The 144179-nt window shown below is 34.4% G+C and overlaps 9 protein-coding genes and 1 non-coding gene across 20 annotated transcripts in view; 5 read left to right on the top strand and 5 right to left on the bottom strand.

The window, feature by feature from the left end:
- The first annotated feature begins 1940 nt into the window (after positions 1-1940).
- LOC106124585 (cytochrome P450 4C1-like) lies at positions 1941-6954 on the top strand. Of its 2 annotated transcripts, none has more exons than XM_013321419.1 (9): positions 1941-2166; positions 3703-3812; positions 3895-3985; positions 4485-4670; positions 4959-5335; positions 5404-5472; positions 5681-5849; positions 6041-6217; positions 6520-6954. In XM_013321419.1, the coding sequence occupies exons 1-9, from the start codon at positions 2019-2021 to the stop codon at positions 6678-6680; spliced, it is 1488 nt and encodes a 495-aa protein (XP_013176873.1). In that variant the 5' UTR covers positions 1941-2018; the 3' UTR covers positions 6681-6954. The 2 variants fall into 2 exon arrangements, with proteins under 2 accessions (XP_013176873.1, XP_013176874.1); XM_013321420.1 differs by having other exon boundaries at positions 5166-5335.
- Positions 6955-8340: 1386 nt separating this feature from the next.
- LOC106124584 (cytochrome P450 4C1-like) lies at positions 8341-11670 on the bottom strand. 2 transcript variants are annotated; one of them, XM_013321418.1, is made up of 9 exons: positions 11520-11670; positions 11022-11131; positions 10855-10945; positions 10538-10720; positions 9844-9992; positions 9704-9772; positions 9345-9513; positions 8825-9004; positions 8341-8577 (listed from the first exon to the last, which is right to left on the bottom strand). In XM_013321418.1, the coding sequence occupies exons 1-9, from the start codon at positions 11668-11670 to the stop codon at positions 8408-8410; spliced, it is 1272 nt and encodes a 423-aa protein (XP_013176872.1). In that variant the 3' UTR covers positions 8341-8407. The 2 variants fall into 2 exon arrangements, with proteins under 2 accessions (XP_013176872.1, XP_013176871.1); XM_013321417.1 differs by having other exon boundaries at positions 9844-10241.
- A 1013-nt stretch (positions 11671-12683) lies between these two features.
- On the top strand, positions 12684-17545 carry LOC106124532 (myrosinase 1). The gene is made up of 9 exons (XM_013321288.1): positions 12684-12802; positions 14078-14169; positions 14981-15249; positions 15338-15742; positions 15817-16119; positions 16197-16331; positions 16443-16549; positions 16743-16878; positions 17458-17545. Exons 1-9 carry the CDS (start codon positions 12759-12761, stop codon positions 17470-17472), a joined length of 1506 nt encoding a protein of 501 aa, XP_013176742.1. The 5' UTR covers positions 12684-12758; the 3' UTR covers positions 17473-17545.
- Positions 17546-21113: 3568 nt separating this feature from the next.
- yki (Transcriptional coactivator yki) lies at positions 21114-59651 on the bottom strand. Of its 3 annotated transcripts, none has more exons than XM_013321451.1 (6): positions 59047-59651; positions 29940-30058; positions 23689-23829; positions 23273-23430; positions 22125-22454; positions 21114-21796 (listed from the first exon to the last, which is right to left on the bottom strand). In XM_013321451.1, the coding sequence occupies exons 1-6, from the start codon at positions 59517-59519 to the stop codon at positions 21698-21700; spliced, it is 1320 nt and encodes a 439-aa protein (XP_013176905.1). In that variant the 5' UTR covers positions 59520-59651; the 3' UTR covers positions 21114-21697. The 3 variants fall into 3 exon arrangements, with proteins under 3 accessions (XP_013176905.1, XP_013176904.1, XP_013176906.1); XM_013321450.1 differs by having other exon boundaries at positions 23689-23832; XM_013321452.1 differs by lacking the exon at positions 23689-23829.
- Positions 59652-60990: 1339 nt separating this feature from the next.
- Positions 60991-64124, top strand: LOC106124090 (zinc finger protein 567-like). The gene is made up of 5 exons (XM_013320549.1): positions 60991-61414; positions 61493-62103; positions 62941-63136; positions 63476-63763; positions 63932-64124. The coding sequence occupies exons 1-5, from the start codon at positions 61274-61276 to the stop codon at positions 64088-64090; spliced, it is 1395 nt and encodes a 464-aa protein (XP_013176003.1). The 5' UTR covers positions 60991-61273; the 3' UTR covers positions 64091-64124.
- Positions 64125-65450: 1326 nt separating this feature from the next.
- On the top strand, positions 65451-76781 carry Naprt (nicotinate phosphoribosyltransferase). Of its 4 annotated transcripts, none has more exons than XM_013321504.1 (11): positions 65451-65868; positions 66077-66247; positions 66660-66786; positions 68762-68845; positions 69672-69799; positions 71832-72264; positions 73218-73483; positions 73887-74005; positions 75458-75619; positions 75857-75997; positions 76239-76781. In XM_013321504.1, exons 1-11 carry the CDS (start codon positions 65796-65798, stop codon positions 76314-76316), a joined length of 1782 nt encoding a protein of 593 aa, XP_013176958.1. In that variant the 5' UTR covers positions 65451-65795; the 3' UTR covers positions 76317-76781. The 4 variants fall into 4 exon arrangements, with proteins under 4 accessions (XP_013176958.1, XP_013176960.1, XP_013176959.1 ...); XM_013321506.1 differs by having other exon boundaries at positions 65453-65868; positions 71832-72144; XM_013321505.1 differs by having other exon boundaries at positions 65454-65868; positions 75857-75985; positions 76239-76780.
- Positions 76782-83574: 6793 nt separating this feature from the next.
- capt (adenylyl cyclase-associated protein 1) lies at positions 83575-110502 on the top strand. 2 transcript variants are annotated; one of them, XM_013321268.1, is made up of 9 exons: positions 83575-83750; positions 93256-93560; positions 97140-97225; positions 97738-98120; positions 99443-99592; positions 100497-100687; positions 104565-104771; positions 108845-108988; positions 109179-110502. In XM_013321268.1, exons 2-9 carry the CDS (start codon positions 93528-93530, stop codon positions 109266-109268), a joined length of 1284 nt encoding a protein of 427 aa, XP_013176722.1. In that variant the 5' UTR covers positions 83575-83750; positions 93256-93527; the 3' UTR covers positions 109269-110502. The 2 variants fall into 2 exon arrangements, with proteins under 2 accessions (XP_013176722.1, XP_013176721.1); XM_013321267.1 differs by lacking the exon at positions 83575-83750 and adding an exon at positions 92090-92298.
- LOC106124525 (uncharacterized) lies at positions 106044-108538 on the bottom strand. Of its 2 annotated transcripts, none has more exons than XM_013321270.1 (6): positions 108128-108538; positions 107800-107925; positions 107392-107602; positions 106903-107201; positions 106599-106820; positions 106044-106377 (listed from the first exon to the last, which is right to left on the bottom strand). In XM_013321270.1, exons 1-6 carry the CDS (start codon positions 108353-108355, stop codon positions 106144-106146), a joined length of 1320 nt encoding a protein of 439 aa, XP_013176724.1. In that variant the 5' UTR covers positions 108356-108538; the 3' UTR covers positions 106044-106143. The 2 variants fall into 2 exon arrangements, with proteins under 2 accessions (XP_013176724.1, XP_013176723.1); XM_013321269.1 differs by having other exon boundaries at positions 106045-106380; positions 108128-108533.
- A 566-nt stretch (positions 110503-111068) lies between the features above and the next one.
- LOC106124714 (serine-rich adhesin for platelets) overlaps positions 111069-144179 on the bottom strand; it is a 39515-nt gene continuing 6404 nt past the window's right edge. The window contains exons 2-13 of one of the 2 annotated variants that reach the window (XM_013321636.1): positions 140195-140400; positions 117438-117636; positions 117066-117300; positions 114234-116965; positions 113950-114153; positions 113550-113717; positions 113335-113470; positions 113017-113223; positions 112610-112744; positions 112227-112510; positions 111935-112104; positions 111069-111823 (exon numbers count right to left, since the gene is read on the bottom strand). In XM_013321636.1, the coding sequence (XP_013177090.1) occupies positions 111440-111823; positions 111935-112104; positions 112227-112510; positions 112610-112744; positions 113017-113223; positions 113335-113470; positions 113550-113717; positions 113950-114153; positions 114234-116965; positions 117066-117300; positions 117438-117636; positions 140195-140314 (4974 nt within the window). In that variant the 5' untranslated portion in view covers positions 140315-140400 and the 3' untranslated portion in view covers positions 111069-111439. Of the gene's footprint in view, positions 111824-111934; positions 112105-112226; positions 112511-112609; positions 112778-113016; positions 113224-113334; positions 113471-113549; positions 113718-113949; positions 114154-114233; positions 116966-117065; positions 117301-117437; positions 117637-140194; positions 140401-144179 lie in introns of both variants that reach the window. The other variant, XM_013321635.1, reaches the window with a different exon arrangement.
- TRNAQ-CUG (transfer RNA glutamine (anticodon CUG)) lies at positions 119383-119454 on the bottom strand. The gene has a single exon. It is a non-coding gene; the product is annotated as a tRNA-Gln (tRNA).

Raw genomic sequence — 144179 nt, forward strand, 5'->3', positions numbered from 1 at the left:
ATACCTTGTGCCTCGGGGAACGACACTCCGGTTAGGGTTAGCCTACCCAATTTAGCTGTATGCCCTTTCCCCGGGATTTTCCCTTGCTCAAGAGGATAAAGTAGAGCTATTCCATGAATTATTTCTTATAACCTTGACTTACCATAATTGACAAAGAACGGTGATTATTTAAAATTTAAAAAACCTTTAGTAGCCTTTGCGTCCTTCAAGACTTTGTTCTAATTCCAATTCAACGAGATCCGTTGAGCTGTTCTAGTTATACCTTTCCACAAAAATTCATTCATACATCTCAATATTTGCATTTATAGTAATAGTAAGAGTAAGATAACGGGGCACATATACAAGAGCAACTTTATTAATGCAGCCGACTGTACAAGACGTAAACATTAAGCAATCAAGTAAATAAAACTGATAACACTCTAGTGTACAGGCAACTGTACAAGAAGAGGATTTTGAGCAGATATTGGACATTTAAGTTTTTTCATATACAATTTTTTGGCTTGTAAAATATTTGTATTGTTTGGAAGAAAATCCGGAAATGAGCCAGTGTACTCAACACTAGCATTACTAAAATATCGACGTTTATGTCCCCTCACTAGTCATTCTGACACTTGACTTTGTAACGAAAGCACGTCATTCGCGCCAAGTGATTCTAACTAATAATGTCTAAAAGTATATTAGAAGTTTAATGATTGCTTATGCCTCAAGCTAACAGTCACGAAAGACCATTAAAAAGATCATTTGACCTTTTGTCCTTTACACATTGCTTATCGTTTGTAACCATTATACATTCATAATTATAAATATCTTATTAATAACTCTATTTATTATATTTATGTATATAAATAGGGTAAGTGAATCTTACTTCTTATTTCTTACTAATACTGTAAATGCGAAAGTTTTGGATGGATTCATGGATGTTTGTAACATTAGGAAGAAAATCCGAAACTGTGCCGGTGTACTGGCGCAACACTAGCCTTGCTAAAATGTCGACGTTAATGTCCCCTCACTAATCATTCTGACACGGGACTTGGTAATGAAAGTGCGCCATTCGCACCCAAGGATTTTTACTAATAATGTCTAAAAGTTAGAAGGTATCTCCAGAACGACTCACCGGATCTTGATGAAATTTGACTCAGATGTAGAACATAGTCTGGAAGAATACACAGGCTACAAACAAAGTCGCGAGTCGAGAGTATATCTAATTTTTTAAATATTTACAAGGAATATTCCTTTTTTTATATTGGAACTGGAGACCAACATAAAACTTGTATAAATTAAATATAGTGTTGTGTTCGTGCTAAAAAAAATTTACTGTCATGAGAATTTGATAACAATAAGGAATTAACATTAATATTTTTATAAAATCTAAAGGTATTACAGGTTGATTACTAGTTATAAAGGTGTTCCAAGGACGCCACCTAGCGGGCAGCACTTGATATAATTCGCTCTGAATGAGAGTTAATTGTGATTGGAAAACGTAATACTTTACAATACCAAATCATATCGGATTTTAACAACTTTTGACAGATGACAGCCGACTTTTCACGCTGAAATTAAATGAAATCACAATTCTATAATATTTTTGTTTAAAATATTTAAAAGGTCCGTGTATTGATCTTGGGACATCCTGTGTACAATAGGGAAACATCTCTTTTCGATAAATCCTTCCTCGGTCCATGGAAAGTAGTCTAGTAGGCTAGCCATGCTATACCAAGTGAACGCTTGTCACATTCACCATCGTCTGCTATGAAAAATAATTATACGTTCGACATTTTATAATAAAAAAAAATGCGTTGAAAAAATTAACTTTAAATTTTTTGCTGTACGAAACATTTTTATAAATTCAAAACAGTTTTAACAAAAACCTGTGAGCGTAAAAAAAACTTGTCTTAAGTCATTTTGCAATGCCATAAAAGCAGGTTTCAAACGCACGAGCTCTTTCATTCATTCAGTATTAAAAGACACGACGCGGTGCAGTTTATTGCATTATTTAAAGTATTTTAATAATAACTATAATGTTATGGGTACTTTTGGTTTTTACGATACTATTACTAGCATTGTTCATTTATTATAAATTCGACAAAAATGACGATTTCGATAAAATTCCCGGACCGAAAGGATTATTTTTGTTACACAATACTTTGGACTTTTTAGAAGGACCTGGTAAGATATTGTTATTATTATTATTAGACTAAATAATTATTAATAATATATCTTTGTTTCATTTGATATAATATTTTGAGAAATAAAGAATTAAAATAAATTAAAAAGCGGCATAAAATTACTAAAGACTATGTTCATAGGTTCATAGGTTATAAGTCGAATCATTTTTAGTTACTTAAACTTTTATTTCTTTTATTTATTTTAAAATGTTTACGTACTTTTAAACTACTGTGCCGTGTAGTTAACCTCAAATTTTTTCTATATAAAACTGACGACAAAAAAATATTGACATTCATTTTTTTTTATTAAATATTTAAGAAATTCGTAGAGATCATAAAGTCAAGAACATATAAAGGTGAAAAAGGTTCCCGTTTTACTTGCAGAATAGTTTTGTGGAGAGGCCTATTTGAGGCTTACTTCTTATAATTATAGCTTACCTAAGGGCCGACAAACACGGGAAACTCTAAGCAGTCTGTTTTAACGTCTTGGTCTCAATGAAGGTCCACCAAAGAATCAATCCTAAGGATAAACCGCATTTTGTAGTCGCAAAGAATACTACTGTTAAATCTTTCGCGTCCGTTTGCAGATTTACCATAACCATATAATAAAATAAAGAATTAATAATGTTAATGAGGTAGTTGAGTTCAAGGTGAATTCTTTTGTAGGTTTGTGTCGTTATTTCTCATGTTAATTGTATCTTTATTTTGATTAGGTATATATAAGATTACTATGAAAATGTTGGCAATATATTTTTATAGCGTTGTTCTTTTGTTTCGTATTCGCAAAAAGTTAATCATAGAGTTTTTATTTGGCTTGTATATTGTTTTTAGCAGTGTTATTAAACACGTTTGAAAAATTTATAATTAAATACAAAAACCAACTAAGTTAATAACTTAAGCGTCTTCTTAAATGCGGGAAAATTATTTGTGGATGTAATCTGATTTGTTTTTCCATTACGGGTATGGTATTTTTAATATGGAAAAGTCTCGATTTTAAATTATGTTAACATAGACAACATTACTAAGATAAAATAACATTAACAGTGTTAGAGCCAGCTTAAACATCTTCGCACGAATTGGCTCGGCTCGTGTGAAATACGACGACCACACAGAAGACAGGCGTCAAGTGGAAGCAATTCCCCGTTTCGTCTGTTGAGTGTGCGTCCCAGAGGCCTTATTTAGTCCTCTTTCCCTTCCCACCCTTTGCCTTATAAGGAAAGGATGGGAAGTAGACGTGGACTTTACGGATGAGAGGATGCATGGGAAGGGAAAATATTTTCTTTCTGTGCATCCTCTCTTCCGTCGATTAAAAGTAGGTAACGCATATGCAATTGCGTATGTCTATGGGCAACGGTCGCTTCGCTATTTAGCGATTTCAGGTGGCAGCTCGCCACCTTATGAGATATAAAAAAAAAAAAAATTATATAGCCTTACTAATATACTTAACAGAGTGTGTTTTAATCGAGTTGAAGGTCACTTTTATTCTTAACCTTATTGAATAGACACAATTATGAATAAAAATAAACTCTATTTTCAGTATTCGCGTTTTATTATTTCCGACAGTTAACACAAAAATACAAACAACTGTTCAAAATACAAATCGGAAATAAAAAAATTGTTGCCATATACAATCCGGAAGATGCTGAGGTATATTATACTAAATTTGTACGTTTCATCCAAATTCAACAGTAAAAAATATGCTAAAATAATCGATAATGTTATTTTATAGACAATTTTAAGTGACATGAAATATATAACCAAAGGTTACCCATACAAATTTATAAAGCCGTGGATGGCAGAAGGATTAGCAATAAGCACAGGTAAACTTCTAATTATTCACACAACCCTCACACCCACTTACACATACACACCCACCCGTACACACATGCACACACGCGAACACACATGTACACACTAACACATCCATACACACATACACGCACATTACTACATTTATTAAACTTTTATTAATTATTAATGGTGTACTTTTGTTTTCCTTTTTTTATTACTATTGTTTGGTCTCTTAACATTTTAAATTTTTTATTTAACTTATGAATATTGTAACATCGTAAGGGAAGTTATTGGCTCCATTAATACAGAAAAATCTAGTTAAAGAGCCAAGGTAAAAGAAACTATAGTTAAGTTTTTATTTAAATTATGCACACCAAAATACTAGTTATACTCCGCTGGCACAGAGACCTAAAATGGGTCTTGGCCTCCGACGCAAGACATCGCCAAAGTCGCCTTCTCCTGCCAATCCATCGCTTGTAGCTTCTGCAGGTCACACAAGAATAGGACCTAATTTTTTATACCTTACAGGAGCAAAATGGGCATTCAGAAGAAAGTTATTAACACCCGCATTTTATTTTAATATACTAAAGATTTACAAAATAATATTAGAAGAAAACAGCAGAAAATTAGTGGAAAATTTACAATGTGAAATTGGTAAATCAAAAACCGATGTGGAACATTATTTGCAGAATTTCACGTTGAATTCCATTTGCGGTAAGACAGTAATGGTTTACTATTATATTTTAATTTACGAATCAGTTATGTTATTGCAAACAAAAAACATCTATCTTCTTTAAACGAATAACGCATTGGCTTAAAAGAGGTAAATTAAGAAATATTTCTGGTAAAAAACTTTTTACTTATCTTTATAACATTAGCTACCCTACAATACTTCGACTAATCACAAAAAATAACCTAATGGCCGCCGGATTATGACGTCCATTTCAGCATTGGACTGAAACGAGATGCACAATTTATTAAATTATGCGATTTATATTACAGAAACCGCAATGGGTATCAAACTAGACGAAGAATCAAAAGATTTTGCGAAAGCGTACAAGCAAGGAGTGTTCGATTTATCAAACCTTGCCATTGTCAGGACATTAAAACTTTGGATGCATTCAGATTTTATCTTTTCCCTAACCGAATTAGGTCGTAAGCAAAAAAGGACATTACAAATGATGAATCAATTTCGTGATCGTGTTATAGATACGAGAAGAAAGACATTTAAAGAAGACGATATTGTTATAAAAGACGAAGATATTACTTTCAAAGGAAAAAAAAGATTAGCAATGTTGGATTTGTTACTTCAGGCAGAAAAACAAGGGGCGATCGATGCTGATGGTATCAAAGAAGAAGTTGACACATTCATGTTCGGAGTAAGTCAATGTTACATTTACTTAATTGATAAAATAATATGAAATCTTAAAATTTTTTTCAATTTCAGGGTCACGATACTTCTGCGACAGCTCTGCAGTACGCTTTGATGGTATTCGCCAATAACTTTGATGCACAGGTATATGTATAAATTGTATTTAAAAGTTACAAATGTAAAAACATAGAGAAGGGGCAAACGAGCAGAGAAAACCGAGGTGATCAACGACATCCATGGACAGCCGCAACACCAGATGAACTGTTGCGTTGCCGGTCTTAAATTATTACCAATTAAATAGTTAAAACAATAACAAGAATATTTTCAATAATGGAATAAATGTACTTTTTAGGAGCGTGTCATTCAAGAGTACAATGATTTCTTTTCACCTTTGGACCAATCGATTTCTTTGACTGACCTTGCTAAATTAAAATATCTCGATTGCTGTGTCAAAGAATGCCTCAGATTGTACCCCTCAGTGCCTGTTATTTTAAGGAATATCCAACATAACGTAAAATTGAGTGAGTCATATCTATATTAATATAATAAAGAGTAAAGATTTGTTTGTTTGAACTGTATTGTTCGAAACTACTTTATGCCCTCGTGACATAGATTATATTTCTTTTTTTAATTCCGCGAGGACGATGCCACGGGTGTAGATATGAGCAGATTACCGTACAGTATGAACTAATTTAACTGAATTAATTTATAGAGGACCACGTGATGCCAGCTGGTACCCAGTGCCTAATCTTGATATACGACCTACATAGACGCGAGGATCAGTTCCCCAATCCAGACCAGTTTCAACCTGAAAGGTTCATAACAGACAAGTCCACTTGGCATCCGTACGCTTACGTACCTTTTAGTGCCGGACCACGTAATTGTATCGGTAAATATATATATTTTTTTTCACTAATTATATACGTGATACGGATGCAACGTAAGGGAAATTACACACGCTGTTCCAAATTTAAAAATAACAAACCTAACATAACCTAACCTAACTTTGTACGCTAAACTCCGTATAGAAGCATAAGAAATTGAGAAGCGAAGTCATAAAAGCCTATGAATATCTTCGATATTTGAATAGTCTAGCATCCATGGTTGAACCAACAATCAAATCATACTGAACAAATCACTAGACTTTCAAATTATTTTTCTCACTTAATTATTCTTCCTCCTTGTCCGCAGGTCAGAAATTCGCACTGATTGAAATGAAGCTGGCTATATTAGCTATATTAAGACGGTACCGACTACTGCCAGTCACCAAGCCTGAAGATATTGTCTTTACCTCTGATTTGATGCTCCGCTCTACAAAACCAGTCTATGTTAAGTTTGAGGAACGAACATAATCTTAAAACTAATTCAAATCACTGGATACGACTACGACTTAGGGACCTTCAAGAAGCGAGCATACCACTTCCTTAAAGGCCGGCAAAGTATCTGCAGTTCCTCTGGTGTCCATGGGTGTCGTTGATCACCTCGGTGTTCCCGCCGCTCGTTTGCCCCCCTTCTCTTATAAAACAAATTGTAATCTTCGTCAGTTTATAATAAGCTAAGCATAGAATGAATTACTCACAAGTTATTGTAGTCTAGTTTACAAAAAAATATTTTTCATTGAATTTACTCAAGTTTTTTCATTATCTTGATGATGTATCCAACTCCTTTATATTGGTACATAAACGTTCAATCAGTTTATTAAATCAGAAAGCCAGGAACATCGAGATTTCTGTTTTCGACAGTTTGGAATATGAATTGTAAAAATTAGAATTAAATAAAACTCTCCAAGGAAACAGGAATAAAAAAAAAAAAGAAAATATATGATTTATGTGTTGCATAATATATCCTGTATCCCATATGGTTGACATGTTTTGCTTTTATGACATATATCAAAGTTATCAACGTCATAACAATGGCGAAGGATCCACTTTATTTCCTAAACATGTGACTAAAATTAATATGAAGACCAGTTCTCAGGCACTACTCTATAAATCCTTTATCAATATGAAACTGTGAGAGATATTAGAAACATATTATCATGAAACCCTACCGTCGTACTAACAAGGCTTTTATGGTGGAAGTAAGAAACATCGACTCTACTTTATTCATTTCCTCTTTTCTTCGTTAGAATAATTGGCAATAAGCAGTAGAGTATTCATATCTTCAGCAATTATCTATTAATATAACCTAGACTTAATGAATCAATGAAACTTCAATTGTAAAACGAAGTTCGATTATTGACGTATCATATAGACATATAAAAAAATTCACGGAAAATATGGTACTCAAATTTATTTGAAAACTCGTATGTTTTTGACAGTTTCGATCCGCTTCTCGGTTGGGACGATTGAAAGTACTGATAAAGGAATTCGCGTGCGACATACGCAGTCTATGGCGATATGGCGCACCTTTCCCTACCTTCCTTAAGCTCATCGCCACATTGCTTTTAATTTTACTCGTCTTGATGCCTCTACTCTATCCTTTATTCGTTGTGTCTGTTACTTATTTTATTTACGAAGGACTTTTTTTAAGGTCAGTAACTCAGTACCAAATGTTATAACTATTGTATAATTGTAATCCTTGTAAAAGATTGTAGTTGTTTTACCTACATTTATTGGATTGAAAACTGGTACAAAAATAATATTTCCTTCCCTATAGAACTCTACTTGTGTAAATATCATCCTATCAATATGCATACAAATCTGTAATTTCAAGTTTTATGTTTATTCCATTCCTTGCGGTTTGAATTAGACAGATCATTGTTACAGTTGGTGGCTAAACCAGCCACATCATTTCTATCCCACGAGAATTATAAAGCGCGCTCTATCCACCATTTTCCGTCCTTGTCCTGTCGATGACATGTGGAAAGTTCGCGAAGTACTGACCCGAAGCATTCTCCTAGCCCACTCACTCGCTACCTCCGTCGACTACCTATGTGTGATGCAGGGACTACTCGATGAAGCTTAAAGCGTATGTTTTTATTAGAAATTACTTTTATTAGTTACAATTTTTTTATTTATTTATGCTATTAGCCGTAGATAACATAAAAACTACGGAAATAAACAATTGCCTTTAATTTTCAAATAGCAATTTCTCTTTTTGAAAACTTTATGTACACAGGTTCAGAATTTCTTAACACCAAGTCAGCCTGGAAGCGAAGATCTGAACAAGTCGTCACTGGATGTAATTCAAAGTTTCTTATTATTCCGGACACTACAGACTTCATTACCATCATTGCAAATTTTTGTCCTGCAAATGAATAAGTATATAGGTAATCAAATACATATAATATTATAAATGAGAATGTTTAGATGGATGTTTATTAAAAGACATCTCCAGAACGCATCAACGGATCTCGACGACATTCGGCATAGATGTAGAATAGAGTCTGAAAGAATATATAGGCTACAAAATAGTTTTTTTTTGAAGCCTGACGGAGTCGCGGGTGACAGCTAGTATACAATAAAATTAAAAGTTATTTGAGAAGAGCACATACCAATACAATTCCTTGGACCTGCACTAAAAGGAATGTAGGCGTAATGATGACGCTTAGCAACATTTTCTGGCAAAAATCTGTCCGGATCAAATACCGTCGGGCTAGGATACAAAAGTTCACTGCGATGTAAATCGTATATATGTATGTGACATGAAGTTCCTGCTGGTACTGTGTAATTACCTGAAATTTGGTTTCCACTAAGCAAAACAACAACAGGCGAGACTTTTCCTAGTAGCTAGAATTCTTGCTACTTAAGCTAATCTTTTCTTACCAATATTATAAATGCCAAAGTTTAAATGGATGGATGGATGGTTGTTAAATGGTATCTCGGGAACGGCTCAACGGATCTTAATGAAATTTTACATGGATGTAGAACATAGTTTGGAAGACCACGTAGGCTATTTAATGGTTTTCTTAATTTCGCACGACAGGAGTCGCGGGCGACAGCTTGTAACCTATAAAAATGATATTACAATCATTTGAAGTTTATGATAAAATATTAAAATGTTTAATTGCTTACTTAATGTTACAGATTCATTCATCCATCTACTAATGAAAGGTACTGGCGGGTAAAGTCGGAATGATTCCTTGATACATCGATCCAAGTAATGCATCGCGTTTAAATCCTCAACGCTTGCGGTTCGTTTAGTGTTGCCAAATATCTCTCTTAGTTCTGTAAATATTTTATCCTACAAGAAATAAACATTTTTAACAAAAATAGAAGATTTTAAATGTCCATTAATTTAAGCTGTTTCTAATTAAAATGAACCCCGATTATGAAGTGGAAATTCTTCGTGACCTTTGCCTCACTTCAACATACTACGTTTTGGAAAGTTCTCAATTTGGATTAACTATTTTAAATATTAGTAATACTTAAACCTGTATATATGGATGGTTTGCCAACAACATCAGACAGTATGTTAACCCTGCTGCCGTAGTATCGTGGCCCTGGGAACATAAATTTAAATTCATTTTCGTCTCATGGTTTCTTCAGTTTAAAAAAAAATCAATAAATGTACCTCAAACATGAAAGTGTCAACTTCTTCCTCGATACCTATTGGGTCGATTAAACCCTCTTGTTCAGCTAAAATGAGTAAGTCTAACATTGCTGTTCTCTTCTTCTTAGCGTACATCATTGTATATTCATCATCGTCTCTACCTTCCACAGCTTCGAACAAATTTATACCATTCTCTGTTACATATTTTTTTCGATCATTTATAATCATACGTGTAAAATTATGAATAATACCAAGTGTCTTTTCTTGTATCTTTCCCATTTTTGATAATTTAAATATAATATCGATATACAAATAAGGAGTGACGAATCGCTTTACTAAAACAGGCCCTAATTCATATATTGCGTTTTTATAAATCTTCCCTAAACTGTCATCGTTAAGTTTTGTACCCATTATTGATTCTGAAAATATTATTATAGTTCATTCAATATATTGATTTATTTTAAACATAAAAAGATCAAGTTACACATTTGAATAAAGGAGGATCAACATTTCAGTACGAAGTACTAATTCGGTACCAAGTCAATGAAAATCTAGTTCAAAATATAATAAAAGTTTAAATTATCAAAATCGGGTTCCAAAGTCTTATTTGTCAAGAAATAATTCGTGAGTTATGTTGGTTGTCCAAGCTCCAGCTATTGTTTTATAAATTGAATTAAGATTTTTTAGTGTGATATTCCTGTTATATCATACGTACCACAAATAATATTTAAAGTACAGTCAGACATAACTGGTACAATGTCAACCCGTGTGTCAACTGCTTTACGAAGCGTCGCCACCAAACGTATTGTATTTTCAGCAATACTTGCATGATATCTACGCAATATATTGAAATGGAAAGCTGGCGTTAGAATCTTTCTTCGCTTTTGCCATTTTGTTCCTGGTTACACAACATTTTTACATCAACAAAAGTTAGGTTTTCTATAAACACCATAACAACATTTTATCATTATTTCCTTAAAATTTATGCCCGATTAAAGGACATTTTTTAATGATTAAAATTTTTATACCAACCAGAACTTAATAACAAGCCGTCGTGCAACCATGGTTTCAGAAATATATAAGCTTGACTTTTCTCGTGATATTTCATACTAGAAAGAATAACCTGAAATTAAAATAACATATAGTGATTAATTAGATATACTATATTTTATGTTATCAATAAAAAAATACTTCATTACCTCAACATCTTCGGGATTGTAAATGTTAACAGAGGCAATAGGAAAGCACCAAAATCTATAAATGCCATTTTTTTCTCTTGCTATTCGTCGTATCGAGGAAAAAAGTTGCACTAAAATTGAACACATTAAAATACATATAAGAACATTTACTAGAACGTATATTAATAAGATAAAAATTAAATTATAAATAGTATTAAGTAGTAACGTCTTTAAACAATCACGTTCTTAATTCAAAAGGGTGGGCAGACACTACGGATTGCCGTTTGGTGCGGTTCTTTCAGTGGGCCACATGTAATACTAGCTGTCGACCGCGACTCCGTCCCCTTGGAATTAAAGAAAACTTGACAAGTAGCCTATGTGTTCTCCCATGCTATGTCTACGTATACAAATCAGCGGCAAATTTTATCAAGATACGTTTAGCCGTTCGGAGATACATTCTAACATCCATCCATATTAATTTTCGCATTTATATTATAGAAATAAGATAAGTTTATTTACCTGGTGGTAGACAGATATCTAAAATGTTTCCAATCAAAAAGATATCTTTAAATCCTGGAATTTTCCGCAGCATGATTGCCTTCTTATTATAGTTTAATAATAAATGTAAAATTATTAATGCAACACATATTAGTATCAGATAATAAATCATAATTAAAAAAAGAAACTTAGAATAGTCCTTACACAGCAAAAGCCCCGAGACAAATAACAACAATCTAGCAATAATAACATTGGTAATTATTAATATAAAATGTACCCAGACATCGACATATAAATAGGACTTTATCTTAATTGTGAGCAACTAAGTACAGTGACACTTTTATGGACATACTAGCTGTCGCACGCGACTCTGTACGTCGCTGATAATCTTGGTGTTCCCACTAATTGCTTACACCCTACTTTTATAAAAAAAACTGAATATTCATATTGTTTCTGCAGTATAAATGTAGTAATATTTCTAGCTGATAAACAAATGAGAATCGTCAATTGTTATAGAATTCGAAGTTTTATTACGGACGTGATATATTCATATAATGAAATGGTCAATTCTAAGATTAGGCCATCATACTAGTATTTCTTACCACTTTTAAGTTACATTTGTGGAAGATATTTGTGCGGATATAGCTTTAGATATGATTTTATCATTTGACGGCTTGTTATCTTACCTATTCTTACATCTAAACAGTAATCCGTGATCCCTTATGTCAAAGTACTTTATCTTGTTACTAGCTGTTGCCCGCAATTCCGTTCATTTTTGTATCAAAAAAACTTAATTAGTAGCCTATTGTTTCTTCCAGGCTACGACCTACGTATATGCCAAATTTCAATGAGATCCAAGCAGCCGTTCTGGTGATAACTTAAAAAAAAACAATAACGAAATTGAGTAGTCATCTTACTAATATTATAAAGGCGAAAGTTTGGATGAATTGATAAATAGTCTGGAAGAACACATAGGCTCTTAATTAAGTTTTTTTTTTTTAATTACGCGCGTACGAAGTCGTAGACGCCAACTTATACTATAAAAACAAACTAAACTATTATATTTAGATCGACCTTTCATTGACCTAATTAATAATTCTGTCATAGAAACGATAGATAATCCCACGTCTTTGACTTTATCAGGAGGAAATTCGGCAACCTCTCGAGATTGTTGTTAAATAGTAGGTGAAGAGGAGAGAGGTGGCCCTCCCGCGGACCAGTTGGTAATTGTAACTCAGCGGCGACACAGCGCGCGGCAAAATGGCGTTCCGCGCTGTTATCACCCTTTTTACACTCTACCAATTGTAAGTACTAAGTACTATATTAAGTATTTATGTTTCTTTATAAAACTAATTGCATATAATTAAAAATTCTAATTAATTTATAACGTACTTGTATCATTATACAATCATTAAATTACTGCCTGAAACATTTTAAACCTATTAATAAAATCCTATGTTACTATAGGAATGTTATTTTCATTATTGTTAAAACTTAAAAACTTAATATTTCGTTGTATTGTAAGCATTATGTCATTGGTACCATTTTATAAGTTGGTCAATGAAAAGTACCGTTTATCCGAACACTCTTGCATCAAAGCAGCGATCTGATTTCATTTAACACTAAATTATTGTTAAATAAATAACATTACCTTCACTTCGGTATCACAAAGATTTTATCGATGTATTATAAAAAACAAAATTTCATTTCCTACGTGAATATTTCCCGATTTTTTAAAATCTAATTAATGTTTCGATCCACCAACAATGCATTTTGATTTATTTAGTCGGCATTTTTGTACGTTCCTCACTTACCGTGTGCTGTTACATTACGTAAACTTAATCAAGTAACAATAAGTTATAACACCAATTGTTTAAGTGATTGTTGATACAAACAAATTTACGCTTTTATTATTAAGACATTATTTTATGGCCTCTATCCTTCATATAATTTAGGAAACTTTAAGAACGTTGACTGGGTTTCTGAGACCAAAACCTCCCTTTAAAACATATTGTTATCTCTGCTTTGTCAAATATAATGACAGGGATGACGATATGTTTTATACAGATATTTTGGTCTCGGAAACTCCCGTCTAGACGTATTACTTTAATTTTGATTCAATATGCAGGTGATGTTAAAAGTCCTTAAAAAAGTTTGAATACTATTAAATCAATTTTAACTATAAACAGTTTCAGTTGATAAGAAAACACAAAATATAGTATGGGAATTTGAACACGAAAATTATGGAACAATAGCTATCGTATACATTTGATACATCGCCCACCACACACAGTATACAATCAGTCATTTAGCAATGTTTGCGTACGCGATGAGACTTGAAATAATAAATAATTATTATGAGGTTGGTAGGCTTGACATACTTTTCACAATCAATTATCACGGGGCCATGGCTTAAAAATGAAATTGTAGGTTCGATTACATGAAACTTAAACTTAAATACCCATTCTCGCGAATATTAGAATCATCTACGCTCCAAAATGTGTAGAAAAACATCCTCTAATGTAGACAAATGTGACAGCAGTAGGAGCTCACGCTAATATTAATGTTTCGTTTCACAGGACTCAAGCACACTACACCAAATTCCCAGAAGGGTTCACATTCGGTGTAGCGACAGCCTCGCATCAGATTGAAGGCGCATGGAATGTCAGCGGTAAGATCATGTTTTATTTTCCTTAATTTCTACTTGGAAAAAGTATTTTTTTGATAAAATATTTGCAGGTTTATGTTAATTTACTAATATTTCTTGTACAATTTCAACTAATCTCTATGCTTATGCTACGACATGGATTACGACAGTAGTCTAATGGCGGGATTCGAACCCCCGATCACATGGTGTTTGAAGTCTTTGAATCACATACTGGCAACTAATTCTGAATACGTAAAGACAAAAATAAGAATATAGTCTTTCTTATTCAATGATAAAAGATCGATGAAAGAGTTTACATTTGATTTCTTACATAAAGATACCTATTTTAGGAAACGCCTTTAAAATGATATCTCTCAGAGGCGTTTATCAAACGTTTCAAGTAGGATTAGTCGTACTGTCAATCATTTTGTTTATCTATTATCAATGTAGCTGGTAGGAAGTTCTAGAGTTTGCAAAGATTACTTAGGGTGCTGTGAATTATTACTAGCCTTGTTTTTATCAATTTTAAATAACATCAAAAAGTATAACACACATCATTACTGACTATATTTTAAATATGTTACCCGCATATATATAGTAATTGCTTTAGATAAAATCGATTTGCATAGTCCCCTTTGACGAGTTACTACATTCCATTTAAAAATTCAATACGCAGGCATTCAAAAATTCTTATCAATGTTGACTTATAAAAACTTGTAATTATGTAGATAAAAGTAAAAACTAGAAGTCTAATGTTATATGTTAAAACAGACATATATGAATGCCTTTATTTTTTCGGTAAAATAATAACAAAGTACATGCATTTGATGTACAGGAAAGTCAGAAAATGTATGGGATCGGTTGACTCACACTCGTCCGGAAATGATAGCCGACGGCACTAATGGTGATGTGGCGTGTGACTCGTATAATCGGTACCTGGAGGACGTGGAGGAGCTGTCCTACATCGGTGTCGACTTCTACCGCTTCTCGCTCTCCTGGTCCCGTATACTGCCTACTGGCCGGGTCGACTACGTCAACCCTGACGGCATCAGGTACTACAACGCGCTACTAGATGCCCTCGCCGAGAACAATATTGAACCATTGGTAAGTTGTGTACTGTCAAACTTATCTGTATTAAAGAGATACGTTCATTATATTCACTTGTTTTCAATTCTTTTTTTCGCGTGGTCAGGTAACGTTGTTCCACTGGGACTTGCCTCAATCACTCCAAGACCTCGGCGGTTGGGCGAACCCGAAAATGATTGACTACTTCCGCGACTACTCCGACCTTTGCTTCAGGGAGTTCGGTCACCGCATTAAATCATGGATCACGTTCAACGAGCCCTACGAAATCTGTGAGGACGCGTACGGTGATGAAAAGAAAGCCCCAGCCATTGATAGTCACGGCGTAGGAAATTATCTGTGCAGTGACACACTACTGAAAGCCCACGCTGAAGTGTACCATCTCTACAATGAGACTTACAGGCCGAAGCAGGACGGGAAAATCATGATTTCCATCAACGCCATCTGGTATGAGCCGAGCGATCCAAGCAACGCTGAACAAGTCGCCTTAGCTGAGGTCGCCAATCAGTTTAAAGTAAGTAAAACGCCTTCAGTTCAATGACCTTCGTATACGTCTTTAGAAATATAATCATGTGTTCTTGATTACAGTTCGGATGGTTCGCACACCCAATCTTCACAGCAGAAGGCGGTTACCCGGCCGTGATGATTGAAAACGTCGCCCAGCAGAGCGCCGCTGAGGGTCTGCCCAAGCCCCGTCTCGAACAATTCGACGACTACTGGATACAGCGCATCAAGGGAACTTCAGATTTCCTCGGCATCAACCATTACACGACGCATCTCATCACCGGTGCTGGAGTTGACCCCATCGCTAAGTCCCCCTCTTGGCTGAAGGATATCGGCGCAGTGACAACAATGGATGTCGGCGGTGAATCCGCGTCCGAATGGCTTAGGGTAAGCAAATATTTAATTCCATTGTGATATCATGTGTTATATATTTGCTTTGATTTATAATTATGTTGTACTAACAGATTGTACCGACTGGTTTTGCCAACCTTCTGCGGTGGTGCAAGAGCTCTTACAATGACCCACCTATCTATATCACTGAGAATGGCTGCTCAGATCGCGGCACGCTCGAGGACTATGGACGTATCAAATACTTCAATGTAAGTTAATAATCGATCTTTCTCCTTCTATGTCTTGTTCTTCATTTTATTATGCTGCTAAAATAAAGGTCATTATTAATAAAACATAAATAAAAATATGAACACTTTCAGGATTACCTGACAGAGATTCTGAACGTAATTTACGAAGATGGAGTTAAAGTGTTGGGTTACACTGCGTGGACTTTGATGGACAACTTCGAATGGAGAGCTGGATTCTCGTACGTATTGTTAACATGATGTAATACAGACTATCTTATTGATAATCCGATTTAAAATCTAACAAATATAATTCGGACTAACGACTATCAAGTCGTTTGCTTCAAAAACAAAGTAGAAATATTAAAAAATGATTTAATGTAAGTTGTATTTTTACTTTAAATTTACTGATTTCATTTATTCAATATATTTCAGGGAACGCTTCGGTTTATACTACGTAGATATAACAGACCCGGCGCGGCCGCGCACACCCAAATTGTCAGTGGAGTACTTCAAGCAGCTCATCGCCAACAGAGAACTGCCGCAGGATGACCGCTTCAAGGACCCCGCGGTATGATATATTAAATTCAATTAAAATTGAATAATCCAGAAAAAACGTTAAACAAGTACAGAAATTTGATTAATTTAAGACACTTTATTAATACTGATCCATTTGGATTAACTATATATAGATTATTTTGATATTTTTACGATTAATTCTTATTTAATATGGTGTTCTATAAAGCTTTTAAATAATTGCATTTTAAAGTAAGGGATTAAAATATTTCTTCTTTGTAAATAGGAGCGGTGTAAAAAAGGAAATTTTCTTTTATCCTTGCTATGCAAATTACAGCAGATTCTTTTGAACATGCGTCCAAAATGAACAAAATATTAGTATTTGTAAATCTTTTGTAGTTCCCAAGGTTAGTGTTTATTAAATTCTTTTATCATTTTCTGGTGTGCATCAGAAACCAGACATGTCTAATTTTCATAATATATTATTGCAGCACAATACAATAATAAATATCGTATAAATATTGATAACAAGATGTTGCTAATCACATTTTATCTGCATCACGATTTTTTTTCCATGCTTTGTAAATAACATTGTGTATATTAACTACAGCACGATATTTGTAATATTTAACAGGTGAGGAAGTTATAATGCATGCGGTGTTGGATCCATGGGGCTTGCTGACACATTTAAAATGTATTAAATAGAAATACAAATAAACAAATTGTTTTTTCTTTCTACAGCATAAATACAAAACAGAATTATGAATAAATAGATGGCGCCTACTACTCAGTACGTCCGTAAATAAATTAGTAAACTTAATCACTAGCCACATACTACTTATGTGTTCTTCCAGACTATGTTCTACATGCATAGAAAATTTCAACGACAAACATACATCCTTACATCCAAACTTTCGTGAGACATTATACTAAACTGATATATAAACACGCTCAGTGAGCGACGGGCCGCGTGCGCGAAATAATACCAGTACCACTCATCCTGATGAAGGGCCCCCGATGGGCTCGAAACTAGTCGGTGCCGCCACCGGACGAATATACGTGAGTGTTTAGCCGTGTTTATATATCAAACCTTCCATTCATTCATACATTTATTCATACAGTAAGATAAAGGAAGAAAATAAAACATATATTTGATATTGAAACAAATATTTATTTAGATCATATAAGAATATCAAATTATTTACAATGAAATTAAAGCAAATAAAAATTAAAATGACATTTGTAATTTCATTGTTATAATATTTGATAGACGACGTGTTATATACACTACATAGAAAACTTGCATCTGTTCAGACTGAAAAGATATGTTTGTAATTAAAGGCTATCTTAAGAAATAAAATATTGTTTAACTTGATATATTGTTCAGAATATTATTCAGTGTAAACTATGTCAAAGTGGAGTGAACTGGAGTGGAGTGGAGTGGTGGTAACATGGAATGTTTCTCTTTGTCATCGTAGCGAGAGCGAAGAGTCCGGCCCTGCGGTGTGGCTAGCGGATCACACGAATACCTACTCGAATAATACTCGACGTTTGAGTTGGCACGTCGGCAATAAGATCACTCTTGTTCACCACGTGCCAAATCAAATGCCGGATATCCTAAGCATTCATGACTTACACAAACCGCAGAGTTTCCAAACTGCGCTACAAGTTGTAACCAAATATGACAATTAAATTCAATCACTGCCACGGATTATAACTTTCTAATTTCAAATCAAAAACTCTTTATAAAATCATTTAAGAATAATGAACCGAACAATATAAAAGTGTTTTAACTTAAAAGTATAAGAAATAATACAAGACAAAATACAAAATAAAGGACAACGAACGGATCTACAGAATACAAAATTATATGTATCATAAACCCAGCACCGCTACACCTAATTACAATAGTTACACAGTTGCTATTCAATATAACATCAAAGATTACATTAACTCTTACAAGAATAGTACTTTTACTAATATGGCAAAGTTTTCAATGTAGCATTTTTAATATAAGGCCTAATTTGGATATTTAAATCGAGTTAAACTGAATTATAAAAACATATAAGACTAGGTGGGTATAAACAATTTTCGAAATATAACGCGATTCCGCTGCACCGATAGATAAGGAGTATTGTTACAGTCAAACGTGTGATACACGTTACAGGTAAATTATTAAATAAGGTAATTCACCAATCGGCAGATTAACACGGTCGGTGATAGTTCAGTTAACACTCGTAACACCTGGTACCACATACACAAATACTCAAACATTACATAATACTAAGTAAAAATAAAGAGTTGCCAAACTATCTAAGTGTAACTAACTAATCTATCCATAATCTCAAAAAATACGCAAGGACGGTGTAAGTAAACAAACATGTTATTACAACAAATATAAGTAGTTTTAATTCCAATCATCATCTAATATAACATCGAGTCACCAATAAGTGCACAAATACTTCAATATCATCTTAAAACATAATAAATATATATTTTTTATAAAGGCACAATAAGGCACAATTAAAGATGTTATCACATTTTAATTATATATCGATATAAATATCGTTAATTATGTCGAACGAGTTAAAGTCGAGGATTTCCGATAGTCTATCGAAAGAGTATGGAAACCTAACCTAAAAATTTAAGGCGATGCAATATGTCTTCTTTCAACTAAGAAAGAAGTTTTGCAATAAGCCACTTCAACGTACATTTTAGTGTCACGATAATACTTAGTCATGTTTAGATTTTACACGAAGTTATGTGTTTTTTAAGGACAAAGATTTAAAATGTTATTTCTTTTCTATGTATATCAAATGCCCTTAACATGAATAAAACAGTATACATGCATTATTATCGATTACTCCACACATTATTATATACTTAAATATATATCAAACGAAAACGCTTATTTTACATAATTTTGTATAACTCTAAATTCAAATAAATGCCGAGATGCAAAATCCAATTATATATGACGCTCAGACATCGATACTGTTAATTCAGCAAACAAATACAACTTCATTTCATCCCATTTCTTAAAAAATTGAGATGCAAATATATTAATGGCTCCTATGTAAACTATCGTAAGTTTGAAATGCAAATTTTACAAAACAAACCTTAAAAAAATAATACAATTAATTAACACGCATCAAACTATTACTTACAACAGACGACAAAAATCTACAGTTCTTCTTTCTAATTGCAAAATACATAATTTTTTAACTTATATAATTAATTTAAAAACCAAAACATGGGGGTAAATTTCTAAAAATTATACCTTATGATAGTCTACGTAGGAGTCATCCATATTTGTATACATGATTTTAACAGTGGAAGACAATCTTAATAATTTCCTCTTGAATCTTTGAAAAAGTTCGTAACTAAAGGCCCGTCTACACGATACCAATTTCTTGTACCAGAGCAATAATTGAATGCAATTGCGCGGATAATTTACCTTTAATTGTAAGCCACTGTTTAGACTACACAATACATTTATAGCTTCAATTTTATGCAAAGGGCAAAAAACTTGTATCGTGTAAACGTGCCTTAACAGTATCGTGATGCGTTCACATCGGTTGTATCTAGCAATTAAATGTATTCACACAATATCCGTCCATACATACTACGCTATTTATTGTCATTTTCTGAGTGAAATTTACACCAACATTCTGTCAACAATCGTCTCAATACCCCGTTGATGTTTCTGACCAACCGTGCGATAGAACGCGCAAGCGACATTACATTATCGTACACTTTCACTGCCGTTACATCAAATTCATTACAATATACTCTGTTTTTTCAAAGAGTATGAAAGATACGATAAAGCCCGTCACACACGTAACTATAATATATATTTTATCTTCATTTCATTGTTCTAAAATTCGACTTAGCGTTTTATTTTTAATTAATATGCCGTAAGATGAATTACGGTGTAAGTTGGTTGTCATATGATATATTATAGCTTCGTCTGTGGTCACTTAAATATTTGTATAGAGAACATATCGTAATATGCCTTGCTATATTAATATTTATAATAGGTATGTGTGCGACGGGCTTTATATTTAAATTGTCGCGGCAGTCAAACTACGATGAGATTATTAAACAAAAGCTATTAATTCTCATTTATAGCGACGTGTATCTATTGAAATTAGGAGCAAAAAGTCATCTACTTTGTGGGACATTTAAGTATTAATAATGAATAATAAAAAATATTTTTATTGTTTTTTTTACTTTTTTTATGACCTCCATTTTCTAAAGAAAAATAGATTTTGTATAACTAATACTAAAATATTTAACTATAACCTTATTATATAAAATGTATATCATAGTTGTATAATCATATCTTAATAATGCTGCAATAGACATGTTCCAAAACAGATAACATTAAAAAAAAGGTTTATACGAAAAGCAATACTATATTAAAAAGTAAATAAAAAAAGAAATGAATAAATCGATTTTGAGTGAAGATTTTGGAGGTTAATGAGTAAAAATTATATTTAAATCTAATACGAATTTGTGTAGTAAAACAAGTGAATTTTAATTGTTTTGAAGCGTTCATATCGAAAACAATTAACTTAAAAATAAATCGTTTGTATTGACCTGACAGACTTGGATCATGTCGTATGCCGCGTCACTACCGCGCGGTCAGTCTGCGGGGTCAGATGACACTTTCACACGAGGGAACCAACCCAGCAGAGCAGTAGAACAGAACAGTACTGCTATTGTTTGAACCCATACTTACAATCAAACAATAGCAGTACTGTTTTGTAGTACTGTGCTACGTGACTGCTTCCTTCGTGTGAAAGTGGTATACACGGTAAGTACTAAAGTAACAGTATAATAATAACTAATATAAAATGGCCAGCCTAAGCCTAGAGCCAGGTGAGGACATTGTCCGTTGTCTTGTTCGGCGTTGAATTGATCAGTGATTGTACGTCGTCCAGGAGTATGTCGTTGGTGAATTCGCTCAACTGAAAACATAAGAAAATACAATTATTCTACATATATCAAATGCCCTTCTATTCAAATTAAATAGCCTATAAGTTGTTCCAGAATATTTTCTACACCCATGTCAAATTTTAACGAAATCCCTTTACCCGTTCTGGAGATACCTTCTAACAAACATTCATCCATCCATCTAAACTTTGCATTTATAATATTAGTAATTAGTAGTTTAGTTTCGACAGTTATAAATATTCAATTAATGTTCAAAAGTAATCAAATAAGGCGACCTAAAGCGTTTTCGTTACGTGTTTTTTAAAGGCGTAAAATATAAAACATAAACATCAGGGTGTTTACCTGTAGTGAAGGCACCAGGTCGTCGGTGGGATCGATGTTGTCTCCGAGTGAGATGTCGGGGTCGATAGCGCCCGCCTCGCTGCTGCAGTCCATGCGGTCGTCCATGCCCGCCAAGAAGTCCTCGGGCGTGTGTGGCATGGAGTAGGAGGGATTGACGGCCATACCCAGGCCGCTGTCGGCGGACTCCTGGCGCTGGTGCTCCGTCAGACCGGACAGGAAGGGATCGAGGTCTGCAGCGGCTCCCCCGCCCGCGCCCTGCACCCCCGCAGTCGCGCCGCCGCTCGCCAGTGACGACACGATCGAGCTCGATTGCCGGCCCATTAACTCTTGCTGGAGAAATTTTCATGCATCTTGAGCATATGTTATATTGTAATTTCGTCGCGTTGTATTACCGGTTCACGGTTTGATGGCGTTGTGTTGGGTATAGTTTGGAATAAGAGATCGATTTGACTTTACGTAAAGTTTAGTGAATTCAATGTAAAACTTCTGATAATTTATTATGTAACTTTACATCTCAAAATATCGTCATTTTCATATCCTTTTCTTCTTAAAGAAGCAACGAATTCAGGCATTTGATGAGTAGACAGAAAACTATTCCATCTATCCCGAATTAAATGAAAAATGTAAGAGATTTTAAACATTATTTAAAATAGAAATTATAGTAAACTGTGTTCTTATGATGTCCCAGTTAAAACATAATAAAAATGTAATGTTATAAATAAAATGAACCTACGTCATAGTCGGTTCGGTATGCGAGTGAGTGTCCGGGTGTATTTAGATGCTCTCCATCACTCTATATCTCTTACTATCACTATATTATATCTTTTAGTATCGCGATAGAAGCTAATCAATTATGTCACCATTGTCGTAATCATTGTAATTTTCATTATCCTTGATTGATCGTAAGAATTACGTACATTTTAAATTTTGCTAATAGCTTTGTAATATTATACTCGATGCTTAAGAATTACATAAATTTTCATTTTTACAAATTAAACTACCTCAAGAAAAAGAAGAACGTTGCGTGATCATTTAACTCTAGTTATTACAAGATTTAACCTTTATAGCAGTTAATTCAAGCAGCAGCAAATTGCAAGTAATAAAGTTTGAATGATATTTTATAGGTTATTCATTTTCCCCTATATTACCTGGAGCATGATCTCCTGCTGGCGCTGCTTGAGCCGCTCGCGCTCCATCTGTAACGACTGTAGACGCAGCTTCTGCTGGCAGGCCTGCAGCGATGCGTTTGCCCAACCACCGCCCGCTGCCCCCGCGCCCGCCACCGGCGTACGCTGAAGGTGTTGTGCTGGAAACAACAACATAACACATGAATACACGGATAGAAACCTCTTTGGTTCCTCTGCTTTTAAACAAACAGAGGATATTGATCCGCGACTCAAAGCATATAGCCGCCGTACATAAACAGCTTCAAGCAGCTTTAGTAGTGCAGGCAACATTGTCAATGCTAAAAATTGGCTTTTTTCCGTCGTCTTCTTGAAGCTGTTCATGTATGTTGGCTGTTATGATATGCATAGTCTATGATGGAAGGAGGAGTGAAACTTACGTATTCTAGGATCGAACCAGGAGGTGGTGCGTGCAGCGTGGTTGATGAAGTAGACCTCCCCTTCTGGAGTGGCGGCCTGCTCCCAGCCGTCGGGCAGCGGGCCCAGCGGGTCACTCGCCGCGCTACTACTTGTACTCTTCGCTGCTGAAATTAATCGGTAACGATCGATCAGCACTAATCTTATGTGAATAAATCGGCAATTGGCAAATGTAATCGATGTCTGATACTCTCAACAGCGACTAGTTGCAAGCGGACGTTGGGATTGGACTTCAATGGATAGGGTTCAATATGTTATTTACGTTATATTCAAGGTATATAATACTATATTAGTAGTATATTAAAAGTACAAACTTTATATAAAAGATACAAAAATATAAATTCAGTATATCTGTCAATATCCAAATGTTTGTAATAATACAATTATTATAATAGATAACATAATTTATTTATTTTAGTGCAATAATCAATTACATAAAAGGTGTAAACAGCGAGGTATAGATGTCGCTAGCGTCGCAACGGCCTGCGCAAGCGCACGCAGTGATTCACGCTCGTATGCCGCCGCGCCGCCACCGGACCGTAATCGTACCTCACGCGGCTAATTTAATGCATACGTGTGCGGTGTGCCACGCAACAAACGAATGCTCATTCATAAACAAAGTTGATATTCATAAGGATTTAAATTGTAACACTTCGCGGTATTTTCGTGATAACGGGACTTTGTCAACGAGAGCGCACGTCGACTATGTCATTGAATATTTATAGGCCAGCACAAACGTTAACTGTTAATTCGTACTAGACAGGTGTTTCGTAGGATTTCCAAGAAATCACACACAAAATCACACTTTACCCATCCTAATACTGACATCTAAGTAAGGAAACTAACTATGACATACATATTAGAGAAGGACTGTGATACTCCTAGATATCACTGCCTTAGCAGAGCTTCGAAGAGTTGATAATAGTATGTATATGGTTAATACATGAACACAATATTACTCTAAATTAATTAAACGGACAATAACTTGCGTGCAAGAAACTTAAAACATAATATCACAAAGTGGTATTTTCATTGTGGCCGCGTTTTGAAAGTAGTTTTCGAAGGACGTTCTTGTTTTGTCGGAGGGATGGAATTCCAAATGTCACAGCGAAACGATAATTAAAGAATTTTGTTTACAGCGATGGTACCGTAAGAACACTTAAATTTAATTAAAAACAGATTTTAGTCATTAGCCGCGTCGCGTAACTGCAGAAATTAATTATTATTTGTTAAATGCTTTTTGAGATCGTCGGTGGCTCAGTGGTTTAAGCACTGGACTTGTAAATCTGCAGATCCTGGGTTCGAATCCCGCCATGTACCAATGTGTTTTTCGATTTACGTATTATCCGACGTTCTTACGGAAAAGGAAAACATCGATGATGCAACCTGCACATATCTGTGAAGAAATTAAAAGATATGTGTGAAGTCAATTTGCCATTGCATTGGGCCAGCGTGATTGACTATGGCCTAATCACCCCTGGTGGATACGTATAGTAAGGTGATGATGATGATGAAATGCTTTTGTTCCAACAAATTCAGTAATCACTGAGCTTATTAAAAACCTTATGGATTAGTCTTAGTCCCCTACATTATATTCTTACATACTTTTGTATGCACAAAGTTGTAAATAAAATGCAGCAAGACTTATTAAGTGGTAATAAGCAAGAGTGGATGCAATTAAGTTGTGATTACACAATAGAGCAACAACTGAGCGATGAGGCTTAGCCCGCTAATGCCGTATTACCGTAATCTGCGCTGACTGCTGTACACTATCTGTCATGCATTCACACTGTAATACTCAGTTCACCTTCATATATAGCTGCCGACAGCGACTCCGTCCGCGCAGGGTTAAAAAAAACTTAATTATAGTACCCTGTATTCTTCCAGATTATGTTCCACTAGCTGTCGACCGCGACACCATCCGGGCGAAATTTAAAAAAAAGTAATAATAGCCTATGTGTTCTTTCAGACTATGCTCTACATATATGCCAAATTTAATCGAGATCAGTTGAGCCATTTTGGAGAAAACTTCACAAAACCAACCATCCATACCAAACAGTCGTATTTATAATATTAGTAAGATGTGTAGGAAAAGAATAATTAAAATCACTTGTCGATAACATAATCGATGTTAACTTAATAATCATGGTCAGTCAAAGCGCTAAGATCTATGTAGTGCGATACATCGAAAGAGTTATAGCTAGGATGAGCATATTACTTAAATAATAATAAACAATATCCAAGTTATGAAAGGATATGAGGAACATGGATAATCGTAATATCTATTCAACAAGAATGAAGACTTTTGAAATATAAAGATCGAGTTCCATGTATTTCTAATATAAGGTTTTTTCCCACATTCATTTGTACCGATGAGTCGAGTTGAACGTGAAACGATTAAGTTTTCCTAGAACACCACTGTCGCTGTCTTTCCCATGTTATGCAATTGAGCATAATATAATTGTTACTTTATTAATTATTGTACCATTAATTATTATTATAATTCTGAGATGTAGAAATTTAAATAATTTTTATTTATAAATATGCAAATGGTGGTTCAAAAAAAACGGTTAGGTATTTACTAAAGTACACGCAACAAAAAAGTTTGCGATCACAAAAGTTGACAAAAGATCGCCTTAATTTAAAAGACAAAATAATTTATTTTATAATTTAATATTTTAATTATATCAATTATAGCAAAAGTGTTGCTAATCGTAAACTTTTTTGTGGTGTACACGAGGATATCTTTTAAATTAAATTGCGATATTGAACTTCAACATTAATTTTCCTTTTTTCTTTTCTATATCTTGTTATCTTGAATTCACAGTAAATGCATATAAAACGTACAAACACGTTACACTAAGTGTAATGTTATTTCATTTGAATTGTATCATTGTACGAAAATAACTCCAACTCCCGAGAAGTTGAGTGGAGCGAGTGTGTGCCTAATGGATCATAAGAATGTTATTTCATATTTGAAAGGTAATACGCTATCGCGACACGAGATTATGCTAAGGAATGCAATGTAAAAACACTATTTCTATGTCAGGTGATGTACACTGGGCCTTGTTTGCCGATGTAATAAAACAATGATAAGATTATATCAAACACCATGCTGACGGTTGCTAGAATACTGAAAATTCCATAATTTTGTGTATTTCCTACTTGTGTTTTAGATGTAATTTTTATATGGGCAAGATCGGAAACCAACGTTAATTTACTGAAAATTTTACCAGGTTTTTTTTTCTTCTTTCATGTTAACTTTCTATGCATATCGTTCTAGATATAACTAGGTATCACCATTTGGTACATCTATAGGTCTCGTTCCAGTCAATACCATATCAAGGTATTTCCTTCCGGCATAAGGTCGGAAGTACCCTGATATGGCCAGTGGCCGAATCGAGACCTCACTTTTAGAATGGCAGCCAATTTAATTAATCAATAAGGTTATGGTCTAGAATATATGAGACTGACACAGACTAGACTCTGTATTAGACGAGGACTAATCAAAGAATTTATTATTTTGTCTTAACATTTATTATGTATATAACGAACACCTTTACCTTGCCATTATTATGCACGTAAGCAAAAACTTTCCGATTAACCTGCTAATAAACAAACTAGTTCATTATCCGGAAAACTTTTATCCGGGCAAGGTGAAGGGATAACGGAATGTCCGGGTACGCAGCGGCAACACCGGACACCGGGTAGCCTTGACAAGGTGCGTCCGGCGCGGCGAGCAACAGCGACGCACCGTTCGAACGTGACTAGGGCACGTATTCAACACAACTATCATGACAATGCTGTGTTGCACTATACACGATTAAATCGCAAATAAACAATATTCCTTTGTTTAAAGAGTTTATTTCCTTGGTAATAAATAATAATTATTTAACCGGCCACTTTCGTATAGAGAAGAAAAAAGATCAGACATCACATCTACTTTTTGTAAGGTTATTCTATGCCGATAAAACAGTATAAATTATCCACTACCCCGTCCGTTCGATTCATGTAAAGATTCAATAGAAATAGAATAGATTAAAATAAATAAAATATAGAAGACTCCACCTTCATCTGAAACCTTGATCGGTGCAGACTTCGATTCATTCATCTGTAAATACATCGCGTAAACTATAAAACTCATTCGTGGCCTAGTTTAACAACGAAAGCGAAAAGCAGACGCACATCCCGATCAAAAGAAATATATGAAAATGTGAACACGGCTCGCTCCCGCCAGTTATAATGGAGTTTGAAACGTCAGCAAAACTTATAAACAAAATTCGTTCATAGTTCTAAAGACGAAAACACTTCATTCAACTGTAGAACTGGCCGAGTTCTTATAATAAGCTGACCGCACAATTATAATAAATATTCGGGTAAAATATAAAATGTGTTATTTACAAAATAATTTAATTATTTATACTAATAATTAATAATTAAAGAAACGATCAATGGACGTTCGCTAAAAGACGGAACCAGATTGCAAATCGATGTTTATTACGCTATACGAAATTAATAAATGATTTCAAAAAACTAACAAGTGTAAAAATACTCCTTTAATCCTATTTTTTTTTTATTAAACTGCACGCGCTAGTGGTAGATAGAAAGCCTTGATACTTCTTATTATAATACATTTACAATTTATTATTTAATATAAAATAATTGTTTTTTAATTACTTAAGATGTTAAAAAAGCTACCTAAATAAACCAATACAAATGTGTCAGTTAAAGAAGAGGGCGCCAATGGAAGCCATCAAAGTATTAAAAGATTCAAACTTTATCGATACTCGTGGTTGACTGCGAGCGTCTGGACGGCGCAGTTGGGTAACAGTTGGACTGTTTATGGGTTTTTTATGAGGAGAAACAATGTCTTTTGTCGTCAGGTGTAGTTACTGGGTCTTTTTAAACTTCGCAAATCTGAACTTGAGCCGATAAACAACCTTCTCAGCGAACATTTCTGTTTTCCTACGAGTGGAGTAAATTGCACACAGCTGAGGTATGGCTTGCATCTTGTAACGACCCAGTGCGATACTTTTAAAAAGGGTTTTATGCAGTTCGATATTAGTCTCGTGTGACACTCTAAACATTGATAAAGTTTGGATAGCAATGTAGCCCTGTGTCGCAAACCGGCGGCGCGGCGTCGTGGCTCGATGTATTCCGAGCCAGCTTTCATCGCTCCTCTCGCATCGACCGACGGAAACAACGCGTTAATTCCCGTCATAAAATCACTTTTAGAATTCGGCTTATTTACTTGTTTTTTTTTTTATTTTAGTTCCATGATAATTTTAAACGCCGCTCCGAAGCCAATTAGATCACGTGAAAACGAAAAAAATGCTCGGACGGTTTAACGATAGCTCTGATGTACTACGTTTTATGTTTTATTCGTATTTTGATACGAGTTAATCTTAGATTTTTGTTTGATTAAAAATTATTGTGAATTTCGAATGTGAAGTTTCAAACATTAAAAATAGAATTAATTAACGGTAAGTTATTCAGTTAACCAACGAATTAAAAAATAATATTATTCAGATCACTAACTCGACGACAAGATGCATATATTATAAAGTTTATGTAGTTATACATTGCTAAAAAGTGAAATATAAATACTCTTTATTAACAAAAAACGATTTACGAACGATATAAAAAAAACAGTTCTTGGCTAGTAGAAGCCTAAGTAAATGCTGCGTCCAACTTTCCACTAAGGCTGGTTATAAAAATTATGCGACATTAATAATTATGTAATTGAAGAAACGCATTAGAAATAAACAAGTTTGAACAATACATTGTTTTTAAACTTTATTGCTAGGTGGGTATATTGATAACCTTTAAACTCAATTATGCAGTATACGTAATTAGTCCCGACTGGGGGAATAATAATAAACAGTTTTTTATTAAAGTAAAAGACTATTTACTAATTTCCGCAGTAATTCGTTTTATTTTCTTACTGCAAGTAAAATTTGATTAAGAAAAATTTCAAACACAAAAAAATATATTTTCATGTAGATATAGAAATGTACGTTAAGAATAGAGATAGAAAAAGTTAGTCAGATTAATAACAAACATACTTAAACTTCTTTTTCCACTAACGATTTCGTTCGCGACTTTTATTTCTATGAAACTAGATATTGTACATAATTGGTCATAGAAATAGTCGTAAAAACTATTCGCTTAGTGGAAAAGGGGTCTTATAATATTAAAAAATATATATTTTTACCTGTAGGTGTGGCGGGTGCAATGGTCTGTGGCGCGGTGGCCTGTGCAAGCATGGTCTCCGCGCTCTGCGCTGCGAGCGTCTTGCGCGGGTCCTCCCATGTCGTCGTCTTCGTTATGTGACTGGAACACAAACAATTAATCATTAACAACTTGTTTTTACAACACCACAATTAAAAACTTTTTAGTTTTTTTCCACAATTGAGAAACGTGACAAGACAAGTAGGAAGATTAACATGAGCTTTTACAAATTAAATGTAGAGAAATAGTTTATTGGAAAGGGTAATAAAACAATCTTTTCGTATCTATATGATCTTTACAATTATTTTGTTACTCGTATTAAAAATCGTAGATGAATTCAAAACATACACACATACATAAAAACTATAAAAGATATTTCCAATTCATTCAACACTTTTTTTGCATAACAAACAAATATAAGTAATTAAAGTTTCTTAGAATTCGTTACTAATAATTAATTAGACACAATGCAATTTCATTATTGTTGCAAAACGTGCACTTGTTTCCCTAAACGCATCGATTTACTTAATAAAGTAATGGTTATAATCATTTTAATGTGGAAAATTACATTGCTGAGTAAAGTAGGAAACAAATGAACATATAGTGTGGACGCATGTACTTGTATTCAAATGAATGCCACGTATTTAATTTACTATGTAGTATTATTAAATTATTCAAACTTTCGTGAGACATTATACTAAACTGATATATAAACACGGCTACGCGTTTCCCTTCTTCAGGATGAGTGGTACTGGTATTATTTCGCGGACGCGAAACTTCACTGAGCGAGTGAGCGACGGCCCGCGTCCGCGAAATAATACCAGTACCCCAGGGCCCCCGATGGGCTCGAAACTAGTCGGTGCCGCCACCGGACGAATATACGTGAGTGTTTAGCCGTGTTTATATATCAGTTTATGTAGTATTAATTGCCTGTGGGATAGGTACAATTCAACTTTCGTCTATTCTTTTTACTCCATACTTTTGTCTATTCTATTTATTTTAACACCATTTCTGTTAGGACTGACAAAGCATCAATAAGTAACATTTTTCCATACTAATATTAGAAAGACGATTTGATCGTTTATCGTTTGTATTGAATAGGCTCCGAAACTACAACACCGATTTTAAAAATTATTTCACGTTTGGGAAGCTACATTATCTCCTATATAATTTTATTCAGTTATTTTATTTAGTTATGTTTTTTGCATAGTTGTCATTATTTGATAAAATATTGACAAGACATTAAGGGATTGCGCATACTGGATATATCCATAATAGGCCCATCTATGAACATGCGCTCACTAGCCGGTATAAAGTTTGAATCTTTTAATACTAGCTAAAGATGTAGTATTAACACGTGTAATCCCTTTCCATCAAACATCGCAGTAAATAGTCAAAGTAACCGTACTCGACTGTATTTCTGTTGCGAGGAAAATCTTCCTGTATAGCGGTCGAGGTTACCGATTCGTAGAGCCGGACGCGGCGCGGCATACAACGTGCGCGACCCACTGAGCAAACAGCCACCGCCGTCATTACCGCCTCTTTTACTTTCTTTACGCCGAAAGTAGGCGCTACTGACGTCAGCACTCGCCCAAAATTTTTATTTAATCTATCGCAATCATAGCTATAAGTAATTTTAACTTTTCACTAAAAAACTGCATTACTTTATCAAATTAAAATAAAAAAAAATGTAACGTAAAAGTAAAAAAATCCCTTGCTTACTATAGTTCTGGTATTAAAATATTTAAATAATGATAACTCAATTTTTTATAAAATTCGGTAATAAAATTCGAATAGCTATTATTTTGTTAGCATTAAAAAAATCCAAAAAAATTGTACTCACGAGAAAAATAAAAATTGACCATAAAGTTGATTTATAATGTAACATTAGTGTGTCTCTAATGTAAAAGATAAGGAAAATGTTTAGTATTGGAAAGCGCCAGAGGGCGTCACTGAGATGAATCGATTTGCACGCCGCGGTAATGAACTTGGCCGCACTATCAGCCGAGACCGATGTCACGGTGGTGCATAACTACACCTGCCATACCTTTTCTAACTTTTTATACTTGCAATTCCAATCCATTCACAAATCATTAAAAGAAAATAAATATAGTGCCTAATTTACTATTTCTTAATAATTCTACCGTCAAACTGTTTGTAGTTTTGTTAGATTATGTCTTTGTACCTTTTAATATCATACTAATATTAGGTATAATATAAATACGAATGATTGAACGTATAGATGGATATTTGAAGATATAACTCCAGAGCGGCTCGACAGATCTCAATTTAATTTGGTATACATCTAGAATATAGTCCGGAAGAATACATAGGCTACTAAGTTTTTTTTAATACCTTTCGGACTGAGTCGCCGGCGACTGCTAATGTGTAATACAAAATAACCTTAAACAACTGATTAATTAACTGATCTGGCAATCATTTCTTTCGAATTTTACAAAAATTTGAAATAGATTTTACACAAATTGAACAGCCTTGAAGCGTATTCACATAAAAATTAATAGAAATCGCAATAGACATGCTTTTGGTAATTCCCATTAACTTATTTCACAATCTAAAGGTATGTTTCGCCAGAATACAAAAATAAGGGCATTTGAGCGAAGGACCAAAACAACGCAAATTATTATCTGTCGAAAATCACAACATGTTGTTGAAGAGCGCTGATATGCATACGAAGTAAATAATATCGGCTTACAATCTCGCCTTGAGCATTACCCAACTGCAAACAAGTCGGACAAATGTAAACATCTTAAAAACAAGTAAATACGAAAAAACATATTTAAATTACATCTTATTAATTGTAAAATAGAGCGTCGATGGCTCAAGAATTAAGCTCTTGACTTGTAATCGGCACGTCCTGGGTTCGCATCTCGCCATGCCAATGTGTTTTTCTATTTCGATTTTAATATGCACAGTTATCCGACGTTCCTACGGTGAAGGAAAACATCGTGATGCAACCTGCACATATCTGCGAAGAAAGTCAAAGATATTTGTGAAGTCAAACAACCCGCACTTGGCCTGCGCAGTTGACTATGTCCTAATCACCCCTAACTTAGGGCAGTCTCCGAGCCCCTGGGGACGTAAAGTGAGCTAATGACCAGATATGTGAAATCACTTTACAAGACATAAAAAAGATATAATTTATTTTTCTATGTGGAAATACGTAACCCAATTTATCTTTAAATAAGTATTAAAGATATACCAACATTTTTACTATATCCGATTTTATACCTACGTTTGCAATAGGAGTTGCTATGGTAATATTTTACGGTTGTCGCGATCAAAACGCGCAATAAATTATTCAATACAATAACAACTTTTTAAAATATTATTTATGCGATAGTATGAAGATCTTGTTTTTGCAGTAAGGTAAAGAAAATTAAAATTCAACGTTATTCATCATTTCAAGTTTATTTTTTATGAATGAAACTGAACGTAAATTGTTTAGGTATGATAATATCTATTTTATCGAGTCATAACTCAAACCCATATATAGCAGATGTGACATTTAAAAAACACATACTATGAACAATAAAGCTGTCGCAAGGAACTAAGCGCTATTTCCACTAGGCCACCTGCTGCGAGACTACAGTCTCGCACAACTGTTTTTTTTGTTATAGTAGTCATGGCTACCAGTGGAAATACGATAAGTTACGTCATACAAAAATGACCAAAGTCACGCACCTTTCAATCCAGTAACAATAACGAAGTAACACCCCGAGCCAAGGCTCCTGAGGGAGCCCTTGAATCTTGTTACTCTTAAACGAGGTTCAGGCTAAGCGCCATCTGCGCTCGGCCACCTTAAGCCCGGTGAAGATGTATGTGCCTCTTCAAGGCAAACAGTGATTACTCAGTGACAAAAAAAAGTCGCGCGTCTAACCGATCAATGGATATTGTATGTGTCTTTACTTCTTTATTCGTAACATGATGTTTTCAAGATTAACTCTATAAGAAATCACAACATCCTCTTCATATTGATATAATATTAATATAATTAAATACAAACTATTGCTTGGCTACAATCCCACCGGATATTATGTGGTAACTGAGTTAATGTGAAACTCACTAGCCTAGAACCGTCTTATTCATAAATTTTATTGAATGAACTATGAAAATATAATAATCCTTTATTGTTCCGATACTGTTTATATTTGAACACAGGTCAATGTAACCGTCTCTTTCTACTTATTGCTTTTTTCATTTTATCATAAAGGAGAAAAGAGACAACATCTTATTAATATTATAATATTACTTATATTATAAATGCAAATGTTTAGATAGATGAATAGATGGATGGATGGTTGTTTGTTTAAAGGTATCTCTAAAACGGCTGAACGGGTCTCGATTAAATTTGGCATATGGAACATAATCTTGAAGTACACATAGACTACTTATGCATTTTTTTGATTCCTCGCGAACGGAGTCTTGGGCAACAGCTAGTGTTTATATAAAGGTGTTGTTAGTTGCCTAGTTAAGTCCTTGTTACTTTGCTTGTTAACATTTTAAGCAACATTAGTTAGCTACAATATCTAAGCAAAACCGGTTATTTGCACTAACTTAGAAACTGTACCAGTGTCTATTGCTCGACTTTCGTAAGATTTCATTTATCCTGTGGATTTCTTTGTCTCTGTTTTGATAAACAAGGGGCCTCTTATGAATATTTGTGAAAAGCGCCAAAGTAGAAATCGACAAAATTTGTATCGGGCATAAATTACATTAAAAATCTATTAGTTATTATATATTGAAGATGACGATACGAAGTCGCAAATATTCGTACTAGACCCACTGTGCAAAATTGATGTCGAAACAAGTTATCACCGAAGGATGTTATATAGATGTTTAGACAAAACCATTTTATTATATATACATTATACACACATTTATATATACCATAAAAGACTTAATAAACAAATTTTAATCGTGTAGCTATCTATGTCTTCAAAAGATGAAGAAATATAGTGCATTTTATTTATTTTAATATTTTATTATTAATTTGGAAAATGCTTAAAAAGTTTATGAAAAAAAAATCCTAAATAATTTATTTAAATCACAAAACCCCATGGCGCTAAGGAATTCGTATGAAAGTCAACGAGGCGCCAGCCGCATAACTGTCCCACGAAAAGCAGTCGCTAGCGTCATTAGAAGTTGAAGCACCCAAGTAAAGTTCATCCCGTACATATTAAAATGCAATATTCAAATTGAGTGGCTGTTTTTGAAAGCGTACCTACATAGTAGTACACGATGCCACGTGACAGCATTGCAGAGTTGCGGGGAGGTCAGCGCGGGATGAGGGGAAGGGGTCGAGGTGGGGAGGGAGGAGGAGGTGATGCGGTCGCGTGTGTAATTACAGAGCAGCCTGGCGAGTGCCGCTGCCGGCTCACGTTGCATAACACCGACCGAACTGTTATACAAGGAGAATCGCACCTATCATGTTTGTACACAATCACATTATTTACTCACACCCAGCACTCTTCGAGGAAAACAACATGTAAACTGCGACGCGCAAATCACCCAACGAACTCGATTATGCTCTTATAAAACCTACACTAATTTATATCCTGTAAAAATTAATGTCACCTTAATTGCATATTTAATTAAGAGTTTATCGACATTATAAAGCTATTTGTCTTAAAAAAAATGAGTCAATTGTTGAGTATTATAATTAGAAATGAATGCATTGAATAATCTCAAACAGCTTTCAAAGGACGTATTTAGAGCTTGCAACAAGGTCGACTACTTTGGTTGCTATACACACAAAGTGACGGTGTACAAAGTACGCAACAGGATGGATACGCATAGGATATTATAATATGAACAATCGCCAGATGACAAGGTGCGTTGTGTAAGAACCATGTCTTTCTCTCGCGGCAAGGCCTTCCACTCTTTCACAATAGCGGTTGCAGTTTCTCGATAACACAGATGTCAACCGCTGCGCTATACAACAAAGAACATAATTATAACTAATGACTCTCATATATGTTAGTTATCATACTAATTCTTACTTTTATTACAAACTAGCTGTCGCCCACGACTTCGACCGCGTGGATATATAAAAAAAACTTAATTAGTGTAGCCTATGCGTTCTTTCAGACTATGATCCGTTCTATAGATATCTTCAAACACCCATCCATCCATTCACATCACATCCATCTAAACATTTGCATTTATAATATTAGAAGTTAAATAAAAAGCAGCTCTTCAAGGCATAAATTCGAAAAAATGAATAAATAGTATCCTATGTCCGTCTCCTGGCTCTAAGCTATTTCCTCACCAATTTTCAGCCATATCGGTTAAGCCGTTCTTAATAGTGTAACTAACACGACTTTCTTTTAAATATAAAGATAGATGTTAATGTTAAGATGAATGGATGGATCGGTGGGTATAGGAAGAACACGTAAACTAGTTAAGTTGAGCTAATTATTTTTTTTGTAGTCCCGGTCGACGAATAATCAATAAACTATCCGTACCAATGCTGTAACTTAGTAGAATAGTGGTTTGACAATTGTTTAAAAAGTTAAACGAAATACTGAAAGATTATTTTGTGTCGACTTAATGAAATTGTAAATTAAAATAAATAAATAATAACAAGGAAAAGCAATAATTTAAAGATTTATTCGTGTGATTTCTTTTCGATTTACACCTTGAAGTTTTATTATGAATACCATTTAAAAGTAACAACAATTATTTAATCATAACATAAAGAAGTTTACCGTCATCATTACGTTTAATAAATAGTGACAATATTATAAATAATATGAATATGAAGGAAGAATATTATCGTCATAATACTTTAGGTTTTCGATCAACAAAAGGTTTATTTCCTACATACCGTACTATTGTTCTTTATGAAGTTTTCAAAATATAATTTATTTTCTATATAAACAGTAGTCATCATACAACGCGAGTGAAGAGCGCTAAAATGCTGCAGTCACATTGGGAGCGAGAAGCGCTAAAATGGCGCTGCGGACGCCGGATGAGAGTCACATGTCGCATTCACATCCGCCACTCATTGGCCACTGCTGCGTAATTGTATTAATTTTAAGGTGTCTCTTACACTTCCCGGATTTAGTGCAAGTCACTGTGGGTTTCTGAAACTCAAATCGGTGTTTAAAACATATTTTTATCCCTGTTTTGTCAAAGATAATAACTGGGATGAGATTTTATGCAGAGATTTAAGTCTCAGAAACCCATCATCAGTTGTTTAATCAATACTTACACGTATGTACTGCTAAAGTTTAAAATATGTTCAGATGTCAAGTAACTCCTATATGTCATATTGAATAAAAAGAAAATTAGAACACACCGCAACCTCATCGTTTTCTTTTTACATCGAAATGTATTTACTTGTATCCTGATGTGTTTATTAAAAAAAGATTGTGAATTAATTCGATAAATAACATGATCGATTAGTTCCTGATTAATATCATTAAATATAAATTGAATAAATTAAATAAATAATTGTAAAAGTATTAAACAACATAGAACACCGATCGCCATATAACCTCGAAACAAAGAAGCTTATTTACTCTTCGTAATCGATTACGCAATCTTAGTAATCGTCCGCTATAATGCTAACATGAATTCTGTATCACCAGAATATGAACTCATGAAAATATTTTGTATCGTATTTAACCTAATAAGTACTTTCAGCCCTAAGAATAAACATAATCTAATTATGATAAGTAATACTGAAGGGATTCGTTGTAGTTGATAGTAAAACTAAACGTTATTACGTTATTTACAATAAACAAACGCGCGTTTCATTAATACTTACTAATATTATAAATAAGAATGTTCGTATGGATGGATGTTTGTTAGAATGTATCTTCAGAACGGTGGTATGGATCGCTATAATTTAGCATAGATATAGAACATAGTCTGGAAGAACACATAGGCTACTAATAAAGTTTGTTTTAATACCATGCGGATAGAGTCAGGGGCAACAGCTAGTAAATATTATAAATAAATACTTTATTGTGACACTCATTTACACAATAATGAGGAAGCCTTAGCTCCTGAACTATGACCGAGCTCTGTGTTTGACCCATGAAGTGTTTATTCAGAAGATAAATCATTTTATTTTTTCATAATCTATTTTATGGCTATTTAAATTTTGATTATACAAATTTGTCTTCTTTTCTTACTGTTTGACCAAACTAACTAGTAACCAATAATTGTTTTTGCCTGGGTACAGATAACGGGATGTTTTATTGTGGGCATATTTTGGCAAATTAATATATTTAAAAGAAAAACACAATAATTCCACTAACAATATTGACATTTGGCAGGGCATTAAAAATGAGAAAAACATTGAAATAAGTTTTTTTGTCATTTTTTTTCCTTTCTAACAGTATTAATATCTTTATTAAAAGGTTTCTCATGTATGAATGTAAATTATAAATTATATAAAATCCATAACAATATGTCTTTGCTTGAGACCATTTCAAAAAATAATTAAAAGTGAATAATTAATAAGGACGAGGCCAATGGCCATTGCCCATGCCCGATCAACGTGTAAAGTTTAGTGCCGCGATGCGTGTCACGGTATACACTAGCCATACGTAAATCACAAGAACTCGTTTATGCAATCGGAGCTTTCCAAAAATGCTACAATTCCAAACTTTTAACAATGCAGTCAGAAAAAGTAGCCCATGTTCCTAAAACTGAACGCCTTTCTTGTAAACTTGTTGTTACCTTATAGGCCGAGAAAAATGCGGCTGTTTCGGACCGGGTAGCGCCCAATATTGCGACACAAATATTTCTCTAATTATACTGTGAAGTACGTTTTATAATAAACAATATTTAACGCATGACGTCATATCAAAAACAAGACTTAATTTAAAGAAATCCAAACCCCGACAGCCGAATTTATTACTACCAAAAAATAATACGAATCTAATCACAACAAGAACGGACTTTCAGTGAGTTTCCAGTTTCGCCTATAATTACCATCTCTCTATATATATTTGAAATTCAGGGTTAATAGGTGATGATGTTCAAGGCGCAAAAGTTTTGTACTACGAAAATTTGTATACTTTATGCTTTCAAAAGATGAATCATAAGCCATCGAATAATAAAATCGAGTTATTAAAATATTAGTCAGCGAAACAATATTATTATTGAATCAGTTCGTAAGTTCTGAGAAAGCATCTTTAAGGAAAATACTTTCAAATGAAATAACAATAATATTATTGAGTAGTATTTATATAAATAAAAATGTAAATAGCAAGAAACAAAATTAAAAATTGCTATCGTAAAACTAAGAGAAAAGTACTGTATTTAAAACTTATGCAAGAAAGAAAGAGACAATTTCTTTTCTAGCACATTAAACAGTCTATTAACATAAAATTAAAAAAAAATTACCATAATTTTTTTTCTTCGGTGCACTCTCGTCTATTACTTAACTATTATGCAACACTGAGATTACGTAGTAAAATAATTTAAAATTATTCTTTGAAAATGTCTTTATTTAAATACATATTTACCAATCATGTACAGATCTAGAACATAGTCTGGAAATACAATTAAGCTACTCAATAACTTTTTTTTAATTCCGCGCGGACGAAGTCGCGGGCGATAGCTAATGTGTACATATATGTAGTAGTAGTAGGGTCGCCGTCCGCGCAGTCCCCTTACTATATCCATTGAAGTTTCTATCATTTAAATTGAAACGATTGTAGTTCGTAGAGATCTCAAAGTGATTTAAATGAACGATGATAGTGCTCCTTAACAATCTGATGGATAAATGAACCAATTCTGGCCGTGAGTCATTCATTCACATGCATACGCTTTACTGAGAAGCAAATTTTATTTACGCTCACAGAATTCTAAAGATGACAACATACGTTTCGGAGCTACAACTCTTTATTTATCATCAGTATTTTTAAATATTAAATATATACTCATGTTATGTATATGAATTTAATGTTGGATTAGGACAAATTTGTCGTAGATTATTATGATCTGTATGCCGAGGGTATTTCTTCGCATTTGTTTGTGAGTATAGGGTATATCGTAAAGGTATCAGCGAGGCAATCTTTGTGACATTTTCACGGCTTCCACACGATGGATCGTAGGTTTTTCACCGACAAACAACATGGCGGAGACGGCGTTCTAAATTTGAATCTCGGACGAGTCGGCGCTCGCGTACGTAAATAAACGCACACACGAGCAATCAGTAACACTATACAAACGGGAGCAACGTGTAACGCCATATTATAACGCCGGCTAATACGTCACATGATTTCCTTTACTGTAACACTTCTACGTGTCATAAACTCGGATATGGTAAACAGTTGCACCTATTTAAACTACGTGAATAGTCGAAATTAGTTAACGAAGATGCAGCGACTATATTATTGTCCTAACACATTCTAACGCGCAATACCCACACAAACAGAAGTGGACGAAAACGACTCAGTGACGCATCGACTTCCGGCCGATGATTTTATTACGGGATCCACTGTACTGTTCCAGCCAAACTGTGGCACAAACATAGTTACAAAATTTTCTTTTCAAGCAGCTTTACAATAATTTATATGACAAAATGTTTTCGTAATATTAAGCCATTACGTCTTTAACTTCTTTCGAGATCAGATGTTTTAAGAAGTAATGATCTAATTAAATAAATCTAGAACTAAAATGAGCACAATCACGTGCTCTTGAGAATATCGTTTTAAGAATACGTTTCATAATAGGTTTATGTGGTTTCGTTGGAGAATTGTGGCGCCAGCGCCAGTCGTGGCATGCTTAGCTCACGCCTCGCCGTTACGTTGGCTTTATTATTTCGTCGGCTTATCCTTTATCAGAAAAAATGTGATTAGAAGGCTTATTTGATAATAATTAACATCCAATAATTCATGTGATGTACAAATTATAAAATTAAAAAACTATTTAAAGGTAACACTAAGATCGAAATACGTTATGGCTTCAGTTTTTTTCTAATACTTCCATAGGCTAATTACAAAAGGAGGTCATAATGGTGGTCCAGCACACTGGTAACGGCTAATATTATAATGCAAATGTTTGGATGGATATATGTTAGTAGGTATCTCCAGAACGACTGCATGGATGTCCCTGAATTTTGCATAAACATAGAGCATAATTTGGAAGAACACATAGGCTAGTAATTGATATTTTTTAATTCCGCGCGGACGTAGTCGCGAGTGACAGCTAGTGTTTTCATACTTTTCGGAAAGCATATGCTTTCTGTAAAGGTTACCTAGCGACTAAACTTTGCCTGTATTTCTTCGTAAATGTTGAACTAATAAGTTACTTGACAGTTATTTCAAAACAAGTTTATATAGGACACTGCACTTTTTAAATTCTTTTTATTATTGCAGTAAATTTAAAACATTGACAACCGGATTAATAATGTGAAGAGTTGTTACACTGCATGCCACGCAGTCGTACTTTGCTCGGATACCATTTTTGATTTAATATTTTACAATCTTTTTTTTCCATTGACATAAATTCTTTTATTCTATTTATAAATTTTGACATTACAAAAATGCATTTTAATTAAATAAATGTATATATGTAGTTAATGTTTTGCACATTATGTGTTGCGAATGTAAAAATATAATATAATCAATGCGTGCGGGTACGTAGTAGGACGGAGGTGGCGAGGCGTGCGCAGACCAGTCGGCCTTGCGGCTAGGTGGTCCGCCTCTCGCTAACAGAGGTTAACAACATGTTTTTTTTCATCTAACTTTAGAAAGTACTAAGATATGAGCCAGTCGCGTTATCTCAAAGAAATTATGTGCCGACCAACTAGCATTACAAAGACTACAACGACCTTTTTCTTAATTGAAATATGGAATTTCTATTAATCGTCTTTTACTTTAGTACCGTGTTTTAGATATATCGAGAATCGATTAACGAAGAAAATTAAAAAAAAAATTCTAAGAGTCTGACTTAACATCACTTTAAATGAGACCTAAAAATATTATTTAAAAAAAAAATTGTATTTAGAGTCCATTAAACTCCTTCAAGCATTTGGTTGACTAAAAAGGTTAAATAGTATATTATTCGCTATGAAACTAAACTTCAAGATACTGGCAATTTATTAAAAATAAAAATATCAATATGATAAATATCAAAGTGGCAATTATTAAAACCGGTATTGTGGGACAAGGATGACGACGCATCGTGACCTGGCGATGCTGAGTTGAGTCAAACTGGGGAGTCCTTCACACTATGATACTATTCCTAGAACAGTTTGTGTGGCCATAGCTTTATAGTCCAAAGGCCGATCGATTTCTATTAATGTGGGATTTTATGTGGAAAACTCGTATAAAACACAATAAACTCTTTAAAAAAAAAACTAAGACAACGATATGTTTCGACAGTAGACTGGTGTTTAATGATATTTTGCAACATCAATAACAGTCTTTTGAGAGTACTAGAATTACGCTATAAAAATTATTTTAAAGTAAAATTATAAGCTTTTGATATCTACTAAACTGATTGGGTAATTGATGATGACTGTTACCTTATCATGGTGATCAAGCGAAAGATGATTATGCATCGGAAAAACCATCGACAAACGTGTACTTTGTGCATAATTGTTGAAAGACATTAGTCTATGATTCTGTTTGATACTAGCATTGAATTAGTTCTCAAAGTGACACGTAATGATCATATATTTAGAACTGTTAATGAAGTTATTTGTAAAAGGATCGTAAAATATTTTGGTAAAAGTGGTAATAAACGTCACTTTAGAAACGTGCAAAGGGTGCCAGTGTAGCAAACTACGTCAATCTTCTGACGTAGCGGAAGCTCGCTCCAGAACTCTGATATCACTTAATGACTATTTCGGTCAAATTATATCTAGAAATAGAAATACTAAAATATAACGAACAACCCACAGATGAAATATAAAAACTTATTTTTGCAGTCTACACGGACTAATTAACTCTAGTAGTTAAACTATTTATCCTAATCTCAACCGATGAAAACTTTAGATGAAGTTTAGACTTTGTAATGGAAATAAAGATGTCAGTGAATGGAAAGTAATATACTGCGTTTTATGACGACAATCTTCAGTATGTAAAGATTTATGTAAATTGTTTTCTAACGTTGAATTGCAAGTCGAACAGTACGGGAATAAAGAGGAGTGTATATGAGCCGTTTGTTCGATGTCTAACAATGCCCTATGCACGTAACCATTAAATGGTAATAAACATCCACCCACCGCTAAATCTGAAGCGTTTCTAAACCATACACAGCTACAAATAAGTCGCGAACGGCATTGTAGAGTTATTAAGTCGGAACTGAGTCACGGCGGTCATGTGGAGATCTGCGCCCTATAATTAGACGTTAATCAGAAAAAGGCTGGACACGATGCATGTGGCCGGCGCCAACGGAAATCACTCTGGCATCAATATCGTACCTAGTGTGCTACTCATTCATATGGCCGTGGTGGCCGCTGTGGCCGCAGTGCGAGGTGGCCAGATCTCACAGAGCGGCCATTGAGCGGGGCAGGAAGCTGTAATGGCCGCCGCTGTCGGGTGCTCCTGCACCGGATTCACGACTCGACAGCGGAAACTTTATACGTCCGACGTTCACTCATTCGTTCGTACTACGCCTACGGATTTAATTGTGTTTTTGACATCATACGTCAATAAGGTCATCGTATTTTTGGGATATAAATAAATAGATCTTATTCATCTTGCGATATACGTCGGTATCGATTGATGTAAAAATAGTTTAATTAAATATACAATAAGACTTATAAAAGAGAATTCAAGTCCGCGAACTTAGGTCAAGAGAACTAACTGGCAGTGTATGGTAGAACTATGAGCGTATTGTACTGCAGCGTGCACCGAGGCTACTGTCCTCAGCCCGGTGGACTTTGGACCGAACTGTTTGTATGCACGTCTCGTTCCTTCCTACGGCAGTATGTTTTGTCTCACTCACACCCGGCCCCCCGCGCCTCCATCGCTCCGTACCTTAGATTCGTGTCGGTTAACCTTTTTCTGTCTCTCCACTGGGAAGGTGGCATTAAACCATTAAACTTTCCTCCTGAGATATAAAATGAGTTCGGTTTAAAACAAAGAAAATTATGTAAAATTTAATATAAGTAGAGATGTCCTGTGTCGGACACGACACGCCTGTCGGCAAAAAAAGTTTCCTGCACGCGATCTCGGAAACTTATAAGATTTATCCTGCGGGTAGAGATCAACGTTCGAAAAATAAACTTGCCATATGTCATTTAGTTCTCGCGTTTTTTTAATCAGTTCTTAAAAGTAATGATTATGATAGATAGTCCTTTTGTCATCATATATCAACCAAAAATCTTATCTAGATTCACACAAAGCAAACTCTAACAAGTTAAAAGAACTATAAAAATGTTTTCTTTATATAAAGGTGATGGCATAGTATAATTTTAATATTTAACATTCAAAGAGACAGACAGTGCTGAACCTTAGGTTGTGAAACCTCTAGACGAGAGGCTAAGGTATGCACTCCGCCCTAAGACAGTAAAATGTCAGCTCAGATTTTCGTAACATTAGCTTCACTCGGATCTCAATTGTTTGGCTCTTGGCAAATCTCAAGGCCGAAACGTGATATACTTATAATTATTATTACTCTATCTCAAAATGAAATCTCAGAAGTTCGAGAACTTAAAGCCCTCTGCTTTTCGGTCGTTCCAACTGAAGCGCTGAGGGCTACATGTTAGTTACCTCTACATAACCCAATCCTAAAAGTGCACAAGGTGCACGCAAAATGGACCATATTTACAATTAAAAAACACATTAATTATAAAAGAAAAATATTATATTCCTATCATTTTAACTTCGATTGGGTAAAACTGTGTGATCCTATTCAATTTTATCATATTATAATATTAAAATTTCCATTGTGTTTAACATATATTCTTTTTTTTTTCAATATTATTTTTATATGCTCAATGACGTTCACTCAATTTACCTGTGTACCTTTATGCATTTAGATAATATCCCGGAAAGTCCTGACTGACTCACAAAAACTTAAGCCCTTTAAGCTTTTATAAAGGATGTGCGCGTCGATTACGTGTGATATTATCGTTAGTTTAAATATCCATTGAAGGGAATATCCTTAAAAGATTAATTATCAAAAAAAATCTATGATACCTTAGTACACTAATAACACTATTTGTATAGCAAATAAAGTAATTACAAATAATCATAGACTATAAAGAAAATTACATCACAGACAAGGTAAAATTCTGAAACACACTTTGTTATAGGTATGTTAGTGAGGTGCATCGACGAAGCGATATCGATAAACTATCGAGAGATTAGTGAACGATGTGCGCCGGTACCGAGAAATGCGGCGCGCTCTCAAAGGCCGGGGCGGAGTCGACAGAAAAAAATCAATCCCTTTGTTACTAACAACTTAGGTGTACCGAAATAAAATAAAACGACCTGACCACGAACTGACGCTGGCCGCGCAGGGAGGCGCCAAACCGGCCACATAATTTATCGATATACTGACGAGATGTTGTTCCCGAGATAACGACTGAGTGCCGTAGTTAATGACTGTAAACTACAATGCCTACACAGCCACGAATCTTCATCTTTTAATTGTGTTAACCCTTCACTATTTTTATTCAAAGGCCGAACTAATTAGAATGTTAGAACTTGGCATACGTTGGATACAAATAAGTTTACCAAATGTTTCTTCGATTTTCATTTTTTTAAACAAATGAAATTTCTTGATTGTAAATATGTGCGTAAGTGTGCGTGTGTGTGTGTGTGCTTTGTTTATTTTATAAATGTTAAGTTTATCTATGAGTACAGACACTTAAACGTATTGTCAACCAACCATTGTTTTCAGAAATGTACGCGTATCTATCGTCTTTGTTGTACGATATTTAATAAGTCAATATTATTACAGAATTATACACGATTTATAATAATTTAATTAAAACTTTGCGCTTCTAAAAATACGAGAAAATCACTAATTATGTGGCATATGTATTAGCGAGGACAGATAAAACAGTTCAAGAAAAAAAAGTAGCAATAACAAAATACCAAATCAGATAAATATAAACAAAATTCGTTTTTTTTAAAGAAATCTTGACGCCCCTAAAAGTATAGATGGCGTACGAAGATAAATGACGGCGATACTCTATAGGAGCAAATGTTGTGTCGGACACAAAGCGAGTCCCGCCGTGGAGAAGATTGCGGAGGCTGCGCGGGGCTGTGGAGACGCGGGGGACGCAGGTTCGATTCCGAGAAGCCGACGGCTCGGAGGCAGCCGCGGTAACATCACAGACCGATACCTCGTTAACTGCGAGAGGTGAAAAACACACGGCGGATGCACTTTAAGCATACTCAATTAAATTTAAAAACATCGCCGCGTCTTATTATACTTCGCAGACCCTTCAATTTTATAATTACAGTTTGAGTTATATTTGGAAATTTCATTTGTTATCATAATTTTATATAATATTTAAGATTGATTTAAATAACTTTACATATAATATTAAATAACGTATTTTTTTTCTTATCTAGCAATAAATATTTTCGTGACATAAAACTTAAACGGATGTGTTGTGAACAAAAAATACACTTAAATAAAGTAATTTTTAAATAATAAATAATTATTTTAGTACTTTTAAAAATTGTTTATTAGTTTCTGAGTTCGACCTATATTGTCACCTATATTAGTATAAGTTAATATATCAAGATTTAACAGTATATAAGAAGAATTAACTAACAGCTACACCTGCTAAGAGCATCAAAGGAGTTGTATGTATTTTGAACGACTTTTCGACGCCTGCCTCCGCCCGCGCTACGGCCGCGTAAAAGCGAGCGTCGTCTGCCGCGCTATAATTTGATTTATGTAACAACAAAACTCGGCTAAACCGAGAACAGTAATCAACTCTAAACCAACGTTTAGTTATCTAATTGTGGACGAATGTATTTCACAAAGTAACAATATAAAATATACTAGTACAGTACTTGTTTGCTCATCTCTGCCATAAGATTGTTATAAGTGAATACTGGTTATCGGCTTTCAGTCAACTAATATAAAGTCATTTAAATTAATATAGCAGTAAGTTTTCCATGTCGCAAATAATCAGATATTTGACAGCGTAATCTAAACTAAAGAATAAGTGGTTAGTACACCGCAAAGATCAACAATTATTCAATTTTTTTTGTCATATACAAATGTAGTAGACGACAGTAGAAGACGTCGAGGCCCTTTGAGAAGAGACAGTATATAACGAAAGCGACATTACGGTGAGTCGTGGAGCGGCGTCCGCTGTGCCGAAATAACCGCACGCGCAGTATTCAATGGGCAGGCGGCGGAGCGAAAGCGGGGTGGGGCGGGGAGAGGCGTCGCGGCGCTCGCGCCAGAATTAGACGTAAACAAGAGGAGCGAGGCGCCGCCACGACCGCGACGCCGCCGCCGACGTCCGCCCGACGCCGCCCAGCGCCCAGCGCGGCGTTAACTGGCCAAGCCCTTACTAACTTTCATAATACCAAGGCTTTAGTTTATAACGCATATGAAAATAATTCCAAGGATTGCAGAGGAACATGAAGTCTTTGACGATTTAATCGGCTTTCCATTAGAAATATTTTAGATCACAATATCTCTTCCGAAAATTTTCGTATAAACAAGTGTTCGAGCTGATAACGCTCGTAAGATTGTTTAGCATAACGATTAAACAAAAATACAAACAAGAGATCTGTTGCCATGTTAAAACTCTCGTAAAAGCGTGAGCTTAGCGAAGACTAGACTTCCGTGCTAATAATATAATTGGATCAACAAAGTGAACAATAACTACAGTCTGTATACATCAATGTTACGAGGCCTGTCCACTGTCTATCATATTCTTATCCCCCTCTATCACTTTGAAAATAACAGAGATAATAATATTCTTATATAGGATTATACAAAATAGAAATTAATCATTCGTGTTAAAAAAATTGACATACGTAATAACTGTTTGCAGGTATTTCAATAATGTTTAAGTTATATATCGTAATGTATCGAGAAATGCCATCTAGAAAGTATACAACTTTACGTACCTTTTTAAGATTGAAGTTGTAATTGCCATTACAACAGATAATCCTAAGATGGAACATAATATTAATGTTTACTTGAGTTTTTTATTCGTAACGCAAAAAAATCAATATTAATAGAAACCAATTTGCGCTGTTTGAACTTGTTTATATAGAAACTAATTGAAATAAAACGAATTAATATCTGTTATTGATTTAATCCCCCATTTTTCTGCAATACAAACGAGGAAGTGTCACTTCGTATATAAAACCAGGAAGGATTTATCGTTTGTTATAGGTCAAGGTTAAGATGTAGGAAATTATAACTTGACATTTATGACGTCACAAATCATTGCCAACCTTTAAAAACAATACCATCTACCGATGTTCGAACTCTATTATAAAGATGCTTATAATTCAAAGATATACCATAATGCATCATAAACATGAAGATTTATTCTTTGTCGTACTGATGTAAATGCCACACTGCAATGAATAACCCTATCAGTATTCAAAAAATGATTTGTACATTACCAACAGACCAACAAACAGTGTTTCGTATGACTAACAGAGGGACATTCCATCTGCAAACACAAATTTTGATAATATTTAAAAGTACTAAATCCTAAACTTCTTGTTTTCTTTTACCATCACTAATATATCTCAATTGCAGTAACTTGATAATAATTGCGTTATCAAAAAAAGTTGGCGCCGTAAAATTGCACTCTTTTTATCATTACGATAAAGATAGATAACTACATAAAGCTGTCAACTTCCGATACAGTTTAGTGAATAAAAAATATAACATGTTATAACAAACATAACTGCACAAACTCTTGTTACAAACGGTTTGCTATCTTTGACTGTGCAATTTGTACAAACTGCTCTGGATAATAGCTATCTTTTTCTTTTTTTTTATAACAGAAGGGAGCAAACGAGCAGCGGGAACACCGACGTGTTCAATGACGCCCTCGGACATCAGCAATACCGGAGGAACCGCAGATGCGTTGCCGGCCTTTGTGATGGTGATACGCTCGCTTCTTGAAGGACCCTAAGTCTTAGAGGTTTCATTGCAACGTTTAGATAATATTAGTTAAAATCGTTTGGAGCGAATGGCGCGCTTTTGCTCCAAAAATCAAGTGTCTGATCGTAGTATCAGTAGTGAGGGGACGTAATCGTTGATAATGTAGTAGGTCTAGTGCTTCACCTGCAGTGTCGGTTTTTCTTCTTGTAAACAGCGTGTTCCAAAATTCAATGATAAATCAGTCCTGGTGCATAAGGCAGATCGAGACTTCATGGGGAAAAATATTAAAATAAATCAAACTCTTTTGTTTTAAAAGTTACATTAACTTTTTTTTTAATTCTCGTATAATTTGATGCCGTACACGATATGTTTAGACATTTCTCCAGAGTAACTACTCGATAACTATCGACCTGCCTTTACACCAGTACCGACTTATCGTCGCATTTTGGGACACGCTGTATTATGTACATCTTATATATAAAATTCTCGTGTCACAATTTTCGTTCCCATACTCCTCCGTAACGGCTTGACCGATTCTCATGAAATTTTGTGAGCATATTGAGTAGGTCTGAGTATCGGCAAACATCTATTTTTAATCTCGCGCGGACGGAGTCGCGGGCGACAGCTAGTCATATACAAAATTTGTAAGTCATAATCCGCAATGAAACGATTGTTGCAGCCGTACTCGCTTACCGTATTACTATGCCCCCAGATATAAAAACAATTATCAATTTGTGTCGCAAATGATCTACTTTCGTGTTGTGTTTGGGGCATTTATTTAGTTTTATTGTTAACTAGCGTGCGGAGTTTCGGCCACCTCTTCCTTAGCGACCTGAAGGCCGGTTTGTCATACGGACACAAAAACCAGTCAAATTTATACTAATATAATTGGTATATCACGAATGTGAATATAAATGTATATTTTTTTGTATGAATTTAATAAATAAGTCATTTTTAACGCGTCATATTAAAAGTTAGAAGATTATTACATACAGGCATTGCCTAGTGTGGGCATCACTCATCATCAACCTGCCCTTATCCCTATCGAGGGTCGGCACAGCATGTACTACTCCTCCATACATCTCTATCAGCCGTCATATCCGAGTCTACCCCCTTCTTACGCATATCCTCTTTCACACAGTCATTCCATACTTTTTTGGTCTTCCTCTACCCTTGTAGCCATCCACATTCAATCTCATTACTTTTTTGCTTATATCATCATCATCCCTCCTCATAACATGTCCAAACCACGCTAATCTTTTACTCCTGTGGGCATCACTAGATTATCCAAATTAACCATAAATGGTAACTTAAGTCTAATTTAATTTCTTAGTTATGTGCAATTTTATTATGTTAGTTATTGTTTCTTGGTTTAATCTGTATTACCTATAATAAAAACTTTTCTTTCTTTCTTTCTTTATTTGGATATTTCAATAATTGGATTAATCCGCGCTATGAATTTAGAATATACGGATATATTTCGTCACGATACAAAAACACAGATGCATATTAAATTAAATACATGTCCTGAGTTCGTGAATTATTTTCATCTGTTGTACATGGATCAGCAATAAATAGAATCATAATATAAAGCTATTTACTTTTAATTAACTAAAAACATTACAACAAAACAATGGTTACGTGCCTTGTGTATTGCAAAATGTTTTATTAACTGCGCTAACTGAGAGAAATGTCTGTTATAATAAATTGGAATAACGCTTATTTCACACGAGAGTAGAATAGTAAGACAAAGCATTAAAAAGTGTAGTACTGTTAATTTTGAACGTCAAGACGGAACTGTGTTTCCACGGCAAATGTGAGTTCAAGTAATACCAGTACTGTATCTACTGCTCTACCCCACTCTGTCCTCGTGTGAAACAGCATAAGCATGAAAGGGGAACTTACGTCACCTTTAAAACATACGTAATTGGCGGTCTGTCGTTATTGCTGAGGCTAGCCTCATCGGGAGCCGACATGACGTTGCCCTAAGGCGCCTGTCAATGTACACACTTGACCCCTTTTGATCCCACAATTAGGCATGGTATATACTCTCAAGCATACTCACATACAATAAACCTATGTCGCCATTTGTAATCATTGATATCGGCGCAAAAAGGGATCTCTGAAACTGTTAATAATTTTGTATTATTATTGCACTTATAGTAAAAAAATGACATTTCATGTTTCCATAACTTAAAGCAATTCCTGTTTACTTTTGCCTTCATAGTAAACATTTCTCATTTATACGATACTTAAAATATTAAATTAAGACAAGAAAAAATATGGAAAACTGATCACCAACCTTCGTTAGTCGGAGAGGCACCTCGAGAAGAAGAAGGAGATTAAATTAAATTCCGAAAAACATAATTTTTTTATAAGTATCCGATACGCCAATCTCTAAAAAAATAAATGGTTTACTCTTGCTTAAAATGTTAGTTACTTTCGGTCGCTCGCGACTCCGTCCACCCTAATTAAATTAAAAAAAAAACAAATGTAGTAGCCTGTGCTATGTCTGTACTATGGTCTATATCTATGCCAAATTCAGCGAGATCTGTGCAGCCGTTTTGGACATACCTTCTAACAAACATCCATCGAATAAAGCATTTTTAATATTAGTTAGATTAGTTATAACAGATTAAAGGTTTCTTAGAGTTCATCGAATACGCTGAGACCTATTAACTACTTAGTCATGCATTACAGTATCAATAGATGACAAGAATAGGTACGCGCTCGCCCGGTGTGGTCCGATCCGAGTGAAAACTCGGCCCCTCTTTATCAGAACAGACGGCATTGTTGACTACATGTATTGGAGCATATTAATACCGATGACACAATCCAATGAGGACCATCTGTGTCCACAGCACATCGCAATGTAGCTCAACTAACATCTACCCTTGAATGTACCGCCGCGGTGTGGCAACAGCTTTACAATAAAAAAAAAATTGTTGGGTTACGAAAAGAATTTCAAATATCTCAAGTGTTTAAAAATTCAAGTGTGTTAAAAATTAAATTAAAATAGAATTAACAAGTGCTTACCGATAAGTGTTTTTAAAAAGAATGCATTATTAACGAGTCAAAATTAAACCCAATCTTACTAATATTATAAATGCGAAAGTTTACATGGACTGATGTTTGTTAAAAGGTATCTCCTAAATGCATGGATTTCGCTGAAATTTAGCATTGATAAAGAACATAGTCTGGAATAGCAAATAGGCTACTAATTAAGTATTTTTTTAATTCCACGCGAACGGAATTACGGGTGATAGTTAGTTAATAAATAAACAGTGATCTGTTTCTGATTATTGCAACAATTAACAATATAAATAATGTCGAACCGAATGGGAAACTACCGTGGAATTTTATAAGGAAAAATTTTATTTTGACTATGTTACAATTAGTATTATTAAATCAAGAAAATTAAGAGGAAACATTAAATATATAGTACCCGTATATTTTACATTGAAAAGACGTCATTCATTAATATGAAATATTCCTCTGCAAAACATTCATTGATTGTTGTAATTACTTTTAGAATAATAATAAACGTGTTGATTCTTGATTTAGTCAATTAATTTGAGTTATAACTTTGTTATTTTCATAATGCTCAAGTATACTGGTCTTTTTTCTACAATTTATACAACTTCATTTATAGCAGGGGTGGTCAACTTGAAAAGACTTGAGATCGACAGTTTACTGACGAAACATAATGCGACCTACAAATGACAAACATCTGAAAATCTTAAATGAAATAGCGTAGTTTCGTACCAAATTATTATGTTTTTTTAATATGATTCAACTGATGATTATTATTACCTAATATCTATTTATATTATTGTGAGCATTACATCTGAACATCTACGTTATGTCTTACGTATTTATATTTTTTGACTTTCTATCGCCTAGATTAGAAGACTAACTGGATACAGCAATTAATTACTTTTATGCCATAAACATTTTATCAAATTCCTTTCTGAGATAAATCGATTTATATCTTTTTTATCATGTTTTTGTTAAAAAATAGTCATTTGTACTTGCTATCCCAACGAACTATGTTTCTGATCGATTCCGATAAAGACGCTGTCTAGAGCCAACATCCAATAATCAGAGCGTGGAAACTGAACGAGTACCTTGTTTCAATTTACGCATCAAAGGAATATAAGTTTTTATACAACGACAAACAGCACAAAGTCGCTTGTATATAATATCACTTTTAACACAACTCACGCTGTTAATGTATGCGCTAAGGATATAAATGTCACAATTATTCCATACGAATTAAAAGGTTTTATCAAGCGAATATTCTTAAATCAATACGTCATTCAAATAAGCATATTGTCCGCTTTAAAACGATAAAATAAGTTCCATACAAGCATTTACTGAGCGAGTGAATATGGACCAACATGTTAAATTAGTAATAAGAATTTCAAAAAGCAACTTTCTCTTTATCTGGAACTTTAAGTGATTCTTTCTTACATTAACAAGATGGAAAAAACACAAAAACAATGGGGGTATGACAGGTTTGTTTTCGAAAACAGTATTGCGTTGTACGAAAAGTAAAAATTGTAGTCGTAAAGTGCCGTTAGCCTGACTACCTGTCGCCAGCGTCGACGCGACATCGACGTCGACTAACGAACGGACTTCTCAGAAAACGATAGCGAGTATTTCAAATGTTATCGTTGTGAACACACCGCGATAACTTCACTTGTATGCAACTTGGCCGTGATTCTAAGAAACAATACCCAAAGTTTTACTAAATCTATTATTAACTACTATTATGTTTTTAAAATCGACACACAATGACACATATTCTATTGGTAAGTAACTTTTACCGTCGATTGTATTGTCAAGTAGACACTGCCATAGAAAGTTTTTTATATTAGATTTATGGTGAGAGATATTCAGTGGTCGTGCCTTTATAAAAGAATAACAGGGGGTCTCTCTACCTGTTATACATGACTCATGACCTGTTGAAAAGAACAGGAAACTTGCAAAAAACATCACAGTGCCGACGATTTTATTCAGCGTGAGAAAAACTTGAATATGCATTATGAACTAAGATTTTAACGTAATTCAAAAATACAATGAAATCTCTTTGGTCACATATATCACGTGTAAATCATTAATTGCAGGTTATATAAATGTTAAAAAAGTATTTATTGAATCTTTTATCGCAATAAATGTCGTCCCAAATAAACTAAGCTGCTTTTACTGTTGAATGAATGACCAGAGTCGACGTAAGACAAGCTTAAAGAATATTAACGTGAATCTTTTACATTATAAAGTAGATCCCGTGAATAAATCATAGCGCCATTTTTTTCTAATTAGAAACCATCAACGTTTACTAATCTGATTACGGAAACCAATTAAAAATTGATAATATCTTATGAATCACTAGCTCATTAGCCTAGTTTGTTATAAAGTTTTTTTTACAAAAGTGAACTAAATGTTAGGCCATTCTGATGAAGTAAAAACTATGAAAATACTTTTCTTATATTAATAAAAAAATGAACATCATACTTTTGTCTTTTTCGTATCAAAAAAAAGTTCAATGACCTTCCCTGTCAGTTTTCGTACGCGGCTTATAATCTTTTGTATTCAGTGCAAGCAATTCCTTCTTATTAAAGATTCTAAGGGCGACACTTAAAAGGAAATATAGCCTGAGTCCCAATCACTTGACCATTGTACGAGCAGAGCCCACGCCCTCTACATTTCTTTCATTGAATTAAATATATGAATTACCTGTTCTTTGGTTCGTTTTGATGTAATTACATGTATTAAGAGATTTTTGATCATTTAAATCGATTTCAAATGTACACCAATCAATATCTTTACTTTAATTTTTAATTTTTCCGGGACATAACCTTTCTCTAGAGACCTCTTACAAAATAAAAGAACATAGTAAACGAATTGAATGGTATAAACAGTTACAAAAATAGTTTTTAGTAGAAGTATAATGATGTTTTCATGTCTTAATAATTAGGCTAATAATTGCAAAAAAATATGTGATTGTGTTTAATTAAATACGAATATATCGAGCTTATCTTAATGGCTGGTAACCTTTAACTCTAAAATTTTGACCTGGATGTAAATTGAAAATACGACTGAATTGTTTGTTACAGTTTTAGTAAGATCGCGGAATGAAATAGTCGCAGGTGAGAGATGAGGTGTACACTAGGGCCACCGGCCACCGTCCACCGGCCACCGGGTCCGCGGCCGTCGTTGGGCCGCCGCCAAGGCAATTTGCATCGCTACCCATTTCGGAACATCGCCAAGTCTAGCCGAACAAAACCACAGAGAATTACCCTCCATTCCAATAATAATTAAAGCAAACATTTCACAGGCGCGAGACGGAGACGCACGCCGGCCGTTATGGAGCTTATAAAACATCGACCCAACTTGCAATTAAGAAGTGATATGAGTCTATTTGCTGACGCGGAAGGCGCGCACGCGATGGGCCATCGCGCTCGCACGGCTGCAACGAGCGGCGGGCGGCGCGGCGGACTGAGGGCGGTGCACGACCTGCTAGACAGCGCAGCCGCATATCGCCCGCCTGTCTAAATTAATACCTTTGATATTAGAAATATCAAAAGTTTCACGGTGCTTATGAAGTGGCTTACTTACAAAGTGTGTAGTCTTCCGTGTTGGCAACTCAAACCTATGCTACCATTGATCTGTTGTCTGGCATTATTTGCTGGCTTATTAAAGAAGTATATAACATTGCGTAAATTGTTTTATTTATAACGAATTTTATGTTTTGTAATCCATTTGACTCACATATAGGGATCAATATCAACTGATCAATAGCATTCGCAATGTTGCAAAAAGAATCTCGATATATATTTGGTTTTGCAACAACTTAACCCAAGACGTCTCTCATCGCCTAAGACAAGACACTCCCAGAAACACGGAAAAGAAGAAAAATGACAAATGATTCGAATCAAAACTTCTTTTTTTATTTTAGTGACACCTACTCTCCAGGCGAGTTATGAAAAAAATTCTAGTGGTAATGAACATATTATGTATAAGTTCTTTTTTTAGAACTTTCAAATTTCAAAATAGAGTTATGTTTAATTATGATATGATATTCATGTTTCAATTTTTGTTGTTCACCATGTTAGTTACACCGGTAGGGTTATTTACGAGGTGGCAAAAGCTTTGATGTCGCATTGGCTGGCGTCCACGCCCGCTCTGGTTGTCGCGGCGCGGCGGCGGTCGGCTAACAATCGCCCTTACTGTTACATTTTGTGTTCTAACTAACCTGGTACCTTTGGTTCATTTTATTAGACATGCGCATTATAATAAACTGCCTCATTATAATTTTTTACTTTATACTTTTCCCAAATATCCAAAACATCACATTAAATTATTTTTAGGTAATAAACTTATCAAAATTATCGGTGGATAAGTAATACACGTGAAATACTTTATCTATAAGCATCAAAGTCAATGATAATTACTAAATTATTTTTAATTTCTCTAACACTAAACAATGATTTCCTTGAAATGTTATGATCGAATTATGTAATGATCCCCATAAGCAATTCACAAGTCGATATTATCATAGCCAGTGCAGGCAACATAACACAACAGTAATGGCAGCGGCGCCAACCAACCGACAACTTATAGATTATCGCTATAATTATTTCCAACTCTCTAACCAGTAACAGCTTGAAGTAACCGCTCCGATCGAATTTAGATCAATCAATATATATTTATTTATCTAAATTTAGCGCCGGATATCGCTTTAGTAAATTTTAATTTATCTAATCTAACTAAATGTACTAAACAAAATATCTTTCGTTTCTTATCGTATCACGGGAAAACATATTTTTGCAATACTTTAAGAGCGTTAAATTATGTATTTTCGCTTTCCGTTGTTCTGGCATTTAGCATGTTTTTATGTATTTTCCGCATAGGAAATGGGACTACTAATTATATGGGAATATTTGTATAGATTGCCTTAGTCTCCTACTTCGGTTTAATTGTGTTAAACAACTGCATTATTAAGCGAGTAATTAACTGGTAGAAAATACTTAATAAATGAGGATCAAATCATTTTCCTCTTAGGAATGATTCATTTTTCTAGCTTTATCATTTCTTATCATTAGTTTGCTCCGACAAAAGGTAACCTACCTATTCGATGGCGATAAGATAATGACGACAATGTGTTTCAACGTACAGCTTGTGATAACTCTGATAAAAAGATAACTATAGTTTTACTATCATCTTATATTTTATTTGTAACGCAACTCCCTCGAGCGCCTCTCACATTGGTATTTAAAAAAATATAGGAACGTGACATTTTTATTTTAACGTATATTTTTATTCTATATAACAGAATGCTTAACCGGACCGGACTGAAATCTACACGTCCAGGTTCAGGTGTACATGTAGGTAATATATTTTTTGATTTTCGAATTACAAATATACATTTATCAAATGTACTTATGGTAAAGGACATCGTGATCCAACCTGTACATATTTGCAAAGAAATTCAAAGATATCTCTGAAGTCAAATAACCCGCACTAGGCCAGCGTGGTTGATTGTGGCCTAGTCACCCTTAACTTGGGTAGGCTCCAAGCCTTTTCGTGGGATCATACATGAGCTGAAAATATGTAATTTTTTCGAATAGTAAGTTAATTTTTGTGTACTTAAATTATATTTAAATTAATTTGTCATCTTAATAACAGAAGATGGTATGTCTTGTTACTTTTGGAGAAAGAAGCTTTTTTATTGTAAATTAAAGTATTGATTAATTAACAGGTCGCAATCAATTCTCATTTCCCGAATATTATTTTTACTTCTAAATATTTTTACGATTTTGAAAAAGGAAATATTTTTAATTATTGTTTGTTTTCATCAAGTATATGTTTCATGATACCATACGTAGTTCGATGGGTACCAAAATTAGATACTTGACAAGAAACATCGTTAAGCCCAGAGTCGATTTTTTTTAAATATTGTGATAAGAAGGTTTTACTCAACTGTGTTATTAAACAAGTGAAATCTCTTTTGTTCCACACAAAAGCCATAATATTATTCGATGAAAACAAAGCTAACTCTATGTTGAACGAGCGCAAATCCGTTCATTCACAGAAACCATATTTATGCATCTGTTTAGGTTACCTCGGAATTAGTGATAGATGTGGTATAAATTATAACTTTAAGATAACAACAATTAAAATATGCATATTGTACGTATGTAACAATGCTAGTTAGCCCATTGTTCGAAATTTGACTACAATTCAAAATCAAAGAATGTGTCAAATTACACGTTCCTCCGTTCGCTCAATCTCCTTAGAGACGTGTAGTAGAAAGTTTTCTGAATGAGGACAAAACACCTAAAAAATCAGGATATACATATTATTGTCATAGTTCTACCTCTATAATAATTAACATCTGATAACATTGGTTTGATCTCCTCAATTTTTACTTCTGTGTTAGCGTACCTATTTTGTACTTGTTCGATTATATGCATTTCTATATGTTTTCTTATAAACAGAACCTGTAGTTATACATCATCTGTTCTTAATTAAAATATACGTTTATCCACCCTTATTTTTTATTAAAGAACTATTTTATTTGCAAGGATATTGTCATTCGTCACCTGTTACTTCTTAAAACACCTGCTTTTTGATGGCAACAAACAAGTATAACACGATTCATGTGTAACGATCATCATACATTTTAGAGAATATAATAATGTTATTGGTTTGTATATCTACCATATATCCAGATTATCGATACTCAAGGAAATGAAAATCATATAGTTTTTAACAAAGGAATTGTTCCTGTTAAATATTCTTCAAACCATATAAAAATCGTAACAAACTAATGTAACGTTGGAAGAAGTCATATCCATATATTTACTTGCCACTATTCAAGGTACATTGAGGCCGATGACTTGGACAGGTTATTTTTAGTAGCAGCAGTCTTATATACTTTACTTACCAAAATGCACCAACTGATGCAATTTATATTATGTATTTTTACATAATATGTAAGACGTTACATATGTACATAATAAATCTTCAGTTAAAAATCTTACTTGAGATAATAAATCTGTCCCTCTGGAGTACGTGCTTGTTCCCAGCCGGACGGCAGTGGGCCGAGATCATCTTGCATGTGTGTGCCGACATCATAGGACCGCTGTTTGGAGTGCTGGTGGTGCAAGGGCGCCTGCTGTGTCTGTTGCCCCGCTGCGTAAGTCTGCTGAAGACTTGCCGGCGAGGAGTGTGCTCGGGAGTGCGACACCGGTGCGGCGCCTGTCGCAGACGACGACCCGAACGCCGAATCGGCCGAGTTTTCTCGCGAGTGAGACACAGATGGCGACTTGGAACCGGTCGACGGCGGGTTAAAGAACGACTTTGGAAGCTGTCGCATACGCAGAGGCACCTGTAGCGGCCGCTTTGAGTCCGGCTTGAGCACTGTGTCGAATAAAGACTGTAGAACCGAGTCCGAATCCTGGTCTACGCGGAGGACCAGGTTCGATTTTTGTTCACTGTCCGTATTGAGAGCCATGGTTTTGTCGGACCGAAGTAATCTCGAAACCGACCTGGCCCACCGCTGTGACACAACACTGACACGCGACGGGCTGGCGCGTCGCCACCCGACGTACTTTTGATATAGCGCTCGCTGCGCGACTGACGCATGCCCCGCCCGCACCGCGCAATGTTCCCTGCCCACGCGCACCCGCCGCACCCGCCGCGCCGCCGCCGCGCCACCCGCGCAGACCGGTCTTCGAGAACGATGCCCCACAACCACAACCCGCTCCGCTTTGCTTACTTACTTACCTTACCAATCCTTCACTTGCCATCTTAGCTTACCATCATAAAGCTTGGGACAATCTTGCATTTCCTTTAACTTATTTTTACTTATAACTTAGGAAAACATTGTGCATAAAAAATTAAACGTTTAATTCACCAGCAATCCTTTCTACACATATAGAAATTAAATCGCTAATTATCTAAATAGCATGTAATGTCTTCTTAGTTATATTTTTCTAACAAGTTAAAAGTAGCATTCATTGTATTTTTTGCAAATAAATAATGAAGTATAAAATCTACATTTAAGGGATAAGATTATTTTTATTACCCAACTGACAAAGGTTACTTAATAATGTGTCCAAAAATAAATGTAAGGCCGTAATACAATTTTTTTTATAGTGGTTATTAAATAGCAACTAATCAAATGTTATTTAAACCATGCATTGTATTGGACATTGTCTTTTATACCTGCCATGGACACGATTAACTTCGAAATACGATCATTGTTCTTTTTCTATAAAAGTATATAACAAATTAGCTAGCCCTTAACCAATATCCCACAGCCCACCTGATGGTATGTTGTAGTTGTTCCTTCTTCTTTTCGTTCTCAAATATAGGCCAGCAAGCAAATTCACACAAACGCAACCTCAAACTAACACTAGGGTAGAAATTGCTTCAAAATTAAAATTATATAACCGTAGATTATGTATACGCTCGATGACATGTAAGAGAATTAATTGTAAAACTTATAAATTTTGAGGTAGTTTTATACATGAATTTACAAATTAATTAGTCTAATAGTAAATTACAAAGAATGTTTTGTACTTAAGCCATTTGAATATACGATTACACGGTGTGTTTTATATGTGATTTTACTATTAGCCCTGGATTATGTGGGTATTCGGAGAAAATCTTAACTTTCTGTTTTACCATTTGCAGTTCCTTGAAGCAAATCTCGAATTAACGCCTTCGTCTATATATCTTGTTTTCGCTAAAAATTTTATTAAAATTTATAACTCTTAAAAATAAAAGATATTAAGAAAACGATTAATTCATTTTACGCATGGTTTTGAAAGCACCAATTAAATGGTAAAAGGCAGTATCCGTATCTGATAATTTGGCATATTGTGTTGTGACTCTGTCTGTTCAGTCTTTTATAAGCTCTTTGCTGTGCAGTGACATTGACGTTGACGGTGACAGATTCTTTCTTTTGACATCATGCCAAAATAAGTGTATTATTGTTTGATTCATGTTTGATTTAGTCCAATACATCGAAACACCTTATGTGGAGTCTGCGCATTAGACTTTAGCGCAGTTTCATCATGTTTAATACCAAATGTTGGAAGTATAGAAACCTTAACATCGCTATCTCGCAACGCGCATGCGTTTTTGAAAATGGAAAATACAGTGAAACATCGTTAAAGAAATCTCATATATACGCCAAACTTAGATCTGGAAAGTGTTTATTTATTTTCCGAATAACATGAATACCTAGTATAAGTGAACACAATGAATCTCAATTTGAAAGAAAGTTTTGAAAGATGGTGCCGCCTGTGCGCAGAGGAGCAAGAAGTTACAATGATGATATTTAGCGCTGAAGCCGAAGCAATGTTACTTCACGACAAACTCAACAAATATTTATTGATCGAGGTATCTTTGTGACAATTAAAAAAAAAACTTTATTTAATATTCTATTTGTTTTTTGTAATTTAATATTTAATTTTTCAGATTGATGAGGATGACAATTTACCAAAAAACATTTGCATCCAGTGCTGTACAAAATTACAAACTGTATGTGAATTTATAGATAAAGTTAAGAAAGCCCAGGATAAACTTATAAACCACTGTGGAGTCATAAAAAGTATAACAAATGAGAGGCAGTTTAGCTCACAAATTGAAACTGAACAAGAAACTGAAGATGATAATGTAAACACACTAAAAGACTCAACAATGGAAGTTAGTGTTGATCCAATGATAGTTTTGCAGAATTCAGATGACACATTGTCACCTTTCTTTGAAAATGGTGAAGATAATGTTGAAGGTGTAATGCATTTAAATGGAATAGATGGTGAAGATGTAACCATTAAACTTATTAAAAGGGTTGGTATAGTTAAAGATAAAACAGAATCAACTGGAAAACAATTTTACTGTGTAATTTGTAAAAGAGGTTTTGTTTCCGAGTTATCCCTCAAAAATCATTCTTGGACACATATAAATGATAAAACAGTTAAGAAATACAATTGTAGCAGTTGTTTGGAAGGTTTTGATTTCAAAAGTGACCTTATTACACATTTTAAAAAACATCGAACTAATGGCATGTGTCGAATCTGTGGTAGAAAGTAAGTAACATGTTTTAGTGCTGTCTATTTCATAAAAAGAAATATTTATACAAAGAAATATAATTGTTCTCTGATTATATTTGGCTAGATAAATTTGATTGAATTTTTTATCACTAGTGCACCAAGAGAGCATTATATTGTAATTATATTTATTTATACTGGTTTAAAAGTTACTTATAAAATTTAGTTTCACCTAAATTACAGATATATTCAATGAAAATGAGAAACTATAATAAACTTATCTAAACTATTTTAACTTTAAAATATTGTAATATCAGTCAAATGTATAAATTAAAAAACTGAAACTTTCCAAAATAAATCCATAGACAATAAAGGGGCATTGTTAACTATTGACATGTGTATATATAATATCTCATTTTCATTAAATTCAATTTCATATATTTAATGCAATATTGTTCACTGGTGTGTTTTCTGTCTTTGCCGTCTCATACGCCTACTTCCCATGTCAGACTGACACAGTCGCAATTTCAATAGGCGAGTAAAAAGGTAGTGCACCACAATCATAGGCCTATTGTGGTATTGAAACAAAGTACATAATTCTAAACAACATGTGTCAATCGCACATAACAACTGAGAATAGCTAACAGTGCATTTCTCTTATCTTATTGAATTAAAAAATATATAACCAACTAGCTGTCGCCCGCGACTCAGCCCGGCATGGAATTAAAAAAAACTTTATAAGTAGCCTATGTGTTCTTCCAACTATCTTCTATGTCTGTGCCTAATTTCATCAAGATCTGTTAAGCCGTTCCGGAGATCTATCTATCCAACTAAAGATTTGCATTTATAATATTAGCAAGATGATGTTTCTTACAGTTTCAGAAGTGAAAAAAACTTATCTTCACACATGGCTGCTCATATGTCCAAGGGTAATAAATACACATGCAAAATTTGTCAGCGGTCATACAATACTATGAGTAATTTAAAAACTCACAGCATCACCCACAGTAATGAGAGGCCTTACAAGTGTCACCTTTGTAAGAAAAGTTTTAAAAGAAATCAAGATCTAAAGGTACAAAAAAATGTTTTTTTACTGTTAAAATCAATTTAATTAGCTTTTACTTTATTTTAAATATTATTTATGTATTTAAGTTATCTGTTTTCATTAAACTTAGTTATAGCTTGCAATGTAACATTGTAAAATCCATTATCTTAAATTATAAACTAATAGCTGTCGTCACCTACTCTCTCCATGTGGACATAAAAAACTTTATTAGTATACCATGTCCTCCAGACTATATTCTACATATATGCTAAATTTCAGATACAATTAAACAAACATCCATCCAAACATATAATATTAGTAAGATTTACTTAAGTACATTTTTAAAGTCATAAATATACCTTTCAGTTCCACATAAACCAACACACGGGTGCAAAACCGTACAAGTGTCCATTTTGTGAGAAGTCATTTGCAAGTTCCGGAAACTGCTACTCACACAGGCATAGAATGCATCCTGGAAGACAAATAGAAGGAAAAGCACCCAAACAAGAATCTGTACCGTTAGTCACAAATGAAACCAGAGCATCTGATTTACAACTGGCCACCTTTAAAAGTCCTATGACATCAATAAAAGGTATTTTCAAATACCAGTGCCAGCAATGTGACCATAGTTTTATGAAGAGAGATAATTATTTGGTTAGTAATTTTTAAGTATGTGGAGTTTGGTAAAAAAAAAATAGTACCACAACTCAATTATTTTATTGTACAAAAATCATATACTTTTGTCAAAATGAGGTTTTATACAGTAAAAAAAGAAAATATACATTTAGGTATTAACTAATAAATTATTTTTGCTAATTTCAGTACCACATGTACCAACACACAGGAGAAAAGCCATTTCAATGCACTCATTGTAACGAAACATTTGTAACCAGGAAAGGTTTGCTGCTTCACTATGACAAGAAACATCCAGGAAGGGACCGTCCCCTTGCACTTTTCACAAGAAATGCTTTACTTCAATGATCTAATATATAAATAATGCAATAATTATAAGAAAAGGGTATATCATAAGAATATTTTTTATTATTAAGTCATTATTCAATCTTCATTCTAATAATTTGTAAATTTTATTGTAAATTTACTTTAGTTTTATAATGTGTTTCTCTAAATCTCACTTTATTTTAATGTATTATCAAAAATATCTTAAATTTCTTTATATTTTCATGGTAAATAGTTGGAATCTAATCCAGTAGGCAATATATTTTTCACGATTTTCTTTGTGTTATCTGTGACAGATTTGAGCTTAAAGCATTGAAATTTATGAATATGAACAGTTTCCTGCTTAAAAATGACAGCTTTTGCGTTGTTGCAACTTAAAAGCACGTTTTAGTGTCTACTGAGACTTAATTTTATCTCTTTATTGAGTACGAATTCTTACCATCGCCACCAATCGCTACCGTCAGCGCCAATATGCCCAAAATTAACTAGACGCAATGCCCCAGCATGCCTGAGCCTGTCCACACATAAAGGTAGGTGGCAAAAAAATAGCTTGTTTAAAAAAAAATAACTGTTCTGATATTCATACTTTACAGTAATAAAGAAGTGCCTGATAATAATTAAATGGTTTTCACTACTGAAACAACTGTATGTAAAAACATATTGCTAGCTCTTTCTTTGATAAAACTGTGTATTTTGTTTATACTAAGGATGTTTCAGCAGTGGAAAAATAACAATTAATATAAACGAAATTGTCAGAAAAAAGTTCAATCGTTATGAAAAAAGAGAACTCAATAAATTACACAGAAAAAAATAGTATTTGGAATGATATTTGATGATGAAATAATTATTATAAGTATTTTATGGCATTGCATTAAAACATAGTTTTTCTAAAGAGTAATTGCGTTTTTTTATTCACACCTTTCCCCGTATTATAAATTATAAGTGGCGCACAACTTCTCACTTCCCTTATACCTTTGCTACGACTACGGAGGTAAATACTAAAATTATTTTTTTGGTATGTTTTTATATATGGATTTAAAAAGAAACAATTTCCCTCTGTAATGTTATGATCTTTAAGTTAAAGTCTTGGGCACTTGTAAACAATTGCTATTTTTCAGATTTGTTTTTCGTCTGCACACTTTCCCACGACAATCTCTCGTGCTGAGCATTGCTATAAAATAGAAAACAATAGTAAATATAAATATAGCGAATGAGCAACAAATTAATCTCTTTGAAATCCTAAAAAAAGCTTGTATTTGATTGTTTGCGAATGTTTTAAAATAATATTTTATAAATTAATTGAAATTCAATATCTCAACATGAGTGTCGCTGGTGTGTAATTTATATTCTGTGAGCCTTGGGCGCATGTAATTTGAATTTTGAACTTTTGATTTGTTTTGTATTTTCTATTGCATAACAATTTTTCATCTCTGTCTACGAAAGAAAAACCTAAAAAGCTGGCTTTTAAAGTGTTTTTGTTATTTGGATAAAAAATTGAAAGTTTGATGTGTTTGACCTTTAAAAATGACCTTAACTTTAAGTAGTCAATAGGATCTTTAATGCGCATGCGTATATTTTCCGTCAAATACATCAAATAGCATTTGGCGCGCTGATAACCACGATTTGCTGATCACGATGAAATTATTTCTTTTAGTCGTTCAACAGATACCAAACATTCCCCACGTTCCTAAAAGTGTTTGCCGTGTTTGTCAGTTTTCTTCCGAATAAGATGTCCAATCACGATTTAGTAATAAATAGAAAAATGGCTCGCCAAAATGGAATTGTACAACCATTACTAACAGGTATGTAGAATTCGAACAACTTATTTTTGGAGCGAATTTCAAAATGTTAAGCGAATAGTGCCGAAGTTTGCGTTTTATAAACTTACCAGTGAGGTTTAGAATAAATATGTTCTTAAGTCATTAGTGCTGATATTCACTTCTTTTTGAATTAAATATAAAGTTTAAAACCAATTAAATGTCTTACATTAAAAGTTTTACTTCTTTTCAGATTTGTACCAAATAACCATGGCCTATGCTTATTGGAAATCTGGAAAAGTGAATGATGTAGCTGTGTTTGACTTATTTTTTCGCACTAATCCATTTCAGGGAGAATTCACAATATTTGCTGGCCTTGAAGAGTGCCTCAAATTTTTAGAGAATTTTCATTATTCAGATAGTGGTATGTAAACTTTAATATTAATATAATTCGTGATAACAAAACTAGGGATATTTGAAGTAAAAAATATGAAATTCCAAAACTAAACTTATCATAGAGGTTAGAAAACATTCAAGTATTCTGAGCCATAAATGAACCCTAACACTTGAGTGAAAATAGACCAATAAAACTGTAATATTTGTGATGACCAAAACCAAAATATGGAATCCAAGTAACTGTTATAGAAAATACAATATCTGTTTTGATGACTTAGTACAATAATTTTGCAAGTTCCTTTCATTTCATTATTACATAGATATTTTTCATTAACAATTTCATATGTGCTAAAATCACTTCTATAGATTCATCACTTCTATAGATTCTAGTATTGTGTAAAAAATTGATAATGTTAAATAACGTAAATATATATTTTCAGATATTGATTATTTAATGCAAACATTACCAGATAATATTGAACCAGAATTCTATGCTTATTTAAAAGATTTAACATGCAAGGATATTAAATTGAGTGCTATAGAAGAGGGGTCTGTTGTGTTTCCGAGGTTAGTACTACACTCATTTATTTCAGAACTAGCTGTCACCGGCGTCTTAATCTGTGCGGTATAAAAAAAAAAGTAATAAGTAGCCTATAAGTGCTATGTTCTATGCCAAGTTTCAGCTAGATCCAATCAAATATCAAGCCATCCATCCATCCAAACATTTGCATTTTAATATTAGTGAGATATGTATGTATGTGAGAACTTAATCTATTTAAAAAATATAACTAAGTACATAAAATGTGTGATATGTTAATACAAATGTAAAAATTATAATTAAAAAATAAATTTTAAATGCAATTAAAAAATGTCAATATTTAAATGAAATTTCTTGAAGAAATAAATCTTTTTTTGAGACATTTATTGCTATGAATTAAAGAAAAAAGTCAACCCAGATATTTACCATGCTAACATAAGAAAAATAAAGTTACTATGTATTAATATGACATGAGGAAAACATTTTATTACCACTATTCTTGTATACTATGAAGTCATAATCAATTGAACTATTCTTGGCAAAATTGAATTATACTGAAAAGTTATGTAGTTGGTTACATTTATAATTGGGATATGATGATAATGAAAACATTTCTCAAACCATTTGATACAAGAAACACAAAATCAGTCTTTCCCAAAGTAGGCGATAACGCCCCCTTGTGGGCGCTGCAGGTTTCAAGTTGCGTGTTATAGTAAAAGTTTCGTTTAGAATTCTAAGTTAATATACATTTATAGGTCACAATAATTAATTAATTTAATTTGAAGTTATAGTGGTTTTTAAATATGTGAAAATATTTAAACTCTCACTAAAAATATTTATTTTCAAAGTGGGCAGTAGACAAAATAAGTTTGGGAACCACTGATCAAAATGAAATTAAAATTACACAAAGTTTTCTTACATTTTATTAAATAATTATTATCGAATTTCTACCTATAGTATTCCTAAAACCAGTGCCCATTTTAGCTTTACCAGCGTTTCCTTTTGACCATGCCTTTGTGGTAGGGCCTTAACAGGGTTACCTGATACTGTAATTCTAAGATCTGTGGCACCCCTTTCAGCCCTGGGTGCCCAACCGCGCCCTACTCTAAAGCTGGCCTAAATTAAATGGCTATCAACAGCATTGAGCTATAACCCTCATCCAATATCTACTGTTGTAACACATGTAATTAATCTAAATATACAATATTTTTGTTATCATAAAAAAAAGATGACCTACATAGAAGGTTACATATGATTGTACGTAAGAGGTTTGACTTACGCATATGATTTAAAAAAAATGATTTCGCGTGCTTACAGACAATGTAGTTTTCAATAGACATGGTAGGAGTTTCGTAATTTGCGATATGTGTTTTTATCATACATATTATTGTCTTCAACAAAGCATTAATGTTTTTCTTTCGAAGTTTGTAAGGGCACTATGCGATGTTTTTAAGCAGTTCCAAGTCATTTGATGTTGTGGGTAACAAAATGGTTTACTATTCCATTTATACATTTAAAAATTGTTACGATATAATCTTAATCTTATCTTATATCTTTAAATGAGCAATTCCTCTCCAACGATTTTCATAAAATCTAGTATATAGGGGGTTTCGGGGGCGATAAATCGATCTAGCTAGGAATCATTTTTAGAAAATGTCATTTTATTCGTGTTTTATCGATAATCAACTTAAACATAAACTTAACTTTTTCCATCGGTAAGATCGAAAAATATTATTCATATTTCATCATTTTATTAGTAATTCGTACTTAAATATAATTTCCAAAAAACACAATTAAAAATAAAATAAAATACCGAGCAAAGCTCGGTCATCCAGGTACTATAACTTATAGAACAAACTATTTCTTACATTTATTCTAGATTCTAGACATGTGATATTCACTATTACGATTATGTTAATATATTTGCTGGCATTATATTGAACAGGATTGCTTGTTAGTTAATTGAATTCGAGAGTTTGTATTTACATTGAATTTAAATTTCAGAGTCCCTCTGTTGCGAATAGAAGGTCCGTTAATAGTTGCACAGTTATTAGAAACAACTTTACTGACCCTGGTCAACTTTGCAAGGTGAGCTACATTGAAGCATGTTTTAAGTTGTATGACTCTTAATATATGTAACACTAGCTGTCGCCCGCGACACCGTCTGCGCGGAGTTAAAAAAAAACATAATATGTAGCCAATGTGTTCTTCCAGATTATGTTCTAAATGATACCTTCAAACAAACATCCATCCATCCATCTAAATATTCGAATTTATAATATTAGTAAGTAAATTATATAGCATATGCGTATGCGCTCGTTATCGTCTGCGCATAAGAGCAACAAGGTTTTACATATCTTTACAATATGTTTTATCTTTTGTTTGTAAATACATCCCTCTTCCACTAACCGATGTTTGCCATTTGACACCTATCTATTTTTATCAGTTCCCTGCTTCACTGCGCGTATTCATTTAACATCGATTATTAATTTTCAAAACTGATATGGTATCTATCCGGACAGAATCTAATAATATTCAACCTCTTTTCTAAATATCCCATGGTCGAAATATTGTTAAAATATATGTAAAAATAGGCTGATTATATAGACTACAGATAAAAGGGAAACTAGAACATCATTATTCAACTTAATAGAACAATTAAATACTTATTGTAGCAAAACAGGTGACTTTTAGTGTAAATATATAGTTAAATCTGGATTCTATAATTCTTTTCAAATATCTCTGTGTCTGTGCAGTGTTCTCCCGCTGTACCTATAATTGTGTTCTACCCAGCGACTCGCGAAGTTAAGAGCCACCAAGATATTTGAATACTACTATACCAATGACTATATGTGATGTTCATATATTAAATAAATTAAGGTCCAAAATAATAATACCATCGTTTATATTTCAGTTTAATGGCTACGAATGCGGCGCGTTACAGAATGGTCGCGGGCAAGAATGTTTCCCTGCTGGAGTTCGGTTTACGTAGAGCTCAGGGCCCGGACGGCGGCCTGTCTGCCTCCAAATACGCATATGTCGGTAAGTATTCAACTGACGACTTTAATCCACAGGAGTTTATCGTATCCATGGTAGTTGGTTTCGGGTCGAAGTTACTATAAAGCGAAAATGATGTCTGTAGATATTGATTACATTAGCGTGTCCCTGCAGAGTCGGAGGCGAGCCCCGCGTGCCCCGCGTGCCAGGCACCGGCCCTTGTGCGATCTAACAGGCGCCGCAGCGCTATTGACTCATAAGAACCCCCTACTAACAGATACACCACCGTTTAATCTTTTCTAATCATGCCAACATCGGTCCTTGACATTGAAACTTTGCCACCGCATCGCTACATTAATTGGAAACTTTTGACACACCTTTCAGTTTTCGGAGGTATTAGGGCAATGTATAGGCTGGTACGAGTTTTTGCCGCAATTTATATTCGATATTCGCTTAAATAAAAGATGTCTTAATTACATCCGATTATGCAATTCTTTTAACAATGTTTTTTACATTTAATTAATAGTTAACTGTAGTTCGGTGAACGCGTTAACAGTATAGTAAGTTAGCTGACGTGGCTAATTACAATGTTATGTTACATTCACGGAAATAACCATCATACTGTAGCAACAATTACGAGTCATTATAAGGCGAAGACGTGTCAGGTCCTCAGAAAATTATAAAATTATATACTACATTTTTTTATAAATCACAGGTTTTTGAAGCGTCTTAAAGAGTGGATTATTCGCTTATTTTAATGAATAAATTTTATCTACTAAAGGGAAATTAAGTACATAATATCTATGTACGTTAGTATTACTAAAGGACTGCGTAACACAATTGTAAACCCCTTATTATAAGATTGTAACTACGAGATACATTTACGAGGATTTCTCAGTAACATTCTATAACACATTGTATTTCTTGACATATTTATTTAATAAATATATTGCAGCCGTTAGAAATATATAATTTTATTTTTAAAAGGTCAATACTAATATAGGTATATTACTGATAATAATCAAATCCCTCTAATCGTTACATTTTGATTAACTCCCCATTGGCCAGATACCCATTTCAATCGTAATAAAACCAAATTGTTTTATAAACTTGTGCCACAAAATGCCTGCTTAATAATAGTAGAAAAATAATAATAATCTTACTTTTTATTTCTACTTTTCTACTAATATAAAAATCTACTACGAAAATCTAGATGGATGTATGTTAGAATGCACCTCCCGAACTCCTCAACGAATCTATGCAATTTAGCATTGATGTAGAACATAATCTGTTATACCATGTAGGCTACTAATAAAGTGTTTTTTAAATTCCGCGCGGGGAGAGTCGCAGACAACAGCTAGTGGTACATAAAAGCGGTACTTCATTTGTTTTTCTAATTAAAAACAGTTCCATATTTCAATGTTTTTACCTACAAAATACGGATATTGATACAGAGGGATAAAAGAGTAAATGATGTTCTTTTAACCTTGCCAAAAACAAACATTTATATGCATGGTTTGTTTGAATTCCACATAATATATACTTCAGACATTTCACATGATAATCATATAATATGTAAAATAGTATTTTGTCCGTAATTAAACAGCCAAGGTTGCTCCGACATTATTCTTTTGGTTAACTTATTTAATCTCTTTACTTAAAATTAACTTTAATACTTTATGTTATCAAAACAAATTAAAACACGTGACTGTAATCGTTTGCATAAAAAATATAAAGTTGTAGGTGTATTTTAAAATAATTGGGCAATAGACAATTATTCTAGCCATTAATAAAATTATATGAAATTGGAGTGTCTATATCGAAAAACAAACATATTTCACAAATATCATGTGTTTGTGCTGTTTTTAAATTTGATAATTTTGTCACTCTCCGAGCACAAAATTGTCTGTAACGGCCGTGTAATTTTCGAAACGACTGGGCTGATGTCGCGATTTGACGGGAAGGTAGCTGACGTATGCGGGCAAATAGGATAAAAATACCCTTTCCTGCGAACAACGAAGTCGCGGGCGACCGCTAGTATAATAGAAACGTTTACAAAGACTAAGAATGTTTCCAGGTGGGTTCGACGGTACTAGCAACGTGCTGGCCGGCAAGATGTTCAACATCCCGGTGAAGGGCACGCACGCGCACTCGTTCGTGACGTCATTCAGCACGCTGCAGGACATCAGCAGCGCGGCGCTGCGGCACGCAGAGACGCAGGAGCAGTGCGACCTGCTGCAGCTGGCCGCGGACTGGCGCCGGCGCATCTCCGCCATACTGGACGTGTCCCCCGACGAGGCCAGCGACGGAGAGCTCGCCGCCCTCATATCCTACGCCGTAGCTTTCCCCACCGGCTTCCTCGCCCTCGTGGATACCTATGACGTGAAGAGGTACACTAGCCCCGGCCCTCGTATAAACGGGCATTCCGGCAACAATAGCAACTGTGGATCCAATGTCAATAGAATACCCGACTCCGCGTACGGATATAGCACGGTCGAACGCACACTGAGGTAAACATGCTGTAGAACACCTCTTGACACTGATCTGTCACCGTCTGTTACATTGTCCTCTCATTGTTTATTTGTCAGTTTGTGATGGGGCGCGCCTCGGACATCATTCTACATTCATACATCGACGGGATAGAAACATTACCAGCACTTTAACGTCGCATGCCTCTGGGCTAAGATACTTTACATGATCGTAGTCAACAGATATAACCGCTTTGACGAGACCGGTCCGAGTGTACATAGAGCGAGTCCGCACAGGACGTTTGAAACTTTGCTTCAGTGTGACGTATTGTCCTGTACGCGAGAACGATAAATAGGGACAATTTTGTCATTGGGCACAGTTGCATTGTATTGGGAAAGCACAAACACACACTAACATTTTATATGTATGCATTGCACTTGTTATCACTGCATCATCATTTTTATTCAATTTGCAATGGGTTTATGTAGATTCGCTTATGTATTTCTTTCTGTTGTTATGTGGCAATGCTTGTTTTTTTAATTGTCATGCATTTATTATACAGTTAAAATTATTTACTTTTAGTTTATAATTTTTATCTCATATTACAAAGAATTTTCGTTATCATTATTTAATTTATTCCTATGTTAATAAAAATTACTTTGTTCCATAAAATGCATGTATTTCAAGGACACTTGAATGTTACCAACAAACACATTAAGAGAATCTCAATTTGAAAAACTCATCTACACATCGCTTCAATAATTACTCATGAACCAATGCAAAAATTATTTTATATTTAAAATTACTCGGTCTATTACACTTTTGTGTTGCCCGGATTAAATTTTGCCCACAAAAATATTCAATGTCTGCGTTCAATAACTGTATAGTTACGTAGTAATGTTTCCTTGAACAAGAGTCAAATAGGGTAAACTAACCAGTAATGGGGCACTAACGAATAACCTTACGATTATCAAAATCTTATAATGTTTTACAGGAGTGGGCTCTTAAACTTCTGTGCGGTGGCCCTAGCGCTGAATGATTGTGGATACAGAGCTGTGGGTATACGTATAGACAGCGGCGACTTGGCTTACCTCTCTGTATTAGCGAGGAATACATTCGAACAAATCGCTGAGGCTTTCAAACTGAATTGGTTCGCTAAGTTGACGATTGTCGCATCAAATGATATAAATGAAGATACGATACTAAGTTTGAACGAACAGGGACATAAAATTGACTGCTTCGGTATTGGAACTCATTTGGGTATGTATAAAAAAGTCTTGCTCTTTTCTTTACAACAATCTATAGTAGAGCTAGTAACAACAAAATCTGTTTCGTGAATGGGTCAGTTCGCCCGGTGCAATACCACGACCACACAGAAGATATACCTCAAGTGGAAGCAATGCCTTTTGTTTCATGAGTGTGTGGGCCAGCGGCCTAATTTAAGGTCTCTTACCCTTCCCACCATTTTTGTAAGGAAGAAATGAAAAGGGAAGCAGAGGTCTGGATGAATATGAAGGAGAAATATCCTTTTTTGTGCCCTCTCTGTCGATTCAATTTATATGGCCACTTGCAAGGTTGCCACCTTATACTATAAAAAAATATTAAGCAAGAAGATGTACTAGATTTTCTTGAAGTTTAACTTATTGGTGCAATTTGTTTACAGTAACATGTCAACGTCAACCAGCACTGGGATGTGTGTACAAACTGGTGGAAATCAATGGACAGCCTCGGATCAAACTCAGCCAGGATGTGGGTAAAGTGACCATACCTGGCCACAAGGAGGTAAGTAATCAACTCTTTGGTATTTTATATCTGTCTTTCCAATGTTGTTTGTAACTCTGAATACTCATTTTGTTAATGTATTAATTTTAAAAGTAAAACTAAAGCAACAAAACTCTAAAGGAGTTCATATTGCTATCTATATATAATTTGCAAAAACTTGTAAATAATAAATACCTCAAGAAACAAGATATGTGTAATTGTCACCTGGTTTTATAATTTATTTAAATATGCAATTAAGAAATGATATCGTGTCTGATACTATATTTAGGTTATTCACCTTGCAACCATTTTTTTTGAATACAAAAGCATACGGGTTATAGTAATGAACAAATAATTTCAATTTTCATAAAATGACGAAAAACTTTTGATAAAATAAAAATAAAGAATCGACAAAATCAATTTGTATAATACATTTAATTTTTAATATCATTTAAACTGAACTAAATATACAATAGTAAACAAGATATAACAATAAAGAACAAATCATCGTAAATGCGTAAATATCGATGATAACAAGAAATGAATATAATTGTTAATGATAAGGAATGTTTTCATTCCCAGGCTCTGATAATTAAATATGTATAATTTAGATCGATAGACCTTGAACTGCTGAACGATAAACGCGCATATACAAGCGAACTGAACGTGCATAATCTATTACAAGGTCTATTGCATAGTATATAAAAATAGCGTCCTAAATATAATCCAAAGTGTTTTGGTTCGAATTATCTCACGCCGAAAATATTCCTTTATATATGTCAGTAAACATGCTATAGTATCAACAAATGAGATGTAATTGAATTTGAAGCGCCAATAGCCTAATGGTTAAGGGTACGGATTTCCGATCACGTGGTCGAGAATACGAATCACGCCATTCGACTATTGTAAACCATATCCTAACACAAGCCTAAAGCTTAGTTGGACTGGTACAATAAATATTACTAAATTAACAAAAAAACTGTTAATATTAAAAAAAAATAGAATTATGTAATATATATAATTACATTATATATATGATTATATAGACAAACGTAACAATCACTATAATCATTACGAGTCATGATAACAGAATTATATGATAAAGTAAGGAGATTAAAACTGACACATTGTTACTATCAAATTGTCTCATTTTAAATTGTTTTGACAAGCCTTTTACAAAATATCAACACTAAATGTGAGAGATCGAACAAACCTACAACAAACATCTTTTATAGCAGGGAAATAAAAGCACAAAATTTTGGTTGGTTTCTGCAAACAAATTCCCTGTAAAACACATATTGCCATCTCTGTCATTATCTTTGACACAACAGAGATAACAATATGATTAAAACGGGAATTTTGGTCTCAAAAACATAGACAGAGATCAATTTGTGTCAATGGGTGACACAAATTCATCTCGGTCTACTCTTCAATTGTTAATGTGATGGTTTTGACATGTTTATTTAATTCTAGGCGTACAGATTATTTGGTGCGGACGGGCACGCTCTGATAGATCTGCTGCAGAGGTCCTCAGAGCCCGCGCCCATCATTGGACAGAAGGTCCTCTGCAGACATCCCTTCCAGGAGTCCAAGAGAGCTTACGTCATACCCAGCAAAGTGGAACATTTGTATAAGGTAATTGCAATTCAATATAACATCCGTAATCATTACTAAGATTTTAGGCATTGGAAATCAAAATGGTCTAATCTATGTTATTAAGTGGGATTTAAGATTAAAAAAAAACAACCCAAGCACAATAACCCGTGGATAATATGTCACTAACCCACCGCATATAGATAAAGTAACCCTTAATGTAGATTTAGTTTGAGAAATGTACACTAAGAGACTGTTATGCATTATGAATGTTTGCAGGTGTACTGGAGCGAGGGACGCATCTGCGTGCGTCCGAAGCCGCTGAGCGAGGTGCGCGCGCGCGTGCAGGCCTCACTGCGCACGCTGCGCCAGGACATCAAGAGGAACCTCAACCCCACGCCCTACAAGGTCAGATGCCAGGTTATTTGCATTTTTCATTACTTACATCAAAAACTGCTTCTGATACCTGATATCTCTACATTTTGAGGGAAAAGACTATTTGCAATTTTTACTTACTATCATCGCTCCCCAGATCCTGGAATCTCCAAAGGATCTCGCACAGGAATTTGCGATCTTATACAATAACTTAAAGACAAGTATTTTATTGCTTGATGTGTTAATATAAATATTTTAGAATAACATCTAATTATTATCTTTCCAGGTGGCAGTGAGCGATGACCTTTACAGCTTCATCCACGACCTGTGGCTGCAAAACGCACCAATCGGAGAACTATCGTGAAATTTACACAAAAAACGAATGATAAGTCTCGAGGAAACATAATAAATAAAATTTGAATAAAATTGAAGTATTTTGGCAAACTTCGCGTTTGAACTTAGTTGTAGTTTGGGGGCTGTGTTTTATTTTTTACTTATGAATTGTAAAATGGGAATGGAAATTTTACTTTGTTATTCTATAATAATAGAATGATCTTCAGTTTTCTTGATAGCTTGTTAAATAATATGTTACGTTTCACTGGTTGAAATTTAAGTACATTCAATGTTGTGTGTAATCAAAAATAGATTAAGAAAGTTTTTTTTATATTATTTTATTATTAGATGTGTCAAAACATTCTATAAATAGGTGTATTTAATTTTAATTTACTTTTTAGTAATTATTTTATGTAGTATTGTTATTCATGGAAGATGTTATGTAATGACTAGTTCTTATTTATATGCAATAATGAAATAATTATTGAGACTCAAAATATCTATAATACTTGAAAAATAAAACTTTAACTTTCCGAGGTTAGCAATAAACACTTTGGTACATCTTTACATTTGTAGTTAACAACATTTATTTTTCAAGTTATAAATTTTTTGAATATAGTTTAAAAATTAGAAAAGTACAGTCACATTGGTTTGCAGTATTCCAGTTACAAAAATATTGCCTTACACGTCACAACGAACGCTTTAAATATGATACACTGCAAATCACCTCAATGTACATTCATTAAAAAGTTTTATATTATGAATGTCAAAAAAATTACCAATGTTCTTGTCGACCGGTTAACACAGTTAGTGTTTTTTGTAATTACTAAAGAAATTACTTTAAATTTGTCTTTATAAAACTGGGCTTTATGTTTCACGTTAATGTTAAGAAACACGAATTAGAGAAACTTTATTAAGAACCTTGCTATCCACTTAACACAGAGCTTATTTGGTAATTAACGTTATTTTTTATATATAAAATTATGTACAAATGATTGTATGGTATGTATGGGATGATTGAAATTATGGTCACATAAGCACGATAAAATATATATTTGTTTTATATTGCTATTTTTTTTAATTTTTGGCAAAATATAAATTTAATGAATATTTCATGTTGAAATACTAAAATGTGTAGCTAAATAACTAGTCATAGCATGTTTTTTTAAATGTTTTAATACCAAAGCAATTCTTTAAAAACGACTATTTATCGAATCCAAAAAAGGGGAAAGATATTCTTGTTCATGTCATAAATCAATTTGTAAATAACAAATAATATAGATGAACGGGCCCAATTTTTTTATATAGATAACAAATGCAATACAAAAATGTATTATAATATTTAAAAATGATATAATTCTTTAAAGTTTTCCAGAACACTATAGATATATTTTATTAGAATACAGTAACCTAGCATTAGCATTTACCAGTGTGTTAATATTTTTTTGGTCGATTTCGTAATACGACTAGAGCTACGAGTATTGCTTTGAATATATAAAATCTCAATTTGAGCTGAGCAGATAACAAATTTGAAACAGTAAAATATAGACAATATGTAGAGCTAACAGTTTAATCTATATCTTTTTCTTGTAACTGTGCGTTTTCACTTAAAAAATATGTTGAAACGCTTGTACGTCGTCCTTGTGGCATTCCTTCTATTCACTTTAGAAAACAGACTACGTTAAACAGTGGAAATCCACGTTGGCCGAAATTTATTAAATAAGTTAAGGTACAAAGTACCTCTATATGATTTAGTTTATAACTAGAGATAGTTATATATTACAGATTATGCTAAACATACATAGTACAGGAATATAAACAAATTACAAGTACTATAGCTAAGTCTTTATACACATAAACCATTTATTTTAAAGTAATCGTAACAGTTCCAGCTCACTTCGATAATCATTTTTTGTACAAAATACAATAGTATCCATTTTCCAACACAATAATTTTATTTAAATGACTTACATCTTTATTGAAATGGTAAATTACTTTTTGTAGTTTTAATTTCTACATAATAAAGCAAAGCACATTTTTGTAAGGAATTTTAAATTATATAATTTATTAAAATATACTTTTATCCCTTAATTGTTTTTAATGATGAGAGAAATATAAATCATTTTAAATATTTGTTTTATTTTATTTTTGTAAGCATAAGAAGAGAGGCGGAGATGTTTGCTATAATAGCAAAAGGTACAGTGGGTTTCTGGCAGTACCTCTAAAGCCATAATCGTAAGAACGTCTTGTACCCTTTGAAATAGGTCTGTAAGTATTGTAACAAAAGAGCATTCATCATTACATTACCAATTTTTTTATTTATTTGATGAAAACGAATAGCAAATAATTGTTGTTTTAATTCAGTTCGTTTAGAGGGGTTAATGTGTATTATAAATACCGCAAACGAACCCGACTGTACATTAATTTAAAAAGTTTCGTGTCTCCATAAAGGAGTTGCCAGATTTAATATTAAAATTTAGTTTTGACCTTTTCCATCTAGGTAAAACTAGAATATTATGGTTTTAGCTTGTTTTCAGTATAACTTTTGAGACTGTACAGTTATACAGCAGGTAAAAATTGCGCGAAAACTGATATAAGGTGCTTGTACATTATACGAAAATTTTACTTTTTACTCTGTGGTCACTAAAACTACAACATTTGCTATCTGTATTCTACACTTTCAAATCGTGACAAGTAACTAACCTCTAACAAGACTGATTTTTTATCAATTTTACGTACTTAGGTATTAAATTATACAAATAAGTGTGCCGGCCACGGTTCTCAGGAGTTCTTGAAGCTTTGGACATATTGTAAGTTTGCATGTTTAATCAAACTTTGCTTCATTATTTATGTTTAATTTCTTTGTATGTAGATCAAATTTAGTAACGTAATTACTTTGCATGTAAATCTCGTAATAACACAAAACGACTGTTTACTAACAGATAAGATAATGAATTTGTATTTATAACAAAAATGTGTTTATAGCAATGGTTTACCTTTTATGGAACACTTCTACTACTAAATCTATCTAAAGTGGTCATCAATCCCACCAATACTCCGCATTATTTTGAATATACTCAAAATAAGTAAATATTTACTACAAATATTGTACTACTCCTGTAATTATTACTTTTCGATAAAAAAGCAACGAATCATAAATGAATAATCACTCACTTAGTGACTCATTCAGCATCATTTGAAATACATGCCAGCAATGAATGCAGACAATTTGTGTGTAAATCACTTTACTTCGGCTTGAACCATTGAGTTGTGTTCAACAACTAATTTTGCCAGCTCATGGCTTAAAGTAATGTACTATAACTATCACCGGAGTCACCGGGTTGTACCGGCTCGTCAACTTGCAGCTCGAAACAAGTCATAGTATTAAACTGAAAAATTGAGTTGGGCTGGTTCACTAGACTGCATCACACATGGAGACAATGAGCAGAACTGCAGATCATCAATTTTAGTTGCCCAATAGTACATTTTAATCAATCTCTACAAATATGTAATACAAAGGACAAGATAGACAGTTTCTGCTGGATTATGCCTTTGTAGTTTTATCTTACTAATATTATAAATGCTATTGTTTGGATGTACGGATTTTAGGATCTTGTTGAAATTATTAGGCTATTAAGTTTTTTTTAAGTCCACTTGGGCGGAGTTGCTTTCACTGAAATATGTAATTCAAAAAACATACAGAACAAATTCTCCAATATTTTCAATATTTATATTGAATTTCATACAAACAAAGTGTCTTAAAAATAATTAATCTTAGCTTAATTTACTATATAAGAACATATAAAAAGATCTTGGGTTAAATCTTTTATATTATCATAGATAATAAATGTTTCAATAAAGGTATAGGACATAAATACAATAGAAAAATCATATATCTTGAAAGAAAAAAAGATACTCGCAGTAGAGTCGTTAGTTGCAGATGACAGCCACTGCCTATTGTGTTGAAGTCAATTACCCTTGCCGCACCCTTGTGCCTTTTTGGAATAAATACCGAAGGGTACTAAAATGTGTACAAAGAGTACTTATTTTATTTTTATAAAAGAAATATCACCCGTTCCAATATTTAGGCTGTGAATGGTAAAAGAAATATATTACAATGTAATTCATAGTTTTTAAGGTTATAAATCAAACAAACTCTTTGGTTTTATTATTACAGTTATAAAACTGTACATCTATATCTATCTATGCTTATAATAAAATATGGAGTGTCTGTACGTAATGTAGAATAAATGTCAAATAAGCCAGGAATCGTCCTCCGTTCGTCAAATCATAGCTTAACGTATGATCAACGTTTTGTGTAATGAAACTTACATTGTAATCGTGGAGGTCGGAGTTAAGGAATGCCGTTTGCAGTTTTCGAGAAGGACAAATGATTTTGGGCAGGAATAAGGCTGTGTTAGAGGGGCTCGGGGTGAGATGCGATGAGGGGCGGGCGGGCGGCGCATCCGCCCTGCGCCACTGCCGCCAGTCGCCCGCCGCCGCGCGCCCGGCCGGCCGCGACATACAAGGGTCACATCACAACTCTCGATATCATAACAAAGCAATACATAATACTCGAGTACCTCTATCAGCAATTAAATAAAGTCTATTAACAAATATATTACGACTATAAATATAAATTTTAATGTGGTTTTCAACCTTCATGTTTGCAATTTCGAGAGTCTATCGTTCAATGTTTGACAACTAGAGATTTATAACTTTACGCTTTCATAATAATTATGTTTAAAAGTTGTTGTGCTAGACCGACTAAGAAACTGAGCAAGAGCAAATCAAAACCAGATATGGCTTCCCTTTCCGAATCAATCGTCCAAGAGAAGGACAAAGTAAATGAAAATGATAATGGCAAAGTAAATGAAACTGATGACAAAAACAATGCTCGCAGCGAAAGCATTCAGAACATTGATATCGAATTAAAAGAAGATGCAAAAGGTACAGAGGTTGTCATTACTGTTTCGCCAACAGTTTCTAGTAATGAAGAAGAAAAGGTTTCCGAGGGATCGGTTAACTATGAAACTGAAGTTGACGATGTAGACCAAATGGTACCTAAACGGGAAATGGTCAAGAAGAGATACTCCGTTGACTACAAAAAGTCCCGAATGGACTTTAAGAGATTCTCTGTGGATTGCAGTCGTAATGTTGCTACACTCGAAGAATTGGCCAATCTTGAGAAGGAGCTGGCTCGGACAAATGTAGACGTGCGTCCTGCTGGTAGACGTAAATCTACGGGCATTTTAAAATCTACAACGAGCAGCAACGACATCGGTGAACAGCGTTCGATGAATATGCAAGAAGTTTGTTCGGATGATGACGAAGTGTTTGAGAAGAATCCAGAATGCGGTGGCGAGCAGGAAGGGCCACGAGAGCCACCCGCCACACCGGTGGGCCGTGACGAGTTGGCTCTGAGGCGGCATCGGTTCTTTTCTGACCTGGTTTGCGCTGCACGGGCGGCTGTAGAGCACAGAGTAAGATTTGATCCTCTCGGACCAGTTGTTGCAAATGGTGAGTTTCGTCAAAATAATTAAAGTATGCTATAATATATATACTTTAAAACGTAATCGATAGTCTAAACTAAGTACTTACGAAGAGAGCAATGTTAAGTTAATTTTTACGTCTATTTTAAGAATAACATAATTTTTCTGAAGTGTAAACTAAGCCTAATGAAAAATACTACCAAATATATCAGGCAAAGGAAAATCAATGCGCTTGGCTGATGCCCAAGTAAGTACGCGCACCGCTCATTTTATTTGACCCCTCTCTACTTTTTGACCCCTGTTTTGCATTCGAATGTGTATTTTATCTGAAAATCAATAAAAGTTAAAGTTGTTTCGTTTAAAGTACAATTTTTATATTTCGCTATAAATTGTTGCCGAAGGTTTTTGACATTCGTCATAAAGTTAATTGATTATCTAACTATACCGGGTAATGTAACGGGAGAGTTTGTTTGAATTAACTTATTTAAGGAACAAGAGTTTTAAAAATAATATCTTGAATTTACAGTCTAATTATAAAGAGAAGGTTTTAAGTACGTCACATTATGTTAAGATAAATGGCTACGGTACTTAGGCTACGGCGCTGAGGACCTCGCCGCGGGGATACCTTATTTTTAAGTACACAATATTATTATAATTAGAAAGTTTCTTTTGACTAAAGTAATCCGAGTGTAAAATAGTTGGATTAAGTTCTTTGAGGTCGAATACCAGTTTTCGCTTTGAAAGCGAAAATATTTCAATTTAAAAAAAAAAAATTCTTACATGTTTCAATGGTATGTTGGAAGAAGACTTATTTACGATTTAATTTCACTATTTCATTGTAGTGAAATAGTGCGACTGTTAGAAGGTAAAATTCTCTTAATAAGAATCGACAAGTTTTGAAATGTTATAATACTTTTCAAAGTTCGTAATTAATAGTAATGTCAATAGTTTTACCTTCAAAAAGAGCTCGCTCCAGAGTTAGGGTAAAGCAAAATGTAAAAGCATGTACCGAATGCCGCTATGAAAGTGTGTAGTAGCATCACAGTTCCATACATTTTTATTACCAGGATTTTATTCATAAGTCGTCCAATATTGCATGGCAACGTATTACATTGAAAGCTACTTTGTGAGAGTCGCAGATTCCGTGACCTAGTGGGATTTTCGATAAAGATTGAAAGAGCAAAGATAAGGAGGAATTTTAAAAAAACAAATTTATACCAAAGTATTAACAATAGTTAATTCGTAACTTCTGTTGGTCTTACATATTTTATGTTCAGTTTTCGCAATTATTTTTAAAGATGAACCATTGAGGTTTTTAATGAGGGGAAAATATAAAATTATGAACTAAGCCTACGTACGGATCTAGGCTAATTGCTTTCTTGAGCACCATTGAAATAAATTATACTCGATACTTTTTAATCTTATCACTTTGCTCTATCATTATCAGCGATGACTGATGGATGAACAGGTGATGACCTGTTCATAAAATATAGTGTACTTTCTTCATCTTCATACATTACTAAGTCTAAATGTTTTCAGTGTAATTTATTCACTCTAGTATATTCCTTTTATGGTCATGTGTTGATTCTTTTCGTCAAGGCTGCGAGCCTTATCCTTTTAGTTCCAACGCTGCGCTATGATCGGTTATATTATAGGACGTTGATAACAGCTGCACTGTCAAATGTTGCTAAGGCCGACGTCATGCAATGAGTCATTGCGATGTTTGTGACGGGTCGGGCGCGGCGAGTACACAGGCCGCTCGGCCTTCGTCATTTGGTGTATAGAGACCGGGTGACCGGTGCCGATCTCTGAATCACGGAGTCACCAGTCGACCGTCGCGTACCGTAGTGTTGGCCGGCGCCCGCGCACGCCCGCACGCATATATTCTACTTGTCAGTGTTTTCAACTGTGCAGTGTCCAAACATTGTGTTTACTGTGCAATTTCATATCCCTATTTCCTGTTCTGCGAACTGGTAAGTTGACTTTGTATGTGTAATATGCTATTTTAAAAGTTGACCTTCCGTTCTCGGAGCTTATTCCCGAAACGGAGACGTACATAGGAGCGTTTCGTTTCATAAGTTCTTCCACAACTATTTTTAGATACGATCTAACGTTCTAAATCTAGTTATTATCTCATCCCTTTGAATATTTGTAATAGGTTTGTGATTTTTTTATTTATAAACACGATAACTGTCATGATGTAATATGGGCAACGAAGCGTACGCCGGATGCAACAATGATGTCGTTCGGTCGCGCCTGATCGAAAAGTTAAATGATTGTGCATGATAAATAAAATACACATCGCACATTCAATGGTCAACGTCATGAAATTACCTTCAAATCACAGACAATAAAAACAGTAGAAACAGAATAAATTTGTCTCATCGTAAATATAATAGGAGAAAAGAGATATCAGTGGACGCCGTAAACATTTAACAATGTCGAGTTATCATCAATACATTATTACAATAGTTTTTTCTCAATGGATTTAAATCCTGTCTATTTTTTCGTGATGACTGAGATTCTAAGCCATTGTCTATTATATAACAATAGGGTGTACGAGGAAATATTCCGTTCTGTGTATACGTGTTTATAATTTTTGGTAACGATTGTTTGTGCATCGAGTAGGACGATGACGGTATATTACGTTATCATTATTGTATTCTAATGTGGCATTAACAATTTTAATTTATTTGTTTACTTCATAAATACTTATTCAATTAGTGTACATATAAAGATGTCATGAAGGGACTGAGACGTTATCGCAGAATGTAATTTGAATATTACTGTTTAAATATATTACGATTACAGTATGTATAATATAATTCTTCTAAGCAGATGTCAAAAATTTATGCTACAGAAAAATAATGTTAAAGTTCTTATGTATATATACTTTAGTTGAGTCGCTAACCTTATATTAAAACAGTTTTACGACACGACTGTTGAAACTTGAGCTCATTTAGTATTATTAAAACAAAACAAGCAACGTTAAATTCAAATACACGTAAAAATAACTTTATTCGCATGAATATCAACGGAGCAATTATAAAACTCGTAACTAAATGTGAAGTGGATAATAATTCTTATACCTTTACGAGAGTTGCTGTACATTCTAGAGGACTCACTATGAACTTATATCATAGATAATAGAATTATCGTAGTAGTTTTAGACATTATTAATTAAAATCTTTTGGCACGAATGGCGTTTACAAAGTCAAGTGTCAGAATGATTAGGGAGGGGGCTTAAACGTCGACATTTTAGTAAGGCTAGTGTTGCGCCAGTATAACGGCACAGTGTCGGATTTTCTTCCTGACAGTAGGAAAAACCCGTACAAAAATCTATTGTATCCTAATGTTTTTGTAATAACTATAATTTTTGTAAGAAACATGATTTTTCTTCTACACGTTTAATAAATGTATCGATTAAAAATCGATGTTATTATTCGAGCTTGTATCATTTATATAGTGGTTTAAATTATTTCGGTAGCAACGGGAAACCAAATACAGTAATCGTAATCGATTCGTTGAGCAGATTCAAAGGCAGTAAAATAAAACAAGCGCTGTTTCAGACATCGTTTGATATTTTTTGTTGAGAGATAAACACATGTGGTATCCTTCGTCTGTACGTTAACCTTTCCTTATAAAAAGTAAGTACAATCTTAGCACATGTTTTGTGAGCATTTATACAATACAAGTTCTGCGAATGTTCTCTGTGAAAATCATTGTCTTGTTTGTTTTATGCCAGATATTTACGATTGCTTTTAATTCTACACCATTATGTTTCAGACGATTTGAATAAAAGATCCCTTTCTTTTCATACTTTCTTTATGAAATCTTTATTGGCGTTAAGGTTTAGTTTTGAAAATCGGTATTACTTACCTTAATTGCTCATTTTTATTTCAAGATGTATTAGTTGCATGTTACCGATTGTAGTTATTCCTTGTAAGTCGACTAGATAGGCTAGTTTGTAAATGATGACTATTTCTATAGCCAAGTAGAGTTTGCGAGCATCAAAGCGTTCCGGTTTTGAAGCGCAGTGTACTAATAAAATTACAAGTTATTCGAGTAGAGATTATACATCTACTGTGTCCAATGAATTTATATCTTCAATATGGTGGAAAGATATTATAGTAGAAATGTCTAGGTAATATTTTGATATCGTGCTGACATTTGTGTTATTTTTTAAAAATACTGGTGTGTATGTTTAGTAAGTAGTTTTGTTTTAGATTATGTTATGGTGCTTAAAACTGACTCGTAGTTTTTGACATATAAAAGTGTTAAATACTTAATTACAAATTACCAAAAATAATGTAAAAATACGTGATAAAAAGAAGAAAATAACTTAAGAAACAACAATTATGAGTTACAAAAAGTAGGACTCTTAAATTATATTTAAATAATTTTGTCTGTGTACAAACTAGAATTCGAGAAATACAAGAAATATTAGATGGAGTTCCATACTAGAATACACACAAATCAAGTATGAAACTATGGTAGCACTTTATTTGCAGACGCTCGCCGGTGCAATTTGCTTAGCAAATTTTGCGGATCACGTAATGAATATTTCATTTTCAATATCAAAATGGAACGCCAGTACTTCTCTTGATAAATATAACGAAGGTTCGAATTTTGTTAGTGAATTGTGTCGCCCCGACCTGGCTGGCAGAATTCCCATTTCTTAAATAACATACATAAAACACAGAGCTGGAGAGCAATGTTATAAAGTATCTTTTTATAGCTTTAAGGTAGCTTTATAGACATGCTATGGAATATCACTTTTTATTTTACATCCGTCCACCGTAATATCTACTTAGGTACTTGATAGTTTCGTACTAATGTTCAGATCAAAATGTTGTATCATAGTCAAAATTTCGCTGATATTTCCCTAAGCTATATCGTAGTTTTTACCTATCTAACATCTCTCTTATCTTGTAATTATTTTGTTACTAGCTGTCGCTCACGACTCCGTCCGCGTGGATTATAAAAAAACGTAGTAGCCTGTGTGTTCTTCCAGACTATGTTTTACATGTATGTCAAAATATCAGCGAGATTCATGCAGTTCCGGAGATACCTTCAAACAAACATCCATCCATCTAAACATTCGCATTTATAATAGTAAGATTGGACTGTTCAATCGTATAATTTACAAAACAAAATTAAATAATCTCAATATACCATAAAGCGATATTATTTTAATTTGGAAGGACATAAAACTATGTAACTGTTATTTATTAGTAACGACTATTAAATTTCCCTTACCTTTGCGGTATGTAGTAAACTTGTGTACTCTACAACATTCTTGGAAAAGGGTCGTTAAAATTGTACGAGTCTCTCGTTTAGCTGAAGGGTATGAAATGTAGAGCAAGTTAAGAGGCCTATCTTGCTAGGTTCCATTCGTCTTGAATAATAAGTGTGATTTTCGGTATGGGTAAAATTTGTAAAATTTTTCAAGTAACTTAACTGCATTATGTCTTGCATTAACGAAAGTTTTTTTTAAACCGGTCGCCTTTGAGCTTTATATGGATGGAGAGTTAAACAGGTCAAGCGTGACTAATATTGCTAGTCAACGCTATTCGTCGGTAATCATACATTGTAAAAGAAATTATAAAGTTTGGAATAACATATGGTTTCATGTGATGTATCAGAGTATGCGTACTATTTCGAAACCGACTGAAAATTTAACGTATTGGAATTTCTATAATATTGAATCCAGTGTGATGAGAAAGTAATATTAAATTCATAATTATTCATCCATAAGTGATATTAAATTCTTAAAATATTGCATTTTTGAATAAAATAAATTGAATCATAACACTAAAAATATTTAAGATATACTTAATATTAGAGTGCTAGTACTCTATATAAAAATGTTATAGAATTTCCTGTTAACGGTTTTTGAGTCTTACTAAATTAAATGTACTAAGTATTATATGGAATATATTTTTAAGATTCAATCATCAATTTAATTAAGACAGGTTTAATACGGAATTGGTTTGGAATCTTCGGAGTAATTAAACATTCCTTTACTTAATTACGCTTACATTTTTTAGGGAACGTTACCTAGGAATATTATAAAAAAATATTTTCGCTTAACAAATTTATCGAACTCTGGAATAGTTGTATAAATTTATTTTGTGGTAACTGGAAAAATCATAATCACATCTGGAAATGTTTGGATGGATGGATGTTTGTTTGAAGGTATCTTCAGAAAGGCTCCATGGATCTCGATGAAATTTGGCATAGATGTAGAGCATAGTTTGGAACAACACATAGGCTACTAAATATGTTTTTTTTTTAATTCCGGGCGGACGAAGTCGCGGGCGACAGTCAGTATGTTATAAAGATGATACCAGATGACGTTTGACGCATATTTTGCTGACTATAGTGCGAAAAATATACATTAGAGTTTTAGACTTTCACGTACAACAGATGTCTACAATTTCCACTTGTCTCTGACCCAGTAATGCATGCGGTATAAGATCGGAGAAAGGTTCTGTGTCAAGGACTAGTGTGAGTGCACTCCAACACTCGAATAAATTGCAAATGGAAGTGAATGTAATATTTTTGCGGAAAAGTTTGATACGACGGCTTTAGCAGACTGCTACATATATAATTTACTAGCTGTCGCCCGTGACTTTGTCCTGGTGAGATTAAAAAGGTGAGATAATAGCCGAATCTCAAACTTACTGAATATGCATATAAAAATATAAAAAAAAAAATCGGTCAAGCCGTTTCAGAGGCGTATGGTAACTAACATTGTGATACGAGAGTTTTATATATAAGAAGATTACCTTTATACCCATTTCATTTTATAACTTTGAAAGATTACGAAATTATTATAATTTAGCCCAGACGTACGTACGGTAACGAATTTCGTTGAAACTCAATTATGTATTTTAGTTTTCAGATTTCAGATAGAAATACTCGTGGTAATAAACAATTAATACATATTGTAAATTGGCAAGAATATGATATTTGAAAAATTCTATTAAAGTCCATCTTATCGTAGGTACATTTTCCGTCAAGAGTCAATTTCCTCATAACAAAGACTTCCCGATGCTCGCTTCCTTCGCAACACTTCAATAAAGCCTTCGATTTCTCTTTCTGTCTACAATTCCTGTTACCGATTCTTAAATACAAGCTTCGCGCTTTGTATTCTCCCATTCCCAAGCTTAGTTAAAAAGTTGGCAATTTTAACTTCCATGCGGTCACTCGATCTATTATTTCCTTGAGAGCTTTTATACAGTGAAGAGTGGACAAGGCCTTTCTATTTTCTAGTTGCGTAGAATTGCGAATCTTTATTATACACAATTTAATTGTATAACGAATAAATTACTGTAATTTTTATACATAACACAAGCTGTTGCCCGTGACTCCGTCTGCGGGGATATATAAAAAAAACTTAATTAGTATAGCACACCCATCCATCCATCCACATCAAAACCATCTAAACATTCGCATTTATAATGTTAGTAAGTTAAATAAAAAGCAACTCTTCAAATCATAAATTCGAAAAAAAATTAATAAATAATATCCTATGTCCGTCTCCTGGCTCTAAGCTACCTCCTCACCAATTTTCAGCCATATCGGTAAAGCCGTTCTTGAGTTATACATAGTGTAACTAAGACGACTTTTTTTACATATATAGATTTTTGGTTACGGTAAATATGTTAAATAAATAACTTCTGATTGGAATTCCGCGAACAAAATTAGGATACGGCTTATCCTACGAAACGTTACTGTCCAATGTCAATGTCAAACGTCAGCAACAAATAATATTTAATTATTATACAATTTATATTCACTTGATAAACCTTAGTAGGCATTTTATTTATAAAAAGCAATGACGAAAACCTTGGCTTTATTTCCACGGTAGACGTTCGAATTTTCAGAGTAATTAACCGCAGGCGGGCAGGTTTACAGTAAGCTTAGCTCAAATAGCTTGCGGTTTCTCCTCAGTGCCGTCTTTCATATCTTGTAAATTGTATTTACCGTTATTTTGTAATTATATATCAACGTGCGTCTTGTATCACCAGTGTATAGTTATTTATAAGTTCATGTGTTAGATAAAAAACAGCGTTCTTTATGCAGTTGTAAAATATCTACAAGATTTATATTATCTTGCAGGATGTTGAGCTCTGGCTTATGATTGTATAGGAAGTGATCAATTCAGATTATAATGTCTTGCAGTAGAGAAAATCAGCACTCGTTACTATTGTTCACAAAACACCTACACATAATGTAGAGAAGAGAACAGATGTGTGTGTGTGTGTGTGTGTGTGTGTCAAAGTAATAAAACTAAAAGTAAAGTTTATTTCTATTTGATTTGATTTGATTAGAAAAGTGAAGTAGTCTATAATATGCCCGTGTGCATCACCTACCTTACCATCAAACACCTATTAAAGTCGGTCCAGCAGCTCTGGAGATTATGCGAAACAAAGGCGGCCAGGATGACAGACAGGGGTTAAAAAATTTAAAAATTGGTTTTTCGTATTCAAGAAAGCAAATACAACATGTGTACATTATATACAGACACTCCAATTTTATTAATATCTATAGATAAGTAGTCTATGTTAAATAGTAAGTTATAATCTCTGCCTATCCCTCTATGTATTGTTGATAAGTTTATCCACCGCTCTGATAGCTAATCCACTTTAAAACTCTCTCGGTGTACTATATAACACCGAGAGAGGTTTCATAAACTCGCTTTAGTAACTTAAAATACGATGCCAAATTATAGGAACGCTGAAATTTTCCTTGTCCGTTCAAATTAATTTATTTTTGGATACCTAAAATGTAATGAACAAAACGCTATATAAAATATTCTGCAGCTGCTGTCGAGTAGACGGACTAACAATACCCGTGTTCATGCTTTTAACATATTTCAAGTTTTATTTGTTACAACTGATAACTACTTATGCTTTTCACCGTTCAAGTGGTTTTTGTTGTTTGCATTGAAATTATAATCAGATGTTACTGTTGAGCTGTGGAGTTGAAGACATCTTTTCTTTTTATAAAACCAAATGTTAACTGTAAAAGTGTTATTTTAAAATGTAATATGTAATCAAATAATATTTATACAATACGTTTCTAGTAGAATAGCGAGTTTTGTTAAAAAAAAGTAAACATTCAAATATTGCATACTAGCTATCGCCTGCGACTTCGCCCGTGCTAAATTAAAAAATCATTAGTAGACTATATCTCCTTCCAGGATACGTTCTACATCTATGTCAAATTTCAGTAAGATCCCTGCAGCCGTTCTGGAGATACCTTCTGACAAACATCTAAATTTTAACAATCACTCTTACCAGGGCTGTACTCGTTTATTTTTATAACGATTGGTATTGTACATGCATGTAGAGGTATGGAGTGTTTAATTTTATCGTTAATGTGTCATTGACACGTCTGTTGATAATTGTACCGGAAAGGCGCCGTAACTTTACTCCGCTATTTTAAATTAGTTGTTATATTTTCAGTTCGTTTAGTGCCTTACTTGGTGTACCATCAAATTTGTATTTTATTTTGTTTTCTTTAAGATGTAGTGTTATTAAAAATAGGTAGTACTTGTACCTTAGCTAGTGGTAATCATCAGGTCAATCTACGGAGTTGTAATGATAAAAGTTTTTATATTATGGCGGTCAAACATATTACTGTTTATTTTTATTACGTAAATGTTCGCAAAGCTCCTAAGGTCTTACACTAATTCTGTTTTACGCGCGGATTTCACTTCTTACTTTTAATTTGAACAAATTGTTTTCTTTTATGACTGTACAAGATTTTTTACTAAGTTTCGTTCGTAGATGAGTTTATGTTTTAGTATTTACAGCATTTATTCTTCTTAGTAACTAATGTAAGGATGGTTAGGCGATGATAACCACTTAAGTGGAAAATTTAAGGTAGGAATCGAACCTTAAAATAAAAAGGACAGAAGGTCTATCACTTATATTTGCGATATACAGTTTCATAACGTCTTCGTCAAAATATATCAAAATTGGTTTGAAAGTACTTTACATATCTATTGCATATTTTGTCGATTGTCGTTATTTTCTCGCAAATTTTTGTGCTAGGCTCTGTAATCCGAATTACCTCATACTAATCGTTATGTTACGAAGTTGTGTAATCGTAATAATATGTATTGTTGTTTGAAATTTTGTCACGTTACGTAGAAAATGATGTAATTGTTATTTTTGAGAAGTCGCAATGAATAGGTGCACGTAATGTATACATTTTATCATTGTATTATTAGGTTTAGTCAGTTTATCGTATTCATATCTCTGATGATAGCGCACGTCCTATCAGTACGACTGTTTAATAAAATTTTAACATTTGTCAGTCTGTTTCTGTCGTGATCGTGTGCGTTTGAACTGAATATAAATTATTGTGCCTTTTAAGTAATGGCCGATAATGATCGTATACCAAATATGAGAAATATTATAAAGATGTTTGAAGGACGGACAACTGTCGAGGATGTTTGCACTGAGGAATCGGCAACGGATACCGAAATATCCGAAAGGGCAAATGGTAAGATGCGAATTTGTACACAATTTTTTTAATTTAGAGTCTGTGCAATTGCGGTGGAAAGTGATAAATTCAAATTATTAATGACAAAAGAAGTAAATGTGTGTACAAAACGTCAAAGTCCAGATCGGACGATATTCTGTGCCTCTTTTTTTAATTTGACATATTTATTAAAATCTTATTATTTTTCTTGGAAATTATGTATGTATTTCTAAGCTATGGTTACATAGAAAATATATTTACGGTGGCTGAAATTTACTCTTTGTATTGTAAAGAGCGCGTTTCGCACGAATAACGCGCGTTTACTCAAGCATCGTAAATACTTCACATGTTAAATTCCAAAGATGAAATATTTACAACGATCCAATAGAAAATTATACGTGTAGAGAATGAGCTATTTTTTGTATTAATTTTCTGCACTTAGTTTATTAATGAATCGTACCGATGATATTAAATATTAATGCATGGACATTGAGAATGGTACGCTATTTTTTGTGCGCGTAAAGCAATTAAATAGGAATGAGAGTTAAAGAAAATCTATATATATAAAAATCAATTCCTGTTCGTTAGTTTCGCTAAAACTCGAAAACCACTCACCGGATTTATCTTATCGTGGTCTTGAAATGTTCGTGGAGGTCTAGGGAAGGTTTAAAAGGTGAGAAAAATTTGAATAATTGCCGGGAAACCCTTTAGGAACCATTTTTTAATTCCGCGCGGACGGATTCGCGGAAGATAGCTAGTACTATATAAAAGTATTCAGTGTGATAGGTTACCGGACTTTGTTGCACCACATTCGAGAATAATTAAAAATATTTTATCCTTAAAATATACAAAAAACCAAAAGAGACTTACCAGAACTTACTACGGGCAAATCTCTATCTACTGAAATTGTAAATATTTTAAACCTATCTGCTTTAATACAGTTACATACAGTTGATTACATATGCTCTATTGTTGTAGGCAGTGAAGGTGAGCAGATAGTTGGAGGCAGCAACCCAGCGGCCGACTTTGAGGCTCTTATTGAGCGTTTGGAGCGTGTGACTACACGGCTCGAGCGGCTCCCCGTGCTACGAGCTCGCCCACTCACACCTCCTCAGTCTCCGGCACTTCAACCGTCGGCACCTGAGTCGCCTATCCCACAGTCGACGCCACCTCAGTTCCCAGAACCCCAGGCATCAGCACCAACACCGCCACAAGAAGTAGAGCTCCCAGAGACGCCAGCGGTAGACAGCATGAGTGTCATCGGGTATCAAGATTTGATGCAGGTAAGAACTAAAAAAAAATACGTAGTAAGACAACAGCTTCATATTTTTAAATAAAAAATATGAAGCTGTTGAAATATTTTAAATAAAACATATGGCCAGAAATTTTAATGAATTTCCAAGATGTTCGCCGTTGTACACTTTGTTAGCGTTAGGTCGAGCAATACGCTGCCGCTACCTTCCTCTCTCATTCTTATTAAGTGCTTTTATTACGTGGGAAGTAAGAAATAAAATTTGTAACGAGCACTCGTCCCGGCTTTATTAATGAAAATAATTTTATAAAATATTTTCTAAAGCTGAAAAATTGTTTGAAGGTTTTCTATGGAAAATATTTTATAACATAACAATATTAATATCGAAAAATATTGGAAAACAGCTCTCGAGAAGTTTCTGTGTTGGTATATTTTATTTCATAATTGTATTTAGACACGACATTATTGAAGTCTGTTAGTTTTTTTGTTCTTACCGGAATATCAACGTAGAAATTAATATTATTTCTAAGTTTTGCGTGCTTATTTTGTGTTTTATTTTTTTTTCCATCCTAGATTCACAAGTTCACTTTTAATTTTGTCAACGAAGGTTAACTTGACGTGTTCCGAGTTTAATACGCAGAGTCGAAATTCGCTTAAATTAATTACCGAGGCAAGAACAATATTTACCTTATCTGTTTGCCTGCCTAATCAAAAGTTGTTGCGCCCAACTTTCTTCATTACCTACCTTAATAAGATGCGATCGTAAAGGCAAAATTAAGAATAAATTTGTACTGAAATTTCAACGGTTTCTCGACGTATAAATTTTACTTTTCGAATTATTAGAGCAAAAAAGCTAAATGTGCAATTTTTTACTCTTTTCTAGTTACGTTCTTACCTAAAATTTTGATCTCGCTTTGACCTATTTTATGAAAAATATTTAGGTGTTTATTATAAAAAGTTTACTTTCGTGGAAATATGATTTGAGTTTATGTTGAAAATCTTGTATTTTCAAGAGAAAAAGCATTTCTGTTAGCTTAACTTAAAGGTACTGTAAACTACGAGTGTTATGCCTAATGGATTGAGATAAGGATTATGGCATGTAGATAAAGTTCGCGTAGGTAAATGTTGTTAACCGTTGTTGTTTCGTGTGGTTATCAAAGTTAAACACACTCTCAATGTAAAGTTAATTGATGTATTGATCATAGTTGTGTATGTTGCATTAAAATTTAATAACTTTTGCTTAGTCGTTGGATCAAAGGATGGAAACTTAGCCGGTAACGTCTAAATTTAATGTTTTAGTATTCGTAAAAGAGCGTCGGTGGCTCAGGGGTCAAGGACTTGACTTGCAATCTGCAGATCCTGGTTTCGAATCCCGCCATGTACCAATGTGTTTTTCGATTTCCGATTTTCATATGTACATTGATCCGAAGTTCTTAGTGAAGGAAATCATCGTGATGCAACCTGCACATATCTAAGAAGAAATTCAAAGATATCTGTGAAGTCAACCAACCCGCACTTGGCCAGCGTGGTTGACTATGGCCTAATCACCCATAACTTAGGGTAGGCTCCGAGCCCCTCGGTGGCGATGTATAGTGAACTGATGATGGTGAAAAGAAACAAGAATTCTATTTACAGAGGCGAATCACCTCTACCTTAAAAAAAAGCGAGACTGTATTAATAAGTACTTTATCGGCAATTTATATTCAGCTTAATAATGAAGACCTAAACAAACAGTCTTACAGTAATTCGGAAATAAATTTTCTGTGACTATAATTACATACAAAAATGTGCGATTATTAAAATGAATGGGCCCTGATAATAAAGTTCGTGTTGTTATTCTTTTGTGGGCGGATGTACTGCCTTGTTGCATGATAAACGACACACAAAGGGCCCATCTACTCCGTGCGAGAGAACTAAATAATATATTTATCCCTGATAATATTTTTACTTTAAGCATTTTGTATTGTAAATTAAAAAGTAGCTGGTTTTAAATTTTTAAAACACTAACGAATAAAACGTTTATTTCTATAGAAAAATAAACATTTAAATGAATTCGATGAAAGAAGCTAATCGTGAAATGATTGGACTTGGTTTGGATTGAAATAAAATTTGTATTTTCGTAATTGTAATATAAAAAGAGGTTTGCTTTAACAATGAGCACGAAATGCCTTAAAAAGGCTTTATTTATCTTATGACAGATAAACCTTTTGTCCCTTTGACCTTTTAAGTAAGGACGAATGAATAATACAACCTTTTTAATATTAACTTGGGAAGGATAACAATTTATTGTGCAGGAATTTTTCGGTGCGATTATTTTATTACTATTTTTTAATGACAAATGACATTCTTCATCATCATCAGCTCACTATATGTCCCCACTAAGGGCCACGGAACCAACCCTAAGCTAGGCCACAGTTAAACATCCTGGCCCAGTGCGGGTTGGTTGACTTCACATATAGCTTTGAATCCAGATATGTCCAGGTTGCATTCCGATGTTTTCTTTCACCGTAAAAACGTCTAATAAATATAAATAAACACATCACATTCAGATAACAAAATTAAGTAACATATTTGAATACATAGGTATGCGTTTTATTGTATTATGTGTCTTCATTGATTAGGCATGTGATGAGGTAATTGAAGTCTATGATTTTAGTATGAGACAAAGTGTAATGTTATTTAATTATCCATGGACTTGAAAGAATTAATTTTCGTTTCAATTGTTTTATTGTTTTGCCACTTGGCCTTTGCGGAAGAAAATATTTGTTTTCAAATGAACTATACTTAGACAGCCAATATCATCAACGTGCCCTTATTCTTACGGAGGGTCGGCATAGTATGTACTACTCCATACATCTGTATCAGCCGTCATATCTGAATCCACCCCCTTCTTACGTAAATCCTCTTTCACTGAATCCATCCATAATTTTTTTGGTCTTCAGACAGATACTCAGACAACTAACATATCAATAAATGTAATGAGAAATAAAATAACGTTTTATTTATATTGATACCACTTTCGAAGTGGTAATAAAAATAACTTACATCTCATATTGTTATAAAAAGGTTATTCGTTGCAATTGGATCATTTGATTGTACCGAAAACAAACTCGTAACTCGAACGTAATTCATTTACAGCGCCGAACTAGCGTCACGAGTCGTCCAATAAAAGTAGATTAATAGTACTAACAAATCAACAGTCCTTGTTACATTTATTGACGGGACACAAAAGACCAGAAAGAAAATAGTACGATCATGAAAGTTTATGTTTAACTTGTGTCAATTGTAAATAAAGTTTTAAAACATAATAGACTTCCAATTGGTCTACTATAAGGATGGATTGATGGATGGATGTATGTTTGTTTGAAGGTATCTGCAGAACGACTGAACGGATCTCGATGAAATTTATCATAGATGAAGAACATAGTCTGGAAGAACAACTAGGCTACTAATTAAGTTTTTTTTTTATATTAACGCGGTCGGAGTCGCAGGCGATCACTAGTGTAAATGTAATCGCTTATCTTGACTATTAAAAGGTATCATCACTTTTCCTTTTTGAGGGAGTTTTTAAGTGGAATTTAAGCGTTAAAGATTTTTATTTTGTTGCCAGGGCCCTTTGCGGACGTATTTGGAGCTGTCTCAGCAGATCGGCGGCGATGTGGCCACTCACGCTAACCTTGTCAACGAGGCTTTCCAGTAAGTATCGCACAAGTGCCCTAAACCACTTACACCACAGACAATACCATTTTGATTTTATCGATGAAAATCAAGGGTACGCTTGTGATGGTTAATTTTGTCGTGAATAGATTATTTAACTGGTCTCCTTCATATGTATGAATACCATAGTATTTCGTACTTCTCGTAGTGTATTGTCCATGTTTATTAATCCGCAAACTTTGTTACATGAACATTACATATTGAAATAGTTGTCTATAGAGTCTGCGGTTCAATGGTTCTCTTTGTATATCTGACTCTGCAAATAAAGTTCGATTCCCTTTGATAAATTCCAATATATCTGTACAATGCATCATTGAATATTGTGTTCGCTTAATTGCAAGATTCTTAAGTTTATATTCTGGCTCAAAGGATCGAAAAATGATAGCGATTTTGGTAACTTCATAATGTTAGCAATTCAGCTTAGTTAAGTTATTCCATTTTTTCAATTTTGTTTTATAGGCCTTTTTTGTGATTTTTTTTATTTGATATAGAGCGCAGCTTCGCTACATTCAACTTGCTCAATCACGAAGCAAACCATCGCAAGCTGAGGAAGTTCAGCTATTAGCGCCGACCAGCGAAAAGATATCTGCTATCCAGCAGTTCCGAGAGAAGAATAGAGTTTCTTCTTTCTTCAACCATCTATCGGCGATATCTGAGAGCATCCCAGCTCTGGGCTGGGTGGCAGTGTCCCCAACTCCCGCTCCTTACGTCAAAGAGATGAACGACGCCGGTCAGTTCTACACGAACCGAGTTCTCAAGGAGTGGAAGGAGAAGGACAAGAGACACGTGGAGTGGTGCCGCGCTTGGGTGCAGCTTCTCTCCGATCTTCAGGCCTACGTCAAGCAGCAGCACACCACCGGACTTGTCTGGTCTGGTAAGTGATTTTTAATAATGACGTAACGATCCAATTACGTTCAATTTGAAATAATCTTTGAAATCGTGTAATATTTTTAATTTACTTCAACAAAGAAGTGATAAATCAATAGTCTAGCGTTTACTTTTAACATTTATGATGTACTAATTAGGAAGGGAATCAGACCGTTGCAAAGTCAAATAGCAAAAGAATGGTGAAGCCAATTAGGGTGCAGGCGCCTGCCAGGCCTGGAGTCGGTGACCTGATTGCTTGCTAGACCATTACTACATTACTTTTAGACTTATATTATAGTGAATTACTGAATAATAGAATAATGTATAATATTATATTAAAATGTTATCAATTAAGATAACAAAAATATAACTGTTTTAAATACAATTGCAAAAGGCAATGTAGAATATCACAAACAACATATAAAATCGTAAAATAATAACGGTAAAACAAAGAGCAAATAATTACCTGTTCGGAAACAGTTAACACTTATACTCTTGTGTAAATCAAACTGAATAAAAAACCATTTAAATATTCCTTTTAATTATTGGTAAATTATTTTAATATATTAAAGTAAACGCTTTTTAACATTCATTCAGTCTTTGTTTAATATTCTGTGTCACGCAAATCGATATCCGATTCGCAATTAATATAATTGAGTTCGCGACAAGCATTTTAATTTTACTCCAAATGTATTCGATTTTATTACATGGGGGACGTAAAAATTGTCCAAAATATATTTTACTTGATTTCCCTCGACGTCGTCGGATCGCAATCTCGCTTGCTCCCGCACTTTACCATCCATTGTTTTCTTTCCGTGTTCTAGTTTTGTTTTATCCTCCCTTCTTTGTCTCGGTAGAACTATAGTTACAAATGTGGGCGTTACGTAATCCTTTTTTCAACCGAAATAGGGCAAAGGATGGACGATGTTCAATCTCACAATCGAGTTTTGTTTTCTTAAGAAAATTGAATTAGATAACTTACTCTTGACGCAATAAAGTTGCCTGTTGTATATTATTAAAAATATTAATATTATTTCCACTTCTCGTTTTTACATACAATTTATATTTTGGCCAAAGTTAGACCATATTATTCGGGCATTAAGGAATTAGGTTTATTCACTACGAATAAATGATTTGTCTTTTTAATTCCACTGTTTGTCTAAGATGAATTAAAAGGTTTTTACTTAAGCTCACCAAGCCGGAAGTTCTAAGATTAACTAACCACAAAAGTTCAATCGGGCGCTTCGACTCGGACTTTTCGATGACTATTGGTGCTTACATTGCGGTGCAGGCGATCTCTTGTATTATGTCGAGGTGTTACATGTGCAGGCACTGGCGCCGGCGCTCCGCCCCCGCCCCCGCCCGGCGGCCTGCCCCCGCCGCCGCCCATGCTGCCCGAGGCGGACTTTGCCAACCTCAGCGTCGACGACCGCAGCGCCCTCTTCGCTGAGATCAACCAAGGCGAAGGCATCACCAGCAGTAAGTTTTAATTTTATTAACGAATTTGTCTTCGCTGAATTAAAAAAAAAAACCTATTTTCGCTAGTAAATATATCCCATGTTACTCAGTGATACTGTAGTTTTCGAATGCCAAAAGAATTTTTGAACTCAATGCAGTAGTTTTTGATTTTATTCGTTACGTACAAAAATACTAATTGGCCCACTTTTTAATAGTAGCGTTGATTTCAAAAGTTAAAGTTGGATAGGTAGATAGGTTTTAGCTGCTTTCAAGGATTCTTTTTATAAACCTTAATGGATTTTAGTGGAATATTTAAAAAAGTTCTAATCTGATATTCTAATATTACGTTAGCTTTATAATTTTAAAGTCACACTGTTAATATCATTTCAATCCTTCGTTAGACAGTCTAGTTGGTCGGTACTCAAAGAATGTAAACGAAAATCGTTTGATGCATTTCAATGGATGGTATAAAATATACTGCATTATTAAATCACAGTTTATTCTATTTATAGTTGTGTAAGTGGAGGTTAACGTGTAGATATAACGGTGTTTCAGCCAAAATCCAGCCGCGACAACCGTTAGCTAAATCGTCGCTATAAAGTTGCATTGCAACCACAGTTCCTTCGTTATATGTTGTCAATAAATCTCAACATTTCTCGTATATATGTGAAATGTGATAGTTCGTTTTTTAATCATAAAATTAATGGCATTTTGAACTTTACTGTCAGCTTTCTAAATCATAATTTATTCGCTGCTAAGTGCTGCATTTCATTAGATAAGTTCTTTTCGACTAAAGTAAAGATAAGAATAAACCCAATTATTTTCAATTTCTTTTTGTTAAGCTCAATTGTTAAGATCTATGCAGGGGCATGAAAATGTAATTGATGAAAGGCATTATTCGTGATTGTTTTCTTTGTATTGTTAGACCTGCGCAAGGTGACAGCGGACATGCAGACACACAAGAACCCGACGCTGCGCCAGGGTCCGGCGCCCTTCAAGGCGGCGCACTCCGCTCCCGCCCCCGCCCCCGCTCCCGCCAAACCTCTGCCTCAACCTGGCGCAGGAAAGCTCGACAAGCCGCCTGTCTTCATGCGCGACGGCAAGAAGTGGCTTATTGTAAGTATAACTCATTTCAAATATCTTAGCGGCTCAAAGTCATGTGAGCGCTATGCTGAGCCATCCCCTCATCCTGCTACTTCCCAACATATTGTATTCTGCGCAGCGACTCGCGAGATGTTAACAGCCTTCGACATTTCCGAAAATATTTATACACTTTACTACCATTTTACACTTTCACTGGAGCTAGGACTGTGGCACAGACTAGAAGTGTTAATTCAACCGAACGAAGGTAGACGAAAGACTAGGCATTTTTCTTGCATTTGTCTGTTCTTCTTAAATGAGAGTTGGCAGTACATCAACAACTTACAGTTTACGGTAGCTGTCAACATTTAACATGAAATTATTTCCTCAATATTAAAATGGGCAAATAAAAATAATATTGATTTCAAAATCTTTTTGGATCATGTTTTTCTGAAGAGTAAGTTTATTATATAGAGTATGAAGCCAGTGATAAATTATAGTCTACGTGAACCTTTTACTCTCGACCTTATACAAAAGTTCGTACAACGCACTATAGAAATAAAAGGTCTTTTGTTGAAGATAATTTTCTTTCAATAGGATTTTTTCTATTATATGTTTGAGAAATTTGCAATAAGACAAGAAAACATAGGCTGTGATGAAGATATTTACGTAAATATAAGAAACTTTTCAAATGTATAAGACAAAGAAATGCCAATTATTCTCTCGTTCTTTTTTCACTCCTCTTTGTTATGATATTAATATTATTTTATAGATGTTCTATTTCAATATTTTTATCATTTCCCGAAATATGAGCTTGTGTTCACAAAAGCAGCGGCTTCGGCATACAAACGGCACTCGATGGCAATTTAATTTGCCAATACCGTTATTGAAACGCTCACTACTGCGAGTGGCCTTTCAGGAAACCTTTCTGAATTATTAAACGAATAACAAACGTGGTTTACTAACCACAAAGCAATAACAAATCGCAAACAAACGACTAATTCAAAGCTCTGGTTTCAATAATGGAAAATCTAATCTTACTCTTATTAATATTATAATATAAAAGCAAATGTTTGGATGGATGGATAGATCCATCCATCATCGTTTGGTTTAAGGTATCTCCAAAGAAGGTGGCTGCATGAATCTCGCTAAAATTAAGCATAGATGTAGAACATAGGCTGCCAATTAAGTTTATTTTATTCCGTGCGGAAAGAGTTGCGGGTGACAGCTAATCGTGAATAGAAGTGTCATGGTTTTTCTTTTAATTTGTAGCTTCTAATTTTTAAAACTATCCTGAACTGCGTCCTTTCTATTTGATAACTTTAATAGTTCTCAAATTTTATGGGTCATTCTGTGTGTCTTTTGCCCACTGTGGATTATGTTTACGATATAATACGATGTTTCCTTAACAAAAGGGAGTATAGCTTGTACTTCGCGCTAATGCCATCCATTCCCTCTGATACCCGTACCCGCATAAAGTTTAATGAAGGTTGCTTAGCTGTTGCGGTACATTGTAAATAAAACTTTCACAATATAAGGGTCAAGTCTACTTCATTTGCATTTAAAGATTTAAATAAAGTGACATGAAATATAGTCGTAATATTAAGGTTAGTAAATATTTGTGCGTGCTAATATTATAAATGCGTATGTTTAGGTGGATGGATGTTTGTTACAAGGTATCTGCAGAACGGCTCAACTAATGTCGGTGAAATTCGGCATAGATGTAGACCATAGTCGAGAAGGATACATAGGCTACTAATTAAGTTTTTTTTTAATTCCACGCGAACGGAGTCGCAGGCGACAGCTAGTCAAGTATACAATGAATAAAGTCTATACGCAAAATGTCAATTCTGTTTAACTTTCTCATAAGATGAATTTGGCAACTTTGAAAATGTTTTATTAATAATTTTGCTTCAATCTACATTTCCCTATAATTATTGTTATTTAAGAAGCGCTTCGAAATTTATGTTTGTTAGGGACTTTATAAACTTTTCAAAGTTATAAGAGTACGATGTATAAAGGAGACATGTTTCTAACTTGTCGACAAAGTCCTTAGATTGTTTGCTGTTATAAAGTTACTTTTGTATGTGTGTACTAGTTTACATAAGACTTTGTCCACAGTTCGTGGTTAGAAAAAACAAGAACAATTAATAATGTAAGCTGGTACGTAATCACGATTCTTTAGTAATACACATCATATTGATTGGTGTAAAACGAATTCTATGTTTGAATATCACTGTATTCTGGGATATGATTTTACTATTCAAACCAAATTGCACACAGCACATGTAATCGATTTTTTTACAGCTTTTGACTATATATTCTCGATTGAGTGTTAAAAAATTAGGTTCCGATTCATGGAATAGCAATTTTATAATGCAGATTTTATTAGAACTTTGCTAATATTATTAATTATTGGAATCACACTATCATTCTTATATTATAAATGCCATTGTTTGTTTGGTTGGATGGATGTTTGTTTGAAGATATCTTCAGAATGGCTGCACGGATCTCGTTAACATTTGGCACAGATGTAGAACATAATCTGGTAGAACACAGGCTACTAATTATGTTTTTTTTTAATTCCGCGCGGACAAAGTCACTGGTGACAGCTAGTATTTCATAATTAAATACACAAAGAGTAAACAGTTGAAATAAGAGATAACAAGCATTAACTCCCTGGTCTCTTCTATATCTGAGATGTATTTAATTGGAACACGACTCTTTTGCTTTGAACGTAAAAGCTATAATTATACAACTTATTAAAGTCTACTAAAGTCTAAAAGACAAGTAAGAAATAAGTTAAACACAGAGAATAACTGATAAAGAATATGCTAAGTGGCAATTAAGCACAAACTGCTCTTTGAAATATAGCGTACTTATTAAAAAGAAACTAAAAAAGTTAGCTGAAACGTTTTATTTTTTAATTAAACGATAATTTACGAATTTTAAAACCATACTAAAGTTAATGTGACGTTTTTTTATACCAATACATTGGCTTCCGGGCCATTGATTTATAGTTTAGTATTATGGGATTACTTTACGAGGACAATATAAAGAGTCGTGATCCTTTCCCAAAGGATATACGTGTTACCTGCAATTTTATTTGCTTTAGTATTTGTTTTTATATTTGGATCGACCTAGTTTCGTATTGATTTTTAGTTTTTCACCTTTTGTCAACAATATTTCTACGTTAACTTATCCATAAATGATATTAGCAACTGCGTTAAAACTGATAAAAAATCCGAATCGTTTTAAACCTTGATTTTAGTCCTTACTACAGCATTTGATGCAATTTTAATTTGGAAAGTCAATAGAAACTGAGGCGCGGCAAACGCAACACAGAGTATTCATGACGTTTCAATTATTTACGACGTGGTACCGACGTTAATTAACCTCAATTAACACGATGCCACAGACATCCCTAATTCATTTGATTTGATTGCAACCGAGTTCAGTTCCATTGAAATAAAAACATTTCTCTTGCCCAGTCGCATTGAAGGACACTTCCAGTCTTTCTATGGTGGCAACAGGGTAGGTTAATAGAGTATTCAACCCATCTTAGTTACTGCGGACCAATAGTGTTATAATCCCAGCTACTAACCTAAATCACAGTAGTAGACTTTGACGGTGTATTCTAGTATATATAACAGCTTACTCCATAGAGACTAAACTGTTAGCAAAGCTTTTTTTTTCAATTTCCCTACAATGTTGTTCTTAATCTCATTGACTGTATCAGTAAACAATTTTATGTAGATCATAAAGGCCACATTAAATGTAGTTAAGTCTTTTACCCATACTCATAACCTTTTATAGACGATGTTATTTGGTTATTTATGTGCCATCTACTTATAGCTTTCTATTTATCTCCCTATTCAAATGATCTATTATTAATTAAGACGTTTGTTACCAGGAATATCAAAAGGGCAACTCCAACTTGGTGGTGGAAAACGCTGATATGAACAATGTGGTATACATGTACCGCTGCCGCGACTCTGCGCTCACCGTGCGCGGCAAGATCAACGGAGTCGTACTCGACTCCTGCACCAAGTGTGCTGTCGTCTTCGACAACCTCGTCTCCAGCGTTGAGTTCGTCAACTGCCAGTCTGTTCAGATGCAGGTCAGTACAATGTGCATATAAATCCTTCTATAGGTCCTTCGCATCTCTTAGCAATAAAGAGAAAGAAGAAAGAAAAATTAACATAAGATCGCATACATTTATTGTAATTTTACACTCATGGATATTTGCAACACTAGAAGGCGTACAAGGATTTATTATCTGTTTTCCGTTGGACCGATCGACCTACTGATTTATCGGCTAAATGGGTCGATCGGTCCAAAAAGAAACACCCGATTTATTTATTCATACGGTGGAAATTTTTATAGATTAGGTCCACCCTTCGTCTTTGGTCATATCTATGGGACTACAATATTATTATAAGAACCCTTATGTGATAGTAACGTAAAGAAACATGATAATTTTAAATTTTCATAATTCCACGATGTAATTTTAGGGCGAGTCGCCTACTCATACTACGGTTGTCAAATCACTAGGGTCTACAGTCACGTTCCATTTTATGACGAGCTTAATTATCATTTAAAACTAATTAACTACACCTAATGAAATATTATTTATGAAATTACAAAAGCAATATGATTTGCATTAAATTAAATTTAAATAATTAATTGTATGCTGTTAATCGGATAAATTTAATTAATGGTAATTAATTAATTTTACATTTCCCGATCCAAAATGCGACAGCTTTTGAAAATATGTAATTTGCTGTCAGAGCTATCCACTAAAGTTCTTCTTCTTCTAGCTCTACAGCCCTTTGTGGGCCTTGGCTTGGTCTAGCAACTTTTTCCACCTCGGTCTATCTCTGGCCACGGACTTCCAGTTTGCTATGCCATCCACTAAAGTACACAATAAAATAAAAAAAAATAATAGTCTTTCCGAATAATCTTTGGTCCTTGCAGCTGTGAATGTAATTAAAACCACATTTTTGCATGTTTGCAATAATATTTTAGTAAGTTTGTTAAAAATATATCTTCTATCAAGTGTAGTTAGATGTACGCGGCGCCGCTATGAAGCTTAAACGTGTTTGAGATTGTGTTGGTTCACTTAGATTATGTTTGTATTGGGATATTTTAAAGCGCTGCATAAAGACGTGCAAAGAATATTGAGCGCTTTGTGCTATACGGCGCTCACGCGAGCTGCGTCACCGTTATTGCGTCATATATTTTATAACACAATATCCTGTAGCCATCGAAGAAAATGTTCTTCTTTTCTGGAATGGCTGTTATTTATCATCATTTTAGCATCCCTCAGACTATCGAATTACATTTTGAACAGTCGTTTCGCTTTTTACTAACTAAATGCTACTACAATTGAAAATTACATTAATAAATAATTGTTTTTATTCAAAGATACAAATACAGTATCAAAATGCTTACTATTTGAGAGTAAAATACATAACAATAATGGAGCAAGGTCACATGGAAGCCATGTCGTTGCAGTCCCAGTCGTCGCCCGCCTCGCTCTTCACCTCCTGTATAGCGAGCTGGCTGCTGGTCTCCTCCGTCACCACGAACAGGTTGTTTGCGAGTCGCGGCCGACCCCACTCGCATTCGAGCCCTGTCTGTAGCCCCGACTGCAGCCCCGTCTGCAGCGCCACCTCCCCCTCGCCCGGCTCGTAGTACTCGCGAGACATGTCCATGTCCGCTGACTCCTGGCACACGTTGATACCAATCAATACTTAAAACTATCATACTATGGTTATAGGTTTATTCGTCTCGGTTTCTATGATTTACGATCGATCTAAGGTCATCATAGGAAGTTGTCCGTTGGATTAAATATTCATAATGACGCACTAGTTATGCGAATGAAAGTATATAAATAATAGGTCTATAAGAAGGATAGGAATAGTCTTAAATAGTACAATTTTACCTGAAAGCAATAGGGTGAGTTGCGAAAGGCGTTCGGATACCAGCTGATGTCGCTGTCTGTGTCGGAGGAATCGCGCAGCGGCGGTTTGCTAAAGTCTCCCATCGCCTCCTGTGATGCGAGCTCCATGTGGTTCGTATCTATGTCCACTATCGCCAGTTTGCTGTTGATCACCATGTTCAACGTCTTTTGCCAGTCTTCTAGTAATTTCTTTATGTCTTCCATCTGAAAAGAACATGTTTATGTGTAATGCCATTGAGATATTTATCAAAATAGTAAAATTTTAACGTATTAAATCATTTCAAACCTTTCTTTTTAAGAGCGCTTGCTTCGATGCTCTTCTGAGTCTTTTTTGTTTGATAAAATGCCTAAGATATGATACTTTGTAGACGTTGGTCACTTTGACTATTTTGACTTGACATTCCTTCTGACTCTCACTGGCAGATGAATAAATGCTTGCCTCGGGGCTGGAGGGCTCAGCCGGTACATACTCCCCGTACTCTCCATATTCCCCGTACTCCCCGTACGTGTTCTCCGCTTCCACTTCCGACAACTTTGTACGTTCGATCTTTAAATCTTTCATTAATTCTATTAGAATTTTTTGTTCTGAAACGTAAAGCACAATTAGTAACAGTATATGTAGAAGTAATAATCTGGAATAATTTGTATAGCCTTTAGCTTTTTCCAGTTTGCCTACAACTTATTCTGAGGTTGTTGTGTTTCAAATCAAGTTTTCGCTGTTATTATTTCACGGGTTACGCTTTTATGGTCTAAGAACGTTGTAACTGTAATGTACCTTGTTCGGGGTTGTTCTGCGCGTGTTGTGCATCAATGTCTGCTGCGAGTGCATTGGATTCGGCGGCGCGGCGCAGGTCATCATCGTCTGCAAGCGCTTGACGCACGCGAGCGCGTACTCCGCGCAACCGCTGCAGCCCTCGCCGTAGCTCCTCTGACCTCTCTTTGTGTTCTGCCTCGCGTACACTTAACTTTGTTGTTGCTACCTTCACCTATACAACAGACATCTATCGCTTATTAAATAATAGACTATATCGTATGCTACACATGTGAAAAAAGGAAATTTGTACACAGCTTTTCGGATGAATTTAGAGATGATCTGATCAGATTATGTTTATAAATAGATGTACATTTAATTATAAACATTTGTCACAGTTTCTACGGATTTAGATGGATTTTCTAGTATTACCTGTAGTTGAATGTCTTCAAACTCTTGTTGCTTTCGTTGTAGATGCTCTCTTTTCGATAGATAATAATTCTTCATATATCTATACATAAACAACGATGTCGGTACATATTTGAAAATAAAAATAACCTGCAATTATAAAATGCATTTCTGTATTTACTCACCCATTTATTGTTTAAAAGATTAATTTAAAAACTTACGGTATTTTGAATAAAGTAGTAAATATCGAATATTTATATAAATTCGTGCAGCCAGGGAACGAGAATTTAAAGCACTTACAAGAATAAAAAACCTAGAGATATTTGTTATGTGTATAGGAAATGTATTTTACCACATTGACAAGAGTTAAGTTTGTGTAAAGAATATTAAGGGCGTTCATGCATTGCGTTCCGAACGTGCCGCCGTATTCATCTATGATGTTTTCCATGAACTTGACCGTCTCCCATAGCCAGAGAGCCTTTTCTTCGGCCTCCTCCGTCGAACTGTTATCCACCGTCAGTATGTTCTGCAAATAAAGCAACGCTAACACAACCGCTAACTTCACAAATAAAGCGAACATCTAAACTCAATAAAATTCACATGTTTGTACATAAATTTTCTCAGTATAAAATTTTTACAAAATGTCAAAGACTTTTGAATGACATTGTTGACAATGTCTCTTCTTTAAATGTTTCTTTTTTATTGCAGATTCGTTCGGTAAGATGATATAGATTTTTATCTATATATAAAAATGCGATCGTAATTTAATAGGCAGCATAACATAACCGCAGTTATGTTTGCTGAATTATTTGGGTCAACTTATTTTTATACATTTAAAAATTAATGAGTTAGTTGCGTGTCATTTTAATATTATTTTGTATTCTTCTTTTTGTAATTTCCGCGTATTAAACCAATTTAATTTAGCGTTTGTTAGCTTACTATGAATTTAATAGGGAAATTTGGTATAATTCGCACAATCCCATCAGTTTATCTTTAAGGATTCAGGGAGTTGAATGCACGTATTATTTTTTTTCATTCTTTTTGTAAGTTGTAATGTTTGTTGTTGCAGGTGTTGGGCAAGGTGCCGACGATCTCCATCGACAAGACTGACGGCTGCCAGATCTACCTGTCGCAGGACTCGCTCGACGTCGAGATCGTCAGCTCCAAGTCCTCGGAGATGAACGTTCTTGTGCCCAAAGCCAATGGCGATTACGTAAGTCTCACTTCCTTGTATCCTAAAACCCTTTTTCCACTAAAGCTCTTAAAGAATATAGGGTTTAAGATAGTTACCACCTGGCCAGTACTATTTCTTTAAGCCATGGATAGCCTCTTAATGAATTTTTTTACTAAGATATCAATATTTTAAATAATTTTAGGTTACATTAATTATGTTATGTTTTCAGACGGAGCATCCGATTCCGGAGCAGTTCAAGACGGTGCTGAACAAGCCGCCGACCGGGCTCACCACCACGCCCGTTGAGAACAAGGGCTAAGCCCCCCACCGGCTACGCCCCCGCAGGCTAAGCCCCCACACCGGGAACCAAGCTCCAACACCTAACATCGGATCATCATTACAACAGCACGGTCTACATTTAGATTCGTTTACATAACTCGATCCAAACCATCGTTTACAAACAACTTTACATCACTCAAATGTTTAATATCAAAAGATTGTAAACTTAACGTGAACTAAGATTACGCAAATTAAATATTATAAAATAGTACGTTATTTCATGTCCTTAATTAATAGATTTAGCGAAGCGTTTTCGATTGTTTTACTATAATGATTTCCTCTTTCATAGACAAATGCTGTAAGATTTAAATTAAAATGTACTGTTTAGTTATTTATATATTTATTCTATTCGCTATTTTATATCTATATTTTATTATTACAATGAAAAAATAGGACAATTTGCGTAATCTTAGATATTAGTATTTGACGTTGTTTGTATAAAAAGCACAAAATAACATAAACTGTATAGGATAAAGAAATAAGTTTCCGGATGTGTGAAACGATTTAGTCCTCAATATTAATTTGTTGCTCACTTCGCTCGATCATTAGCGTTTAAGATATAAATCTAAATAATGACGTAGACATAACTATCATTCAAGTATTTAATCGCCCTTCTATTTAATGTTCCTTCGTATTATTTCTATTTAAAAAAAATACAATTTTTAACTAACAGATACTGTAATGAAAACAAATAAACAAACACAATAAATTATAATGGAATTTGTCTAAACATGTTTGTTTGTGATTTAGCAATGTGAACACTGAAACATCGGCCTGTCTATAATGTTTTGTCTAGCAATGTGTCTAGTTCCGATGTGTTTGCGATACCGCTCGGTATGTTAAGGATAGCTTAAGAGTGTGACGTCACGAGTTTGAAACAAAACTCTTTGCATTTTGTAATTCTATATTATTGGCTGTAATAGAGTGAACTATAAACCCCGATTAACGTAACCGTATTTGGGCGTATTCTAGTTATAATTAATTTTCTATTTATAATAATATAATTGTCTCATTGTGATTGTGTATCCTTAAATTACTGAATCCGACTCTGTTTATTCATACAACTTGTAATCCATGTTTATGTCGAAGCTAATTAGTACGCTATCTTACATATAGTAATCAGTTTTCGTAACAATAATTTTTTTATTAATAACAACGTGACATTATTTATTACGCCATTCTTATTTGAAGTTTATATTTTTTAATTTATTTGTGGAGAGATTAAAATAATTTTTAAGATTTATGTTTTTTTTATTTCATATCCCAATCAACTTTAGTTATCTTACTAATATTATAAATGCGAATGTTTGACGAGCATCGGTGCCTCAGTGGTCAAGCAGTTGACTTGCAATCTACAGGTCCTGGGTTCAAATCCCGCTATGTACCAAGGTGTTTTTCGATTTCCGATTTACATATGTACATTTATCCGACGTTCTTACGTGATGCATCCTGCACATATCTGAGAATTCAAAAGATGAAGTCAACCAACCCGCACTTGGCCAGCGTGGTTGACTATGGCCTAATCACCCTTAATTAGGGTAGACTCCGAGCCCCTCGGTGGGGACGTATAGTGAGCTGATGATGAATGGTTAGATGTTTGTTTCAAGGTATTTCCAGAATAGCTGAACGGATCTCGATGTAATTTGTCGTTATACTTAACATAGTCAAGAACACGAAGGCTACAATTTTTTTAATTCCGCGCAGATGGAGTCGCGGCCGACAGCAAGTTAATAAATAAAACAAATTCTTAAAAGATAAATTTTATTTAGATCATGGATTACGTCGTCCATTTGAATAGAAATAGCTCAAACGGAAAAGGTTATCCATACAATTGCAATAAATAGATTTTAAATACGTGTTTAACAGTTAAATATAAAGAGATTTGACTGGGCTACATTAATTTACAATCTATATATACAATGCCCACATTCTGTATGGCTTTAGTGGTTTTTATACTTTTACTATTACAAAGTTATGTGGCTTTACTTGAAATATAACTTAACGCTTACAATGCAAATCAGTCGAAATAAAAGAAAATATTCTAGATTTAAGTACTGGCTTATACATAATAATTTACATCGACTACACTAAATGTGACAAAAAGTCGTTTTTTTAACTTTGTCCTTATATTACTTAGTATCGTTCTAGTTATCAATCAGGATCAATGCTAGAACTGTTGAGTGCAGCGTAGTGACAATTCGATTCATCGCTACCATCGGAACATTCTAGAAAGCCGTTACATACGCTGGATGTCGGCAGACACTCTCCCAGTGGACATCTGAAACCTTTACACGTATCGTAGTACGCGCGTCTTCTGTTCTCTGCTGTCTCCAAATCTGCATAGAAGTCTTCGTTTGATTTGTTTTCGTTGTCTTCGTTGAAAGTATCGTTCTTGTCGCGTGGCGTGTATTTATCTATGACGCTGTCGATCCATTCGATGTAATTAGAGACTTTGGTGTAGACGCCGGGACGATTCGCGCGCGCGCATCCGTACCCGTTGCTTGTCACACCGTAGATATACCATTTGCCATCTTCCTGAAATAATCAGATAAATCCTTAATAACTTTTATTCTCGAAATCCGATAATATTTAGATGAGATACTTTGTTATTTTAACATAACTAAATGCCGGTGGTAATGCACTGACCTGGCACATGAGTGGTCCTCCGGAGTCCCCTAGGCATGCGTCGCGGCCGCCGCGTTCGTAGCCCGCGCAGAACATGTCCTCGGTGACGCGGTAGAGCGGCAGCAGCCTCGTTCGCCGCCGGCACTCCGCCGTCGATATCACCGGAAGCTCTACCTCCTGTAGCGTGTCCGCTGACAAACAAGTACAATTAGTTATAAACATCGTCACAGTTCAAGAATTACAACCGGAATCGGTTATAAATTTTCTTTTATAAAGTTATTGGTAAGGTATTATTAATAGTCAAAGTATTTACGAAAGACTCGTTCATGTTCGTAAAGCTGACCCCAACCGACGACGCTGCAGTGTGTGCCGGCGGGCGGGGGAGCGCGCGACGGTGGTAGGCAGGCGGGGCGTAGGCGCGCGTGCAGCTGTAGCCGGTCGACGCGCAGCAGCGCGATGTCGTTGCGGAAGCCGCGTGCAGCGTAACGCGGGTGCAGCACCAGCTGCCGCACGCGCGCCACACGCTCCCACGGCCCTCGCGGCCACGCCCCACGTCTTAGTGCTCCCAGGCGCGCCACCCAGTGCGCTTCCGTAGCTCTATATAAAAGAAATATCATGTATTTTTAATACATCAATGTTACACCTTGGTTGCCTTGATATTTTTATAAAGTTAGGAGTTAAAAAGGTAATACTTACTGATAGAAGCAATGGCTGGCGGAGAGCAGCCACTGGTCAGCGATTAGCGTGGCGCCGCACTGGAAGTCCCCGTCGCGATAGAGCGCCGCCTGCCAAGGCCAGGCGCCCGCCGCCGCGCCGCCGCCGCCCACCACCCTGCCCCACCGCACGCGCTCGTCAGTTACACGCCTACCCAACACACCACGCCTCACGTACACCGTACACCGGACACCAAATATCGTACACCTTGCATTTTTAACATCGGTGAAGCCAAGAATACCGCTATTTTGCATTCGATCGAGTCAAGCATGTTTCATAAGTCTGGTATGAATTTAAAAGTATTCAAAATTGCTGCGTTGTACACTATTTCTTCATCACTTCCTGTTACTACTATTCTGGAGATAATGCGTAGTAGTGTAGCTATTTACCTGGGTTGTTGTACGTCAGCATGTGGCCGCACTCCACACGCGAGATCCTGGCAGCGCACGCGCAGCGCTCGGCGTCGCGGACACTGGGCGCGTCGGAACGTCAGCCTGGTGTCGGCAGCGCGCGCCGCCGCATTGTGCCACACCTCCCAGTACCCGGCTGTGCTTATGCCGCGACCCTCACGCGCCTCGCGGGACCATCTTGATTCGCTAAAATCAAATTGAAAGAAAATGAAATTATGTAGGTGCCAAAGTGCTTTATATGTAATTTGTTTATGTGGTTGCAAATTATATTGACTACGTTTCATTGTTGCACCTTACCTGAACGTCATAGCACGACATATTGCTCTACCAAGATCAGGTAATTGCAGGGAACTATGAGCTTCAGCTACAACGTCCGCAAAGTTCTCCACACACAAACGACCCCATTCACCGCGTTTCCGAACCATTACGAACCCTGGAAAATATAACTTATTTTATTAAATAAAAAAAATCACAAACATCTTACAAATGTTTGTGATTTTTATAATTTTTACCTTCTTCATTATAAGGTACAACTTCATTATCTTCAATTTCATCAGATAGAGCGACGCAAGTTTTTTCATCATCACCTAGAGGACAGTCCGGTGTTCCATCACAAACTCGTGACATGTCTATACATTGTCGCGCATTGGAGCAAACGTATTGATTTTCGTTACACCATTCTGAAAAAAACATTTATTTTAAATCTTACTTATATTATAAATCGAATGTGTGAAAGAATGAATGGATGGATAGAAGTTCGTTAGAAGGTATTTCCAGAACGACTGCATGGATCTCGCAACTAACATAGTCTGGAATAACACATAGGATACTAATTAAGTTTTTTAACCTGAGTGGACGGAGTCGAGCTAGTCTAGAATATTTCTCACTTAAAGTTTAAAAATAATACCTTACCACATTTATTTTCATCGGAGTAATCCCAGCAGTCCACTACTCCATCACAGATCTTTGCTTGAGAGAATTCCGCTCTCAGGTAGTCGGCACAAGAACACGATCGCTCGTCCTCCCCACCCGGACAATCCATAAGGCGATTACATCTGGATGTATTCGGCAAGCAAAGTCCACTTGGACACCGGAATGACGTTGTATTACTGCAATCTTTAAAAAATAGTATAGTATAGTTTATAGATCACAAATTAAATAAAATTAATTTGGATTTTAATTTTTGTTTGGTTTACCTTCTTCGACATCATTTACTACTTCTTTTTCCTTCTGTGGTTTGAATTGTGCCTTGCTGTGAGTCTTTTCTGGTACATTAAAGTTATTATCCTCTTGCTTCGAAGGCTGTGTTTTATGGTAAGTTTTTGTCAATATTTTGAATCCAGCCTGATTAAGCGTATAACTTGACGGTATAGCTTTAGTTGATATTACTCCTCCGGGACGACGAAATAAACTGCTGTTACTGGAGTCTGTAATTGAGGCTAGACTTGCTAACTGCTTCAATTTATCAAATGTTAGCGTATTTGATTGATTTATGGGAATTTCTAAAACGACATCAGGTTCTAGAGCTAGCTCATACGCTGGAAGATTTTGAGTTTTGTTCGCTTGCTTACTGCTAACACTTCCAGTTACGTGGTAGGACACTCTGTATGTTCCTTCGGGAATAGTTTTGTCGTTTGAAAACTTGTCCGGAGAAAAATATGCATCGCTTAATGTCGAAGGACCTAAATCACTGCTAGATTTAGGAAATCTATTATTGGTTATTGGGATGTTAATCCCAATACTCATGTTATCAGGCATACTAGCAATCACTTCATGATTTACTGTTTCGTATGCATCATTATCGGCAGATGTAGTCATTTCCAAGCTGTCATCATCAACAGTAGTTTTATTAAAAGCAGGTATATAATTTTCTGTATTTAATTCTTCAATAAGGGTTTGAGCTTGAACTGCGTTATTAAAAAAACTACGTAAGTTTTCTTTAACGATTTGTTCATTTTTTATCTTCGGTCTTGGTCTTAGAGGTCTGTTTACGCCTAAATTTGATTTTACAGGCATTAAAGTAATAACTCTAGCTGTGGTACTTTCAATCTCTTCTTCAGGAATTACTTCAACAGATCCTCTTATTTCAATAGGATCGTTATCATCATCATCATCAACTACCTTATCAACTACTGGAGTTGATGAAGTGGGTAATGAGGTTTCCGGTTTTTTTGTGCTTTGGGCATATTTCTTAATAAGATCTGTTAAATTTCTCAATATTGAAATTTTGCTTGGAAACTTTGGTGTTGTGTTTGGAAAAGTAGCGTCATTTCTTGTTATAATTGCTTGTAGAGTATCGTTGTAAAATTTTTCCGGAGAATTTTTTGTAATAGTGTCATTATCATTTGTCGATGTATTCACTAACTCCCAAGTATGATATGGAACATCTGTTGTTGGAATAATTGAAACTTTATCATTGGGGCGACGAGTAGTATTTTCTTTGGTAATATGCTTTTCTGTTGTGACCCTCGCTTTAGTAGTGGTAGTTTGAGATTTAACGGTTACAGTAGAGGTAACTGTAGTGGTTGCTTCAGTAGTAGTAGTTGTTGTAGAAGAAGTTGTAGAGGTGGAGCTAGAGATGGTTAAATTGTGCTTCTTTAATATTGACGTTCCATCAATCGAGACTCTTTCTGTGTTATTATCTTGCGAGCCCGGTCGTAAAACATTTATCATTGTTGATGTCGTTTTCTCCTTTGGTGGCCGTATAATAGGTTTACCGTCATCAGCATCGTCAAGTTTAGTTTCTTTCATATTTTGTTTAGCGTCACCAATTTTGTCAACTGGTAAAGGAAAAGGTTTTGGGTACATTGACCCGAGCGTTTCCAAATCTTTAAGTGGTGGTTTAAACGTCGGCAGAGTGAAACTAGTATAGACTGGACTGGGGACATATATGTCTGCAGCTAAATTTGGATCTATGTTATATAAACCAGATGGTCTCCGAGTGGTTTTATCTGTATAATGTATAGGTGGATTCGGATTTAACATGCTTTCCAGCATCGAAATATCTTCAACAACTTCTGCAACTCCGATTCTATCTTTTGCAGTAGGTTCACTTGCTGTTTCTAGAACTTGAGTTGTTTGTTTGCTTGAAGTTGTTTCATAATATGGTCTTGTTATTGGACGCCAAGGTTCATTGTCAATAACATGTGGCACTGTAAATAATGTATCAATTTTCGGTAAATCTTTATCATGATTATCATTGGTAAGGAGGTCAAATAATATTTGTGAAACATTAGCCGTTGTAGTTTGTACAGTCGTTGTTGAAGTTGTTGTTGATGGAGTCGTAGATCTGGTTGGAGGTCTTTTAGTAGTTTTAAAACTTGTTTCTGGTTTTTGTGTCGAAGTAGTTCTTGTTTTTATTCCTAGATTAGACATTATTGTGAATGGCTTCAGTTTTGATGTGGATGATGCAGCGGTGGTTGCTTTAGTGATTGGTAGTTGTGTTGTTATTTTTGTTGTTGGTGCTTTAGTTGTAGTTGTTTTCGCCGGTATTGGTTTATGACTAAGTTTTTCGTCACGTTTTGCAGGTACGTTGCTATGTTTATTTTCTGTTATGTCTGCTTCTGTTTTTGTTATTTGGAAGGAACCTTGTACAACTGGAATGTTTTCAGTATCTATATCGGGTTCATCTGGATCTCTTTTCTTTGAAGGTTGATTCGGTTTTACAGTAGTTTTCCGGACAACACCTATCCTGCTTTGGAGGGTTTTATCACTTCCGTTTTGGTTCGACAATTGTTTAGGTTGATAACTTGCTAAAGTTTCATTTAAGGCTTCCATTACTTGCGACTCTGAATGATAAGTATGCTTCAAATCTCTTTTTATTGCTATGCTGTTTATATCTATTTTTATTTGTCCAAATGAAGGTTGCTTAGATAATAAATCCTGAACTATTATATTCTTAAGAGAATCTTCTATATTCGATACAGAACTGAAAAAGAAACATATATTAATAAAACATTTGGCTAAATATCAAACTAGATTTAATTGTTTTTAATTACATTATTACGGGTACTAATAATTAGAAATACCTTGGTATTTTTCTTCTATCCAAGTATATTCTGAAGTGCACATCTAATTTTCGATCGCCAAAGCCGGTGACCATGGCGCCTACGAATGCCTGTCTTAGAGGCGAGGGCGCGGCAAGCGCCTGCCGCAGTCCGACGCTGTAGCGGCGCGCGCGCTCGTTCCACGCGGGGCTACCGGGCACGCCCCCATATACGTCACCCCGCGTCACACGGAAGTTACCCTCGAACGTCATTATTGCTGAAAATTAAACACCAACATCTTAGTAGCGGTTTGCTCTCAAAAAATAAATATTTTTTTATTATGTAACAAGTTCTAGTGGCGCACAAAGAGACGCTGACATGACTCTCCATGTACTAGAAATAAGTAAAACTTACGTTCACCGTTATCAGGTCTGAGGGCACCCATGTAGAAGGCGAGTGCTGCGACGGCAAGCACAGCGACGGCTGCGAGCAGCGCGCCCGCCACAAGCGCCGCGGAGCATAACCCGCCACCCCTCGAGCCTCGTCCTGCACCACTGACGGGCACGCGAGGGTAACCCCCGCCAGCGAACCGATACTCACTCTGTAACACAGACTACTCGAATAAGGGATGATTGTCATTTTATTATTTTTATAGCTTTTATTGGAGGACTTGATGTTAAATCAATTTTTTTTGATAGAATAGTAGTGTAGTTTGACTGTAACTCACTACTAAATAAAGAATATTCAGTGGTTTCCTCCAGTTTAGTGTCAATGACCTTATCGCTTGAGTTTGCTCATATCCATTTTAATAATATTTTTTTTTAATATAGTCAGTAGTAAATCATAAATATGTACATATCGAACCTTCCAATCGTAAACTTAAATGCAAATCTGATTTTATTGTGTGCGAATACACCGTCGGTATCATTAAGACCGTGCGATTTAGTGCGATCATTATCAATCCGATGAGCGGCATCAGGCATCCCGCGCCGGTCGCGGTGGTCAAACCCGCCGCCCTCCCCACCCCCACGAACCCCCAGCGACGCTAATCACCCAACACAAAACACCCAATCAAATCCTTAGGAATGCACCGACATCGAGTTGAATAAAGAAGTAAATACAATTATAGGAACAAGAAACAAATCCTTGCAGTTGATTGAAAGCCTAATCGGTTTGGACGATACAATAATTTCAAATAAACAACTTTTTTATATTTTTTTAATTAAGAAAGCTTCAAGGAGAACTATGATTGGTAACATGAGACTGTGAATTCAAGCCCACAGGTGATTTTTTGGAACCTCAATAACCTATAATTATTATAACAAAAAATGTTACTGTTATACCCAATTAAGAAATTTACAAAACTTGAAATCATGTTACTCCTCACTTTTATCATCCATGATTTCGCACGCAAAATGTACCAAATCGCCAAAAAGATTCCTTCCCCTTTCACAAATTATTTTAAATTGCGTAGAAACGATCCAACCAGTAGGTTACCGCAGATTGGATCGTGCCTAAGCGTGTGTGTTCCTAAATATTTTAAGAACATTATTTACAAGACAAGGCCCGAATTACGATGAGACAAAAATCTCTGGTCGGTGCTTTTTCGTTCGCATAATTACACGGTGGAAACGGCTATCATTAAAAAACGTCTCGCATTTTATATACAAAGAATGAGGGACAGCTCACATGGAGATAGCCACTTATGTAACATTCTACACTTAAAAAATACAACGAAATAATACTCATTATCTTGCTTATTCTTTAGAAGTGGTGTATGTTACAAGACATGAAGTGCAAACCGTATATTTACCAAAAAATGGCACATATATTAAGTGTAATCCGATATATCGTTATTATTGGTACATAAATATGTTAAAAGAACGTTTGTTGTCAATGATTAGTGAGCTTTCTTAATGAATTTAATATTTATTTTTAAGTTTTATGGCGTTCAACGTGATATGGTCACTGAATTCTCGTATAACACTACGCTACGGACTCCCTTATTGCAATTATTGTTTATTTATTTATCGTGTTGGAGCGACATCCGTCTCGTAATTACATACCATTTTAAATGAAGAGTTGCGTAATGAGGTCCTCGAACCTGACGCAATTGCGATGATGACTTGAAAGTGGAAATGTACCCATCTGTACAACGTAGGGTACCTTAAGATGGTACCTCATTACTTTTTGGATCTTCCTTCTTTTTAAAAGGATCTCTAGATATTAAAATTCGTTCGTAATAAATTGTATGTTTTTATATTTAATAATATTCGTAGATTTTTGCGTATAGATACACATTATTTTCAAGGAACATAAAAAAGAAAAACACATTTCTTTTTACCTATCAAAAAATTCAAGGTCCCACCGAGACTTGAACTCGGATCGCTGGATTCAGAGTCCAGAGTGCTAACCATTACACCATGGAACCGATACAAAGCTTTCGGTATATACCTAACTATATTATCCTATATTTATTTTAAGGAATTTCAACGAAATTATCACGCACAACTCAATACTACGAACTGCGAATGTGAAGCTCTTTCTATAAATATCTTTTAGCACAAAGACATCTCGCGGTTCGTGATACAATTTTAGCTTTAACTAACGACTTCGGCTTACGTGGGGAAATATCTATATTTAAGTATTTAAATAAATGTTTATTAGAAATTACTATTATATGAGTATTCATCTTATTGTATTCATCTACATACCTTATACAAAAAATACGTAATTAATTTGTCTTATTTTACCAATATTATAAATTTGAACGTTTATACAGATTGTTAAAAGGAATGAATTGATGGATAGATGTTCGTTTGAAGGTATCTCCAGGATGGCTTAATGGACCTTGATGAACTTTGACATAGTTGTAGAACATAGTCTTGAAGAACGCATAGGCTACTAATTAAGTTTTTTTTTAATTCCGCGCCGACGCAGTCGCGGCGACAGATAGTATAGTAATATTTTTATTTTAACGCAGAACTTTATAAACGATGCGAAGTTCAAGTGTCCTTTGGACTTACACTTTTGTTGGCGACGAATATGTTCGTTTTTGAATTATAATAATCGAGACGTAGCATATCAATTTAACATCAAAATTTTAATTGGCTTTTTTAAAGGAACGGGCATTAAAAGGAATTTTTTGTAGTAAAGCAATAAAGAAGTAAAGATAATTTTAAAAATACAAGAAACGAAATGTGCATTCCTTAACAACAATAGAACTGCAGATTGGCTATTTTATGGCAGACATTAGAGGAAGGAATTTTTGCATTTAAAAATATTAAACAATAACAAAATTCAACGTTTCTTAAAATTAGACAATAGATGCAAAAGACGGCCACGGCGAGGGAACCATAAAATGTTTTAAGTTTATTGCACCTAATTTCTATAATGGCTTGCAAGATGTGCAAGAACCGTGGAACCAGATGCCAAGAAAGAATTCAAGTAAATAATAAATATATAAAATAGTAATATTCGATATTAAGTGATATAGTGAAATTAGTATGTGAAATAAGTGAGTGTCGCCCCAGTTTTATCCCCAGATAGAGTCAGTGTAAATAACTCGTGTATGTCGTATGTATATAGCTCTCAAGGTACATCGCCACTGTAATGTAAGTTTAATGTAAATTGTTTATAACCTATATATTATTGTTGTCATATGTTGGATAGGTTATTTTAAGAATGTACATTTGCGTAAATTACTTGTTATGTTTTAATGTGTCATTGTCGAAGTAGCATTCCACTGCCCATACATGTTTATATAATTTTGAATACAACAATTTTAATAATTCATACATCTTAGATTCATTGTAGTCTGTAAATGACGTGTGTATTTTTATGTCTAAGATGTCTTTTTATATTTGTGTTTAACCTATGTTTATCTCAAATAACATGATGCAGAATTTGTGTAATATAAATTATTTGTATTTTAATGTGTATTAAAATAGTCTTATGCATAGGTTTTAATTGTCAATGTATGTTGTGTTCTATTTGTACCTTTAATGTTTTAATTTGTAAACATTGTATGATTATTTTCAAATAAAGATACATCTAAAGGGTCAGTCGAAACATGCGGGGGTCCGAGCGCTACCTGTTTAGCGCGCATATAAATAGGGCGCCGTTCGGCGCAACACCAGTCGCATCACAGCTTCTACCGAGACCACACGCACGCGTTTTGACTGACCCCGAGGAATTGCACAATTTAATTTCAAGTGTTTCTCTTGGGCGATTTTCCTGCGTTTTTGGTCGTAGCAAAATTGGCTACTCTTTTGTGGGTCCTGGATCGGTGTTACCGGCGCAAAGTGAGGTCCGAGTTGCGTGCCGCAAGGTGCAAAACGAGGTCCCTTACTTTATCTTATTATCACCGGTCACCCAATTGGGAGCTTGTCCCAGGCAGCGAGTAGGTAGTGCCTTCACGGGTGCTACCTAGCTTCAAGCAGCCGAAACAACTTTTGTACATTCGTTAACAATAATTTATTGTAAAATATTCTTCATTTAGAAATAGCAAATCAGGTGTTAATAGTAAAGTAAAGATACAGTGTGTATTTCAATTGAATGACAAATGAATGGTATCATATGTAAGGAGGTGACCTGGTGACCTCGGCCAACTCGGTCAAACACAGTGTACCGCGGCCTGTAATCTTGCTGTGTAATTTTGTTGCATTTGTTTCACGCATGTCCAAGCCCTGCACTGGCCGTTGAAATAGCCTACTGCGGTATAACTTAATACGATACGTTTATGTTACCGTAAACTTGAAACAGAGCTATTAAATGGTCAGAATTTTAATAATACACTTTAACTATTTATTAACTTGTCCTAATTTCATTGAAATTTGTAAATATATATAAGACAGGTATATCCCGAAAGTTTTTTTTTAACAATTAGCAATTTTTTTTGTCAATTTACTAAAATTTCTTGTACCATTCCAACTAAGCTCTAGGCTTGTGCTATTATATGGTTTAGGACATTATTCGAGTGGCGGAATTCAAACCCCCGAACTTGTGATCGGAAATCCGTACCCTCAACCATTAGGCTATTGACGCTTCATTTGTTTTCCTTTGTATCGGTCCCATGATGTAATGGTCAAAAGTTGATCCGCTTATATGTTTCGTTTTGTTTTAGTGGAGAATAGAGATCATGTTTTTATTCCACTGTTAAATAAGTCACACGATATTGTTGTACGATCTTTAAGCATATTGTATATGATCTTCTTATATTGTTTGTTTTGCAACTTAACAGGATTGTTTATTTGTTTTATAGTAAGTTGATTTGTTCAGGCTGGCTCGGGGCGTTACCCTCATCACAAGTCAGTGAGTTTCTTACAGCCGTGCCGGGGGCGCTGTGTACTTAAGTGTTGAGCCAAAAGGCTTAGATGTAGTTAACTATTTTAATTTCGCGAAAGTATATGAATGTAATGTAAAATTCTTGGAAGCGAATTCCTTTTATTCGCTTCGAAAGATACTGAGTTCTTTAGTTTTATTTTATTGACGATTTTCGCCCTATTTTACAACTGGTTTCCTCTCAAAATGTAAACTTTTACGATATTAAAGAGCTTTAAATATTTAGACGAAATATAGTCTGTAAGCCTGTCGTACTTTCTTTTTATTTATTAAATATAGTTTGCTCTAGAAGTTAGCGCCAGCTTACTAAGTTGCGAAGTTGCGAAGCCTTTAAGCTACGATAGTTTGAAATTCGTACGTATATTTATAGTGTCTGAGTAGTATTTATGTAGATTCCTAGGCTCATCCACGGGAAATATCAAATGGCCCTGAATGCATGCGCGCAGAGGTTGACCTTGTAGCAGATGACGACCTCACTCGGACCTACTAGTCCGCGCATGCGCACATCGCTCCGGGATGACCCCTGTCAATGAACGCAGGGACCAATACGACCTTGGTTATTTCATTATTACATGCATTTTACAAATTAAATAATATATTTTGTTGTAAATTACTACTAAACTGTAGGCAGAGAATGTTCGTTCGCGATCATAAGAGTTATTTTTTATTGTAATGATTAATTAAGTAATTATGTGAACTTAATAAGCTGCTAAACTTGAATATTCCAGGAGGGTAAACTATCATTAATGGTCTAAAATTTATACAATTGAATTGTTTGTTAGTTTACAATTAACATCAATTAGATCAAAAATTCATCAAGTAAGAACAAGCATTCATGTGCGTGATGTAAAAATGTTTAGGTCATGGGTAAACTTAGATAATAGCTTAATTGCAGCAACTAATTTGTTAGTCATGGCTAGCATTGGATATTATTCAATCGATAATAGTTATGTTGTAACTTTAAACAAATATAAATAATTGTTATTCGCTAATTGTTACATACTTTAAAAGTGGTAGAGCCCGCTTTAACATCTTCGCACGAATTGGCCCGGCTCGCCCGGTGAAATACCACGACCACACAGAAGACAGGCGTGAAGTGGAAGCAATTCCGCGTTTCGTCTGATGTGTGTGCGTCCCGGAGGCCTAACTTAGTCCTCTTTCCCTTCCCACCCTTTTTCTTATAAGGAAAGGATGGGAAGTGGAAGTGGATTTTCCGGATGAGAGGATGCATGGAAAGGGAAAATATTTGATTTCTTTGCATCCTCTCCTCCGTCGATTAAAGGTAGGCAACGCATATGCAATTGCGTATGTCTATTGGCAACGGTCGCTTCGCTATTTAAGCCATTTCAGGTGGCTGTTCGCTCGTTTGCCACGCCAAAAAAATGAAAATACTAACCGTTGATTTCTGAGACTAATCTCTGTATAAAATATATTGTCAACCGCGTTATTTTTCGACAAAACTGAGATGAAAAAAAAAATTAAATGGGCATTTTAGTCTCAAAACCCACGGTCAGTGTGTTATAAAGTACACTGTCTTATTTGATTAAAATAATTAAGTTAAGATTTGTCGACCAAATGCTTGTCAACCTAAAATTACCATACTTTATCATCTCAGACCACAACAACATATAACAACATAATAGCCATTATATTTGCGGAGTTATTAACATCAAATGACAGTACGAGTACGTAAGCTTTTTAAACAGTATAACAATGATCGCGTCTGTCACGCTAGCTTTGACTCATTTTCCTTGTCTTGATCGTGTCCTCAATTAGCTAGATCACTGGCTGGAAACATCAGCGGGCTCTATTCATCTTGTCTGATGATTTCACATGAAGGTAGAAGAGGCAGAGCAATAAACAATACAGTACTGCAATTGTTTGTACCCGCAACGTCAATACTCTGCGTTCCAGTGATAGCAATACTATACTGCACTGCCTCATTGTTTCCTCCTCGTGTGAAATTAAACACGACATACGACAACCTTCTGTGTAGCTATTTGTTTTATTAGATATAATATGCAGGAAGCGTTTTTTTCATTTGAAACCTTCAAGATTTATATGCATCTTAGTACCATGTACGTGTTATTATATTTTTTTCCATATTTGTATTGGACACCATCACCAACATTTGATAGATTTATAACCGACTTAATGGTACGATACGAAGATGTCAATGATTTAGCATCCCTTTTCAGACTTTTATGCGTATATAAATGGAGATATTATTTCTTTGCATGCACATAAAAAACTAAAAAGAAATCGGCAAAAGATATGGAATTGAATAACTTGATATTACCCACCGTAATCATATGCAATTATCAGTCGATAAAATATAAATTATTTTAAAAGAACAATGAACTGTACCTTTACAATGCAATTGGTCGACACAACAAAGAAAAACATTAAACATAACAAACGGACAAATAAACGTCACGTGTTCTTTGTCTTATATTTTTTCATCATCATTAGCTCACTATACGTCCTCACCGAGCGGCTCGGAGCCTACCCTAAGTTAAGGGTGATTAGGCCATACTCAACCACGCTGGCCAAGTGCGGGCTGGTTGACTTCACACATACCCCCGAATTTCTTCTCAGATATGTGCAGGTTGCGTCACGATGTTTTCCTTCACCGTAAAAACGTCCGATAAATGTACATATATAAATCGGAAATCGAAAAACACATTGGTACATGGCGGGATTCGAACCCTGGACCTGCAGATTGCAAGTCATGTGCTTGACCACTGAGCCACCGACGCTCCATTATATTTTTTACCATTCGTAAACAAATAAATTGGTATTTTAGAAATTATAATAATGAATTACAAAAAATATTTTCAGTAATAATATTTATCTAATAGTATTATTATAAATTAATACTTTGAGTTCAATGGAGTCACGTTTAAATCGAGGACAGGCGATGCCCCGAGGTGTTCGCAGCATCGCATGATCGAAGGATTGCGTTTAAACTAAGTATTTTAACTACAAAACATATCCGGGTTAAAGAGCCTATGATGTTAATTATTTGATTTATTAATGTAGCTGAAATCTGTCTAATACAAGTCTGTAATCTCTGACCGATTCCTCTGGGTTAAGAACGGCTTTAGGGTAGGACGCGGTCGGGCGAACGCCCAGGGCGCTGGACAGAAAGGGGCTTCACAGGTCTGCAAATTATACAGCTTCACGTAACCTTGTTAATAACCCTCCCCCCCCCCCAATAGTAACAAGGAGACGCCGCGCCGTAGGAATCTCTCCCTGGCCGCTAGTTGACTTGTAATCGTTACTGCCTTCATTATCTGCCTGCGCTTACAATTTTTTTTTTGAGAAACTAATAAAATATTAAATAGCGTATAAAAGGTTTCTAAAAAAGAAAATAAAAAACGATAACAGTGCATTGGATTCTACATTGCAACACAAAAATGTATCCGGTTATGGAGAAATATGCGTTTGATTTTTTCGCACCATTTTTATGAACTCCTAGTAACAAAAAACTTAATTTTGATGAGTTCGTTGATACTGTTTCTCTTTATTACATGTTTCAAATTGATGTTCACTAAAAACCATGACCAACTTCATAATATTTCGAAGTTAAAATTGATAAAAACTATTATAGACACTTCTAAGGCTTTGAACTAAACCAAGGTTATTTTTAAATGGATTCGCACTGGTATTTAAGATAAAACAAGAAAGTAATTCTGTGCTTTAATAAAGTCTTAGTAAATATTAAAAAAAAACTTTACTATTAACACTAGTAAAAGAATGTGAAAAATACAATTTAACACATAAGGATTAATTAAGTGACCGTAGCACACCGTTTTGTCGTATCTGCCTTTTCATATGTTAGTCCTGTCATCTTGAATAATGTTTCGTTATTCAGCTTTTGTATTTTTTCCGGTGGAACATCTTTTGTGATCGGGTTTTATGTGTGAATAAGACGCGAGGATTACAAGGAATCAGATAATATAACTATTCCATGAATTATGAACAAAACAATATTAATTACAGGAAACAAACTCAGATGATAATACTAAAGTGTATGGCATTTGTACTTGATAAATATGATCTTAAAGGAGAATTATTATAATAATTGCTGTCCAAAATTTGTATTTTAAAGTAAACATCCATTGGCAAAACATTACTTTATATAAATACCCTAAACAAGAAATCTTTAAAGCCTAACTTTGCTTGTACTTTCATCCTTTTCGTAAGTGATGAGGACTAGAAAAATATAATCCTGCAATGTCATTGGAGCTGAGGGACGGAGGGTAGTTGCTTGTTTTACAACGTACAGTTAAGTAAGCGTATTTTCTTAAATTTCATTCGTTCATATTTGGAAGCTCAGAAAGCTTTGTAAACATCAGAATATAATATTCAAGAGTAATGTTTATGACGAGTACTAACGGTAAACAAAGAATTCTGTATCAAATAAAGAATGCAGAACTAACGTCCATTGCCAATACAAATTATAGCAATTGATGACTGATGGTAATACGCAGTACAACAGCGTGCAGCGCATTCCGCGCAACAGATTGCCAATGACTACGCACTCCACAAGCCATCAGTACAACAATGTAATCTAACTGTATCATACTCGTGTATGTCATTATTGAGATTTTAATTCACGATATAACTTCATCGTTCAAACTTTAACGTAAACATAAAACATCTACTGCAGGTATTCATTTTATTTTTTGTCATACTACTTGGTTATATGGAATGCTAAATATACATACTACCGTTTATGTTAAGGAGCATATACTGAGTAACGTATAAAACATCTTATCTTACTAATATTATAAATGCAAATGTTTAGATAGATGGATGGAAAGTATCTTCATTATGTTTGAACGGATTTTGATGAAATTTGACACAGATGTAGAACATAGTATGGAAGAACACATAGCTTACTTATAAAGTTTTTTTTAATTCCGCGTGGTCGGATTCCCGGGCCTTAGCTTACAGTTTCAACGTTTGTAATTTACTAAAATTACAAACGTTGAAACTGTAAACAGTGTGTGATCTTATTACATATGTCTTATAAAAGACTTGTTATTTACACTGTTTTAATATTCCAAAGCGAATCTTTAACCATCAGAATCACTGCAGAAAAAATATACGGAAGGACTTAGTCTTAAAGTGATCGATTGTTCTAAGATGGTAGCATATTAGCACGCAAAAACATAAGATTGTAACTTTCTACAACGAAGGGTCTTTGCTACGTTAAGGATATGCAAGAAGCATATTAATACGGTAGCTTCATACCGATAGTATAGTCAGAGGCAGTATGTCGTGTAACGGTGAGCGCGTCACGCCGCGTCACGCACGCCACGGTCCAACGCCGGCGACACGGCCGTTGCCGGCGTGGATTAAAGTCAATTCCTACATTATCTGTGCTCCGCTTGGACGCTCCCGATGTTGAAGAATTAAATAAATATAAATAATAGAGACGTAGGCTTCCTAGAATATATTTAGAAGCATCGATATATTGTATTCTAACAAAAATTATCACTCAGAAGCATCGCATAAATTTGCATTAATATTAACTTTGACCTAGACATTATGACCATTTGTATTAACTAGCCGTAAACATTTTAATTCTTCTTTTTTTTATATCTTAAAACCACCATGAAATAAAAACAACCAACGACATGTGGACTTCCTTGAATTCATAATAGATTTTGCCAACGAAATAAAAAGAAAAAGCTGCGCATAATTTAGGGCCAAATAAAGAAATATATTCTTATGCTTTGTGTTATAATAAGACGCAATATCACAAACAGAGTACGTCTAAAAATGTTTTAAATAGTTTACACATAGACAAGTACACTTATCAGCATATAAGCTAATGTCAAGTCGCGTTGTATGGTAAAGCACTCATTATGTAATTAACACCATATACCACTACATACACCTGATAACGTTATTCAATTAACGTAAATAAATAAAAACAAGTCTTCCCATTAAAATCAAAACATTTTTTTTATATCAGACGGTAGCAAACGAGGAAGGTAGCGAGCGGCCACCTAAAATCGCTGAAATAGCGAAGTGACAGTTGCCCATAGACATACACAATTGCATATGTGTTGCCTATCTTTAATCGACGGAGAAGAGGATGCACGGAAAGAAAATATTTTCCCTTTCCATGCATCCCCTCATCCGGAAAGTTCACTTCCACTTCCCATCCTTTCCTTATAAGAAAAGGGTGGGAAGGGAAAGAGGACTAAATTAGGCCTCCGAGATGCACACTCATCAGACGAAACGCGGATTTGCTTCCACTTCACGCCTATGTTCTGTGTGGTCGTGATATTTCACCGGGCGAGCCGGGCCAATTTGTGCTAAGACGTTACAGCGGATTCTACCACTGTTAACATTTTAATTACATTAAAATAAATACATTATTATGTTGGAATATTTATTAATTATCAATTTCATCGGGAACTGATAAAATAAATATTTTTTAAAACACAAATACGTATTCAAGTGCTTAGTACAAACACGAAACAATAAACATTTTGTGCAGAATGTGACAATGCATTCCAATGTACTCCTGTCTTTCATCCGGTTGAGATAATATTATTTCAGTCCGACGCCATTCAACCACTTTCTCCTAACTGTCTGACTCACTAACAATTTCTAGAATGCTACTTGGGTTTGGTTTTTACACACATTTTGTTATCACTGATAGTTTGGAATTAAAGCAACTTGAACGTAGCCTTTTTAAAATAAATTTCTTCTACTCGAATGTCTGGTTAATTGTAATTTATATTTTAGTTTTATAAGATTTTTACAGAAGATAAATTTACTGTCATATATTAAGATAAAGATTCTTCGAAAAATATTTTTATGTTTGTTATTGAATTTATTCACTTGAACAAAGTAATTTCCGTGTCGTCTAAAAATGATCCTTTTCGAGAGCAGTGGTAGGGCCTTGCCCGATCTTGTGTGGGTCAAGGATCGGTCGTTGACCCCACATCCTCCCACTCGACTGAGAATAGTACACGCATTTTGAACCTTCGTAACGGAATCATAGAAAGTTAATTTTGTTTCATATAGTTAATAGAAAAATCAACACACAGTCAACTATCTTAAAGAATGGCTACATCTAAAGGCACAATTCATGTGTGTTTCGGATTTAATTTTTAAAAGATCAGTTTTAAGTTTTCTTAAATTTTTTTACGATAATTTTTAAACCTTTTTTTTAAGGTTCGAAGTAAGGGGATTTTTGTTATAACATGTTCACGTCGTGATACTGGTCGTAAGTTACAATTATGTTTGTACTACATCTAAATTAATAAAATGAATCATTGAACGAGTCTCGAAGGATCGTAATGAGAATTTACTGGTTATTGTGCAGAGAAATTTCATTTACGTCTTATTACAGAAAGAGTTCAGTGTTCGTGGATTTGCGATCCATCATTTTTAATCCTTCATTATGACCGTGATAAATGAGTGTTCGGGAATCGTTGCCGAGGCCGATGTTTGTATGAAAGTATGAAAGATTGCCCAAATTAAACTTAGTCATTAAAATCGTACCTTTGTGTAGCAATATTAATGCGTATCGAAGATTCTGAGACTTGTAAATTGGTAGTCCAATTTATTGATGTAACTTGTTTTGTTATAAGAATCAAAATTGCCGTAAAAAAACGACTTCAATTAATATCCTGTCATCAATTTAAAAGTTCATTTTCTGCTTAAATATTTTTCACCTTTCGTTTTGTTGAATTTCCAATTTAATCTATCGAACCAAATGAAAAATAATTTAAAATATGTTTATTTTAGTAGGCAATTAATATTATAATCGAGTTGTTAAAGTTATCATGTTTATTTTTGCTATTTCTATATAAGGCAAGTACTAGGAGCGCATAAATGCACGTGTATAACTGCAGGCTACAGCAGACGCGGTTTTATATAGCGCTTAATCATTTCCATTGTTCATAAATAGTATAATAGTCTTCTTTTAAAGGCGTAGGATTCAGATAAGATTTACGAACTGTTATTTATATACATAAATACATTAATAATATCATTCAAGTTACCATATTGATCAATTAACTTTACAATATAAAATTATCGTAACAAATCTATCTTAGCTATTTCCGAGTGTATTCAATGCAAAACAAAAAATGTGTCCTTTTGTTAATAATTATATAGACTAACTCATAACACTAATCGTGGGTTTCTGAGACTTAAATCTCTAAAACAAATAGTTAAATCTATTTTGTCACAGATGACACGGAAGAGGGTATGTTTCATACAGAGATTTCGGTCTCAGAAATCCACGGTTAGGGAATCTTTTTATAATCATAAAACGAATGAAAGGTCTAACAAATCAGAACACCACTGATAAAGTTTATGTAGGGGTATCTTTTGGCCCTTATTATTTTTTATTTATATATTTTTTTATTATCACAATTTGGCTGAGATTTTAATTAGCCGGGTTCAGGCTAGCAGCGCGCATACGAACATTGAACCCGACTGGGTCATATGCCCCGAGCTGGGCCAACGCTGGCTGCCACATATCTATATAACACATATATATCCACATATAACACATATGTTTTGTACTTTATACAGAAAATAATATCTATTTAACTTATTATAAATAAAAAATAACTTGGCTTTACTTTTTATTTCCTATCTTTTATAATATCTCTCTCTATCAAAATCATTACAATCATTTGACTTTTGTAATTACAATAAGGAAATTTAAACATTTGATATTTCCAACGTCATCGTGACACTATATCTCTCAGTTTTCTTTAAAAATGTACAGATAAAAAATGTTTTTGAACAGATTTGACGTCATTGAAAACCCACGATGAAACGGAAAAACGTACACGTTATGTATATTTCATTAACTTAATTATATCCGTACGTTAACCCTGACGCATACATATACGCGATATGATATAAAATTGAACAAACTCTCACGTTCATCAAGATCTGTAGCCAGATAACAACAAATCATGAAAATACAACAAAAACATTATATCCGAGTCTGCAATGGAATAACATGACTGTAAGAATATTTAATTTAATTAAGGAAACTAAGGTCGTTTCTACACAATTATACATACTGGATAATCTTACTAATATTATAAATGCTAATGTTTAGATCGACGGATGTCTGTTTTAAGGAATCTCCAAAATGGCTGCATGGATCTTATCTTATCGAAATAGATATAGAACATAGCCTGGTAGAACACATAGACTACAAATTAAGTTTTTTTTTCAATTCTCGTGGACGGAGTCGCAGACGACAGCTTTATTCTTCTACTCAGTATTAGTTGTTTAACGTATTCATTTATTTATCATATTTTAATATAGTACATTTCATATCCAAAAAAATATACAAAACATATTAATAATTGTTTTTTTGCAAGAGACGACCGCGCTATATTAAAATTTGTAACTCTTGCTTATTCCATTGAGTTGATGAAAAAATATAAATAATAATAGTTTCTTTCATTTATTGTTTATAAAATAGACTTAGGCTGTAGATTTACTTGTTTTTTTCCTCAACATGGACGGGGAGAAAGGCATTGGACCCACTGACCCACTCAGTCGAATTACTTTCCTTGTTGCATTGTCAGCGGCGAGAACTCGTTAAATTATGCTTATTAAAGTCTCATTTGTTATCAATACAATAAACGAAGCAAGTGAAACTTATTCTTCGTAATTATTTTAAGAAATTTCCAACAAAAAAAGTGGCAAGACAATTTTTAATTTCTATTGGTAGTCTTATCATGTAAATTATAAAAAAAATGTGGAACATTTCATCTGTGTATAAAGGCAAGATACAAATTTACAAAAAAAAACTTTAAAAATACTACAAAATTATTACGATATGTGTAGCAAAATTAATATACATCAAGTGATATATGTACTACATAAATAATCGAGAATTCATTAAACTAACAAATTACAGTAAATAAATTAATGTAAAGTTATGGAGATTTATAAATTGAATCATAAACAAGGAACCTTGTTTGTAAATTTGAATAAATAAACATTCGGCCGACACTAACAAAGTGTAAAAGAATACTCGTATGTATAAGTTATGTGAGTCATCAGGTCTTTATATATTGGAGGCACAAATGCGAAGACAATGAGATGATAAGCAACAGGCTTGTAGCACATAACCTCGGAAGCGAACCGGAACCAAAGCCAAGCAAAACATGAAAAATATTAAAACGATACGTTATGTCAAAGGATTTTATTTAAATTAGCTTTACTCCACTGATGAACTTTTACTCTAACTCGATAAGTATTTTGCAATTTTCAACCTCAATTTGCTGTTGAAAAAGTTTTTTTTTTAAATAGTGGCGATCAGAGCTTAAGTTATAAAATAAAACTATCACAAAACAAAAACACTGTAGTAATAAATAAATAATAAAGAGAAAAGATTTGTTTAAAATACATCAAGTAAAAAATTAATGGACCGATTTCAAAAACATTGTCATTAGAAAGCTACATTATACCTTTAAAAAAAAACATTATACCTAAATGACATAAGCTAGTATTTATTACTATTTTTTACTTAATCCATATAGATTATGTCTATAGTAGAGTATTAATAGAATTAATAAACTTAGCATTCTATAGATAAGCAAGAAGTCCGGTTAATCGAGTTGTAGGGGGCGTTGTAATCGCGGAGCCGGTCGCTCACGGCTCACGGCTCACGGTCGCGCCGGCTGTTGCACTGAAGACGCGTCAAGTGCGAGGCGAACCGCACGTAACACCGCATTACGACAACAAAACATTGCACATACAACGACGCTTTCTATAAATAGAGTTGCGTCTATGCTGAACAAAAGCTGCAAGCTACTAATGATTATGCTTTTGCGTCTTTTTTGTGAAATTCTTGAAACGTATTTAAGTTGGGCTTAATTTTGAGCTTTGTGTTCTTTCAGGATATGTTCTACATCTATCCCAAATTTCATCGAGATACGTTCAGCCGTTCAGAAGATACCTTCAAACAAACATCCACCTGTCCATCTAAACATTCACATTTATAATACAAAGATTGGTTTACTAATTTTTATACCTTAAAATAACAGAAAATTAAATATGAATAAATAGATAATTATCGTTTAACGAAGCAGCCAAGAGTTCCTGATTATTTACATAATTTATTACCTAATATAACAAAGGTAAACTCTTTTGAATTCCCACATAGATGGAATTTGCAGACATATTAATGTCGGTCTACTAAAATAAAACTGAATGGAAGAATCTTCGAGTGGAAACTGGTTAACAAATTATGCAAAGGCCCACAATATTTAATTATGGCAAGTGTATGCATTTCGTATTCTGTAAACAAATAAAACAAGCAATTCAGAGCACAAGTCTCCCGTTATTAAAGTTAATAATAACTTCTTCATGTTATTAAATAAGAGTAAGACGATATTAATGTTCTTGGAATAAAAGTAGAACTAACTCTTTTTATGTTACATTATCTCAAGTTCCAATATGAAGAGATAGCTATCATCCGCGACTCCGTCCGCGCGGTATTATAAAAAAACATAATTAGTAGCCTATTTGTTCTTCCGGACTGTGTTCCACAAACACCTTCAAACAAAAATCCATCCATCCATTTATCCAAACAATCGCATTTATAATATTAATAAGATAGAAACGTGACGAGAAAAAGTTTTCGTAAATTATTTGACTGATTGTTAATAAGTTAGTTCGAACGGTAATGACGTGTGCAATCCTTGACGTTAGGTCTAACAATGAATCAGTTTTCTTACAGGAGATGAATTTATCATGAGAATGGACGCCAGTATGCCGCCGGCATCGCATAAATCAAGTAAAATCGATACCTATTTTGTTTTCTAGAGAAAATATTTCTCATGTTTTGTATCTGTACAAATACTTTACGACCCTATTTTTAGACAAAATGGAGCTATGATTATATTTCAATCAGTGGTATAGGTATCTGCTTATATATTATGCTTAATTTTATAGCTAATGCTGCATTCAGACTAGTTTATTAAAATAATTATTTTTAATGTTAAATGACGGTCGCTTATTACTCGTAATTCGACCATTATTTATAATCAATGTTTTTTTAGTTTTGAATAGCTCGATGCACGTCTTCTCCATATTAATTTTTCATGAAAAATTTCAAGGTCATCCGTTCGCCAAATTTCCTTAAAAAAGTATATAAAATTTGTTACTAAAGTTAATGTAATGATTTCTTTCAGTCATTTAAAATTTCATCAAATAATCCGATTCCCAAGTTACTCAGAATGATTTAAACTGGATGAAACAACGTTACAAGACGTTGCGAAGAGAGACGAAAACAATTGGATGAGCGATCAATTTGCAAGGCTCTCGACGCATGCGCCCTTCGCACGTATCTTCTATCATTTATTTTATTCAGTCACTATCCCTTGGGCAATCCGAAGCGGCTAATTCTATATCTATTATTCATACACAATCTACATGTAAGGTAATAAGACCGTTGTAACCTTGAAAATGAAATTATTTTGAAGTGGATTCTAAAGTTTTAAAGAAAGTAATGTTATTAATATTATTAATGCGAATGTTTGGATCGATGCATTGATGGATGTTTGTTTGAAGGTATCTCCAGAACGGCTGAACAGATCGTACTGAAATTTGGCATAGATGTAGAACATAGTACCCGCGGACGGAGTCGCGAACGACAGCTAGTTATAGAATAAAATATTAAATTAAATAACTACCTATCTTAAGTACTGCCCACGCCAAAATTTGTCAACGCCCGCCCGAGGGAAGCTGATAAGTTAAAAATGTGCTTTAGCGCCCACGTCGTCCAGATATATTAACAACTGATTGAGTACGACAATACATAAGCAAGTAAGGTGTAGAAAATGTGCTCGAACGATCGCATTTAACAAAAGTAGTGATGAGGATTGAAATAAATTAAGTCCTTCTAACAACTTATCAGTAACCAAACCCTTATTAAATTATTTAATTTGTCCTGTATTTTAGTAAACACATTTCTTTTTGGGAACATCATTTCTGTAGTGACTTTGAGAAACAGGTAAAAAAATATTCAAATATCTTTAACTCATCAAATAAGCATATTTAATTAGGAGAATGTAAAGTTGACACGGAATTCCGCTTTGTTAACGAAACAGTTATCTGACTTTTGGCCTCAAGCGGCTAAATAACGGCCACAGGTTTAGACAAACGCTCGTTTTGATACACAATACGAAAAATGTAGAGTATGAGATAAAAAACAAATTTAAAATAATTTTTAAAAATTTTCACGAAGTAAATAAGTAGTCAGTTTTTACTTGTAACCCATATATTACAAGTAATATAGCACAATACTTTGTAAAAACTTTTGCGCCACCCTATAACACGACCAGTTTAAATTTACTTCTTAATCCCAGTATAGCAATCTTCTTCATAAACGTAACTCAGATCTTAATTTATTACACAAATGTTTTTACTTGTATTTATTATCTTTGAAGCGAGCGCCGAGTTATTTTGAAAATAAAATAACGAACTTGGAATTTATTCATTTAGCTCGATAAGTGGTATAAAGAAGTATTTATATCCATCCTCCTTTTATCTTTGTCTAGCTTTCTTTTCTATACGTCAACATAATTGCAAATTGTTCTTATCGCATATGTTATTTACGTTTTATTTCTAACTAGCTGTCGCCCACGACACCGTTCGGATTAAAAACAAACTTAATAAGTAGCCTTTGTGTTCTTACTATATTCTACAAGTGCGCTAAATTTAATCAAAATCCGTTAAGTCGTTCCGGAGATACCTTCAAACAAACATCCATCTATCCATCTAAACTTTCGCATTTATATCAGTAAGATAAAAAAAATATTTAACTTATGGCATTAAAGACTATCACAATTGTTGTTCACTCTTCTAATGGAAAATTAATATACAATAGCGGTAGGCGATCTTCATTGGCTCGTGTCAGCACGGTCCGCCGCGTACGCCTACCGCACATTCGCAAGACGAAGTAATTAAAACGCGGAAGATTTAACATTCATTAAATGCATCACGGACGAGCTTCCTGGGTTTTTAGATACCATGTAGATGAACTTCGCGTGCCTCCCGGCTTCGCTCGTGCGCGTACAGTTACATAATTACACTTGTAAACAATTCTCGATTCGCTCTACCTACTACATTTACGTTAACGGAATATTTTATACTTTTATATATTATGAGATGTTTCGTTTTGTTATCTATTTTAATTTTAGTTGTGTAATAATGGAAACAGATTCTTTTACTTTAATTAATTGTGCATTAGAGATACTATTACGTAAAGGAAATTAATTTATTATTGATATTTTATACAGTGGTAATTTGAAGGGCTTTTTTATAACAGAAGGGGTAAACGAGCAGCGAGAACACCGAGGTGTTCATCGACGCCCACGGACATCAACAATACCAGAGGTACCGCAGATGCGTTGCCGGTCTTTGAGGTGGTGATAAGCTCGCTTCTTGAAAGACCCTAAGTCGTAGCGGTTTGGAAACACCGCCGAGGACAGACCATTCCACAACGCTGCTGTGCGAGGCAGGAAGTTTCGCGCAAACCGCACGGTTGTGGATTGCCAGCCATCGAGATGGTGTGGATGGAACCTGGCGGTCTGTCGCTTTATAAAATTACTTTAAATAAGTAGAGAAAAGAGACTATTAAGCTATTTAACTTAAACTTACTTTTTAAATCTTGTAATAAACAACAAATAATAATCATTATACGTATAGAAAACCGAGTCTTACATTAGTAGTAATACATCGCTGTGACCTGTATTGTTTTTCTCGACAGTTTCTAAGTAGTAATTGAAAACATCATAACATTGAGCCGGACGAGGGGGGCTATTAAGAACATTTCATATCCACATTACCATAATTTCCATCTTCCAAGTCAGTCAGTCAGTCGTAAGTCGTGCCGTTAGCTCAGTGAATGAGGCGTCGGGACAATTGACGCGTAATCATTCCTCAGATCGTGTGACGTCATTTAGATCACTGGAGCAACATCTCGTTGAATTCTTGCAAGTAATCGCCCTTCAATGAAATATATACAAACGTTTAACAAATCATGGTGTCCAAGTTATTATAACACTACAGACGGTTTTATTGTATTCCTTGTTATGTTTCGAGCTCCAAGAGACCACGATATTTTTCTCGGTTAATGAGTTTACGTTTTTTTCTTCTCAGTGGCTCAGGGGTCAAGCACTTGTCTTGCAATCTGCAGGTTCTGGGTTCGAATCCCGCCATGTACCAATGTGTTTTTTCGATTTCCGATTTACATATGTACATTTATCCGACGTTCTTACGGTAAAGGAAAACATCCTGATGCAACCTGCACATATCTGAGAAGAAATTCAAAGATATGTGTGAAGTCAACCGACCCGCACTTGGCCAGCGTGGTTGACTATGGCCTAATCACCCTTAACTTAGGGTAGGCTCCGAGACCCCCGGTGGGGATGTATGGTGAGCTGATGATGAATAATGAGTTTTCATCCTTATCAAGGTAGTCCTTAGGAACAGACCAATGACTCGCGCTTATACATGTTTCTCATTTATTCAGGTTAACCGTATTTTAGTAACGTGGTCTCTGTCTAGCCCTCTATGTTACCAGCGTGAATGTAGTTGTTTTAATAAGCTAATGTAAAATAGCTCTTTCAATTTGTTTTAGTATTGATATAGGAGTACTAGTATATCACAACCGAATTACAATACGTTTTAGTTAAAACAGAAGCTTGTTAAATTGTTAAAATAACGACAGGACTTTTTATACCGACTGATTTCATTCACGTTTAATCCTTATCATTTCTTTAACTAATTTATGTATGACAAATGAACATAATAACTCGGGATACGCAAAGTTATTTTTGTCGGCATTGTCTTTTATGTAATAATATCCATTTTGCAACGACATTGTATACATTAATAATAACGATAACAAAACATTGTTATGGTGTAGTTTACCTATACATAATTACTGTTGTACATACATGTATGTACTAATAATTATGTGCAACCTTGTGTTTATATAAATATGCATTTAAACCTGTGCTTTATTTGTTGCTTAAGTATGTCATGTTAAGTTCTCGTGTTATTGAAGTTTGCCTTTGAAAACATCTTTAGTTGCTAATAGAATTAGTACTAATGTTAATGGACTAATTCTAATTCTTAAACTAAAGTCGATGTCTAACTCAATACCTATGTAGGTATAGAGTTAGACGAGTTTAGTTTTCTCTAACTTAGTTGTTATACTTAGCAACTACCTAACTTAATTTCTTAATACAAATCATTGCTAAAATTGTACTTTTATTTATGTTAGATAAATATTATGCCATACATATGACCATTTATAAAAATTCAAAAGACGAAGAAAGTTGCAGATTAAAAGATTGATACCCAGACTATTAAGATTTATTCTGGAAAAGTTAAAAAATACGTATAAATATAGGCTACAAATATCAGTGCACCGTGATCTTAAGTTGGAAAGCCTAACGGTCGGCGGTCGGTGAACGACACCGGAGCCGCGGGGTGTGGTGTACTGGGGGGAGTGAGGAGAAGATCAACGATAGCTCGCTTACAAAATTGTACCAATTATCGGTCTCTCACGTCATCGGTGAGATCTTTCAAATTCAAATTAAGTATATGCATAAAATAAATCGCATAATAAAAAATCGCACGAGCCGGCATGACTACCGGGTCTTTAATCGCACGTCAGTACATGGGGATTATTAATATAAATTATATTAACAATTTAAGTATAGTTATAAAAACGACTCATTAGAAGATCTGTATCCGGGGCATGGAATAACAAAAAGTGTACGCATACCATCAAAGATGTAGATTTTAAACTCATAGATTCGTGGTTATCATTTTACTAACAAGAGTTATACTCATATCAACGTATTTAAGTTGTTTATTAAAATAAATTGTAAAGTAACAATAGAAATTGGAAGAACTGTACGTAGAAAAGATAACTTAAGAAATGCACGCTTAATGATGGTAAGAATTTATTGTGATAGACGAGCGTTGATGTCTTTTTCATAAATTAAATTATAGATGAGGCGTTTATTAAATTTTAACAAGCATTGTCGTGTACCGTTGAGTAGAGCGGCGAAGTGGCGGCGGATAACGGAACCCGCAGGCCCTAGTCGGCTGCTACCGAGCTTTTTGAATATCATCAAATTAGATAATCCGGTTCAGTATCTATTATAATAGTACGGGAGTTTGTACTTAGCGTCTTGTATGTTCCGAAGTGTATCATATTTTTAATGCTTCAAATAAAATCAAAGATAGATGGAAGAAAGTATGTATGGATTGTGTATAAGAGGATATGCTAGATGGGAGTGAATTCAGATATGACGGATGATAGAGATGTATGGAGGAGTAGTAAACATCGTGGCGACCACCCGTAGGGAGAAGGGCATGATGATTTTCATTGTTAAAATATGTTGGGAAATAAAAACATTTCCTAAACCACAGTTTTACATCCGAGTTAAAGCATCAGGATCTAATTAAATCAGATTGAATCCGTGGCTTAACACTGCCTCTCGACAGCAGCGTGTTCCAAAAATTAACGATAAAACGGTAATGGTGTGTAGCCAGATCGATAACTACACCGGGAAATATACTAAAAAAAATCCAAGTCTTTTTCGTTTATAACTTTGTAACTTATAATTTGATACCCTACACCATATGATTAGACACTGTGGCTACAAATAAGAAGATATTATAATTTTGGAACACGCTGTATTACAACATTGGCTCTTTTTTCTGGTGAACACTCAGGGTGTTAATAGAGTCCATAAGATTACAATGTGAGTATTGATGGATTAACTTACTTGAGGGCGTAATGTTGCATGGCGGGAGTAGTAGTCGTGATGATAGAAGCTAGTGGGTGATATCGGCGGCCTGTACTTCTTGTGGCCGTACATAGTGCCCATTGTATCCATCGTATGCATCTTGCCTACACCACCGCTACACTCTCATCACCACAATGTCTACACGTGCGACACTCGAATCCAAAGCCACATATCACTAGTATTCTCTGAAACAAACGAAATTAATTTTTTAATTTCACTTACATAATTGCAATTGGTGTTGACTGAAGGTTTGTTATGTGAATACTCCTCATCAATCAAACAAAACGATCACAGAAGATAGCCGTGAAATATTAATACAATTTGAAATTTCCTTCTCTTTCTTCTAGTTACTAGATCATAAGTTATTGACGTAATAAGGAGTAGCAAACTTTCGGACTTTACAACCATTTAAATCAGCTTACGTGTTTTTATTTTACTTTTAAAGTAATAACGCTCATACCTAAGCATCTGTCGATAATCGTGACATGTTTTGTTTATCAAACCTACGTAATAAATGGTATAAAAAGATTTAATTATTAATTTAAAAATGATGTTCTCTTATTAAAAACATATTATTGATAAGATTACGGTAATGTCAAGAATCAATTTAAACTTTTTATACCAATTTATTAAAGGATTAAAACGTTTATAGCAAAGCATTTAATAACAAGCGCTCTACACAATAATTACGGAACAAAATAAATTGAATTGGCTTAGCAAAACTAGAAGAAATTATCTTTTATTAATAAATCTAGCCACCGCATTAGATGAATAATATAGGAAGCTACGAAACACTGAATTTAAATCATTCAAAGCAAACGCATAACGAAATATCATAAAAATGTAAGCCACGTTATGTTAATTACTCAAAGCACGATTGCTGCTAAATTATACTTATTTAAAGCTTGTGTCGTGAATGGAGGTATCGTGGGATCACAGAGACACGCACTACACCTAGGGTTACCACCAATAGAAGTTTGCATGGTGCGTATTCAAAAAATGGGGAATCAAGTCGCTGATCGTCATTTTTTCATAGCCAATGCTCGAAAACGTTTAATGTAATTTTAAGCCGGCCACCTCAAGCTTGGTGTTTGCTACAAAAGGCCACAATAACCAAACACAAATAAGCATCCCCACGCTTGGCGAACTCGCTAGTTTATTCTAGATTGGCAAGATCGTTATTCAAGATACTTTGATTTGCGTAAAAAAACCGACACCGTCGCCGATCACTAGCACAAGCAGCGATCACCAAAAAAACAGGCAAACGTATCCACAAGTTCATGTTTGTTGTTTGGTATTCGCTGTTTGCCAAGCGTCAAGAGCTGATTTTAAGGTATTGACAGTCATTGTCAGTCAGTTTTTCACTGGCAGTTTTGACAGAGAGAGTTGACAACCCTAACAACACGGTCAGTAGATGCGCTGTGCATATGTAAACACAGTGCACAAATATGCGCCAGTCTATTTAAACAGTGTGGCCATATTAAAGCATGCCATTAAGCGTTTTGTTTTATGTCTTGCCGTGACGTTAGTGTAGTTTTGTTTAACTACATAATATGTTATGTTGTCATTGAAAATTATCATAAAATTATATGAAACCCTAAACGAAATTATATAGTCTTAGTAATTTACGTTTATTTACTTTATTAAAATCCTTTGTAGCTCTAGTGGGGTACGGGGAGAAGATGTTAAAACTCCAATCTATTTGAAATCCATTATTTAATTGCCGCTTTTTCTGTCCATTTAGACTATTATAGAGATAGAAACAAATTAATAGATTCGTTTAGAACACCAACTAATAAATAAAACAATGTCCGTAAAATCACATATAAAGAAAGTTGTATATACAAAGAAATGATAAAAATACATAAAGACATTTCTTTTTCAAAATAAAAGTAGCTATAAAATGTGAGATGGGAGACCCAGCATGACGTTAGTGCTTTACAGAATTATGTGGTGATATTCGTTGCGACATACTTTCCTCGGTTCACCAAACCAGTCGCCACAAATCTTCTACCCCGGTCAACGAGGAGAAATGCGGTTTGTGTGGCCATATGAAATTATGTATAATTATAAATGTAGCCGTTAAAATTTTTCGGCTACGTCTCTTGCTATATGTTATGATGTTAAACGTACCCGAAATATTCGAGTGGAATAAAACTCCATAAGAGATACCAATATATCAATGTAAATTACTTTTGATTTCTACTGCAAAATATCAGTGCATAATTTTTTGTCACTATTTATTTCTAACACAATGAAAGGGATGACAATATATTATTATTTGTATTTTATTCGGTAGTGGAAACAATAAGGCACACTTTATAATCTTAATTCTTACTTCTTACTATGTTTAGATGGATGGATGTTTAAAGTTATCTCCAAAACTGGTTAAAGGATCTTGACGAAATTTGATATAAATATAGACCTTAGTCTGGAAGAACACATATACTACTAATTAAGTTTACTTTTTAATTTCACGCAGACGGAGTAGCGTGCGACAGCCAGTTTATTATTAACATTAATTTAATTAAATCAGTCTAAATTGCACGTTCAATAGCTTTATTACTCGTATTTAGATGAATAATACGTTCTAACAGGCCAGTCACTATTCTTATATTTCTTTTATTTTGGTTCAAAAAACTCATCGAGATAAAAAGTGTATTGTCACTTAACAGTACATTTAAATATAAATATTGCAAAACATTCTACAGAGGTCATTGACCTGTACATAAGATAGTTATTACTCACATGTAGCTTTTACAGCACTGCCATTACATCGATATAAAATATTGTCATCTCAATTTAATTCAGCGAGAAGGAAAGAGACGATATTTTAGCATAAATATTTTCGATGCACATGGTAATATTCAAAACTAAACTTATCAATGAAATGAATCGGTATAACTGTCAAAAATTTATTTTTTACGCTTTTACGAGGCACGTTCATGCGAATGAATTTAACAGTTTTTTTACTTGCAATGTTTATATTTCAAATCAGATATCAGGCTTGCACTTTGTGCCTTGAAGTTAACTCAATGATATATAAGACCCGGGTGAATAAAATCATTACAAAAGTATATCCACCAATTTGATTATTATATTACACTGTTACTGATTTCTCAGTACATTTAAGGTGTAAAAGCAAAGCGAATGCACAAAGAAAAAGCAAATTTAAATCTACCTCTTTATTGATAAAAAATTTTGTAAATTAATTTACGAATAAGATGTGAATTCTCACGGCATGAGGGATGACCTTAGTTCAGGGCTGCGCAGGCGCAAGCCCGGTTGATAGCACGGATGAATGACTGTATTATTTTCAATGTTTCCTCCACAACGTACATCTATTATTCTCGTACTGGGCAAAAAGTCGAAGCAATGTCGAAATTAATTGTCGATCGCTATCACGAAGTGGTTGAGATGAATTCTTGTAGGCGAACAATGACTGAATACAAGCTATTATGTATACAAATTTAAACTACTATAATTCATCGATACAAAAAAGGCAAAACGATATTTAGTAAGGTGGATTCAAGAAAGCTAGAAATAATTATATTTAAGTTACTAAACTTATTAGTAACTTACCTTGATAACAAAGTGTCTCAAGTAACTAAAAAATCAAATTTTAACAAGTAGATTATTTAAATAAATATATACTTACCTTTTTACGTAAGATAAAAGCAATACAAATTAACCTATATATTTATAACATGAACGACCTTAAAATCCTATTTCCTTGGAACGTATTTCAAAACAACGCCCTTAATGTTTCAGCGGTAAGTAGCAATGACAGGCAGTTTAGATCGTTAGCACGTAGTGGAGTACAATAAGAGCAGAAGGTGAACCTTGCTCTATCTTCTAATCACTGATGACGCACAAACACAATGTAACGCACCGTGGGAAACAATATACTACGAGCCACAAACAATTGACAGACGATTGACAAACGTTTTTTTTTCAAACAGAA

This window comes from Papilio xuthus, unplaced genomic scaffold (genome assembly GCF_000836235.2).
Source record: "Papilio xuthus unplaced genomic scaffold, Pxut_1.1 DF825946.1, whole genome shotgun sequence".
NCBI classification, from domain to species: domain Eukaryota; kingdom Metazoa; phylum Arthropoda; class Insecta; order Lepidoptera; family Papilionidae; genus Papilio; species Papilio xuthus.

Coding starts and splice junctions, on each gene's coding strand:
- LOC106124585 (XM_013321419.1), top strand. CDS start 2,019: ATGTTATGGGTACTTTTGGTTTTTACGATACTATTACTAGCATTGTTC. Junction 3,813..3,894: donor ACAATCCGGAAGATGCTGAG/GTATATTATACT, acceptor GTTATTTTATAG/ACAATTTTAAGTGACATGAA. Junction 5,336..5,403: donor TTGACACATTCATGTTCGGA/GTAAGTCAATGT, acceptor TTTCAATTTCAG/GGTCACGATACTTCTGCGAC.
- LOC106124584 (XM_013321417.1), bottom strand. CDS start 11,670: ATGATTTATTATCTGATACTAATATGTGTTGCATTAATAATTTTACAT. Junction 9,005..9,344: donor GAATGAATCTGTAACATTAA/GTAAGCAATTAA, acceptor ACCAAATTTCAG/GTAATTACACAGTACCAGCA. Junction 8,578..8,824: donor AGGTCCAAGGAATTGTATTG/GTATGTGCTCTT, acceptor ATTCATTTGCAG/GACAAAAATTTGCAATGATG.
- LOC106124532 (XM_013321288.1), top strand. CDS start 12,759: ATGGCGTTCCGCGCTGTTATCACCCTTTTTACACTCTACCAATT. Junction 14,170..14,980: donor AGGCGCATGGAATGTCAGCG/GTAAGATCATGT, acceptor TTTGATGTACAG/GAAAGTCAGAAAATGTATGG. Junction 16,120..16,196: donor CCGCGTCCGAATGGCTTAGG/GTAAGCAAATAT, acceptor TTGTACTAACAG/ATTGTACCGACTGGTTTTGC.
- yki (XM_013321450.1), bottom strand. CDS start 59,519: ATGGCTCTCAATACGGACAGTGAACAAAAATCGAACCTGGTCCTCCGC. Junction 30,059..59,046: donor GGACAGATTTATTATCTCAA/GTAAGATTTTTA, acceptor TTTGTGTTCCAG/TCACATAACGAAGACGACGA. Junction 22,455..23,272: donor AGCAGGAGATCATGCTCCAG/GTAATATAGGGG, acceptor AAATTTCTCCAG/CAAGAGTTAATGGGCCGGCA.
- LOC106124090 (XM_013320549.1), top strand. CDS start 61,274: ATGAATCTCAATTTGAAAGAAAGTTTTGAAAGATGGTGCCGCCTGTGC. Junction 63,137..63,475: donor AAAGAAATCAAGATCTAAAG/GTACAAAAAAAT, acceptor TATACCTTTCAG/TTCCACATAAACCAACACAC. Junction 63,764..63,931: donor TGAAGAGAGATAATTATTTG/GTTAGTAATTTT, acceptor TGCTAATTTCAG/TACCACATGTACCAACACAC.
- Naprt (XM_013321504.1), top strand. CDS start 65,796: ATGTCCAATCACGATTTAGTAATAAATAGAAAAATGGCTCGCCAAAAT. Junction 66,248..66,659: donor TTTTCATTATTCAGATAGTG/GTATGTAAACTT, acceptor ATATATTTTCAG/ATATTGATTATTTAATGCAA. Junction 73,484..73,886: donor CGGTATTGGAACTCATTTGG/GTATGTATAAAA, acceptor ATTTGTTTACAG/TAACATGTCAACGTCAACCA.
- capt (XM_013321267.1), top strand. CDS start 92,172: ATGGCCGATAATGATCGTATACCAAATATGAGAAATATTATAAAGATG. Junction 92,299..93,255: donor AATATCCGAAAGGGCAAATG/GTAAGATGCGAA, acceptor CTATTGTTGTAG/GCAGTGAAGGTGAGCAGATA. Junction 97,226..97,737: donor CTTGTCAACGAGGCTTTCCA/GTAAGTATCGCA, acceptor TATTTGATATAG/AGCGCAGCTTCGCTACATTC.
- LOC106124525 (XM_013321269.1), bottom strand. CDS start 108,355: ATGTTCGCTTTATTTGTGAAGTTAGCGGTTGTGTTAGCGTTGCTTTAT. Junction 106,821..106,902: donor AAGCGCTCTTAAAAAGAAAG/GTTTGAAATGAT, acceptor TGTTCTTTTCAG/ATGGAAGACATAAAGAAATT. Junction 106,381..106,598: donor ACTCACCCTATTGCTTTCAG/GTAAAATTGTAC, acceptor AACGTGTGCCAG/GAGTCAGCGGACATGGACAT.